General features: G+C 47.1%; 8 protein-coding genes across 24 annotated transcripts; 3 read left to right on the top strand and 5 right to left on the bottom strand.

Moving 5' to 3' along the window:
• Positions 1–8,216: 8,216 nt before the first annotated feature.
• Positions 8,217–13,461, bottom strand: sod1 (superoxide dismutase 1, soluble). Its single transcript, XM_064352629.1, has 5 exons — positions 13,295–13,461; positions 10,923–11,019; positions 10,245–10,314; positions 9,365–9,482; positions 8,217–8,644 (listed from the first exon to the last, which is right to left on the bottom strand). The coding sequence occupies exons 1-5, from the start codon at positions 13,364–13,366 to the stop codon at positions 8,537–8,539; spliced, it is 465 nt and encodes a 154-aa protein (XP_064208699.1). The 5' UTR covers positions 13,367–13,461; the 3' UTR covers positions 8,217–8,536.
• Positions 13,462–14,589: 1,128 nt separating this feature from the next.
• scaf4a (SR-related CTD-associated factor 4a) lies at positions 14,590–31,432 on the bottom strand. Of its 2 annotated transcripts, none has more exons than XM_064352628.1 (20): positions 31,210–31,432; positions 27,691–27,774; positions 27,388–27,432; positions 26,715–26,876; positions 25,963–26,104; positions 25,191–25,333; positions 24,811–24,996; positions 24,546–24,634; positions 23,898–24,054; positions 23,263–23,445; positions 22,085–22,173; positions 21,543–21,733; positions 20,773–20,873; positions 20,448–20,561; positions 20,032–20,188; positions 19,568–19,674; positions 17,098–17,257; positions 16,867–16,947; positions 16,377–16,475; positions 14,590–16,037 (listed from the first exon to the last, which is right to left on the bottom strand). In XM_064352628.1, exons 1-20 carry the CDS (start codon positions 31,237–31,239, stop codon positions 15,133–15,135), a joined length of 3,225 nt encoding a protein of 1,074 aa, XP_064208698.1. In that variant the 5' UTR covers positions 31,240–31,432; the 3' UTR covers positions 14,590–15,132. The 2 variants fall into 2 exon arrangements, with proteins under 2 accessions (XP_064208698.1, XP_064208697.1); XM_064352627.1 differs by having other exon boundaries at positions 24,805–24,996.
• Positions 31,433–33,077: 1,645 nt separating this feature from the next.
• Positions 33,078–47,122, top strand: hunk (hormonally up-regulated Neu-associated kinase). Its single transcript, XM_064352647.1, has 9 exons — positions 33,078–33,895; positions 37,125–37,417; positions 38,759–38,814; positions 39,550–39,685; positions 40,667–40,794; positions 42,679–42,805; positions 43,018–43,186; positions 43,988–44,141; positions 45,053–47,122. Exons 1-9 carry the CDS (start codon positions 33,659–33,661, stop codon positions 45,736–45,738), a joined length of 1,986 nt encoding a protein of 661 aa, XP_064208717.1. The 5' UTR covers positions 33,078–33,658; the 3' UTR covers positions 45,739–47,122.
• A 2,382-nt stretch (positions 47,123–49,504) lies between these two features.
• mis18a (MIS18 kinetochore protein A) lies at positions 49,505–52,079 on the bottom strand. The gene is made up of 5 exons (XM_064352653.1): positions 51,750–52,079; positions 51,480–51,546; positions 51,225–51,347; positions 50,917–51,016; positions 49,505–50,056 (listed from the first exon to the last, which is right to left on the bottom strand). Exons 1-5 carry the CDS (start codon positions 51,973–51,975, stop codon positions 49,979–49,981), a joined length of 594 nt encoding a protein of 197 aa, XP_064208723.1. The 5' UTR covers positions 51,976–52,079; the 3' UTR covers positions 49,505–49,978.
• Positions 52,080–52,661: 582 nt separating this feature from the next.
• Positions 52,662–68,503, top strand: eva1c (eva-1 homolog C (C. elegans)). Of its 2 annotated transcripts, XM_064352649.1 has the most exons (10): positions 52,662–52,949; positions 53,077–53,173; positions 53,566–60,904; positions 61,359–61,555; positions 61,906–62,029; positions 62,356–62,508; positions 62,999–63,142; positions 64,060–64,146; positions 64,322–64,411; positions 64,928–68,503. In XM_064352649.1, the coding sequence occupies exons 3-10, from the start codon at positions 60,796–60,798 to the stop codon at positions 65,287–65,289; spliced, it is 1,266 nt and encodes a 421-aa protein (XP_064208719.1). In that variant the 5' UTR covers positions 52,662–52,949; positions 53,077–53,173; positions 53,566–60,795; the 3' UTR covers positions 65,290–68,503. The 2 variants fall into 2 exon arrangements, with proteins under 2 accessions (XP_064208719.1, XP_064208720.1); XM_064352650.1 differs by lacking the exon at positions 53,077–53,173.
• On the bottom strand, positions 66,153–69,467 carry cfap298 (cilia and flagella associated protein 298). 2 transcript variants are annotated; one of them, XM_064352651.1, is made up of 8 exons: positions 69,349–69,467; positions 68,825–68,965; positions 68,333–68,500; positions 68,161–68,228; positions 67,766–67,924; positions 67,263–67,394; positions 66,659–66,754; positions 66,153–66,499 (listed from the first exon to the last, which is right to left on the bottom strand). In XM_064352651.1, exons 2-8 carry the CDS (start codon positions 68,961–68,963, stop codon positions 66,389–66,391), a joined length of 873 nt encoding a protein of 290 aa, XP_064208721.1. In that variant the 5' UTR covers positions 68,964–68,965; positions 69,349–69,467; the 3' UTR covers positions 66,153–66,388. The 2 variants fall into 2 exon arrangements, with proteins under 2 accessions (XP_064208721.1, XP_064208722.1); XM_064352652.1 differs by lacking the exon at positions 69,349–69,467 and adding an exon at positions 69,135–69,272.
• A 791-nt stretch (positions 69,468–70,258) lies between these two features.
• synj1 (synaptojanin 1) lies at positions 70,259–100,458 on the bottom strand. 14 transcript variants are annotated; one of them, XM_064352642.1, is made up of 33 exons: positions 100,273–100,458; positions 98,677–98,836; positions 97,464–97,550; positions 96,792–97,059; positions 95,934–96,159; positions 94,557–94,640; positions 93,584–93,607; positions 91,588–91,649; positions 91,071–91,167; positions 90,779–90,954; positions 90,254–90,335; positions 89,207–89,356; positions 88,277–88,433; positions 87,740–87,763; positions 87,263–87,454; positions 86,733–86,817; positions 86,360–86,500; positions 85,654–85,846; positions 84,880–85,038; positions 84,567–84,723; positions 84,359–84,476; positions 83,989–84,207; positions 83,698–83,776; positions 83,344–83,506; positions 82,882–83,076; positions 82,515–82,550; positions 81,936–82,058; positions 81,281–81,319; positions 78,364–78,410; positions 76,900–77,089; positions 76,311–76,789; positions 75,492–75,515; positions 73,314–73,447 (listed from the first exon to the last, which is right to left on the bottom strand). In XM_064352642.1, exons 2-32 carry the CDS (start codon positions 98,798–98,800, stop codon positions 75,495–75,497), a joined length of 4,197 nt encoding a protein of 1,398 aa, XP_064208712.1. In that variant the 5' UTR covers positions 98,801–98,836; positions 100,273–100,458; the 3' UTR covers positions 73,314–73,447; positions 75,492–75,494. The 14 variants fall into 14 exon arrangements, with proteins under 14 accessions (XP_064208701.1, XP_064208703.1, XP_064208702.1 ...); XM_064352643.1 differs by having other exon boundaries at positions 75,492–75,512; positions 100,273–100,457; XM_064352631.1 differs by lacking the exon at positions 75,492–75,515 and having other exon boundaries at positions 70,259–73,447; positions 100,273–100,457.
• Positions 100,459–102,650: 2,192 nt separating this feature from the next.
• Positions 102,651–110,067, top strand: si:dkey-5g14.1 (lysosomal proton-coupled steroid conjugate and bile acid symporter SLC46A3). The gene is made up of 6 exons (XM_064352648.1): positions 102,651–102,786; positions 104,531–104,752; positions 105,401–106,289; positions 107,448–107,531; positions 108,094–108,250; positions 109,583–110,067. The coding sequence occupies exons 2-6, from the start codon at positions 104,570–104,572 to the stop codon at positions 109,653–109,655; spliced, it is 1,386 nt and encodes a 461-aa protein (XP_064208718.1). The 5' UTR covers positions 102,651–102,786; positions 104,531–104,569; the 3' UTR covers positions 109,656–110,067.
• Positions 110,068–141,070: the final 31,003 nt, after the last annotated feature.

The raw sequence follows: 141,070 nt of genomic DNA on the forward strand, positions 1-141,070 counted from the left end.
TTCCCGGTGAGCCATTCGGACGGACGCTCTGGCCCCCCCCGGAGATTACCGTGAAGAGCAGAACCCCCCCCCCCCCACACACACACACACACACACCTGGCGATCCGACCCCAGATGGCGGTTTTCGACGAGCGGCGAATCTGAAAGGCAACCGCAGAACTTTGCCGCCAAACGATGCGTGGGGGGGGGGGGTCAAAAACGACTTTTATACAGGGTTCGCAGGGGTCTTCACGGGTTCAAATCCCAGTTTAGATTGGGCTGCTGTGCCCCAAGAATAACACCAGGAGGGGGTTAAAACGCAGCTGTACAAATTAAATCGAAAACCTTCGGCTGACCTTGGGACGGTCGGCTGATATGAAACAAAGACGAGCACCCCCACCCAGCCCCCCCGCGACACCCCTCCCGCCCCACCCCCCGCGACTCCGCGCGGGAGAGACCGGCGCTTGTTATTCCTTCATTAACCCCGAATCGCTTGATAAACACAGTTCGTAATGAGTGGAGACTGTAGAGTGACCTCTTCCACCCCCCTGACTGGTGGAACAGGGTGAGGCTCCTGCAAAGAAAGGCTTTTTTTGTTTTGTTGCCCCCCTGCGTGTGTGTGCGTACGTGTGTGTGTGTGTGTATGTGTGTGTGTATGTATGTGTGTGTGTGTGTGTGTGTGTGTGTACGTATGTGTGTGTGTGTGTGTGTATGTGTGAGTGTGTACGTATGTGTGTGTGTGTGTGTGTATGTGTGAGTGTGGGTGGGTGCACGTGTACAGGCGTGTGTGTGTGTACGTTTTTTTTTCTCTTCCCCCAGTTCTTTTCAAATTCAGACGTCTGGTAAAAGCCCCTGCCCAAATCAGCTGCAGATGTCCCTCCCGTTTCCCCACTCCAGATGCCTTCCCCATTTCCTTTAAGCGTGTGCCGGTTCACACGCAGGTTACCCGCGGCGCTGTGTGATTCCAGGCGACCGCGGTTCAAACCGCAGCCCGCCGAACGCCAGGAGGTCAGGAGCGCGGCCCTCAACCGCCGTACGGCCAAGAGGGAGAGAGAGAGAGAGAGAGAGAGCCGCGCGCCATTAAGGGCATTCCCTGGCGGAATGGCGGTAATAGGACCCGCGCGTCTGTCCGTTATGTGAACGCGGGAAACTGGCCTGGACCTCAAAGCCCTCCCAACTCCAAGAGTTTATTTAGGCCAATTAGGCGAATGACTGGGAAAAGGTCGAAGGTGAAAGGTCGTGTCACCGGGCCGGGTCTATTCGCCGACCCTCCCGGCGCTCTGTGCGAGCGCACGAGTGTCGTTTGACCTCTTACTCCACCACATCTCAAAAACGACATAAAATCTCCTGTGTACTCTCACATGACTGGAATGAGACCCCCCTCCCCCCCCATCCCGTCTACGGGTCAAATCCGGCACAATATGGAGCCACTGCTGGACCTGTGTGAGCCAAGGGTGTAGAACCGCTCCACCATCAGAACCATCTCAACTCACAGTGCTTACGTTATGACTCGAAGACATGTACCGAAACAATGCAGGTCAAGTACCTTGCTCAAGGGTACAGCAGCAGTGTCCTATCCGAGAATCGAACCTGCAACCTTCACGTACGTTAAAAGTCCAAGTCCTTACCCATTACACTACACTGCCTTCACAGCAGTGAAGGAAACCACATGTCCTTCCTTTCTGGGACTGAAGAAGAAACAAAAAGCACTCTCAATGTAGAGTCAAAAATTTTTAAAGTAGAAGAAAAAAAAACTTTTAATAAAAAATAGCCACCACTACTTTCATCAACAAAAAAAGATTATGAAACTAGATGACTCATCCCTCTCAATTTTCAACAGCCCAAACTCTGGAGTTCAACAGGCAAGAGGGAAGCCCTTAAAACTGTGTCCTGACACGTTGCTCTGGAAAAAAAACGACGCATGTTATGAAACCTCAGCCACAACAACCGTATCTCAGAAAATCAAAGCTGTATCTGCCGGAACACTTCATAAACCCACGTTTCCAGGAGACCGACTTCTGTTCGCTCAGGGGAACGAGAGAAAACAATCCCTTTTCAATGATTAAAAAACGCACTAAAATGACAATACCGGCATCCATCCTTTCAAGACGGGAGCCTTTGAAGCAGACCGACTCGTTTAACTTTCTGAGCGCACGTTATCCACAGTAGCAAGACACGCAACACTGCACAAGGAGTTGCGTGCCAATACTGTGTCCATTTCATTCTCCTAGGATAAATGTTACTTATTACCCAACCCCCGCTAGGAGGTAAGCCTGTGTTCCTAAATTGAAAACACAAATCCACTCATAACCGAAGGGTTTGACCCCCTCCAGCAGGAGACCTGGGTCAAAAAACTAATTTAAGACTTCAAACTGTTCTTCAGATGCCAGTAAAAATTAAAATCGCATATTTATCGGTTTCAAAACACGTACGACCAAATGTCATCAATGAACAAACTTGTCGATTGTGAAACAGTATATTAATAGTGCAAATCTCTGAAAGTAATTATTCATTCCTCAAACCCAGTCCAGTGTATGACAGTCAACCTTCACAGTACATATTGTTGCTTCCTGTTCAGATCGTACAGACTCAAGAACTGGGTGTGTGAGTGTGTGACTGGAAACTGGAACACACACACACACACACAGACTCAAGACTGGGTGTGTGTGTGACTGGAAGACACACACACACACACACCCGGGGGGGAGGGTGGTCAGGGAGGAGTGTGTGTGTGACTCAGGCTCACACACTAACCGGGCCGCTCGGCCTGTTCAGTCAGTCAGCCGCTCCCGTCCCGCAAATTCACGCTCACACACGCACGAGCCAAGATGGCCGCCGTTCCTCCGGCATCGCGCAGAGCCGCTTCGCCGAGGGGAGGCCAACCGACGAGCCCGCCGTTCAGCCGACCGGGGACGCTGACATTTCCAAAAAACCCCGAAAGGCACCGACCCGGATTCAATCACAGTTGTTTCATCGACTGACAATTAAGCGAAAATGTCACCTTTTTTTTCTTTGTAAATGCAGTTCGGCAAGCTGAGGTACATTTGCTCGCAAAGGGCCATTTAGTTTTAGGTGAGGTTCGTTTATTGTCCGTTGTACACAGAAACGCGACGAACTTTGCAAGCCACACATTAAAAACGAGGAACAGCGAATGTTTAGAAATACAAGAGCTGATGTCCGTGCATTTTAATAAACTACAAGGAGACAAAAAATTCTACTCACATCCCAGCTGGGGAGAGTTTGATGCATCCTACTGAAGGTTAATCCCGGGGGTTTGACCTGTTATTGTCTCTCTCACTTATTGAGTTCAGTGAGCAGAAAACCAAATGTCGCTTTTTAGGCCACAAATGAATTTGTGAGAGAACGGCCATTAGAGTCCTTTCCACGCGTTTAATCCCTCACTGCCTGCTGGCTCTGGGGGAGACCACACCCTCATACCTGAAAGGTGAGAGGGGTCTGGAGGTGGAAAGTGAGGGGGTTTTTGGGGGGAGGAGAGTGAGGGGGGTTCTGGGGTGGAGAGTGAGGGGGGTTTGGGGGTGGAGAGTGTAGGGTGTTTGGGGGTGATATTGAGGGGGTTTTGGGGGTGGAGTGTGAGGGGGGTTTTTGGGGGAGGAAAGTGAGGGGGGTTCTGGGGTGGAGAGTGAGGGGTGGGGTGTTTTGGGGTGAGAGTGAGTAGGCTTTGGGGTGTTGAAAGAGGGGGTCTGTTTTACTGCCACCTCGATTTACATGAAACCTGATTTAGGTTCAACTCCATCCAACGGAGCAGGAGGACCACAAAAAATGAAAACGGGAGCAGATATTGATAAGATGCAAATATTGCTGTAGAGAAAATTGTGCACACAGCGTGAAGATGGCTGCAGAGTCAATTCCATCTGATTCAGTGGATTTGGAAAGGTCAAGGTCAAGCAGGAGGGGGAGGGTAGCACGCTAACCTCTTGCGGATTCTGTAGTGAAGCCACGCTATTGGCTGCGTCCTGTCAGTCCCAGACCAACCCCCGTGGTGGGACTGGTTCGTCGCGTCCGTCGCTTTTGCAAGACTTTTAAAAGCAGTCAGATTCAGAGAGTAACGTCACGGACTCTGTCGTGTCGGTTGCCACGAGCGATCACGCCCTGACAGTCTTTCGAAAAACCCAACAGCCGCCGAGTCCAGACACGCCGGGACTAAATAATCCGATAAAGCAGCTTCGCCTTTCCTTCAGAGAAATTCACTAAAATAAATAAATAAATAAATAATGGTTTGGCCTTAAATGTGAATAATGATTTTAAGGAAGTGTAATGACTCACTCCTTACAAGACTCTTTACCTGTTTTTGGTTGGGGAACTCTCTTTGAAATCTCTTCTTCTGAGAACACAAAATTTAAACCCGCCTTCGTTTGGTATTCAGAAGGGAAAACCGTGCTGCACTGCCGTTTAAATAAACTGCATCTCTGCAGTAAAGTACTAATAAAGTGTTTTTGATGCGCAGTACAGCATCTGGGGAGACTGAACACGAGAAGGGGAGACTGGTTTGGTGTTATTCAGCGATTTCTGTTCGCCCTCCCCTCCCCTTCCCTCCCCGTAATCTTCACACTGTTCCTTTTCATCTCCAGGGACTAACTGTCGATGAGCCAGGCCCACCCACTCGCAAAAACACTCGACCCACTTCACTTTCCCCGAATAGCGAAATTGCGACACGACTGGAGCAATGCACCGGGGTCATACGCGTTGACCCTGTCATCAGTAGAACCATCATACACTACGTCGTGTGACTTGAAAGCTGTGGCACAAAAAAAGCCTTCTCTCCACCGAGCGAGGACTCAATTTTAAAAAACCATAAGCGCAAAATAAATGCAATGAAATCCCGGTGTCCTACTTATATAAGTCTATTACAGCCATTTTTAGCTGTACAGTAATTAGCACCATAGATGTTTGTTGGCAATTATCTGAAGAGCATAACAATGGGTTTGCTAACGCTGGGGACTTCAGATAAACACCATAGATGTTGGGGGAGGGGGGGAGGGGGGGAGGGGGGAGGGGGGTGGGTAGAATGAAAACATGCACGAGAATGTACCTGAAAGTACATGAATTCAAACGTGAATAACAATCACACAAAAAATTCAATTTTTTTTAAACAAATGATACTGGTTTCTTTTCTGAAGGTTTCACACACATTTTATTTACGACAGCTTATCCGGGCTTTGGTTGGCTCGGTGCCAGCTCTCTGCCTCCAGTGGACATCTTATTCATTATTCATCGCTTCTCCTTTCCATAAATATTGTTGATACGGCTATTTATACCAGGATTGTGTGTCATCGCGCTCGACTGGCCGCGTATGCTTCAGCGAAGATGTCAATTTGCGAACCCCCAGCTGCGTGTCCTCTGCGATTTCACTGTCTCTAAACTGCTCTTCCTCACTGTCTGCGGGGGTCCATCTGTCCTTATTTCAAGAACCGCTCAACCAGGAACCATTTTGGGTAGCAAATGGCAAAAAAGATATTTTTAAAAAAAGGAAAAACAGCATTACTTTTTTGGCTTCGGTTTCCGCCTATCTTCAAAACCTTTGGCCCTTAAAAGCCCAAAGGGTCTTGAGCTTTGGCTGAATCACCGCATAAATTTGGGCACAGGCCAGTTTCCTGTGCCACACCACTGTGTCTCATTTTTCCCATTTTCACATTGTGACCCGAGTCCAAGACAGGACAGAGACGCACTGAGTTTCGAAATTCAAAGGCTTCCAGTAAAAGTACCGGAAACCTTATGTGACAATCATTCATTCAAATATAACTGGAAATACCAGGCCTACCACGCACACTGAAGAACAGTACTTAATCATCTTGATTAATTAGCTGGCACCACATTTTTCCGACCGCACTTCACTAGTACTAATACCGACATGGGTTTTATGTTAAGGCTGCACTCATGTTTGCTTGCCATCTAAAAGGACAATTGCGAATAATGAAATAGGCAACAAAAAAAAAGAAAAAGATTTTCGATAAAATCAGTATTCCTTGTCTGCAGTTGGCTAATGTGCGTTTAAATTACCAATTAGGCTCGCGGTCTTAATTGCGCAATCCCCCGTGTGATTATGTGCTTGAGCAAATTTGTCATCTCCGCGAGTGACGTCAGATCGCCCTGGAATTTGCTTGAGACTTCAAGAAATGGAAATGACACCCCAGTCACTGTCCAAAAAAACAAGTCCCATGATGTTCCCTCGCGCACAGCGGAGGCTACTAACAGCAATCTCCTATAACCCTATCTCGAATGATCCTAAAAACCCTGGCCCTCAGAACTTTCTCATTGTCTGTAATTTCAAATAGCACAGGATAAGATAAATATAAACACATTAATTTAGAAAAAAAAACCATGTAAATGCGGTGTAAATCAGTCACAATACGCAAAAAAGATCAGGTGACGCCTCTATTTTGAATAGCACAAAAATAAAAGCATAACGCATAAATAAAAGCATTTCGTTATCTTCATCAATTTCCAAATAACTCGTCTCTCATCTTATCCAGGATATCACAAAAATCCACGGCAAGACCCGAAGATGTTACCTCTAGGTCAAAACAACCAATGATGGTAGGAGTGTGGGGTGGGAAAACAAATTCGTGCATAGAGTTATATCTGAGAAGGGGGGGAGGGGGGGTTGTCGACCTTAGTTTTAAGGACGTTTATGTGAAGCCTAACAGCGCATACAGAAATAAAACGGGAAACAAACAACAGGGGTTGCTAAACCGAGGTTTGTCTTCATCTGTGACATGATTGTGTAGCATTTCAGAGGAAGTAAACAAGTTAGCTGTGCGTCAACAGGACATTTTGCTAGGCCGATTTAATAACATTGACAATCACAATCCTGCCACTAAACATCGTGCAATATGGACATTGCACAGGTGCGCATCCATCTATGTGAGGAAAGCGAAGTCTTTGTTGGACGGTTTGTCGGCGAACTCGTGATTTCCGAATCTCAGCATTATTAATTCACGCACCAGCTGTAGGCCTACCTTCGCCCCGGCGGTGCCGCCACGCTGCCCAGCGGTACCCACCGCGCTCCTCGTTTCATTCCGCGTGTTTAAAACACATTCCATCAGAGCTGCCATAGTTGCCTTTACCGTCGCGGAGGAAGAAGCGGCACGTGCTTTTCAGAGATGCTCCAGGGAGGCGAGCCAACGTGTCACTCACTCCAGCAGCCGATTTGATAGGACAGGTAACGCATTAATACTCACGGGAGTAAGAGACAAATGCATGTGTTTGTGCGTGAGTGTTTTTTATGCTAAAAACAGCCATATTTTAATCCAGTGTTGAGACGTAGAGAGCAAAGAGTAATTATTTGTCAAATGTAGGCTTAACAGACGATCCGCTTTAAAAACTAATGATACCTTTCCATTTGTCAAAACCATTTAGTTCATGCTGCCGTGTTTCTGGTGCCTATTAATTACATTCAGATAGGACAGTATTATGTAAAAACCATCGATTGTGGACACCACCTTGTTCCATTGCGTACGTTCCACCAGAGCGAATACCATAAACAATATTAACTCAAAGGTGGACGTGTGTGTCAGCGCTGGGGGAAGCGGGCCATTTAAACATCATAAATAAGTGTAGTGAAGGAAACACACGAGTTTTGGTCCGACTTGCACATGAGAGATCACATGGTAAAACGTCAGTGTTGCAAAATGGAGAAAGCGGTGTGAGACAGTAGGTCAAACGTGAACAATTGGGAAAAAAAAGAAACTTCAAACGGCAACCGCGCTGTGCGTAGCTGTAGTGTAATAAAGACCATTCACCGCGCTGAACATTTTAGACGTTTTTGCGGTAGAGATCAAATTACCTGCAGTGGCGGTGGTCTGAAGCAAGCATGTCATTTTAACTTCCCTTGAAGTTTTAACCATTAAGTTAACGCGCATGGTCTCACTGAAACATGAGGCCGTTCCAAGAGGTCACTTGAGCACCATATAGCATACTAAAGTGTGATTGATTTAGATGGCATAACAAAACACCTATTAACATAGAACAGCAAATGCTCATATGTGGTCAGTGGTAAAATTTGAATAGGAGAGTGTAATGGAACATCTGTCAGAGGGACAGCACCGCCCTCTAGTGTGACCCAAGGTTACTACTATCAGACAGCAGAGCCACCTAAGAGAAATTGTGCCCCCAAGTGGCTAATTGTCAGTAATACACAGATATCAAAGCTTGTTCAGTTTTCGCCAATAACTCGAAGCTGGAACACACACAAGAACACTTCACAATTCAGCCAAAACTACCAGCAACGATTTTATTTGGTGAAGACATTCACTGGGAACAGAACCTAATTTACTTCCATGACAACAATTACTGTGCGCAGGTACAGACAGCAGACTGATATATGTACCCATTACAGACCAACAAACTGGAATACTTTCTTTTTTTTTTGGTTCAAACGGGGATACGATACTTAAGCTATACATACATTTTTTTTCTCCATAGCAACATTTGCAAAAATAAAACTATCTTCAAGAACTTCCTGATGCTTTTGGGACACCCTTACTGGTCACCCGCGACACTACAGTGGTTCCAGTTACACGGGGGTTGGGGGGCGGGGTTACTGCGTGATGCCAATCACCCCACAGGCCAATCGACCCCCAGCGTTGCCGGTTTTCAGGCTTTCTTCGTTGCCTCCTTTCCCCAGATCGTCGGCCTTCTCGTGGATCTGAGACAGACAGAGAACAAGCGATAAACCCCCCAAAAAAATAATTGACTGTACGCAAGGTATTTCAAAGCGGCAACCCTTCATTTTCCACTTTTGGTGGATTTGGCGCCATCTGGTGGTGACATTAGCTGGCCGTCACAACAGTTCGTTTTCACACTCCCCAGAGTTCCATTGGAAACGTACCCATTACTAGGAGCACAGAGTGCATATTTTTCCTTAGGTGATAATCCAGTGAATCATTATAGACGCTCAGGACCTTCGCATTCGACATGCAAGGTCCTGAGCGTGCCTCATCACAATGAAATACTTGGCGGAATCGTTGCGCACAACACCACCGGTATATAATAGCATTCAGAGGAACAAGGACTGTGAACACAAATGCATTGAATCCATTTGTCTACAAAAATGCCTTTTTAAAAAGGTATCAAATGTGAATTTTTTTTTTTTTTTTTTTTTTTTTTAATATGGAAAAAAATGAAGGATTGCTACTTTAAAGGTTTTGGGCAGGGCTGCCAGATTGCAGTGCTGAACAGGTGCAGTGTCTGAAGGCTTCTGTGGGCTGCTGTCACTCAGCAGCCGATCCAGGCCTCGGAAACGAGGTGTGTGGACTCATCAGCCAATTGCACGCTTAAATTAAGTGTGGAAACACCAATGACAGACTGGAGCTTGACATCCCCGTCTTACAGTTTTTATTTTTATTTTTTTAAATGTTTCCCTCACCACCATGGTTCGCCCGATGATCGATTGGGGGCCGGTCAGCGTGAGCATTCTGTCCTTGATGTCGATTTTTGCCACGCCGTCATCCCCAGCCGTTACGTTGCCCAAGTCTCCCACGTGCCTGGAAGCAAATTACATCATCACGATGACATCCCTTCCTCTCTCTCTCTCTCTGCCTCCCTCCCTCCCTCTCTCTCTCTCAGCAGACACAAGTCATCCCATCACCACTGTCTGGAGGACTGAAACCAGGTCTAAACAAATAAAACTGATACCACATTAAGAGCTTCCAGGGAATTAAATGAACACAATAAGACTAACTGTGGGTCCTTTCATCGCTCATAGTGCTCGCCCAAACAATGCGAAGTGCTGCTCTGCTTTTAAATCAAAGTGCAATTCTCGTGTTACACTGAACGGCTTTCTCGCTACACCCACATCCTGTGCGTGGTGCGTGTGCATCAATACCGCAAGAGGGAAGCATGAAAACACGCTGAATGAGAACATTATTTATTCAGAAACAAGCGTCCTGGGTGGCCACTGAACACCATCACATCCATCTCTTAAGCCCCTTTTATTGCTGCACCCAGTTATAAAAATAAATAAAAAATCAAGCAGAAAATGTCCCAGCCACAAAAACCTGTGAGAACATGCATGAGGCAGGACGGGCCGCCCCCCTACTGCCGCTGTGGGTTCTGCTGAGCCCGCCCCCACCTTACCCTTAACCCCCCCCACCCCCAGCCTACATCAGATAAGCCTGTGAAATTTCTAATTTCGTCGTCATGACAACAAGCGGATTTGGTGTCCTTTGCACCCCTGCCCCCCTTCACAGTCACAAGCAGCTGACACCCCGCACCCCCCCTGCCCAACCCCCCCCCCCCCCCCTCACCTGACTTCATCCTTGGGCCCACCGTGGGTCTTGTTATGCGGGTTGAAGTGGGGGCCAGCGCTGATGCAGCCTGCGACAGAGAGAGACAGAGAGACAGAGAGAGGGGAAGGGGGGGAGAGAGAGGGAGGGAGAGAGAGCAGAGAGAGAGAGCAGAGAGAGAGAGACAGAGACAGAGACAGAGAGAGGGGAAGGGGGGGAGAGAGAGGGAGAGAGAGAGAGAGAGAGAGAGATTCTCGTTACGCTCCTCACCCAGAGCCACGGACCAAACAGGCCGCATCTGATCTGTTTACATGGCCAGGGCCTCTCCCCGAACCAGCCAATCACCGTGCAGCCAATCACCGTGCAGGAGACACGACAGAACAATGTCCACAAGTTCAGTGTGTTAACCACACAACTGTACGCACCAAGACACAAGCAACTCAAATCACCCCAGACATGGCCTCACAGGGAGAGGTGGAACGTCCAGGGGTCAGAAAGTAAAAGTCCCGCTGTGCGTTTCTGCCACCCATGAACTCCAGCCAACAGAGTTCACCAATTAGTTCTACCACCTGGCTGAGGAACTGTGCTAATTATCAAATTGGGGTGGCTGGACCTAAACACTAGGAGGACTTGCTGTGTTTATGTTGGGGTGTGTATTTAAAGAGGCTGGGGTGGGGGGGGGGGGGAGGAGAACCTCACCATTTGTGTTGTCCCCATACACGTGGACGTGGAAGCCGTGCTCTCCCGGGGTGAGGCCGGTGATCTGTCCCGTCACCTGCACCGGAGCGGAGTCGCTCTGACGGAAGCAGAAGCACACACTCAACACCACTGTGTGCGCACACGCAAGCCACTGAGGATCCAGCTCCGACTCCAGGAGCGAGTCCGTTTCTGGATTTCACGCCAAACTTACATCGGCTCAACCGTTAAGCCAGGCGGTGCATAACAAGAGCTGCAAGTGCAGAGCCGAACTGCCACAGGGTTCTGTGCCAACTGCTGCTGATAATTGCCTGAGAAATTCAGGCAAACAACTGGGATAAAAGCCCAAAACGGATATTCGTGTCCCTCAAGGAATGCAGTTCCCCACCTGCGTGTTCATGTTTTATAATCTGTCCCAACAACAGGTGCACTCAACAAAGCCGCGTTCAACAGGTTAAGAGCACTGACCCGAGTGCGTTTTATTAAGCAAACAAACATCTGGTCCAGCAAAAGGTTAGGTATGGGTAGACTCCACTGAGAAAACTCCACCACAGCCCATTATATCAGAAGTGGTCAGTTCTGTTCCTGGAGGAAGTGTTTATGCAGGTTTCTGTTTCCACCAGTCAGTGAATTAATTGTTTACACCAAGTCTGGTTTCGCCATAGTTCAGAGCACTGCAAAATGTGTCACGTGGGGACACAAGAGTCCATTCATGAGAAACGTACCGAAAATGTCAACAAATGAAACGATTCTTCACATGAGACTGGCATGAAATCCAGAAACGGACAGGGCACTTCACGCTCACAGTGTTACATGAATTTAGGAATTCGCAACCGAAGGGAAGCAATTAAATCAGAGCTAAATACATTTACACGCTGTTGGGGAAGTCTGGTGTTACGCATTTGCGCGGATGTCATGAGGATCAATGGCGTTTGGTGGAACGAGGTCGAATTTCGTCCTTCGAAAGTCGTTAGAGGGAACCTAGGAATAACAGGCCGACCTTTCCGAAACACTACTTTTATCACAGGGACAGATATTAAATGTTACAAAGCAACAAGGCTTCAAGGTTTCCTACGCCTTGTGTGTGCACTTGTGGCCTAACCTTAAAGTTGCACCTGGGAAACACGCCCACATAACTATTTATTTACTTGGTGGTTGCTAGCTACACATTACATGCCCCACGTCACCAGCCTGCAGACATTTGCAAAGAGGCAGTCGAAATATTTTCAGTGATACAGCATTGTCGGTGGTGCACTTGGCCGCAGAAACACAAAAAGCAAATACAAGTCGTACTCTTCCATTCCTTAACGGCAGCCAAGGGCAAATATTCAGATCATCTAGTTGCATGTTACCTAAAAACCTAAAAACATGGAGGGGAAGTGTGTGTGCGTAACACTAGCTTGCCAATTACATCCTTGCGATTTTAAATACTGATGTAATGCCGCACATAGTGGTTAAGAAACCGATTCCCATCTCATAATGACTTCGCTAAATGTCTAGCTGCGGAGTAAAGCAAGCGTCATATGAGGCCAACCAAAAATGACTCAGCAAAATATGACAAGAACGCGATCACGCTAGCTAGCTAGATTTGACCGCTTTAGTAGTAGTAGGCTACAGGTTGTAGCAATCTATCTGTTCAAAATCGAAAGTTATCTTTATTTGAATCGTGTCCAAAACCACACAAGTCCTTAACGCTAGCTGGAAAACAACCACGTATGTTGTGCAGAAACACAAGTTAGCTCTAGCCAACTATTAGCTTTATTTGAACTTGAACCAAATCAAACACGACTGCTAGCAAGCCAACTTGCAACAAATGAATGCTGTCCTGTTAACTAGCAATAGAATTCGTCTGCAAAACTGGAACCTTGTACAACTTGCAGAGTTGGGGGCGGGAACATTACCCCACTTGCTAGCGCTATCCAAAGGTCGCTGCACATGGCATGCCAACCGATCTGACCAAACTAACACGCTAGACGGGCATTCATCTAGCGTATTTAATTATTTTTAATGGCGATCTTCTCTTGCAAAATTAGCGGCAAATTAATTTAGGTTATAATCGGCGCTTGCGTTTTCTGGTTCGCCAACAAGTTATTGGAAACAAGTCAGAAACTTAGCTAATTGGTGGTGCTGAAAAAAAACAAACAGGGATAAATGACATACATTGCACGTCAATTTTCGAGATTAATTTGCCAGGTCCTCAGAAATACGCTAAACTATGAATGAGCAGAGGACATTTTTTACACGAAGAGGTGGGAAGAACTATCTCAGCTAGCAGGACTTCTGCAAGCTACCGATATAGCCATCCATAGCAGAGGCCTGCGAGGAAAATATAGCAAAGATAAAACTGCTTCACTGCAAATGCATCTGAACCTTACCCCTTGCTCGAAGAACACGGTCCCGGTAACGTCACCAGTACCTTTAAGAACGCAAACTGCCTTCAGTGCCATATTTTGTTCCTTCAATTTTAACTCACGTTACCGAAGAAGAAAACGCCGTACAGCAACTCCAGGAACAATATAGTTGCACGGGAAGACAGCCTTCGAACGCGCGTCCAATCAGGCTGGAGACTTTTTTTACTCCGCCCCCAGTGCGCAAACTCAGTTGGCTTTAGAATGTGGTCAGACGTCACGCAAGTTTTATTAGATAAGGCTTGATAGCTCTGATTCGGAAACCGCAAGGTCTAAAATACAAAATTTTCTCTGTGAAAGAAATACACACATGACTTCAGCAATAGTCGACTGGGCGTATATTCAGCCTTGAGTTTACCGTAAAAAGTTGGCTGTTCACTGTGACTGGGCCATTTGCTCGTTTAGTTTCTCTGTATTTGAAGGCGATATATAACAGGGGTGCATAACCAGGGCCATACCTGTTATACGAGTTAATTCCAACATCCATCTTAGTTCTTGATCTACTCCAGTCATTCATTTTATCAGTATTTTGTGTGTTACATACCCGTAATGCACTGGCGCGTGTGCATTAGTGGCGCTGCATCTTAATGCTTTATGTGCTGTTCTGGGAGCATCGTTAGCCGGGTTTGGCCCTATTGCTTAAGTTATGATAATCACGAGGAGTCACTTGTACTATATTATCAGTCATTCTTATTAAGTACATTTGCTAAATGAAAGCTATTTACTAACATAATGTAGTGCATTTTTGTATTCGTCGTGAAACATCTTCACGTGGTCCGGCGATTGAACGAAACAAGGAACTTACACAGTATGCATCTGTTTAAAAAAAGCAAAACCGCATGCACACATGCCCTGAATAAATAGAACTGTGCACCTTCACGCTATGATGAACAGCACAGTTTACAGCCGTCATAGAACCCTCCCTAATTTGACCCGTTATTCGAAGAATACACAGAGCAATGAATTCAAGGCAACATATGCGAAATTAATAACAGATACAATTGGTGACATTTGTTGTGTACGATTGTTAACAGCTCACGCTATAAAACAAATAAATTTTACTCGAAACTAATTTTATTCCAATAGTCAGTTCCTTGCTTTTCTGTAAGCTTTCAGTGCATGGCTTGAAACCTATGTAACATGTGTAAGTAACAACAAGCAATTTAACTTGATAACTGAAATCTCACGCTTTAATACAGTAGTACGTAGTGATTTAAAAAAAAAAACGCTACCAAAATGGTAGAAACAAATACCACACTGGCTTGGTACGAAAATAGTTTATTAAAAACAAAATCCCTAATGCTCAAATATTGGAGGAGATTTAATTTTCATGTTTTGTCTTTTTTATTTTTAACTTAAAAATTATAGAAACATCTCATATCCTATGAGTCGTAAACATTTAAAGTTAAAAAACGTTACAGAAAAAGGGCCTCGCTGTCGGTTTTGCATTTGATTCAATCCGTTTCTATACTTTGTTTTATTTTTTTTGCAACACAAAGGGGCCTGAACAAAACGCTCCCCCCCCCAAAAAAAACTACAAATAGGTGCTGAGTGGCGAAAGCTTATTTACAGCGCGATTGGCTCTCTTCGTCTCTTTCTCTCTCGCTTTATTTTAATACAACATTCAAGTTCCGCAAGGCGGGACGCCACGGATCGAGAGGTGCAGCAGCGTTCCACATCTTTCGGAAGTGTTTATTTCCGTAATTCTTTTTTCCGAATACAGTATAATCCACCCCGCCCCGTCCCCGCCCCCCCTTCCCCGATGCGCACAGCGAGACTGAGCGCGTGCGCACCGCAGCTGCGTCTCATGATTGAACCTCCTGCGGTTTCTCCGCTGGTTCTGTCTTTACGGGCTCCGCTGCGGGCGGCTCCAGTGTCTCTTCAGGGCGGGGAGCGCCGGTGGGTTCGGGCTCGTGGCCCGGTGGCTGCGTTTCGGGCGGGGCCGAGTCTTTGGCGGAGTCCGCGGGAGGAAGCTCGGGGGCGGCGGGGGCGGCGGGCTCGGCGGCGCGGTGCCTGGCGGGGGCGTCGCCCTCGTCGGCATGGAGACGGTCGTCGCGGTCCCAGCGCGTGCTCCTCTCCCGCATGCCCGGCTCTCTGTCCCTGTGCCCGGGGGCGGGGCGGCGGGCGCGGTCCTCAGGGTCCCGCCCCCCGCGCTCGCGTTCGGGGCTCCGCCCCCAGTCCCGCCGCTCCCTCGCCGGCTCCCACCCGCCGCGCTGCTCCGCCTCCTCCGGCCGGCCCCCGAAACGCTCGCGCTCCCTGTCCCGCTCCCGGCCCTCGGGCCGCTCCCCTCCGAAGGGCCGCCGCGCACCCCCTCCCCCACCGAACCGCTCCTGCTCCCTGTCCCGCCCGAACCCGGGCCGCTCGTTTCGGAAGGGCCTCCCGTCCCGCTCGTCGGGCCCCTCGGGGCCCCGGGGCCCGCTGGGGCGCATGAACGGGGGTCCGTGGGGAGGGAATGGTCCCCGGATGGGGTGGGGCGGCGGCATGCCAAACCCGCCCGGGGGCGGCTCTCGGTGCAGCATTTGGGGCGGGCCCCGGTGCATCATGGGAGGGGGCATGGGCGGCATGTTGGGGCGAGGTGGGGGGAAACGTGGCATGTGAGGGGGCGGTACCCCCGGGGGGCGCTGCAGGGGGATCATGCCCGGACGTGCCCCCAGAAGCCCCCCTGAAGGAGGCTGCATGTTCATCCCTGGGGGTCCTGGGACCTGGTTACCTATGAGAAAAAAAACAAAAAAAACCTTCAACACCTGACCTACCCAAGCACACAAATTCTATGAAAAACATCTCATATATCTCATAAAACACAAAAAACTGCACTGTTACAATCAGCAAATTACGATTGTGATCGGTGATGCTTACAGTTGCCATGACAACAGTACGGCAACCCCAAGGCTTAACTCTCCTCACTTAGCTTCTCCCCTTACACGATAACACGCTTTTAGGTGTCATTTGTATTCACTTCTTATAGCTGGACAGCTGGTCCAAACACAATGAACCCCCCCCCACACCCAGCAGACAGGAGGGACAGACGGTCTGTACGCATCAGCCTCACCCATCTGCGGAGGCATGGACCCCGCCTCGCTGCTGTTCCTGGACCCCACCCCCGACGCGTCCTTGGAGGGGTCTTCCACAGAGCTCCCCGGAGCTCCCGCTGCAGTGGGGGGGGGGGCGATGGTAAGTGAACAGAGATATGAACAAATTTAGCCCCTACACTCAATATGGGTATCCCTTATTAGTCAAGAACTGCTGATTTCCAGACCATTATAAATGATCAGGTGAGATGCTGTAGGTGAGAGCTGCTCTAGGTAAGATGCTGTAGCTAAGATGCTAAAGATGATATGCTGCTATAGGTGAGAGTTGCTCTAGATAAGATGCTGTAGCTAAGATGCTAAAGATGATATGTTGCTACAGGTGAGAGTTGCTGTAGGTAAGATACTGTAGATAGGTGAGCTGCTGTAGCTAAGATGCTGCGGGTGAGCTGCTGTAGGTGAGCTGCTGCAGGTGAGAGATGCTGCAGGTGACAGGTGAAAGGCAGTGCTCACAGGTAGGCATACTGATTGAGGAGGCCGGAGGAGGATGTCCCGGGGAGCCCAGGGGGGGCATGGGGCCCGGAGGCATAAAACCTGCAGCAGCACAGGGGGCAGGAGAACAGCCTAAATTAACCCAGCACTTACAACCCAACGCTCACACTGCTGGGTCACTGTCCGAGAGCATTACTGAATTTAACCCGCATTCAGTCTCTCTCTTTCTCAGAGGCAGATTTGGGTGCCTACCTGGGGGCATCTGCATAGGGTTGAAGCCGGGGCGCATGAACGGGGGTGGCGGGGGCGGGGGCACCCCGGGGGGGAAGTTCGGGGGGGGCAGTCCCATGTGGGCGGGGAAAGCTGGGGGCTGAAGGGTTCCCACTGCCCCCATGGGCTGGACAGGGGGCACCTGTGAGAGGGAGGGAGAGAGAGAGGGAAAAAAAAAAAAAAAAAAAGAGTGTACATCTTATCAGGTGGAATTACATCACTATGATATCCTTCACAACCCGCTTTGGCAATTTGTGAGTTCAGAATGGCTCTTCTGAAGTCTTTATCACACCCCTGCAAATATGTCATTCTCAGCTGTGTTAACTGATCGAGTGTGTGAATATTGTGCAAACAGACTGTAAAAAGGGAAATGATATTATTTGATGTGAACACTTCTGGCACATAGAAACTACAACAATGGGCACATTGCTGGCGGCCGCCCGCTCAAGTTTCCACACTAGCCCACCTGCACATGCCAGCCGTTTGTAGTTTCGATACAGCAACTTACTTTTTTAAAGCACACAATAGCTTCGAAATCCACAGCTGAGATATTAAGAGGTGTTATTTATCTTGTAAAACAAAACGTGAAACTCGCTTAGGTTTATGTTAACCACAGACCTGATTTTTGGCATAAAACGAAATCCCTATCGGGAAAAACCTTGGAAATGTGACCCATGACTCAAAAAAGCGAACTTACTTCCGGGTTTTAGGACTACAAACTGTAACACTCTATTGTGACAGCCATACAGTAGACATGACAACCAACACAGCCCGATTACCACAGAACATCAAACACTCTGGTTCAGGGGTGAACAAAAAACGGTGCATGGAGTGTGCAGGATGATCGCTGGTATAAGTGCATGACTGCGCTGTGTTTTAACTGCGCAGGCAGCTTCATTTCCCCCTGACCTCTCCATGTTATTCCACACCCTTGCGTGCCCCTTGGCTGTTCTTGTGTTGAAGGACTTCCAGCTGGATCTGTGAGCATTTTAGCACTTCATCTCTGGTGCCCTGTCAAATACCCGTCACATAGACCCTCTCACTCAGCACTCAGTTCCTATACAGTCCAACTCAGAGGGGGTCAGAGTGAGGTCATTCAGTGTCAGAGGAGCTCCCTGGTTATATGTGTTGGCACATCAGGCGATGGGAGTTGAACTGTACATTTCAGCAAACTGATTGAGTAGTGTACACACACACACACACACACACACACACGTACACTTCTGTTCTGTCATTCCAATATGAAGCCAGGGTGATTTAAGCCAAGCAGAACTGGGTTTGGTTAGAACTCGAACAAGGCAAGGCAATCAAGGCAATCTGGGAAAACAACTGCAGGTGATGTTGGTGGGACAGTAGACACAAGACTCTGAGTGCGATGATGGGGACGCTGTGCTGTAGGAAATGCCTTTTCGCCTGACGAGAAGCTCAAAGCAAGGCGCCGACTCACCAAAACGGTAATTAAAGATCCTTCCTCCCGTCACATAATGAACTAAACAAAGCGTGAATCCTTTTGCGACTGTGTCTGAGGACGATTTCACATTTCTGTTCAGACACAACACGCAGAGGAACAACCAGCGGGGGGAAAGGGGTGGAAGTAGCCATGGTAACGGACGCCCCCCCCCCGCCCGCGCGCGCGCGGGACGCATCGCTGACTCATCGGCCCGCGCGGAAGAGGCCCTGACCGCGCGCTCGCGGTTTTCCCCGCACGCGCTCAGAGCCCGACGCCAGCGCGGAGGAAGGAAACTGGCGGCTCTCCTGCGGACTGTGCCCAGCGATAAAAGCGGAACGCCCCCCCCGAATGGCGACTCCGCTCGGCCCCTCCCCCGCACAGACGCCCGCTTTATCTGCCGACGGCACGGCCTCTGCCGCGCGCTCTGCCAAAAACACTTATGTGTGTGCGGTTCAGGCCGAGATATCGGCGCTCGAATCAGCCGTTTAGAAGCGAGAGCCACTTTCGGTTGGGGATGGGCGAACATCGTGGGTGAGGAGAGAGAGAGAACGTGACTTGGAGAGGAACGTTTCTGAAGTTGGGCGTGAGATATAACCACCGTGAGACCAGCTTGGCCAGGATTAGTCAAACTCGCGGTGTGATCGGGTTCGTTACTGTGGAAACCGATGATGGGGTACCTGTGTGGCCACTGTATCCTAAAAGGGTGAGAAGGTAAATGCAGAACTCCACATCTTCTATTCTAACACCCACCTGTGTGAGGCCATGGATGGAACTGGTCGTAGTTCTTAGTTCATCTGAAAAGCTTTGGCCTCTAATGATAGCTCTCATTACCTTTTTTTTTTTGTATTTATAAGGACAAAAGCCTCATTTAACACAAAATTTTATCTTCACAAACCTTTTTTAAAGATACGTTCTCCCAGCATTTAAGCTTGATAATGTATGTAGAGAATGTGACAGGGCAGCAGTTCTAACGCGTTTCACCTGAAATCCAGCAGTATTTACCTGTACAGGTGCAGCGGGCGGGGTCTCCTCCGCCTGTACAGAGTCCGAGCGGCCATTCTGCGCCACCTCGTCTGTCCTCTCTGAGTCAATCAGGGAGTCCTTCCACTCTGCGACAGGACCGGGACAAGGGTCACAAACACTCACTCAATACAACTACAACTGGCCACCCAGAAACACTCTGTCCCTATCCCTTTAAGGTGTATGTGATTAGAATGTTCTTAACGGAACATTCTAATGCTGATGTCACAATCACGACTGGTGATTGAGATCAATGGAGTTCTAGAACACTGACACACTCAATGAACACTTGAAACATTCCAAAACAAAAAAACCTACTCTTCAAATGGTTATACAACTGCAACTGGGCCCCCACAAGCACTCACTCTACAGTCATTCTGATTATTTTTGGTAAAGCACAGACACTCGGACAGGCAGAGGGAGCCCAGGTGGTGGGTGAGGGTTACCTGGGCAGAGCGTTTCAGAGTCCAGCATGCCTCCCTGCCGGAAGCTCTCCAGGTCCTCCACTTTGACCTTACTCCAGGGGATGTAGGTCACCCCCAGCTCCACGTCCCAATACTGCTTGTACTCAGGCTTAATGCCCTTATTCAAGGCCCAGGCAATCTGAGACAGAGAGAGAGAGAGAGAGAGGGAGGGAGGGAGAAAGAGAAAAACACAGAGAGGTAGTAGTGAAAGAAGGATACATAGACTCTTTCTGGAGAGAGTTCCTGTACTCTACCTTAATGTCTTTCTGGAGAGAGTCCCTGTACTCTACCTTAATGTCTTTCTGGAGAGAGTTCCTGTACTCTACCTTAATGTCTTTCTGGAGAGAGTCCCTGTACTCTACCTTAATGTCTTTCTGGAGAGAGTTCCTGTACTCTACCTTAATGGCTTTCTGGTTGACTTTGTAGGAGCCCCGGCTGAGTTTCTGCAGGGCTCTGAAGGCGTCTTGTCGGTGGACCATCACGATGTAGGCACATCCTCTGGGGGGGATCATCTAAGCAGGGGGTTGGAGGGGGGGGGGGGGGGGGCGGTGTTAGCGTTCAGGCCTGGGTGCACTCCAGTGACAGCTCACATATCGATCTGTCAATCAAGACACTTTCCACCCCCCCACTGCTTCTGCCTCCCAGCTACTCCCAAGTTCCCACATAAGAGCCAGGTAAAGAGTCCCAGGCAGGAAGCCCCGCCCACAGGCCGCGCCCACTCACGTTGATGGACTCGATCTGGCCGAACTCCTCCAGCAGACAGGCTACGTCCTGCTGCTGCGTCCGCTTGTCCAGCTGGCCCACCCACAGCGTCGTGCTGCACACTGACACAAAAAACAACACTGCATATCTATACTATACTATCTAGGACTATTATCTGTATAGTACATTGCTCTTACTACTGTATTTATCTACATAGATCTTTTCCCTAGTTATAGTAAGTATTAACTAACTTACCGTACTTTTTCATCTATAAAATTATAAGGATTATTATTTATTTATGCTAATATTAAAACTAATATAGTATGAGTTTTAATATACGTACTTTCTAATTAGGATTTATTATTTCGCATAATAATAACATACTGTTTATACTGTCAATATTTTTATCCACGGTGGTGTCGTATCCCACATCCAGAAAACCTACAGGGTTTGCAGACTTTAGCTGCCGACTCTGTATACAAATCTGGGAGGCTACACACACAACAGACTCCTAAACCATCCAGGGCCCTGTTTCACAAACAGGATTACGGAGTTGAACCGCAGAGTAAAATCCAAAACCCTCCCAAATCTAAAACATGGACTGAAATAAAAAGTGGGTTTTACTCAGTGAAGTTATCCAGCTAAATCAGTAATGTCTGCTTTGTGAAACACCCCCCCCCAGAATAACACACAGCTGCAGTCACCCCTGAATTATCCAGAGTAACTGTTAAGGGTTAAGGAGGAGAGGCCGGGGAGGGGACGGGACGGGACGGGTCGGGACGGGACCGTACCGCTGAGCGTTTCGTTCTTCAGGCTGGGCAGGCCCTTCTGCCGACGCTCGCGCTCCCGCTCGCGCTCCCTCCTCTCCTGGGACCGCGAGCGCGGGGAGTGCCGCCGCCGGTCCCTCGACCGCGAGCGCGACCGGCGGTGCCGCGACCTCCGCGAGCGCGAGTTCGACCGGGACCGCCTCCTCTTCGGCGATCTGGAAACGGGCGGGGCGGGGAGAGGGCGCAGGGGAGTCATTCTTTCCCCCCATTCACTAGTTCATTTCAAATCCTGACCTTTGAACCCTCAAAGGTTATCATGTGTAATTAACGGAGACACACACACAACCCTGGTCCTGGAGAGCAGCAGGGCCTTCTGGGATTCAGCTCTACTCTGCACTCAATCGATCAGTCTGAGTGGTTCACTGCTCATTTAACCTCACCTCACCTGGCTTCTTGAGTCTGTATCGGCTGACCAATTTTAGGGTGAAAATAAAAACCAGCAGATCCTGCGGCTGAACAGAGACCTCAAACTTAAACAATCAATGTTTAAGAACCTATATTCCCACCTGGAGGCTGACCTGGACCTGGACCTCCTCCCGTCAGGCCGATGCCTTCCATCCTTGTTCAGGGGCGGATCGACTTCCATGGACACGTCCTAAATTCAGAAAAAGAGAGGAAGACAGGAACTGAGCTTAAGAGGGTTTCGCAGGGTAATCACTGTTAAATCAATGGCTGCATCGAGCGAGAGACAAGGGACAAGGGGGCTTCTTTTCAGGAGGTTTCATGGGTGAACTACACTACCCAGAATGCACCACAAAATCCACACCAGCACCCTAGCTTCGATGAAGTGCATTTGCTAGTGCGAGCAGTTCATTTTTTGGGTTAAGAATAGATGGAGACCTACACAGCCCTTGACACAGTCGAGGGAAATCAGAGGGAATGTACGTTTCAGAAAACTTTGCTTCTTATTATGAGAAAAAAATACTGGCACTGGACGGGATTTGTTGCGTCATACGACAGACCTCCACAAGCAAGTGGGGTAATTTTCTGAGAGCAAGCCGTTGCCCAGATTTAAGAGCTACCTTAGACGAACGCCAAATCTTACATAATTAACAAAGCTTTCGCAGAGCACGCTGTCTCTTACTCACAGCTGCAGAGGTTCTAGAACGAGTCTGGAAAGAGAGAGAGTTTGGTAGAGTATCACCAGTGAGAAACACAGAGCTAATTACAGTAGCTCCCTACTGTCCCTTTAAACGCCCAAGCTAGGCACCCTTGCCCTATTCTCTGTGAGTAAACAGCCCCAACGAAAGCACGCCAACACAAATAAAACATTAAAGCAAATATTAATCTAGTGCATCACATATCTCTCACTGGCTGTCTTTTGGGGGGGAGGGGACGGCATACTTGTAAATGCCTGCAGAAATGCAACGCTTTGCTCTCAAAGTGCCATATTCATTTTTCAGTCAAATCATAACTTCTTTAAAAATAAATAAGAACATTTTTTTAAAGGCGCGTCCTCTGGTATACCAGTTCTGCTAGAAGACCCTGAACTACAAACCTCTGAGGTGTTTTAAAATGTTGCAATACGTTGCAAGGGGTTGCCACTCCAAGCTATCTCCCTTTGTTGACATGATGAATAATGTGCACTACTTTAAGATGAAAAGTTTCATGTTAAGATAGTGAAATGGTGAAATAACAAGTGAATTAAATTTTTAGCGGGGAGGGAGGGGGGAGAAACCCTCACCTGTGCCTGCTGTGCCATGTGTTGAGCGAAAGCCTCGCTCTGGGGTGGGTAGACCCCCGGGAAGGCAGGGGGCGCTGTGCCGGGCTGGAGGAGCTGCTGGCCCATGGGCTGCATCATGCCAGGGAAGGGCTGACCGTGCATCATGCCGTAGCCCTGGAGCTGTCCGTTCGGAGGGAGGGGGACCTGAGGGACAACAGCAAACGCTGTGTTAGGACTGTGTGTGTGTGTGTGTGTGTGTGTGTGTGTGTGTGTGTGTGTGTGTGTGTGTGTGTGTGTGTGTGTGTGTGTGTGTGTGTGTGTGTGTGTGTGTGTGTGTGTGTGTGTGTGTGTGTGTGTGTGCGTGCGTGCGTGTGTGTGTGTGTATCTGTGTGTGTGTGTGTGTGTGTGTATCTGTGTGTGTGTGTGTGTGTGTGTGTGTGTGTGTGTGTGCGAGTGCGTGTGTTTTGTGTCTGTGTGTGCGTGTGTCTGTGTGTGTGTGTGTGCGTGCGTGTGTGTGTGTGCGTGTGTCTGTGTGTGTGTGTGTGTGTGTGTGTGTGTGTGCGTGCGTGCGTGTGTGTGAGTGTGTGTGTGCATGCGTGTGTGTGTTTTCTGTCTGTGTGTCTGTCAGTTTATCTAACAAGGTCAGCGCTGCACACCTGGTGGGCGGGGTCTTGCGTCATGCCCATCATGTGAGGAGGGAAGTGCTCCATGTGGGGGATCTGGGCGGGCATGTGGGCGGGCATTTGGGCGGGCATATGGGGGTAGCCCTGCTGCTGCTGCTGCTGCTGTTGCTGGGCGCTGTCCGGGAACCCGCTGAGCGACAGGCCGCAGACGTGATGATGAAACACACAGAAACACACGCATGAGCTCATCAGACAGCCAACGTGTTTATAACGTTTAAAAAAAAACTAGGACAAAAAGCAGCCATTTTGTCATGAACTGTCCCAGACATTACAAATATTAAGCAACGTTAGTACTGCACATTTTTTTAATTTACATGTAATGTTGACAGTTTGGGCATTTCCGCCATTAGGCATCACCTACTTTACTGATTTTTTTATTTTTGCAGGCAGCTCATCCAGGGCAACAAATGTGGGAGGGGAACATGAGGGACCAATCACATGTAGGAGTGATGGCATGGTGGCCAGATGTAGCCAATCACGACAGGCATTGATGTTACAAAACCCTGAAAAGCACTGCTCTTCACACACAGAGCTGCCCTTCAGGACTGCCGGTAACGAGACAGCCCACCTGACTGCGTGAGCAAACGCTTTTTCCCTTTTCTCACATGCCAGCAAACTCACAAAGGAGGAGGGGCGGCCGTCGAGTCGTCCTTCTTCCCGTCGTCTGCTCCCTCCGGCTCGTCGTCGTAGTCGAAGCGGTCGAGAAGTTTCTGAAGAACGGACACGAGAGCACGGAAAAGCAATTTTATTGATGAAAATACACGACTAACATCCCTTCCACTGTATGTGACAGAGAGAAAGAGAAAGAGATAAGCAAAAGAGAGAAAAAGATGAAGAGAAAGTGATAGAGAGAAAAGGGAAAAGGAGAGGAGTTACTCACTGTCACCTTGTCGAAGGCCGCCTTCTGTTCCACGGGCTGAGGGAGGAGGGGGTTGTGCTGGGGGGCGGGGACTGGGACGGGGGCGGGGACAGGGGCGGGGCCGTGGTGCTGCAGCTGGGTCATCATGCTGTTCTCCACAGCGGGGGACTGGGGTCGGCCTGGCTGCTGGAACGTCTGCAGCATCTGCTGGAGCTGGCGGAGGGAGGGTCAAAGGTCAAAGCTTTAAGGTCAAAGGTCATTTGAGGCCAAAAACGGTTTATTTTCCCCCAATTAACCGAATTTCAATAAATTTGGACTGACCAAAATGAAAATGGAAACATGACAACTCCACTGACTGTACCAGCCTTTGACAGCTTCCTGTCTGGGCAGGAAGGGGCGTGGCCTACCTGTTGGCCTTGGGAAGACTGGAAGAGCTGAGCGACGGCGGCGAACGCGTCCGAGTTCTGCAGCTGGGGCACGGCCGCCACGATGGAGTTAGCGGTGACTGGTGGCTGGGTCTCTGCGGCCTTCACTGGAGTGGAGGGAGAGCCTGCGGACACAGGGACACACACACACACACACACACGCACACACACACACACCCACACCCAGAAACACGCAGACATGCACACTCATCTGTTTAACAGATTTCGCTTTTTTTGTCTGCTTTGCATCTCTGCGAAACTTAATGAAATTGAGACTCTCGTATAATACACTGCATTTTTTTTCATACTCCATAATACAGTATTCCTGGCGTGTTTCATAAATCATAGGCTAGGCATGTCATGCACGCAGGACAATTAGTTCTGTACCAGGCAATGGCGTCTATACTGCTGTCCGCCAGCAGAGGGAACATACGAGTGGTGGAAGTAACAAAAACTACCTGATAAAAACGAAGCGGACAAAAGAACAGGTCAATTATTAAATTTGCAGTTAAGTGATAAAAGTTCAGTGGACAAAAGTGGTAGTGATTTCATAAAAACATGAATGAATAAAACAGGCTTGAATCCACAAATGTGAATGGTGCTGGTAAATGTGGTGAGCTGGTGTTGGAAATGGATACCCCGAAAAAGAACTACTACCAGAGTATACGATATTATCAGTACAGCACGTGACCCCGCCCGGCAGTAAAAAGCAGTCACATGACCCCTGTCCCGTGACCCGCCCCGGGGTGCCCACCTGCGTCCGGGACGTCGTTCTCCGCGTCGGGCGGGGCGGCGGAGCTGCTGGAACCCGCCGCCATGTCCAGCAGCGGCTGGATGATCTCGATCCTGAACACGCCGTTCTTCTGCCACAGGTTCAGCACCCGCACGATCTTGCTCTGCGAACGCAAAGCGCACGCGCCGCTAGCCGTCTCTTTCTCCGTGTGACGCTCGCAACTCGCCTCTCTCTACTGTAACTTTTGCGTTTTATGTCGGGTCCCCCTCGCAATTTTGATTTCAAAGATCTCAATGGGGTTTCATCCTGGTTAAATAAGTATGTTTTTTTTTTTATAAACACATGCCCCTGTCACCCGCCAACGTGGAGACAGCGAGCAGCAGGAAGAGAGCAACGACCCCCGGAGGGGGGGGGGGGGGGATTGGCTTCGGTTCAGGCCCAAAATTTGAGTCAGAAACCAAACAGAGCCTATAAAATACTGCCTGACCCAAGGCCAAAAAACAGTCTGTATTTTTGTAGTACAACCCAAACAGAGCCCCAAAAATTTCAAAATTTACACAGGACTCTTCGAAGTAAAAGCAGCACAAATGTAACTACAATTATATCTGACCCAACCTCAGTCTGAGTGTGAATGCTTAGCCTGACCTAGACTCGTTGGGTCCTGGCTAAACCACACACTAGCAACACATATATACCGCAGCTGTTCTGCACGCCCCTCTCAGAACTCTCTCAACACAGCGCCAGCCTGTTAGCGAAGCGTCGCAGAGACCCACCCTGTCTTCCGTGGGACAAAGGCAGAGGTTCTCGAACGTGCCCGTGATGTTTTTGGTGAACCTGGGTCCGAAAACGTCCTTGTCTGCCCCAAACTGGTGGCGGGACTGGCGCACGATGGAGTCCACCACGTACAGGCCCGGGACTTTGTATTCTGGCTTGCACTGGGAGAGGAGCGGAGAATTTCAGTACATATTCACAGAGAGGAGAGCATTTCAGTACACATTCATAGAGAGGAGAGCATTTCAGAACACATTCAGGGAGAGGAGAGCATTTCAGATCATTCATAGAGAGGAGAGCATTTCAGATCATTCATAGAGAGGAGAGCATTTCAGATCATTCATAGAGAGGAGAGCATTTCAGATCATTCATAGAGAGGAGAGCATTTCAGGACACATTCTTAAAGAGAACAGCTTTTCAGTTCACATATTTAGAGAGAAGAGCATTTCAGACCGCATTCTAAGAGAGAAGAGCACATCAGATCAGACAAGAGAGAAAATGTCAGAACAAAACAATCACTTAAAGATCTAAAACTTTGTTACAGAAACCAAAACTGTCTCATTTAGAAATCTAAATGGTCACAAAACTTTCAATTCTGATTCTGATTGTTTCTTTTGCAGAACTTCTGCTTGCAAAAGTTTTACAAGAGTAGAGCAACTTTTTTCATTCACTCACCTTTTTGATGAACTTCTCGACAATCTGGACGACGTGCTTATACAACTACAAAGAAAACAGGACATTTTCTCACTGCACATTTTCTACACAAATCGCTTCTCATCACAAAAAGAGTCTATTCTCTAACTCATTAATGACAGGGCAATTGTGACTGACACACATATACACACAACTATATAGACCCCCTCTCATACCGTTCTGACAATAAAACGATGACTAACGCAAGAGCGGACATCGGCAGTAAATATCCTCCGCGCAAACATCCGCGCTTCTCTCCATCCTCTACCGCGCGCTATTCCTTACCTTAATAGCTTTTATGGCCGACTTCGTTATCGAAATCATCTTCGCTCGGGAAATCGGCGGCTTCATGTCCATCAAGGAGAACAACTGCGGGGGAAGGAAAAAAGACAAATAAAACTCAGCCCGTTGTGTGAAGCCCATCCGGTATGCTTGGAGCGATAGCGCTTTCGTGTTTGTGCCGCGTCTAGCTTCCGTCGTCAAACAGCGTGAGGACTTGCGGAAAGTGAAGACCTAAATAATGACCTCGGTTTTTAGCATCAATGCACAAACGGTCGGTTTCTGCGCTTGTTCGTAGCCACCCCCTCACGTGCACTTGTGGCAGGTTCATACATCAGCCTAAGTATTGCTATGGGCTGTGAACTGGACCTTATGTGTTCTTGCCTATGAATAACTGTACATAATGAGCATTGTACCTCATCAGACCTGTGTTTTGTAGTTGTTCCAAGTGACCTTCAGTATTCACTGTTGTATGTCACTTTAGATAAGCATTTCCTAATTAAGCAGGAAAACTCAGGAACAGTCACATCCCTGACAAAGACAACTAAAGGAAACACAGCCACGTGCGTTACACATGATGTCACACACAACCTAAGCACAATGATATTCGCCACAGTAGACCCCAAAGGAAGGCAGCAATGCAAGCTAAGAGATGTCAAACTTCAGCGTCTTAAGTGACCAATGATCTTCTTAGAAGGATAACAAAGGTAACAATATATATCTTCACATATATCTTCTCAGTATTATATGTTACAATACCAATGAAGAGTACAAATGTACCCCATTCTTGTTGTGATGAATGCTAATTTAGCCTATGCTGCTAAAGAGAACGAGAATGACATCTGATAAGCCAAGACAAATGTTACAAAGCAAATTGGCCGCAGACAGTGGCGCATCGGGGAACATGAACCAAAGTCCACTGTAAAGCCAGCAGTTGTACAAAGCACGCAGAGCCACAGCTCACACCAGCGGGGCTCCAGTTGCCACACAGTAATGGGAAAACGGGTAGAGTGGGGGGGGAACAGAAGGACCAAAATGGTGGAGTGACAACTGGGGTTTCATGTGTAGCTCCCCACCAGCGACTGAGGATGCATGACACCAGGATGAGTCACGTCGCCACGGCGAAAAAGTAGCTGAGGTCATATTCCGTGTTTATCCAGGGACAGACAGAGACTCAGATACAATTACAGGACGCTTTCAAACGAGGAGCTACGCTCTTGCGCACACGTAATGCATCACGCACAGGTTTTAGACCTGGGGTGTCAGACTGCTGTCATTAAGGGCCACAGCGTCTGCAGAGTTTCTGCAGTGTCGGCAGCCAGTTAAGGAAACCCAAAGTGTGGACTCTTCGGCCAACCAGTGACAAGCACAGAAATCCTGGAACACACTAAAAACTAGCAGCCCTCTAAAACTGGGGGCAAGATCACACAGTCTGTCAAACACAAAGAAAGGAACACACACGCGCGCGCGCACACACACACACACACACACACACACACACAAACACACACACCACATTTAGCTCAACAGTGGTCATAATAAAGAAGCAACTGGTAATTTTGTGCACTTGTTCACTGTCACACACACCTCTGTTAGCTCAACAGTGGTCATAAAACCAATACTTGGTCATTTTGCTCCATCTCTCACTCTCATTTCAGGTCAATATAAATTGTATTTAAGCCCTTTTAACATAACAGCTGAAAATAGTTTGATCCTAAATGAAGAACACTGGTTTTATTATATATTCATTTTTTAAGTCCGAACGACGATCACTTCAACAGTCTCCTATCAGAGCTTCCCAACACTCTTTCTAGGAACACACTGTTTGGCCTGTGGTTAATTCAATCCCCAGCTACATAAAACAACCTCCCCGGAACTGGCTAATAATTCTCAACAATCCTGTCTCACCATTTCAACTAAGCCTATCTTACACTGCTCCATTTTATTTGAGCTGCTGAGGAAGAATAACTTGTTCATCCTATAAGTGAATGAATGAAAGAATTTGTTCATGCATGCATGCAACCAAAATAATTTTAATGGGAGTTGAGAGAGAATACGTGTGTAGAGCAAGTTTTCCGATCATACTACGCCTAAACGTCAGGCAATGCTAGAAGCGTCTAACACCGTTCAGTAATCTAAGTATTACGACTAAGACTAAATTTCCTGGTTTTTAATCCGTAATAGCAGGTGATCCCAGCACAAGCGATGACAAAGCAAAGGAGAATTCTGATCTTTGAACATCCTTATTTTAAATCGCTTGCTGTCTAATCATCAAACTAATATACAAGATGTCCCTTTCTTGTAAAGGAAACTTAAGCAAAACAAATAACAGTTGTCCAACAATCTCTTTACTTACCAAGTCTATTAACATACTCAACGTTGATATATCTGTGTGTGTGCATGTGCGTGCGTGTGTGTGGGTGTTTCATTGAAAGCATACTACATACACAAGCTATAATGCATTGCCTATTGGAAACTCATTAATAAAACAGCTGTCTTTGACTGTTTCTTGGAACCAATTAACCTGCAAGCAAGTTAATGTTAGAAACCGAACCCATGGAAAGTAATAACGGTTGTTATTCTATATGTGTTAGATTGAATATAGAATACGAAATATAAAAATAATGTCGTTCGGTTACATTCACAAGAACTACTTTATCTACTTTAATCGGAAAGAGGCCTACGAGGGAGAGCCAGTTTTACTACGTGTCAAATTTGGGGTGTCACATCAAAGGGCACTTGCGGACACCCCATGAACTCTCCACTATAGCAGCTATCTTACTATAATTCCTAATTTTAACAGCTAGCAACACCAATAACACATTATTGAAACAGCAAGAGTTTAAGACGCTAAACATAGCCAACAGCAACACACAAACTCTCGCCCACACATATACACAAACAGATATTGAGCCCCGACGAGGAAGTACCACTTCTATCCCCGCGCATTGCCTACTTCAGCTAGCTGCTAGCTAACTTTAGCTTACTAGCTACCTTGGTAACGATGCACAGTGCCAGAGGAGTTGCGCTCCCCGCACATAGAAATGTTGGAAATATTGCTTATTTATAAGATCCCCGAGTTGAAGCTCTATCCAACCACTGCAATGCACGAAGTAGGACACCTGAAACTATTTACGTTGCAGCAGCTTTCCAATGACACCTCGTTAGTTACACACCCACACTGAACCTGGTTAGCTGGCTGGCTAGCAGCTAGCTAGCTTTTTTTGGGAGACCAGCACGTCAAAGCCACCTACAGTGGGCCAAGCCAGACACTATTGCGTGGTTTTGCATGCACTAAACACGCACAAAATACTCCAGGGTTTCCACGGGGTGCGGAAAGCACACGCCAAAGTGTCCTTATGCTATCACTTTCGCAGCATGAGTGCATTTTCAGCCTGCGGCCTGAAAGCAAGACTACTCCACGGCCTCCACAAGTGCAGAATCGGACAGCCGAGTTCACATGACGGGAACCGCCACGGTTCCAGTAGTTTTCCAGGCCCCCGTCGCCCACAAAGACAGGCTTACCTCCTGGTTGAAAGCGTTGACAGCGTCCATTGTCTCCCGTCTCTACGACTTTGCCCTGTACCGTCCAGCACTCTGATATTAGCAATGTTTATCTCCGGATAGGCCGGTCTAACATGTCCGCTTCCAGCAGTTGCAAGCATCAGACGGTCGGTGGGTATGGAGCCGAGCGCGGAGCAGGATGGGATTGCTACAATCTCCCAGATCTCCGCAGTGTGGCAGTGTTGTCTGAGATTTCCGTCATGAAACATTGGCAATGTTATTGAGTATGTCTGATGTTACTGTGTTGCATCCCTCAGTTTGTTTTGAACACAACGTAGTGTTTTGGCAAATAACGCAAATGTATATGTCCAGATGGCATCCGCTACATTAACTGTTCTAAATAAATAAATACATAAATAAATAAGTAAATATTACTTTTAGGCGGTGTTAGTTATTTTTGAGCAGAAGAATTCACTAATTTATGCTATATTTATTATATTTAATTTGTCATTTGAAAGTCCATGAATAGAAGAGTCAAATATAGTATAGGACATTAGAAAATAAGTTAGTAATAATTAAGTACCTATGTAAATCATACAAACAATAACAAGTGTTAGTTGTGTAGGCTGCTTGATCAAAATTAGCAACAGTTTCCGTTCGTTTTAATAAAAAGGTATCGGGACAATCAACAGCTTGCCGATAATTGCGCTTGCATTGTAAATAACGGCCACTAGGTGGTGTGTCGTTCCGGTTTTTCAATGTTTTGACAGTTCCATGTTCACCTCGTGCAAGCTGTTTTCACGTTGTATAAACAATGAACATATCCGTCATTTCGTACGAAAAAAAAATCGAGAGAAAAGTGTGTTCTTATGTGCAGAAAAATCTAAAGAGTGTAGACCCTCTCATGAAAGCAGTGAAAGAGAATGTTAATTATCTCACTGCGGGATGTATGACTCACCATCAGCCTGTACGAGGACAATGAGAACGGCACAGTCAGTTCTCTACAGTAACCCGTTTCTCACATCCCTCCATCGCAAAGAACAGTGAAAAGGTTCGCTTTGTTAATTATTACTGTGCTCTTAATGCTCTGGCTCGTCAGCTGGCAACTGGCGAATTCGATTGATCGCACACGTCGCAACGCCCGTCCTTTAAATGTGCGCATTTCAGGAGAGTGACCGTTGTCTTTTGTTATCTTTCCAGTATTTTAACTGATTGTTGTTGTGCGGAGGAGAACATCTCCTCGTAGGTGGTTCTATTCTCACCACCGACGCTACTGTAGCTATGTAATTTCACACTTTCCGATGCAGCCAGACGAATGTTACCTGCCAATGAACTGCACAGCCGCGTGCCACATTAGGAATAAAATAACAGAAATTAATTAATTCATTATTTTTATGTAGGCTATGCATTTAAGCGTTAAAATGTTGACAACAATATGACTGCAAAAGACTGCACATTTCAACAATAACACGTATAATATGCAACCACCTGTAACCGATATGTGTTAACGTGGGAAAACATGGTTATTTTATGTATATTACATAAACATTTATTTTAAAAATGTTTCGTAGGATAGATACTGTATCTGAGGTCTGTCTGGGCATATTTAAAGTCAAAAGTATACTGCATTGGTCAGGTCTATTTATTCCGCAAATCAGATACACTAAGGAGCTGATTAAGAACAAACAGAACAGATAAAGCGTCTGATCCTCGGGATCTTGAAATGTCAGAAGTCACGCGCGACCACTGAGGATGAAGAGGAAAGTTTCCCCTGTACTTCGGCTTTTCATTGTTGTCTTCGCTGTTGCTGAGCTGATCTGGCGGGGTTGGTCGGAGGCGGCGCTTGGGTGATTTATAAGCACGAGGTGCGAGCGCATTCGCTCGCGCTGAAGTCCGTATTCGGATTGCAGCCTACCGCAGCCGCGCAGTGAGGTGGAGCTTTGCGCTTCAAACTAGAAACCCTTGCTTGCAGTGCCGCCGCGAAACAGTCACTTCTTTCAACTGCGAGTACAGTGCGCGACACCAGCAGTGGTGCGTTAGGAAAAGTGTTCACGTGCGTTTTTCTTTAGGACCTCGCGTTGGTCTGAAGTTTTATACTACCACTATAACATAAGGGATTCTGTTAATTATACTAAAAGGCAGTTTTTAATTTCCGATAGAACAACCGTTTTCAACTTTCCGTCTCAGCGACGAATGGTACAGTTACATAACACTTTGCCTCGGGAAGTTATGCGTACAGTTTGAATTGGAAGCTTGCCAAGAACAGGTGGGCATATGTTGCGCTGCTCGTTAAGTATATTGACTTAGCCGTTGGGATTCATACCGAGAATACTTTGCTTCAGATGTCCGTTGCTGACAGAACTGATTGCATTTCGGCTCGCGCAGGGCGACCTGCTGGCCATTGTTTTTCTCAGATCCACGCACTATCGCAGAAGTAAACTGTACGGAGTCGTAAGGTACTGTAATCGGGATGCCTGCAGCGGACAGAGAGATGGTCATTGACGGTACTCGGCTTTTTGGGTTCAAACCGACAGCCTGTGTGGCGGAGAACGTAGCACCGCCGCCCCTGAATGGCTCCACGTCGGGGGACAAACTTCGCAATTTTTACCACACCAAGAGGGTTGGGAATTATCTGATTGGAAGGAAGCTTGGAGAGGGCTCCTTCGCCAAAGTTCGCGAGGGTCTGCACGCAATGACCGGGGAAAAGGTACGTCTGTGCTCGATCTGCATGCTATACGTGGGGGAGAAACTGGCTTTTTTAGTGTTTTTCGTGTTGAGCATCTTTCCGCCAGTGTCCTTGGTAGCGCTTGTGGAGCAAGCAAGTAAAAGTTGTTACAGATAAAACAATAACTATGTTATTTGTGCAGTTTGATTTAGAACCTCTATATTAACATTCATGCATATATATTTTTTTTTCTCTTGTGACTTTTTGATAGCCTACTTCTAAGTGGGTGTGTGAAGCTGAAGAATACAGTTCATTTGTATGATTTCCTCGTTTGTTATTAGTCATTTCCGTAACTTTGAAACAGACGTCATTCCCAGTATTTCACCACCTTTTATTGTAAAATTAGTAGGAAATTTTAAATTTAAAGGGTGTTGACCAGAAGCAACTTGTTTGTGGTGAGGACAACGCAATCCTCGATTAGTCACTCCTTCCTGGACTATTAGGTAACAGTAAGACAATCGGGAGATTATTGAGTCGTCTGAATTAATAACAGATTGCCCCAGAGAGAAAGTGACTGACGTAAATCAGGATAGTAATCGAGAGACTTCTTAATGAAAGCATATTACGCTGCATTGATGAAACTGTAATGCGCATTAATTACTCCCGAGACTGAGTTACTGCAGGTCAATATTTGAGTTTCTAGGAGGATTGTTACTCTTCCTACTGTCCTGTGTACCGAGGACACAGGGGCTCCTTCGCTGGAAATGTAAGACAACAGACACTCCCTGATCACACACGCCAGGAGTCGCAGACACGCTGCATTTATTCATGGTCCGCGTGCGCGTGGCGCACAGATATTGACCTCCGCAGAAATCTTCTAACGAGGAGCGAGAACCGCCAGCAGTTGCCTCTGCTCCCATTGGTCGAGGGCGCAGTTTGATCCGGTCTGCTATTGGCCGCCGCCTGTCTGCTATTGTGCGGAGGATCCGTGGCTCCATTCATTAGCATATGGGAAAACAAGCACTTGTGTTTTTTGTTTTTTTCTTTTTCTTTTTGTGTGTGTGTGTGTGACCTGGAATTCCTATTTAGCATATGAAGGATTAACCCCCCCCCCCCCTTAACACAGACATCAGTGTCACCACCGCCACGACCGTTAAAAAAGGGAAAGGCTCCCTATTGCTAGGGAGAAGGTAGACACACTTCTCAGGATGATGCAAACCCCAGAAATCAGAAAGCGCCTCATTGTCATGTTTTTAGTCTTTCTCGCTCTCTCTCCCTCCCTCTCTCTCTCCCTCTCTCTCTCTCTCTCTCGCTCATGCTCAGCACAGATAGGTTTAACCTGACATCACATCACCAGGAACAGGGGGAGTGGGGGGAGGGGGTTGTAGTAAGGGCTTCGTTGCGGGGGGCGGCGGGGGGGTGGGGGTGGGTGAGGGGGTAGCACTTGCTCCTGGGGTCTGTGAACACGGCTAACCCAGTTTTCGCCTCAGCCTCTTTGTCTGAGGGGCGAAGATAAACACGGCTTCAGTCAGATGGAACCCCCACCCCTCCCCACTTTCGCGGAGCCCCCCCCCCCACGCACCCCCTCCCTGTACCCCCTTTTCCATTGACTGTTGACTGAGGCAGGAAAAACAGAGATGTCTGTACTGACAGCTAAGGGTGCCAGGATGTGAGATTGGTATCTGTGGTGACTCCTGACTAGGGAGGGGCTGGGGGGTGGGGTGGGGGGGGGGTCTCGTCTGTTGCCCCCTCCCCCTAAAAAAAAAAGACTATTGGTTAATGTAACCGATGCAATTATTTGCTCAACTGGAGGTGCATGGCTATTTGCCCGCTGACCTCCATACAGACAGCGATGAAGAATGCTGTCTAGGAAGGGGTGGATCTCAACCAAGGTGGCTCAGACAAAGCCGTAGACTAATTAATGGTGCTCTTCAGACCACCTTTACAGGCTGGGCGAGAGATACTCAATATCACAGGCTGGAACTGCACCTTCAAATCTCTCCCATAAATCAGTTTTTTTTTTTTTTTTTTTTTAAATTAGATTTTTGGCTAAGTCAAAGTAAAATAATAAAAAATATATTCAAATTTATTCGCATGGCAGTCTCTTGGGCACACGTCAGAGAGCGGACAGCGCTGACACAGTGCAGTCGTGCCAGTTTTTCTTTTTTTCTTTTTTTTTTTTGAGCCCGGAGAAGTGGGAACGTCGCCAGGAGCCGACGGGAGCGGAATTCTTAATGGCGTGGATCTGAGACAAAGAGATGACCTCACGGAGCGTGTCACAGTCGCACATCCTCGACTGCGCAGGGGCGTTTAGTCAAAGTCCATGAGCCTCTTTAAATAATAATAATAATAATAATAATAATAATAATAATAACAATGATGATGATGTCAACAATAATAATAATAATGATTATTATTTCAATAATGATAATAATGGTGATGATGATGATGACAATAATAATAATATTAATAATTATGATGGTGATGTCAATAATAATAATAATAATAATAATAATAATATTGATAATGGCAGAAGAGAGACTGGGGCCTCCTTTCTGGGTGATTTGCGGGTGATTTGCGGGTGATTTGCGGGTGATTGGGATTCTTACATTTGGCGCTGAGACCTCCCTTTATAGCGTGTGACAAATGGGCTGCACTAACAGGCCATTTGGGGATTTCACTGGCTGTGAAGGCAGTTTGCTTCAGAATGCTCAAGCACACACAACACACACACACACCACACACATACACACACTCACACACCCTTCATCCCCCCCCCCCCCCCCCCCCCCCCCGGTGTTAACGGTCTCCCCTTGCCCAGCTGCCTGCTGGGCGCTTCTCAGAGCAACTGTGAAACGAGGGGCCGGGAGCTTAACCTTCACCAGGGGGGGTCCAGCGTGTCCTCCTCACCTGTTCCTCTCGGCCAGGCTGTGAACACACACACCTCTGAGCACGGAGAGTTTTCAATCAATCAGCAGCAAATTCTTGTAGCATTTACTTTTTCAATATGAATAAAAGTTAAGAAATAATTAATTAAAAAAAATTAAACAGCCAGGCTACATATTGGTATTACTACACCACCTCAGCGCTTGCATTGCAGTTGGGACAGCATATTACCATAAACCCAGCCCTCGACTGTCTAGACTCATTTTTCATTCTCCCTCTCCATCCCTCTCTCCCCCTCCCCCACCTGCTGTCTCCCTCTCTCTCCCCCTCCCTCCCTCCCTCCCTTCCTCCCTCCCTCCCTCCCTCCCTCCTCTCCCTCTCGCAGGTGGCGGTGAAGGTGATCGACAAGCGGAAGGCCAAGAAGGACTCGTACGTGACGAAGAACCTGCGGCGGGAGGGCCAGATCCAGCAGATGATCCGGCACCCCAACATCACGCAGCTGCTGGACGTGCTGGAGACGGAGAACAGCTACTACCTGGTGATGGAGCTGTGCCCCGGGGGCAACCTGATGAGCCGCATCTACGAGCGCAAGCGCCTGGAGGAGCGCGAGGCCCAGAAGTACGTCCGCCAGCTGGTCATGGCCGTGGAGCACCTGCACCGGGCGGGCGTGGTCCACAGGTGAGTCCCTCTCTCTCTCTCTCTATCCCTCTCTGTGTGTCTGTCTGTCTCTCTCTCTCTGTCTCTCTGTCCTCTCTGTCCCTCTGTGTGTCTGCCTCGCTCTCTCTTTCTGTGCGTCTCTGTCTGTTTCTTTCTCTCCTTCTCTATCTGTTCCACTCTCTCCCTCTCTCTCCCTCTCGGTCCCTTTCTCCTTCTGTCTGTCTCTTTCTCTGTGTCTGTCTGCCTCTGTCTCTCTCCTTTTCTCTCTGTCCCTATCTGTGTGTCTGTCTCTCTCGCCCCTCCCTCTCTCTCTGTCTGTCTCTGTTTGTCTCTCTCTCTCCGTCTTTCTATTCGATTCAATTTCAAAGTGCTTTATTGGCATGGCAAATATTGGCTCTTGTATTTCCAAAGTAGAGGTCATAAAATAAAACTATGTGCCATATAGATTATGCTAGATAGGTTATAGATCAAACTTTCTTTGTCTCTCTCTCTCCTCTCTCTGTCCAGCTGTCTCTCTCTCTGTCTCTCGCGCTTTCTCCATGTATCTCTATCTCTCTCCGTCTGTTCCTATTTCTCTCTTTCCCTCAGACACGCCTACACGCGTGAATGCCCTCATGCATTCCTGCATAGACAAGACACGTACTGCAGTAGCGTTCCTGCAGGTGCAACTCAAACGCGTGCCTCGTGTGAGGCGCCAGTTGTAGCCCACAGTATCGCCTGCACTTTCCAGTGAACGGGGGCGCGTCTATGGCTGCTCTGTCTTACTGGGGCGTGGGGAGGGGGGGCGGCGGCGGGGGGGGGGGGGGGGGGAGCGATTTCCCGGTAGAGGGATGAGTCACCGGACTCCGGTGGGGGCTCGCTCAGTATTCCAGGGCTGGTCCGGACAGTCTGGCTCCTGTGACCCCCCATGACAGGACATAATGTGCGCTTTGTGCCGTGTCCTAAAAAAAAAAATAAAAAAAAACTGTTCCTGAATTTCGCTCTGCTTAATTTGGGAAATGGACGGCTCGGCATTAATCGGGCCCCCCTCTTCTAAGGACGCCAGCAGTCACCGCTTCTGAGGACGCTGTTGTCTAGAATGTTCCGGCCTAAAAATTGAACTGAAATTTAAATGAACGTACATAAGAATTTATTCTTAACTGCTGATACTCATTGGCCAAGATTATCACCTGATGTGCAGTAATAAAAGCTTGTGATTTGCTACTGCTGGAGAATTATGAAGGCTTTGCGGTTAAAAAAATTGAAATGAGTTAGCAGGAGCCTAGCTAAGGGCTTGTAAATGAGTCTGTTGTCTTAAGTGAGGGCTTAAGTGTTCAATCTTTACTGGATTAAATTAACCGTAAACTGAATGTTTCTTTGCAGAGACCTGAAGATCGAAAACCTTCTGCTGGACGAAAACGACAACATCAAGCTGATAGGTAATTCAGCCGCGTAAAAAAATACACCCGCACTATACTGTCCTATTCACAACACTCGGTTCTTGGCGTTGGTGTGTGAGGATTTCCCTTAAATTGAGGTCATATATCAATAAAATATATATTTATGATTTCCTCATTTGTTATTAGTCATTTCCGTAAGTTCGAAACAGACGTCATTCCCAGTGTTTCACCACCTTTTATTGTACAATTAGTAGGAAATTTTAAATTTAAAGGGTGTTGACCGGAAGCGACCTGTTTGTGACGAGGACAACGCAATCCTCGATTAGTCACTCCTTCCTGGACTATTGGGTAACAGTAAGACAATCGGTTTGTTAAGATAATTTAAACAGTGAGGATCCCCCGTGATAATTAGCCTCGGACTGGAACTCACGGCTGTCACTGGAGTCCGTTATCTGCGACGGCAGAGGGGGAGACGCGTTTGCACATGTGGTGGAGTTTTAAGTGCGGGCGGGCGAGTGCCTCATGAATGCTAAATGACCTCTCGCCTTCGCGCCAAGCAATCAGCGCGGATAACGGCCTCATTCGCGGGCCGGCGTCGAGTGTGGCGAACGGGTTTCGCCGTTTAACCGAAGCGCTTCAGCCCCCCCGCTGGGGAATTCTGGGATAGGGGTGTGACGCCCCCCCACCACCCCCTCTCTCAAATGCCCTCGTTTACCCAGCTCTCTCCCCTCCTGTCCCTTCACTCCCACCCCACCCTCCCCCCTCCCTTTCCAGACTTTGGCCTGAGCAACTGCGCGGGGATTCTGGGATACTCGGACCCGTTCAGCACGCAGTGCGGAAGCCCCGCCTACGCGGCGCCCGAGCTCCTGTCCCGGAAGAAGTACGGGCCCAAGGTGGACGTGTGGTCCGTGTGAGTGTCCCCCCGTTCACATTACGTCACATTTCATTTAGCGGACGCTTTTATCCAAAGCGACGTACGAAAAGTGCATATCATGGTCATTACAACGACTACAAAACACACAGGTTCGAAAAGGCACAGTACTCATATCGTACAGCTATTTATAGCCAAGAACACAGTTCAGTTCACGCTGTGAACATTATTCTGACCAAACTTATGCCAAGTGAAGCTAAGGGGGAAACACAAGCTACAGTATTAGGACAAAATTTACAAATGACAGTAAGTGCTGGAATGGGGGTACATGTAACATGAGCCCCCCGTTTACCCCGAGGGCTAGCCCGACGGCGTAGCGTAGCCTAGCGTAGCACGACGCTAAAGGAGCGACGTTAGCGACTCCTTAAAGGTTAACGCTGCCTGTCGTACCCCTGAGCAAGTCACTCAACCCGAACTGATTCAGCGCATTAATATACAGGCGTACGTGTGGCTCGTACTGTATGTGAAGAATGGAGGACGTGTGGGTGGCCCCGGGGGTGGAGGGTAAAGATAAATTCCGAAATGCAATGCGCTATCAATCTGCGTACGTGTTTTCGTTTCAAGTTGCGGTTCATGACTATTCAGTGCTTGCTTGTTTTTTTTTTGTTTTTTTTTGGTTGACATCACCTGCAATCAGCTCTGCTGCCTTGCTGTTTAACTCAAACTGCACTGATCCAGCGAGACACAAGTAGAAATTCTGGTTTAGGTCAAATTGGTTCAGACATCAGGCGATGCAAGAAACTGAAATAGAGGTTGCGCGCTTGTTACATAATGTATTTTAAGAAACGCCAACAATTTTCACGTGGGCTTTCTAGAAATGAAGGTTTAACATTTCGATTGATAATGTGGTTCTTCTTGTGAAGTGGTGTGCTGTCCTGCTCTGGCGAGGTCTAACCTGGGCCTTTCTTGCTCTCTTGTGTTCGTATGTGCGTGCATGTGTGTGTGTGTGTGTGTGTACAGAGGGGTGAACATGTACGCCATGCTGACGGGCACTCTTCCCTTCACCGTGGAGCCCTTCAGTCTCCGCGCCCTGCACCAGAAGATGGTGGACAAGGAGATGAACCCTCTGCCCTCTCACCTGTCTCCAGGTACACGCCCCCACACACCTGTTCCCTCCGCAGCGCCAGAGTTCTCCTCGGGTGCACGCCTGCCCGTACACGCTGTTCTGGAACCTTCCGAATGTGTGCGCACTGCGCATCAACCGCGCGGCTTCAAAAACTTAAGGGTCTGTTTACGACCTCGTCTCTGTCAAACATAAAAAAAGTCCAGGTGGAGCCCAAGGGTCATCATAAGCGTCATAAGTTTCATGAAAATCCATCCTCTGTGTGTTCAGTTTGTTTAAAATCCACCCTGTTTCGTAGCTCCGGTCCAAATTTCCAGGAGAAAATCAGATTACATTACAGGCATTTAACAGACGCTCTTATCCTGAGCGACTTGCACAACTTTTTACATCCATTTCTATGGCTGGATACATACTAAAGCAATGCAGGTTAAGTACCTTGCTCAAGGGTGCAACGGCAGTGTCCTACCCAGGGATCGAACCTATGACCTTTAGGCTGTAAGACCAGTTCCTTACCCATTATACCACACTGCCGCCCATTGAAGAAGCATTTGGGCGAAATGTTTTAATCCATCTGCTCTTCTGCATCCCGTCTGTCTCTCGGGAGTCATCGTTTGAACTAAACCGTCGGAACGCTTCGAGCCACAGTCGTTCCTCCAGCAACGGAGCTTATCGCACTGCGACACGTTAACAGGAACCGCAGAAAAAAAGGCCACCAACGGATTGGCAGTCGTTCGAAGGCTTATGTAACCGCTCGTAAAATCTCTGGGTTTCATGAGCTCGGTTGATTTTGACCTCCAGCAGACGTCTGCATTCCTTCGTGTTCTGCATCGGGCCGTTTGCTGCAAAACGTGTCTCGCAATAGTTTACGTTTCAAACTGATTTTTTTTGTGTGTGTCGGTTATTCAAATTAAAAACTGTTTAATATTCTGTATCAGTGTACTTTTTTTCTTCTTCTGCTCGTTTGTATAATTAATGAGCGATCAGGACGCGAGTCAGCGGGAACCGGTTCTAAAAAAGTGAACGTGTTGTCGGTGAGCGATGACTGAATGTTCTGTACCGTAGAGTAAAATTTCTCAGTTATATATACTAAATAACAATAGCAGGAATAACCAGTTTTGTACACTTTTTTTTAATTCTCCACTGTCACACAGGCAGTAAAATAAGAAAATAAGCACGTCTGGAAAACTGTCGGAATCTTTGTCAGCCTTGTTCTTCGCGTGTTATGCAAATATAGTCATGCTATGTAGCCCTGAGGCTGAATGGCACTTTAATTTAGGCAAACGCCGTTGTCTCGTTGAGTGATAAGGCAGGCTTTGCGTGCGTCTGTGCGTGCGCGTATTCTTGTATGACAGAAATCAGTACAAGCTCCCCTTCAGGCAAAGTTTGTCTTCCCTAACCAGTGCAGCTATCCAGTGGTGTGTCACAGGTCCTAGTGATTAATCGCGTTCCTTCACCGGTGGCAAATTTTCTATATTGCAGCTAAGAACTGCCGTCACAAGAACCGCGTCACGTCCTGTTTCCTGGTTCGCCCGCTCCTCACGTACCCGGCCCTCGAAATAACGAATCAGGGCTTCTGAGGCCAAAGCTTCGAGTCGTTTTCAGAGATTGTGTGTTCGGATTACGCTCTTCGACATCAGCCTGGAAGCAAAGCCGAATCTGCGGCTAAAGAGGCGAATTGCCCATTCCTGTCTCTTTCGTTAGCGGATTGCCAACTTACTGTTAAAGTGTGAGCTTGTGTGTGTGTGTGTGTGTGTGTGTGTGTGTTTTGGTACGCTTCCTATGCAAACAAGTTCATCTGTAACAGGCTGGTGTTAGTTGCCCATTTTTATTGTTTTTTTTTTTGTTTGTTTGGTTTTTTTCTTTTGTATGTGTGTAATAGCTTCATTTGTTTGGTGTGTTTGGTCCACAGATGCTGTCAATCTGGTGAAGAAGCTTCTGGAGCCCGACCCCATCAAGCGGCCCAACATCCACCAAGTGATGTCCGACCCCTGGCTGAACCTGGGGAACCCCCAGACGGGAGCGCCCTACCTGAACAGGTAAGTAGTTCGCTGCTGATGACACATGATAGACCCACCCCGTTTTGGGGTTCATCATCTCCAGCCCCGTTGTGAAAGAGTGAACAGGTATCCCCCACGCAATGCACTTGTGCTAGCCTGAATTAGCAGGGGGAAGGAGTTTTTGGACGCCCCCCCCCCCCAACCTGGACCCTGTCTCACCATCTCCGCCCCCCCCCCCCCTTCCCTTGCAGAATCCACATAGAGGAGATAAACCACATGGTGCTCCTGCACATGACGGAGAAGATGAGCTACAAGCACAGCGAGGTCCTGAGCGCCGTGCTGACCAACCGGGCCAGCCACACCCTGGCCGTCTACTTCCTGCTCAACAACAAGATGAGGCGGCTGTCCAAGGAGTACAGGGTGAGTGACAGGCCCCAGTACTAAGAGCTGTACCTGAGCTGCAGTCACACCTGGGTCAATTACTTCACCTGAAATCGTTCAGCTCTTTAAACTCTAACAGAGTACACGTGAGTCCAAGTGTAAGAGTTCATTTTACTGTGCACCAATATCCTGCGTAATTACTGACTTTTTAAAAATGGCCGATATTCTGAACACAACTCTTCTTTCGGATCATAATTACGTACTTGTTTTGGTTAGTAAAGTTTTTAGTAAGTTTTTTTTGTTTTAAGTTTCTTAGGGGCCTGTGGGAGTGTTTTAATATTTGACTGGCCTCCAGAGAGTTCAAAGTATTTGAAATTTATTTTAAATGTATGCATATGTTTGGTACCGGGCCCAGGGCTCTACAATGCTCCCATTTTAGGAGCATTTGCTCCTGAAAATTGACGTGTTAACTATAAAAATAATTTAGGAGTACATCTCCTTACTGGGATGCATTAGTGTGCTTCTAAATTGTTCAACATCAAAGCACAGTGCTAGCATGTTAGCATAGACCCCAGCCCAGGCCTAGCTCAGGTAGCTGTCCCATCGCTTGGGAGTTAGTCTTGGGAGTTCGCAAACTCTATAAGCTAAAAAAAAAAAAATCTCGCAGGCCAGGTCTAGCAGTTCTGCAGTTTAGAGTGTATCTGTGGGGGCTTTATCTCCTGCAGCTCATGGTCCATTAAAAAAAAAAAAAACTAAAAAAGATTTTGAGCATTGAGCTGTGAAACAAAACAAAGCCTTTAGACAGACCGATGCCATTTTTCCCGCCCCCTCAATGTGCAGGAGAAGGAGGAGGTGCTGGAGAAGGAGAAGAAGAACGAGCTGTTCCAAACGCACTGGAGGAAGCCCATCGAGAAGATCACCATCCCCCCGAAACAGACGCCCATCTACCTGGCCCTCAGCAAGGCCCCATCCAAGGACAAGAAGCAGAAAATAGGTCAGTGACCAGGTCGTGTGCAGAAACACACTCTCTCTCTCACACACACACACACACACACACAAATACAATCGCACTTCCTCACACACGTGTGGGCTCACGCACGTTCTCTCAGAATAACGGTCAGAGATTTTATTTCATCCACAACAACCTACTTACAAAGCAACACAGACACTTATCAAGCATGTTACCGTTGTTGACACGGGACAGCATGAATAGCTTTCCGTCTCTAACCAGGCTAGCGCTAAGATAAGAGCACGAGCAGAAATGGCGGCTCGTTAACGAGACGAGCGGCTTGCCGTTTGGTGCTTTTGTGTCTCATTGGCTCCGGGGTGACTGATCGCGACCCGCCCTAAAATGCTACACCTGTCAGCGGAGGTCCGAGAGCCCATTGTTCATGAGCGGCCCACCCCTGACCGCGGGCCTTCGGTACCGCGGCGTACCCGTCTACAGGGCGGCCTGTCGCGAAACGGTCCCGTCCTCCAGGGCCTCGGCGGGGCGGAGTCACCCTGTGGGGGGGATACTGTGGTTCACGCTGACCCACTTTAGGTTATGACATAATATACTTTCACAAAAATGTTGGAAAGTAAGGAATTATGCAACGGGTCTTACGCAACCCTTTTTTTTGGTCAGAAATGGTGGAAAGACCAGTTTGGCCTACACCTCTCATTGTGTTGTTCCACATGAAGACATGAGATAGTAGTCATCAGTAACGCTGAAATCCGTTGTTAAGATGACATAATGGGGGCGGGCTCAAACAGAAGGGTCAAAGGTCATCCATTGTTCAGAATTCCAGATGGATGCATTAGATATCGTATGGCCGTTGTTGTGAACAAAATGGTTTATGACATCACAGGGCCCTTCCGGAACAGGCGGGTGAACGGCTCCCCTCTGTCCCCTGTTGCCCCCAGGTCTGCTGCGCTCCCTGGCGGGGGGCAAGGACTCCGGCCTGGGTCCTGGGGGGAGCGTGGCCTCGTCCTCGCTGGAGTACCTGGAGATCCACCCGCTCTTCACCCGCACGCCGCAGCCAATCAGACGGCTGGGGACGCAGCCGCCGCCAATGCCGCCACGCGAGCAGGGCCTCCACGACATGGACGTGCCCGCCCTGGCTCCGCCCCCAGCGCCCGCCCCCTCGCCCGCTAGCCTGGGCTCCCACTCGTGGGACTCGTTCTGCGGGGAGCCCGTGGAGAAGCCGCCGTCGCCCTGGTACAAGCTGACCAACGGCGCGCTCTCCCCGCCCCGCCACATCTCCGCCTTCCAGCCCGACAGCTCCTACCTGAAGAAGGCCACCATCCCCAGCCCGCCCGTGCTCGTCGCCCCCGCCGCCCAGCCCAGGAAGGCCCCCCCCAAATCCGACTGGACCAGCTCGTCGGACTCCAGCGGCAGCCCCCCCAGCGGCGGCATGGCGGACCCGGAGAGCCCCCAGCACCGGAGCAGGTTCCCCTCCATGGGCATGGGCCAGATCCTCAAGAAGAAGATCCCCCAGCTGGGGTTCAAGTCGGGCCCCTCCCTGGAGATGGACACCCCCGGGGGCCTGCCCCCGTACCACATGCAGACCCTGCTCTGCGCGTCAGGGGCCCTCAAGACCCTCTGCTGATGCATTGTGGGAGAATCTAGAAAGTAGACTGAAAAGCAGAGTGCCGTGTCCACTCGGACCGGTCGCTCGTCGTCCTCCGAAACTCTCCTCTTTTGAGGCAAGACAGGGTAACGTCCCGTGCCCATTCTCTCCTTTTCGGTCCCCCTGATGTGAACCATCAGAAGATTTTTAAAAAGACACTATGGGAGTGACCGCACTTTAGTCTTAGATGCATTGTGCGCACGCTGACGCCTGGCACATTGACAGCGTCGGTCTACACGACTCTTGCTCTCCACGGCTTGTAATATGTATTCAGGGATACTAGTTTTTACACAAAATTGTCCTCGTCCCTCTGAAATAGATGCTGCATGCCACCGGTGACCGGGAACGCGGTTAGCGGACTTCCTCCACGTGACATCACCGACCCCGAATGCCTGGGCAGTCCTTTCTCGAGGCCCCATTTCGGGAAGTGTCACGTGTGTTATTATCCTCCTCGCGATATAGCGGACTACTGTGCTTGTGTGACCGTTTGTGAATCGTGTCTTCTGTTGTCTCGGTATGGGTCAGGACCGTCGAACTTTTCTTACTCCTCTTTTTAAGAACGAAAGGTGTCTGATCTCTGCAGAAAGCAACGAATGGATTGTCTTGTTTTTTTTTTGTTTTTTTTTGGATCTGACTGTTAAAGGATGGGCTGTTCTGCCTAGCAGATGTGTCTGCCCACGGTTTATAGCTTCCATCACGAACCCTACTGGGAAACTGCTGTGTATCGATCGTTATGTGCACCTGTGTGTAAGCAGTACTTTTCTTCTCTTACCGAAAGACGGAACTGCAAACTACTCGACAAATGCTGTACGAACATTTGAAAAGCCTTAACACTATCTCATATGACACAGCCTCTCCAAGGTGAACAAAGTATTTAAGTATGACTGTAACTCCGTAAAGCCCTCAAAATCACCTGAACACATCCAGCATAGTAATAATAGAATTCTTTGCAATATGTATTATGCAATACTTAAGTTAGAAATGTCTTCACATAGAATATTGCCAAAAAAAAATCTGGTTCTGTGATTTGAATATACATGTTGATACAGTAGTTAAGTTTTCTTTTCTGAAGGATGAATGAATTTACTGTGAAGGGTCTCATGGTGATTTGGGTTTTTGAAAAATGTTAATTCCTGCAGTGGTGGTAGTTTTATGATAGTAAAAATGTGTTTTTCCATCTTTCAGCTGCTTTATATCCACAAAGGGTATTTACGACTGAGATTGAATTTCTTTGTCAGACTTTATATACCAACCGTGCATGCAAAGAGGTTAGACTTTAATATCAACTAACAGTTGTTAGATTAATTGATTTAACATTTTCTGTGTAACTTTTGTTCACATGAGAAAAATGGGTTTTTTTTTTTTTTAAGAAAAGCTTTTGTAATGAATTACTATGTGTGAGTGTAAAAGTATTTTTTACTCTGTAAATAATATTTAAAATATTTATATTACAAATGAATTTAGAGTTGCCTGGCCTTTATTTTTGTCCGACTTGCATTATTTATAACAGAACTGACATTAAAAATGACCATCAGTTACACTCCCTAGTCCTACACCAAAAACTCTGGCAAGGAGCAGACCTTCAGACTGCAGTTGGACCTTTACAGTGCAGTGCACGGTTAATTCAGATTGCCATTTATCTGTCCAGGATTATGGCAACTGAATCGGCTGAAGTCCTTAATGCCTTTGTTTGTAAAACTGTTTGCCATGATGGCTGGTATTCAAAATTGCTCTTCTGCAAGTGGTCAGGTGACACATGACTGACAGATCCCACTCCGCCTCACTGGCTCACAGCCACGTCCACGTGGTCACTTACCCGGTCCTTCACTGCATAGAAGAGATGTTCCGAGTTGGCTTTGTCCCGTTGAAAAACAGAGACTGCTCACCTGACTGTGAAAACTGGCTGTTTAAATCGATGAAAGTTACAGGATATGAACCGCTATTAAGTTAGACCCAAGCCTTTTGTTTACATAGTGCCTTAGAGTAAACGACGCTGTTTTCGTACAGACAAACCACACCATGTTACCACTGCTTTATATTAACTGACAGTGCGCGTGGACGCCATCACAGTGACTGCCCTGTTTTATTTAACCGAAGATACACGCGCAGACACCTCCCGATTCATTCATCCAGTTCGCGTAATAGCCACCGAATGAAAAACGCGCGCAGCCTGAATATTATCATCGGCCTGGACAAAGCCCGTCTATAACCTTGGACAGCGTTCAGCCGTTAATGAAAGCCCGCCTCCCCACTCCCGACAATTAACAAAATGGCCACGAAAACATGAGGGAATCATAAATGAAGATGGATTAGGTTTCAAAAAAAAAAAAAAAAGGAGAGTGACTTGGCGCGAACGCACATTTCAGCAGTGCTTTAGGAAACGTGGGCAAGGAGAGCAGCAACCGACAACAAAGACAGGAGCCGCAACATATTGCGGGGCCAATCAGAACGCTGTTTCCAAGGGTTGGGTGTTAACAACTGGGGGGGCTTTCGCTAACCGGCAACACTGTCGGGCCCTCATTAGCTTCTGAGCGCGCGGGCTTCACTCGCCTGTTGTGACCAGACGTCGTGCCTCAGTCAATCGGCTCAGGCTTAAAATGCAAAACAAGACTAATCCTTTCGAGGGTGTGTTTTTTCTGGAAGGCGTGGAAAAACAGACGGCATGTAGGACACAACAGGAAAAAAATATTTGCGATGTTTTTTTTTTAGCATAATAGTTATTTAACAAAAAGAAGAAAAAAACACTGCCGTAGCTTTTCTTTAACATATGCTGCACACACTGCTATATAACGTTAATTTAGTGATAATTATTAATTCATTTACATTCAAAAATGTGTAAATTGTGTTGTCTGGCATATGATAGCATTTCTCCTTTCAGTTTATAACACGGAGGCCCATGTGGCCCATATATTTTTTAATTAGCCTACATTACAGTTTGTTTGTACAGAAGGTCACAGAAGACCCTACTTTATAACAGACACTTGTGTCTACATTATTCATTTTTATACAAAAAATCTCTGTCGGTGGGGAGATGCTGTCTTGGAACTGCTGCAATCATTGCTCCATAAAGTGCAATAACGCATCGACGGCGCTGTGAAGCACAAACATTTCAACATTAGCAAAACAGTCCCTCGGACGGCTAACTTTGAAACCCAAATAAACAACGGCGCAAATTTACATGCAAGAAGCTTTTCATCATTTTGACCAGCGCCCGGCTGATGCACGCGCAGTTCAGCCGGCCAATTGCAGGGCACCGGCGAAAGCTCTCGACGAACCCGGTGCGAGCCGAGCGACCATTTGCCTATTCGCCCGACAGAGAAACGGTGCCTGCGCCGACAACAAAAGCCACGCGGCTTGTTTTTGTATTTTTTTTTTCCGGCTGTTGAAGGGCGGGGATAAGGTTGGGGGGTGACAGGGGGACGCAAAAACACGGCGTGCGGGGATTAATCCATGCGGAAGCTTGCCCCCAGCCGTCTGAAGAGTGCGCATGAATATTAACGGTGCTGGAGGCTGGCTAGCTCGTGGACTGACTGGCTGGCTAGAAGACGTGACGCTGTGGCAACAGACTCGCTGCAGCACGTGCTCTTTGTTTCCGTCGGCTCCATTCCCTTAGATACAGGTTTCTGGTTGGTCGGTTACATCGCCTTCAATATTTTAGTCGTTGTTTTTTACTCTCCACCAATCTCTTTAGGTTGGGTGGAGATAAGTCAGTTATCTCCGGGGGTCCACAAAATAAGCTTTCCAGTTTTTGTATTTTTATTATTTATTTTTGCAAAGTATAACATGTGCATTGGAGCTATGTAAACAAATATACATCAGCATCCTTACCTCCTGTGACTACAATCTGGTTGTTTGCAAGTTAAAATCCCAAAGCAAGGTAAGGCTATATCAACATGTGGGCTAATCCTGAAAACAAACACCAGTATAAAAACATGCTATTTAGAAAAGAAAAACATCTTTTTTATTATTATTATTATTTAACTTGAGTTGTGTAAATGTCTGAACGTTAAAACGAAAAAGCATCCTGGGAGACACGCACGCGCTTTTGGTTTATAGTCCTTTTGTTGTTGGCCGCACCTGTCCCTCCCCCCCCCCCCCCCCCCCCCACCAAACCCATATCTTCTCATGAGCAAGGTGACAATTACAAGGTCTTGACACCTGTCAAGATTGCCCACTTACATCTCCGTGGTGACCCATGAGTTCTAGAGTCGGAGAATTTTTACTTTTTCTCACTGTTCTGGAGTTTTGCTTCTATTTCAAGGAGCCTCTGGGCCATAGACACGGCGAGAGCTTTGATCTGCGGGCACAAGGGAGGAGACGGAGAAAGCGTCACGTCTCGTTGCCGGGTAAATGAAGAAACCAAAACAAAGACCGAGAGGGAAAAACGGGGCGTATTAAAAATTAAAAAGCATGTTTCACACATCTGATTCACAGCGTCACTCTACATGCCTAGGAGACTAAAACAGATGTGATACATCCAACAGTAAAACATTTGAAATGAATAATAAAGATGATCATTTAAAACAAAGGGTTAGAATTTACACTGTTGTTGAATGAAAGTTACATTTCAATTATAAGCATCCACAACTCTCTCATACTATCCAATCTAAAACGCATTTAATTTCTTTCTATAAAATCGGATTTTGTTTGCTTTTGTGTTGCCTTTAATATCTTCATCACAAACGAATCTTAAATGTTAAACTACATTACAAGACAAGGTTAAGCAGTCTGATGTGAAATGAAAGACCAACACACATCTGATTTTCCCACGGACATAGATAAACCTCTTATTAGCTAGACTGCTGTTAAATTCCTCTACATCGTACGTTCTATTGTTCTAGGAACTCTTCAATCATTGTCCGCCGATGTGTCCACTGCCTGAGTAACAGCGCCCTCTGCTGTTCAAAACTAAAAACAAAATGAATAACAACCAATTCACTTCATAAACTCAGGAAAACATTCATGTACTTTAAAGCGACGACTAAAGTGGATCTTATCGATACACAAAAAAGGTATGGTCAATCCCCAGAAGGTGCTGTCTAACCTTTAATGATATGCATTTAATATCAGACAGCCCAAAATAAATGAATGAATGAATGAAACGTGATAAACAAGCCCATAGACCAAACGGGAAGAACTGTTCGCCGCATACTACACCTTTCCAATCTCCATGTCGACATTCGCTCGGTATTCTAATGTAACGGGCTCGTCCTGCGCGTCCTCTAGATATTTCTGTGTTGAGGAACCAAGCACGAAGCTGTAAAGACCAGGAGAGATGCAGTCATTACTGGAGTTGGAACAATGTATGCTAGTTCTCTTTATTATGCATAGTGAATTTCGATACAAAAACACAAGAGCAATATATTTAACGTATATACTACGAGCTGGCAAATTAGCCTCCCCAGAAATAGCTACCTCAATAGTTAAATGTTCATGTAACGGGTTGAAGCGAAAGCATCCATTACCAGTCAACGTTTTCAACGCTGAGGCAGAACAGGGACCTCTTGTAATCCAAGTTCCTCGGCGTTGACGTGTAAACTCTACCCAGAGGCGAGGAACAGCCGAGGCAGGAAAGGTTGACAATGAGGCTACAAGACAGAACCAAGTGATTTACCAAGCTACCGAATTACTAAATTATATTAGTTAATGACGTCACGTGATCACCAGGAACGGCGGAATAGAATATAATTAAGTAGCTATACTGAACGATTTTCTCATACCAGCCCAATTCCGTCTGAGTCCGCGAGACAAACGGTTCGCTGCCAACAACGACGTTTTCAGTGACACCTAAAATAAAGATAAAAACAAAAAACTTTTTCTTACAACACAACAGCAACACTAACTTAAATGGATATGTCGCATCGTTTCAATACATCTGTGGAATTAGCTGAACTCCTCCTTGTAGAACTACCGGTATCTTAACTCATAACACATGCATGTAGGCTACATAATAGCTAGTTAATTTTACAATTATGTGAAACAGAACATACGTTTCAGCAATATTTGGTTTTGGTCGTCTTCACTTCCGACCCACGACAGCGAGTCCCCTACGGGGAGTTTGCAACGACCGCATTGAAACACTACGGGCGCATCGGTATCCTCCTCTTCGACCTGTTTGTAACTGAATCCGTTTTGTCCTAGGGACGACTCTTCATCGGTTACAGTTTCTGTGATAAACGTGATATTTCTCAAACCCATTTTTCCTCTCCCCGCCATTGCTTTTCTGAATTCAAAACAGAGCGCGGCGCTTTCAAAACGGAAATACGTCACCTACACTCTGCACACAAACAGCATCCAATTCCGTGATCACCCCACCCTCAAGATCGTAGCAGGAAGTTCAATTCAAGTGTTTAATGTTCCAAACTGGAACTCCTTATGGTCTCCTGATTTACAAAAACCGGATCTTCTTATTCGGTCTCGGAAAAAACATAGGATACGAAATCTCTGTACTGTAAATGGTTTCTGGCGATACTCAGAAAGAACACTTCTTGCCAGGGGTCGGGTCATAGTATAGAAAATTATACAAGTGGCGACTGTGAATTGTGTGTTTATCTTCCATCTAGGGTATAATATTCAGTGATAGATGTAATATAGAATTATACCATAGCCGAGCCACAGATGAAAACCATTATGAATTGTAGGCTACATCCATATTTTTAATACATATTTCAGCAGTTTCAATAAACTTTTACGTTTTAACAGGCAGACCACCCGTTGAAGGATTATCTGCTTTTATTTAACTGCCCTACATACATTTTCAATTTAACAGCTTTAATTGATATTTCAATTCGAAAGATCTGATTTTCCCAACCTGACGTCACAGACTTATTTTAAAACTCGTCTAATTACAATTTTGTTAATCATATGCTGTGCAGTTTTCTTATAGTCTAGTAATAAACCGCCAGACTCCAGCGCGTCGTTGTCTTCTATTTGTTATCCGCGAGGTCTTGGCTCCATCAAACCGTAATAAATCTGTCAAAGGCATTTTTTTCATTTTCTTTCCTTTCTTTTTTTTTTTTTTTTTTGGTCACATGCAGTCCGTTCGCCCAGCTCCGCGTACATTCAATCCTGCGCGATCAGCATGATAAATGCAACCACCTTACCGGAATATAATACTCCAGAGTGGGAGTACTATTATGATTACCTGGACCCGGTTTTTGTAGATGAAACCAAATTGAAATTTAACAAGTGTGAGTATTGCTTTCCAATACAACATAACTGTTTCGCTTTAAAAATCTTAGAAGGCTCATAGTTTGTTTTATGTAATTACTTGACTTGCCTGAGGCAAAGTAAAACAAATGTATGTCTTTTCTACAGATTCCGTCGTCATAATATTCTGGGTTGGCATGGCTGGATTTGTGGTTCTTCTCTTCCTTATTTTATTGCATCTGTCTCGTTCTGGGAATACAAACGTGTAAGCGTTCTATTGTATCAAGTCCTTATTGCCTTAACGTAGTTGTATAATTTCCCCATTTTGTTAAATTGGACTCCCCGTTCTAAAGAAAATTTCTCAAAACTCTTGAGTTAATTTTTAAGCCGATGTGCACGCCCCCCGTTGGTCCTTGTAAACTAGGCTACGAGAGCAACATTGCAGAACGCTTATCAGATACGGTCAAATGGTTAGATTAAATAGACTGGAATATGAGTTTATATTTTATTCTGCTTTTAACCATGATATGTAGCCTATGTGTGTACGGTATGATATGGCAGGGATTAGATTGGATAAATGAAATCAACTATGCCTGGCAAGCCTTTAAAACTTTATAAATGTTTGGGGGTTTTTTTTTCCTATACTTTTTTTTACAGGGGTCACAATTCTAAGAAATCGTGTCTGTGTTGAGGATGTGGATTCACAGATTGGCTGAATAAGTCTTGTCATCACATTAAAGTGTGAATAATACAGGTATTCACAGCTGAGAAGATTACCGCAGTCGGTAGGCCTACTGGTGAAGGCTGCCATTTAACGCAAAAGGAAAACCATCACACTGGAAGATAACTACGTTTTTCAAGTCACATAGCGGCCATTTTTTATTGTTTTTAAGTTAACCTGGCTGTGAAAATGAATTCATAGGCATGTTACCATGACAAGTTACTGGACAGATGAAGGTTGTAGAGTGTCAGAGCTCCTGAAATGCTAACAATTAAGTAATAAACGTGATTACAAATAATTCTTTGTGTATTGTGAGCCTCCACTGAAGTGTTTCTTGGCATACTTTAACATAATAAAACCATGATATCTTTAGAATGTGCTGTAATGTTAGTAAGTTTATATCTAAGTTTAATCTCTGAATTTGTGTACAGTGTATATTTTGGTTACGGACAATTCTTACTGTTCCTACAATTTAAAAAAGTGGAACAGAAATGAAATTTTCCGGTCACACTATTAAAATTCCTGCCACATGCAGTTGAGCATTATCTGGTCTACTCTCAAGATACCATTGACTTCTGGGATTGTCAAATGGCACAGAATTGCTTCTTGCACATGCCATGGCCCTTAATGATATGCTTTAGGCTTACATTATGGTAGCTTCAGATCTGCTGTATTGATCTGATCTGTGTTTGATATCTTCTTGATATCTCTGATTGCTGTTTGACATCTGCTTGATATCTCTGATTGCTATTTGATATCTGCTTGATATCACTGGTCTCTGTTTGATATCAGCTCGATATCTCTGGTCTCTGATATCTCACCAGGGGTGCATATGTGAATGTGCTGTGGCCTTTTTCAGGAGAGTGTTCCCTCACAGGAAGGGTGGTTCAGACTGACCTCTAATCTGTGGACAATGAGACCTGTATTATTATTTATCGATCAAAGGTGTAACGGCGTTTGAGAACCGTGGGAGTATTCTGTGTGCGTGTCTATTAGGTGTGTGTGTGTGTGTATGCATGTGCAAAATTAACCCAAAAACTAGGGTTCAACACTGTGGGAATTACTTACCACGGAAAGCTAACCACGCACACACACGCTACAATTTACATCAACGCTTGAACCTTAACCCATTTAAAAACAGATTTTGCTAGGCCTGTTATTGATGTTTTAAAAAACAAGAAAGCCAATATGCTGACATGTAAAAATATAATATGGCTTAAGTTTAGGTATGTGCGTCAGTTTCACTGGATGACGTAGCTCACGCACCGCCTGCAGTGTAATCTGTACACATGAATGAGTGGTGGTGACCTGTGGTGTCCTTCCCACATATAAACATAGCAGAGGCATGTCATTTTACTTGATGCTGCTATTATTCTCCAAACCAGGCACGTCATCTCAATGGAAGTTTACTATGAAAGGTAAAGTGACCATATATTAGATTTTTTTTTAAAAAAGATAACAGATCCAGACTGACTTTATGAGCATAATACTAGGCTATTTGTATATATACAGTCTATGGAAAGAGCAAACCCTAACCAGACATTTTTTAGGAATTCAGAAGTCCAAACCTGCGCTGATATTTTTGACCCCAAAAAATACATTTCCAGGGGGCGTCTGGTCAACCTAATGAAGGATCATTATCTGGACTCGCTGCTTCATCGCTGTTATTCCAACTCTCTGCAGAAGAAAATGTGCAGGATAACACTGAAAAAAGACATGGGGAAATTGCACAAAACAAAACCCATAGATGGCTGTCCGTGGCTTTTGTTGCTACTCGGCACTTAATTGAGCAATTAAGGCAGTTCATTGAAAAAAAAAAAGTAATTTCACCTGGTTTCCTGGGTCTGAACTGATTGGGGATTTTTAAGGTAAAAACAACAACTGTGGATCTCGAGGATCAGAACTGGACAACCCTGCACAGACCTGGGTCCTGTTTCGTGAAGCAGGATTGCTGGGTTAGCTGGATAACTGCACTGAGTAGAACCCGGAAACCCTCCCAGATCTGAAACATGGACTTAAGTAAAAAAGAGCTGTTCAGGGTTTTACACAACACAGTTATCCAGCTAGCTCAGTAACCCTGCTTTGTGATACAGGCCCCTGACCGCGGTCGACCAAACACATAGTTCAGTTTGTGATTGTGAACATCGCTGTGACACTGATGCCAGATTGGACACCTCTTCCCCACCCCTCCACTCCAGAATCTTATCTTGCGTAACCCAGAGGGCCCGGATGAGTCCCCCATGAAATCTAAATCAGCTTTGGCCACCTGGAGATTCTGAAGTAAGCTTCCCAGGATCTGAGTCTGACTCACCGTGTTATGTAAGAGATGGAGCCGAACCGGGGCGGGGCGGGGGGAACAATGAGCTTATCCCAAAAGTGCTGAGTCCCGGCTTCTCCGAGGAAGACAAGCTTCCTTCCTTGTCACTCACGGTCAGTGGCACATTTCCCTTTTGCTCAACGGGATTGGAAAATGGACCCAGCTGGTCTGGACAGTCCCAGAAGCCGGGGAGAGGGGCAGTGTGTACTGGGTGCTCTCTGTCTCCAGCAGCTGAACTAGGATCGCATCTCCTGCCATTGATCATTAACAGACTGTTTAACCCTTTGAAGAGTGGCCTTTTGAAGAGTTTTTTTGGAATGTTCTTTTCCCCCAAAATTCTAAGTCTGTGTTCTAGGACTCAATTGCTTTCGACCACCAATAATGATTGTTACATCAGCATTAGAATGTTCAATCAAGAAAAACACTCATTCCTTAATGTGTTAACACAAAAAAAGACGGTCAATGATACACAGTCTATGGAAGGAGTCTCCAGTCCACAAGAGCTCCAGGGTTTGCTGGCTTCTGCTTTCTCCATAAAATAAGCAACCAGTTCAGAGCTGGTCTTTGACATCATCACAATGCCACACAAAAGGGACATGCTCAACCCCTTAAGGCACAAGGTCACAAATATGTGATTAGAATGTTTTTAACGGAACATTCTAAAGCAGATTATGCAATCACTACTGGAAAGTTAGTTCTGGAATGCAGACTTAATCTTTTGAAAAAAAGGAACCTACTCTTCAAAGGACTAAGAGATGTCCGTTTGTGGACGTCACTGGGATATATTTAACTGCGCCAACATAATCAGCCTTCACCGTTATGTGCACTGGCGGTAGACTAAACCAGGAAATGACCAACAGCATGATTAATATGTTAACATATGGCCTTCACTAGCACATGCACAAGGACAACCCTCCCCCCCCCCCCCCCACCACACTACAAACATCAGCTTACAATGTACAATGACCAACATAAGCATGCACACAAAAGAGACTATTTCTCCCTGAACACTTCGCCTAAAAACTCTTATTTAAATACCTGATAAATCAATGACGATCCTTAATAAGATAAGGAGAGTTACCCAGTGCAAACCATCTATTTTACTTCTCGGAGACACATTTTACACTATAAAGATTGATGATGTAATAAAAAAACAGCTGTATTTTATGAACAGTGTACTGTAGAAACCCTTAAAATGAAAGGAAAAATTAGATAAATTATATCCATATTACAAAGCAAAGTAAAACATTGTGGACTGTGTCCAATCATAATAAAAGCCTTTTATGATAATCTCTATCCAGCACTGTCAAAACATTTTTCAGCTCCTTCAAACAGCTTTTCTCCCTCTACAGCAAAATGTTGGAATACACTAACAGCACTCTAACACCATCTGTCGCCTTTCTGGTGTACTGCAGAGCGACTGCTCTCTTATCAGCCACTAGAGGGCGTAATGAGTCAGGAATTTCATTATAATGCCAAGCATGTCAGATCTGGCACTGGGCATTCCATATCTCTCCAAGAAGCCAGTCTCCTCCAGAGTGCTCCTGTCCACAGCCATGTTGTCCCTAATGCTAACCTCAACAACAAAGCCGACTGTATTTGTAGAAGCTGGTATGGATTTCAGCACATCTCCTGGATTTAAAACAGATTTTCCACAGAGAACGAGGACAAAGCCAAAGGAAGAGAGAACATAAGGAAAGATGGGGGACTTTCAAACAAAAAAACTGGAGTAAAATATATTATTATATTATATTATATTAAACAAAAATTGTGGCTAAAGTGAGCTCAACGCCCGAAAGTCGATTAACTCTTTAATGTGTGAGATCACAAATATGCGAATAGAATGGTCTTAACTGAACATTCTAATCCTGATGTAGCAATCACTTCTGGTAATGGAAGGCGATGGAGTTCTAGAACACTGACTTAGAATGTTGGAAACATATTCCGGAAAACCTAATCTTCAAAGGGTTGAACCTATCGAAAGTGCTGTTATCCATTTCATATGGCTGTGTGAAGGGCTGTTCCCTCACAACTGACAGTCCTATTGCATTTATATAATCGATCTGAATTAATAACTGTGAATGGTTACAGAACAGAGATCTGAACTTGATTAAAAGGAAAAGAAAGATCAAGATGATCGTGTGATCGGGACATTTTAAAATAGTCCTGCAATCACTTCCTTTTGTTCAGCAGTTCGTATTCAAAATTTTGAATTAATGGATTTTATATTCTGATATTCTGACAGCCTTGCTAGGCGCAGACAGTGTAAAATCAATGCTGTTCTTTTTTTTTCGTGGATTGAGGAGGCACTACGTCTGAAACCTCAGATTGAGTGTTCTCAAAGGATAAGAGACTGGACGCTAAGGCACTACAAAAAAACAAAAACAAAAAAAAAACAAAACAGGCAAGGGCTACTTATAGTGAGTGACATCACTGGACAAACATCCAGCGGGCCCGGAAGTCTTTGGGCAGGGTGGGCCCAGCGGGATGTGACAACAGAAGGTCACGCGTCGACTGCCCGCTGCATAACGACCCTGGGACGTCCCGTACCGCTCACGCAAAGCCAAGGCGTGGCTCCGGGAAAAACAAAAAGAGCTCTGATTGGTAGATAAGGGGCTTGGGTACTTCTCCTAATCACTTTTCCCTATGAAACGCTGGTGGAGTCTTTGAGGGAAACAAACAAACAAACAGATGAACTAATGAATGAACGGAGGAACGAACACCTCAGTTCTGATATAGTCTATTCACACGCACGTTCCTGTGGTCACATCCTCAATCTGAGACCCTGGCTGGAGGACTGGGGATTGAAAAATGACTGAAAACCCCTTAAATCGGCCAGCACAGATTTGTTAAATGTTTGAGGCAAGTAATAGAGTCCACAAGACTGGCCATGTGTAATTTGGACAAGCCCTCAACTGTATTGACAATTATTGCATAAAACTGTTTAACGGTTCTTGTAAAACACTTATTTGTCATTTAATGGCAGATAATCACATATTTGCGATCTTACACCTAAAAGGGTTATTTCTGGTCAAATGAAATCCAAAACTGGCCAATCAGTGGACATCACATCTAGTCAGACATCTGTGTCCAAATTTAAGATGGTACAGTACTGAAAAATCACAATAGGGCACTGAAGTCAGCCAACGGCATCGCCCAGCCAATCGCATCCCTCCTTATCTCTCTTCGCTGGCTGCCAGTTACAGCTCACATCAGGTTTAAAACCTTGGCATCAGCCTACAGGACAGTGAATGGAGCAGCTCCACAACAACTCCAGTCTATCTTTAAACCTCACATACTGGACCAGACCTTTCCACAACCCTGAGGCACAGGGGTGGAGCTAAGGGGGTATATAACAGGGGATGTTTTTTTGGGCACGAGTGGATCCAGTGGGTTCACTCACTGGGGTGAGTATGCATGTGCATTATGTGCATGCGTTTACATTTGCTATTGGGGCATTTCTCATATTTTTTTCCCCTGCTCAGATTATTTATAGATCCATCCCTGCCAGGGTGTCTGTCCGCTCCCTGCGTGATCTCTTGTGCCAGGCATGATGCGTATACAGGCCCCACAGTGGTGGAATGAGCTTCCAATGGAGGTCAGGGCAGCGGAATTCCAGAACATTTACAGACACAGACTAAAGACCCACCTCTTCCATCTTCATCTATGGCTCCCTTCATATTTGCAGCTACACTACAGTTTTTTAGTCTTACACAATTAATGTAGGATTATAATAGCATGTCTTATAGTTTTATATGAATATCAGCTACGTGTACCTAAATTGTGTTAGGGTTAGAGGTAGGTACTAGTAAACTGACATTTGGTGATTATTAACGGTGAACACACGTTGTTGTTCTGTGGATGTTGTAATCCAAGTCAGACACACAACTCTGGTGGATACACTTCGGCTACATTTTGCATGATATTTTATGTTATTTGTCACTGTAAGCCTTATATCAGCGTTCTTGGAAAATAATTTATGTCCCTGGTTGTATATTCAAAACAGTAAAAACGTTCAATTTGGTAAAGAGTCGGTCATTGAGAATTGGGCCGACCCTTGATTGCAAGTCGCTGTGGTTACGCGCGTCTGCTAAATGAACGCAACGTAATGACAGAGCGTGTTGATCTCAACGCAGTCGACGAGGATGCTGAAAATATTCCGCTTAAGTCTTAATATTGCCTCCTTCTCGCTGCAGGGAATGATCTGCCACGCCCCCATGGTGGATCGAGCCCAGCAGGTCCGAGACGGACAGCGTTCTTGTCTTTTTTTTTAATTCACGTGGATTTATTTTCTCACGAAACAAACCGTTTCTTCTTGCTCCAGATACTTTCTCGCTGGTCAGAGTGACCTCATTTCCATCTCGATGTCAGCACTGGGGAGGCAGTTCCTGAGTTTCTGACAGTTTTGACTTGTTGCGCATGTTTTATTCGCGCTGCAAGGTGCCTAGCCTTTACTACTATTCCAAAGACGCAGGTCTGTTTCGAGCGCAGATGGATTCCTCGGGGCGAAGGCTGGCTTATCTGAAACAGTTTTCCGTCGTGTTTACTTCCCGGCTAACATGTACAGACTGCTGATGTCAAACAGCGCTCCGCCGCAAGGATTTGAGTTAATTTATTTCAAAACAAGAGCCTGGACCGTGCATGCGTGAAATGGGACGTTCCACTCCAAAGCGGATACTGGTATTACACGTGGAAGCGCGATTATTAACTGTGACACAGAAAGTCCCTAGCTTCGGCAGGTGTAGACGGCGTGGTCGTACAGTGGCATTATAGACTTACTTTATTCCCGGGCGTTTGACTCAGTCTTTGATAAAAGCCGAGCGTTCGAACATGATCTCAGAGACCGAGAATGTTGCTCTGCTTCAGCTCTCCGAGACAGAGGTGGCGGCTCATTGACATTTTCTACTACATCCTTCTGCTGTGGACCAAAGAAATGGACGGACTAGCAAACTTTTCAAGTAAGTTTTGCTACTGCTACTGTTACTACTACTACTACTACGACTATTATTATTGTTGTTGTTATTGTAGTTATTATTATTATTATTATTATTATTATTATTATTATTATTATTAATAATAATTTTATTTTTATTATTACACTCCTTATGGCGAATACAGCAATGATAATGTTGATCATTTTTAAAAATCATAATTGTCATTGTAATACAAATGTTGTAATAATAGTAGCCTAGTTATAGGATATTATCGTGATTTCCAATATCCAGTCTGTTGAATTGAGCTACACTTTTCCTGCATCTCAGGACTATAAGTTGAACTTGTTCAAATACCAAATTTAAAGGAAGCGAAATCAGTTCAAATGAAATCGTGTGTCGTGTTAATCAAAAGGTAATTTCACCACTGCTTGCCGCTACTTTGGCCCGCTCGTGTGGTAATGGTGCGCGTTTCCCTCAGATTACTTGACCCGGATCATCCAGAGTCACGCCGCTCACGCCTGCGACGGCGAGCGAATGCGCCTGCATTGCCCTCGACACTCAACCATATCGGTACTGTCGGCGTTTTACGGCCTCTCCGAGACGGAACACTGTGGCCCCGCGACCGGTGTGCGCGAGCCGTCTGACAGGACCTGCTCCTCCTTCACCGCCTTACAGGTGCGCCCGAATTATTTAGGAATGTACAGTTTGTATTTGTTGTTACGAAACAGTCTAGTAGCCACAGGACCCTCGCTCCCTAAGCCCTAAAATGGGAGTTAAGTGCGTGTTTTTTTGCTGAACATAAACCAAGACAGGATATTTGCATGCAGATAGTCTACCCCATGGGTATTTTTTAATGAACTGTCTGTCTGCAACATCACCTTATCCCAGAGGTCAAACAGTCAGGGTCTCGGCAAAGAATTATAATTTCATGCTTCTTCTGTCTACCCGTGATGTAATCTGTGTAATTGTGGGATAAATGTGATCCTCATCCTCCAGTTTTTTTTCCTTCTTTCTTTTCGGTTTAGAAGTTGTTGGCGGAGTGCCAGGGTCATCGTGACTGTCAGCTCCTTGTGAATAAACAGGTGTTTGGGCGTGACCCCTGCCCCGGGACCTCCAAGTACCTCCACGTGTCTTACAAATGCAAGCCCAGTGAGTAGGCCTGCCCTCAAATCTCAAGTAGCAACCTGATGTACTATTTTTGAGTTTGCATTTTGTGAATTGCATGCTGTATCCTGTTTCTTTTAATCGTAGGCTATCTTAACAATTGCTAGTGTGCTACATATGTATGCTAATAATGACTAAGAATTTATTTATTTAATGTCTTTCAAGCATTTGGTGGAAAGCTTACATCTACACAGTAGTACACGCGGTAAAGACTGCTAAGTGGTCAGTCTGCTCCTGATCAGCTGAACAATTGAGGCACATTCAGGAGTTGAGGTAGGCCTATGCACGGGTTTGATCATTTTCTGTCTTAGCCGAACACAGGAAGAAGGTGGGGTGCCAGGGGGAGCGTGTGAAGTTGCACTGTAAGTACCCCCGGGTGCTCAACATCTACGCGGCAGCCTACGGCCGGGCGATGGAAGACGAAGAGTACTGCCCTTCAGACGAAAAGGAGCCGCCCCCTTTCGGTGAGTTCAGCGCTGGCGGTTACTAATGGTTACATTACATTGCAGGCATTTAGCGGACGCGCTTATCCAGAGCGACTTACACAGCTTTTACACATACAGTACATGTAAATGGTAAATGGACTGCATTTACATCGCGCTTTCATCCAAAGCGCTTTACAATTGATGCCTCTCATTCACCCATTCACACACTCACACGCCAACGGTGAAAGGCTGCCATGCAAGGTACCAGTCAGCTCGTTGGGAGCAATTAGGGGTTAGGCGTCTTGCTCAGGGACACTTCGACACGCCCAGGGCGGGGGATCGAACCGGCAACCCTCCGGCTGCCAGACAACCGCTCTTACCTCCTGAGCCATGTCGTCGAACACGTAATCCATATAATCCAGCCACTTATTTAGAGTGTTCTCTTTTGATTGCCGAGATGAATTCTTGAACCGGCTGTTGTAGACCGGAGCGCGGCGCGTTCGATCGTACTGTCTTTGGCGTTCTGCAGAGTGTTTATTCCACGGCGCCGTGGACGTCGTGACAAAGGCCTGCTACGCCAAGCCGAGGTGCGTCATCGCCGTCAACGACCAGAACTTCAGAGACCCCTGCTTTCCAGGGATGAGGAAGTACCTCACCATCCTGTTTGCCTGCGGTGAGACTTTCCTTTTGAACTCCCTGTGATTTTGTTTTTCATTATCTTAATTGCGGTCTTCCTCGAACCGTGATGGCCAGCCCAGTGACAAGTGACGTTATCCTGTTCCCATAACCCCTCCAAAGTTCTCTGGTTTTACTGATCTTAGGAAAGTCCTTAGACTAGCTGTGCAGCTCAGATCAAACTCACAGGAGCTCATATAAATGTCTGTATTTCTATAAGTGGGGAGTAGTTATTTCCAGCTGTCAGTTTACTGTACAGTATACCAAATTATTGATTTAAACTGCTCTGTCCTCGGACTATATTCATAGCATCTATAAAAAGAAAAAATAATGAATAATACCACTGACATGGCTCAGATTGCTATCGCTGGGAACGTTATTTCTCAAGACAATGAATGTGGGAGTTGGGGCGGTCTAAATTTATCATCTTTTAGACACAAAAAAGACTGACCTGCGATTATGAATGCTGTATGAGAATGTCAGAACAGTGATTGCGCTGTACTGGCCGGGGCTGGAGAAACTCCTCTGGCTTTCCTGAGAGATTTCCTGCCGCAGGCCCTACGGTATTATCCAGCCATTGTAAACGGCGCGGACATTTTTAACCGATACTGTCATGTACATTGTGTTTCTGTGGTTTCACACCAGCCTCCTCTGTCGAGACCTTTCCTCAAGGAGCTCCTTGGCATACCCTCCCCCCCCCCACCCCCCAGCCCTCCCAACTCCCCCCCCCACTGTTTCTCAGGCCAAACAATATCAGTTTCCCTCATTATTTAGTTACCAAAGCAACAAGGAAGAGATACTTTTTTTTCTCCCCCCCGCGCCTGCATGTTGCCATAGAAAAGCCGCCTTGCAGAGTTTGAAAGGCCCCAGTAAATGTGTAATCAGCTTTTTTTTGGGCTTTGTTCTTCATTTCAGTGCCTCAGACCCTGCTCAGAGAGGCCGACCCGAATGCTTTCAGCGTTCCCGGCCCTACATCGGTTCCGAAACGGAACAACGATTCGGGTAACGTTTGGCAAACGCTATTTCAACGTTGCATGTGCCAAGCCGCAGAATTTTTAATATATCTTCGCTAATGTTTTTCAAGCCGTGCTATAGCTTATCCAAGTGGGGAAAAATATAGTGGGCAAAATAAAATGAAAATACCAGTTTGACAGATTTTCGTTTTAATAACCTGCAGGAGTGCCTCCATATCCGAAGGGATCACGACTCCCAGACAAGAGACGGTTTATTTTGAGTAACTCCCTGACGGCCTACGGTTACATTAAAGGTAATCATTTACGGACGTGATGCCCCCTGTGAGACTGAATGGCTCGCACGCAGAGCAGACTTCTGTGACATTTTTATCGCTGTGGATCCACTAACCTGACTGGGATTCACTCAGGCTGAAATGCTGTCACACTAGAAGTGTAGTGTTGGAAGTGGCATTAACCCTTTAAGGTGTGAGATCACAAATACGTTATCAGAATGTTAGAATTAGAATTGAACATACTAATGTTGATGTAACAATCAGTACTGCCGTGGTGTTCTAGAACTTAGAATTTTGAAAAACGTTCCAAAAAACTACTCTTTAAAGGATGAATGTGTGACCTCTATTCATGTTATGCTGTTCTCTGCTGAGATGGCTAGGTCATCCACAAGTCTATAAAACAAATCCAGGCTTACAGTGCTGCTCAACACCTAACCAAGAGCGATGTACTTACACATTTTTAGTCTGTATTGTGCTTCCTGAAACATCAGTGCAGATCATGTGACATACCCATAATTCCCTGTTTTGCCCTCTCAGAGCACCCCGAGATGGCCGCCCTGCTGTTCGTCTCCAGCACGTGCGTGGGGCTGATCTGCACCCTGCTGGCCGTGTCCGTGAGGCTGTCCTGCCGCCAGGCCTCGGGGGGCGGGGCTCGGCGCAAGGCCCCGCCCAAAAAGGGGGCGGGGCGGAGGGAGGAAGAGGAGGCGACGGCGGGGGAGTCGGAGGCCAGCGCCTCCTCGGTCTCCGCCGGCGACCGGAAGGGCTCGTTCGGCTGGGAGGCGACGCCGCAGACGCTGGAGGCGGCGGATCTGGCGGAGAGGATCGAGCGGCGGGAGCAGGTCATCCAGGAGATCTGGATGAACGCGTACCTCAACGGGACCCCCGCGGGACCTCGCTGACCCGTACCCGGCCCTCCACCTCGTCCCAAACACACCCACGGAACGGAGCGCAGCCAAACCAGCCCATAAAGGACCTTTTTTTTTAAACTATCTGGTCAGCTTGCCTATAAAACTATATGGGCCAAGTATATAACAAACTATGAACGCACTCTGTTTAGAGTAAGCTATGGGATGGGTCAGTTTAGGCCCCGCAGCCTTCTTTGTTTCTGGTTTGATTTCACAAACGAGGCGACGATCAAACATTTACAGGAGACTTACTTCAAGTCCACAGTGATTAACTCACGGTGATATTCAGTGCCAAAGATACAGGCATGCTAACACGCAGCCTCGTCCTGACCGGGCCATTGTGAACGACCGGAACGTTAAGCGAACTCTCGGTGCGGTCAGCGTTCCTCCTGGTGAATCCGCCTTCAGCTCCACCTCTGCACAGGAGCCCTCCTGCTCTTCCTCTGCGCCTGACGGAAGCTTTGCTTTGGCACTGCGCGGTTCCGCGGAACGTTCCGGAACACGGCGGTCCCGGGCGAGGCAGCGCCGCGGGGGAAGACGTTGGCCGCGGGAGCAACATCCTGTCCTGGAACGGCGTCGGGATCTTAACGCCGCCGTCGGCAATTCGCCGGGACAAAGAGAGGAAAGGTGTTGCATCCTTCTCCGAGCGAGAGGAGAGAGAGAGAGAGAGAGAGAGAGAGAGAGAGAGAGAGAGAGAGAGAGAGAGAGAGAGAGAGAGGAGAGAGAGAGGGAGAGAGAGAGAGAGAGAGAGAGAGGGAGAGAGAGAGAAGGAGAGAGCACAAAGGCCCCTTCGGTTCTGAACATCACTGTGCTGATGCCAAGACTCAACACGGCGATTGACAAGACACGACAAAACATTCAGTTTTTCCAGATTTTTTATTCACAAGTACTGAAGACTAGTACGCTAACTAGCACGCGCTGCTTAAACCAACTGGCGAGGCGCATCCGGAAAAGCCAAGAAACTCCAGCGGGGCTCAGCAGAAACGTGTCAGAAGCCACACTGAGAGTCCACAGGTAAGGGGCCCGACACCTGTGCTAGTCCGAGGGTAAAGGTCACACAGACCCCCCCCCCCCCCCGCTCTGGAGAAAGAGTTCAGCGGGGACCCCATTTGATGTTCGTGAGACCCTGAAATTGCCTCTTCAGCGCCTGCCTGTCCGACCACTCGGACTGAAGGTGTGAGTCATCGTCCGCTTCCTCCAGCTTCTGTAAACCGGCGGAGAGTCAGAGGTGAACGAACAGAGCAAACGTGACATCCAGCAGCGAAATGGCTGTCGACAGTCAGACAGAAACAGAAAAACAGGCACAGACTGCTGCAGTGTACGTGTCTGTCTTTTTCCAGGACAATAAAGTTTTCTCTCCCACCTTGAGCTCCTCCTGCCGCCGGTAGTAGTGCAGCATCATCTGCTTCTGCTCCTCGGCGCCCACCACCGGCTCCCTCGCTGGCGCCCCCTGGCCTCTCTGCGAAGAAACGCACCCTGACGTTACACAGACTAACTCACAGAAATATCGGACAACCGGAGAGAGTTACACAGGGTGCTCAAAACCTGAGGTAAATCATAGACAGGTTACACAGGCACAGTTTGTCATCTGTTGATGAATTTCATTTTTTTCTCCTCACAAATAATTTTCTCTCAAAATTGCCTGATTACACTGATGGAATAATAAGGACCAGCACCGAATGTGATGACCCCTGTAAATTATTTTGACCATAAATTAACTGAAGAAGAGACTGTGGACGTCATTGTGGAAGATTAAGCCATTTACTGTGTTTTTTTGCCACTAAAACGTAAGTTAATAACAAACAAACATTGAGAAATGTTCCCACGAAACATGGTACTTATCAGACTTCCTTCCATTAGTATAAACTACAAGTGAGAAGTCTCTTGCTAAAATTACTTGTTTCATAAACCAGTCTATGAAAATGAGTTGCAAGACTAGGTGAGGTTCATCGTGTCCCCCTCCGCACCTTCTGGATTTTGACGACAATCTTGGTCTTCTCGTTCTTGCCCACGTAGTCCTGGAGCTTCTTGCCCCTCTGTAGCTCCTTGGCTGCCCACCAGAGCTGGGCCTCCTGCTCGGGGATGACCTGCAGCGAGGCCTGGGGGAGGAAATCCAGGGAGGAGGATGAAACCCCCCCAAAAAAAAACACTTTAGAGCAGAGGGTGGAGAAGCTGAAGATTGTTGTTGTGTCTCCGTATGAAATATGTCACTGTGGTCTAATCTATGGGCAAACCTGTGTTGGTGTACACAGCTGTTTAGCTAACTGAACCAGGGTAACTGGTGTAACACGAACCCACACACGCACCCCAACCTCCAGGAAACGCATAACTAAATATCACAATAAATTGGAACAAAATAGAAGGACATTAACACTTTAATGGTCTGCTTAACTGACTATTTCAGTGGTTATTTTCTTGGCTTGCCAGTTAAAGAGTTCAGAGGCGTGGCTTTACGTGTTATCCCGCGTACCTGTGTTCCGGCGAGATCTTCCTGGTTCTCAAACTCCATCCTGATTGGGTCGTGAGGGGGCAGGCCCATGGGGTACACGATCATGACCGCGCCCCGGAGCTGGTCCAGAGCCTCTTTCACCGTCTCCATGGTGACGCACACGCCTGCCAGCACTTGTTTCTGAAAAAAAAATCACGACACGGACGGTTTCATCCTGACGTGTTTTCTGTGTCCATGGTGTCTGAATATGGGGTGATGCATCAGTGCTCGGTCAAATAGCTCACCAGGACAGTATCAACAGAGACCCCTGGACACTGCCTAAATTATGTAAACTACTGTATATGCACAAATAAAGCTTTTGAAACTATATTTGCACAAATATAACACGTGTGTGTGTTCCCTTCAAATATACTTACTTTTGAAACTAACGCTTTTGCTTCTTCGACCGTTTTCTTCAGAACCTCTTTCATTCTTCCGTTTGGAGCTGGATAGATGGGACAAAATTAAACGCAAAGCCGTAAGCACCTGCCAAAAAAAAAACGGCAGCAGGTGAAACAGAAACGTCGTGACGTCGTCTCATAGACTTGCCATATCCGTTCCTCCTTCCGATTTCGTCCTTCTTGAACTCTGCCCCGCCGCTGGGGACGCATTTGTCCTGCCATTCGTCCCGGAGCTTGAGATCCACGATCTGATCGTCCGTTAGCCCCTGCATATTCGGGGGAAGTGTGACGCCGTGCTCCGCAAGCTCCTCAATTTCTGTAATGTTAACAAAGTTAACTGTAATTTAAGAAATGAATGCAGCATAGCTCATTCACCAAGTCATTTAATGTACAGCTGGTTAGCAAATGTTTAATTACTAGTTAGCTAATACCTACAGCCTGCTTTTGTTACATGGCTAGCAAATAGTCCAGTTTTGATTGCAATACCATTAACGTTAGCAGTTCACATGTTATTGCAACAGCTATGCTATTGTATTGATAATTATTAACGGTAGCTCGCAGGCTAGCAAACACTTCACAAACTCCCCAGCTAGTCATCTAGTTGCTCAATTAAAGAATATCGCGGTCCACATTAACTTACCTGAACAAATCCTGTCCACTTTGAGTATGCCATTATACATAGCAGCAACTTGATGTGTTAACGTTTCCAAAGAAACATCTACCGTGGTGTCGACGAGAAATTGACTCTCATCCCCGTGTTTGACGTGCAGTTGGACCATATCTGCAACACAATGAAGATAAATAATAAAAATAACAGCGTAATGCAGGGCAAACACTGGAACTCCAACAGTTAACCGTTCTGTAATGCGGAGCCTGAAACGTCTAATTTTGGGACAAAACTGAGTTAGATAACGTTAGTTAGCATAGCTGTGCGTCCACATCAATGTTACCATGGATACTGAACACAAGCTTCCCCGCTGTAGAAGGTTCGGGAGCTACTTGGCCTTCCGTGCCAGTTTTCACTGCAGCCGAAAAGCGAGCAAAGTTTGTACTTTTTTCACAATTCGTACCAGCCGCAGACGATCTTAGAAACAGGGGAATCAAGAACAATTAGGAAAACTAACGGGTCAATAATCAACATTGCAGAACAGTAATGCAGCTTACCTGAAAAACGAGCCTTCGCTACTGAATGGCGCACGCGAGGAAGGCGAAGTAAACATCCAGAGTACTTCCGGAATCGTCATCTAGATTACCGTAATGTGCCCCATAGACTTGACTTCAGCGGCTTCTATTTTTTTTGTTATACTGTAATAATTTTGTTGGTATAATGTTTCATAATTCCAAGATGCTGTGATTGTTATATTCAAGGTAAACTGATAATCCAGTCAAAGAATACCCCCGACGGGACAGAACAGGCGCAGGCAATGTTTTTCTGGTTGATTTACATTTATTATTGCATACATACAACACCAATTGCGTCAACCATGAATGTGCCGTTTCTGAAGCTGTGCACGTAATCATGGGGTCTTATATACTATAACATGAATTCCAATTTTCTGTTTTGTTAAATACACACAGAGCATGGTCAACAACACAGAATAGCGTCTCTATATGGTTGTACAATAATAAAGGGACACAAATCTCACAAAAGGAGTCGTCTTGTTTTCTATAAAACTGTCTCGTACATAACACCACAGACTCGTAAGCGCTCGTCTTCTAAATGTAATGCTTTTGATACCTACTGCACAGTGTTTAACTGCATAAATGTATTTTAGTGGTTAGCCATCACCAATAACCAAAGCAGGAAAAAAAGATGCGTCTAGAGTAAATAGTTGTACTTTAATCAAGACTTGGATTGCAATTATATCAAGAATGTTAATAAAAGTGAAAAATACTGCACGAAAAATTACAGGAGCGTTGGTAAAATAGTTTTACCGAACCGTGATCTAAATTAAAATGATCTAATTACCCAGTCCTTCAGTGCCCGCAGGCCAAATAGGATGGCAGAATTCAGTGGCAGTCGTAAAGGGTGCTTAGAAAAGCCGTTGACCATCTTTTTTTCCCACTTTTTACAACAACACTCTTCCTCCCACAAATTGTAATTCTTCCTTATTCTTTTAACCACCCATTGGTTGCTTCACAGAAAAGCTGCTGTTGTCGGTTAACACCAAGATAGAGACTTGCAGATAGGACACTAGAATTACAATACTGACGTCACCGGTATTTTTTCTGACATCACCACGTTTATATATCACATAAAATGTATATGGCATAATGAACACTTGTTTTTTTTGTAAGTGGAAGAGAGGAGAGGTGGGATAACAGACTATTATAGTACTACTCCAAACACTCGATGCTCGGGGGGGGGGGGAGGGGTGAAATCTATGGGAAATTAACCACTTAACTACCTGCTCTTGGGTAGGAGTAGCAAACCACAAAACACTCGTAAAATGAATGAAGCGCACTGTAATAGCCAGAAAAGTACAAAAAATATACAGGGGTGAACTACCAACGGCGATTTGATAATTGCAAAAGCTGCTCAAGCGCGCGCTGTGGCAGTGTTTGCGCCAGCTCGTCACACATGGCAGCAAAAATGACGCAACCTCGTACTTACCCTAACCAGTAACAGCGATACCCTAGCTCCTCAACAGCACGACTGTAACACAAGCCCGACACTGAAATATATGCTGACCCGCTAAGAACAGAAAGGCCGCATTATGAAGCGGTTTCCCAGCGACCGACGGTGTCACAGCTCTCCTACGTGGAGTAACAAGATAACTGCAGTTTATTTTCTTTAACACATTAGATTATTATCATGATCTGGGTTTCCTAAAGCAAACATATCCATAACGTAGTGTAAGATCCAGACTCTCCATTTCTTCCAGTTAATAAACGAATGCGGTACCCGTTAGACTTCTAATCCGGACGAGGCTATTTTACTGTAGCCAAGTATAACTGCCATCAAACCAAGACAGCGCAGCTCGGACAGACTGCTAAAACCACTTGAATTCCCCAAACACACACAACACAGTGGTCAACAATAAATTCTTACCACAGCACAGTACCTCTCAACTACAGTATAATAAATATATTTCATTTAGAATACCTTTCTTTAAAAAAAACCAAACAAACAAAATACCATCTTTGCAAGAAACTACAATGTAAATTTCCAAAGCAAGTGCAGCGTATTTAGCCGCACGGAAAAAAGCACCCTCGCGGAAAAAACACGCTCACTGGTAATGCCATCTCCAAAGTTCCCATCAAAACGTGACAGAAGCACATCACATTCATCGCGAACGGAGTCTGTACTTATATCAGCTTTGGATAAAATGCAACAAATGGTGGCATATACGCACGTACGGTATACACTGTGTGTATATGTATGTATGTACTGTATATACATATGCATACATACACCACGTGCGTATCAGGTCCACTGCGGAGTAACTTTCCCAATTCACGCATCCTGTCAAAATATACATAAGACACTATGTATGCATATACTGCATCACATATATACTCTACTATACATAATTCCAGTATTACTCCTGAACCATAAGAGGATAGGATATGCAAAGGGAATGGACACGGAAGCCTCACTCACAGTGGATATGTGGAAATCTGTATGCAGGGGGTCACCACCCCACTCCACTGCCCTGTATGAGAACGCATACACCGTTTCAAGTATGGTCCGGAAAATGAGTCAGTTACTACGAATGACTGTTTTTTGTACATTCACAACTTGAAAGGGTGTCGGGGAAAAAAACGAACCGATGCTCGCTGCGGCTGATCCCGAAACGGAACACAACGTTGCATTCAAAACACTCGGCGCAACACGTCGACACAGAAAGGGAAACGCCGCCGTAAAAACGGTCTCTCCAAAGCGTCTGCTCGCAGACGCGCATCCTAGAGATAAACAACCATTCCAGTTTCTATGGTGCGTCACCAGACCCGCACGTGTAAACCTGTCATTGATGTCCCCATCCATTTCCGATAAGGGCTTACTGGGTGCATTCGGTTTAAATGTGCATATTAGCGATGTGACGCCATCGAAATCGAGACACTGAAAAGATGCAGAATGTCAGTCACAGAGCGGCTGCGGAGACCAATAGCTCGTGGCCAGAAACACCAGCTATAATATTGCACAAGTTCAACATATATTTGTGCGCACGTACAGACACAGGCACGCATCTCCCGCCAGAGTGAAATATCCATCGGACTTACGGAAACACGTATACAAGGAAACAAACAAGAACAAAACAACGTGATTCCACATGGATGTACCGAACAACCAAAGTCTTTTGAAACAAGTGGAGTACGTGAGCACCTCCTACCTGGTCGAACATCAATACGTTTCTTACTCAGATTCGGTGTGAGGGTACACACTTGTTGCTGCTTTATACAGACCATACATACACATACATTTATTATATTTCTCCATATTTCTACAATAAATGATAAATAAACCTTATATTCTATAATAATTCTATCTTCCTGTGAACTCTTTAGAGGCAAGAAAGCTGTTGCCTGGCCTCAAGGGTATCTGCGGGTTGCCAGAGTCAGTCCTTGACGGAACGGGAGGAGGGAATCCTGGGATTGTGGAAGTGGGCGGGGCTCCCCAGCCACCCAAGTCGAACCCAGAGCTGGGGAACGGGATGTGCGGATGCGCAGGGGCGGAGTCAGGGGCGGGGTTTGGGGCAGTGACTGGTGGAAAGGGGCACTGCGCAGCTGGAGTAGATCCCCCCGGGGTGGGGAAAACCTCCTCAAAGGTCACCCACTGCTGGGCACGTTTCCCTGGCGCCGGGGGCGGAGCCAGCAAGGGGGCGGGGCGTGGGACGTCCGACACGGCCCGTTGGAGGCGGGGCTTGCCGGACAGCGCCAGCTGCTGGGAGTGGAAGTCGGGCGTGAGCGAGCGGCGCTGGGCGGGGACCGGCTTGCCGGCGAACGGGTTGGCGCCTGCCGATTGGCCGTCGGACAGGAAGGGGTTGGGCGAGGCCCGCAGGGCCTCCTGGGATTTGCTACGCGAGGGCACCGGGGGCGGGAGCTGGGCGGAGCCTTGCTGGGAGGAGAAGGGGGCGGGGTTTAGGGAGAGTGACGCTGACAGGGCCGAATGGGGTGGGGCTGGGGCGTGGCGGAGGGAACAGCTTCGGGTCAGGGGCTGGGTGCTGAGCCAGGAGGTGCAGGGCGGCAGGCCGGAACTGAGGGGGGCGAAGGGGTCGGTTTTCCTTTGTGCTTCTCTTTGGAATCCGTTCACGCCGTTGACCTGCCGCCGCAAGAGGAAGAAACGACACAGGAAATCAGCAAACACGACCCCACAACTAATCCCAGCAATAATCAACCCACACAACACCTGGGATTAATCCTCTGGCACACACGTCCATTCTTCACGTCTCAGAGGGATACGAGCAGAGAGGTGTGGTGAGATCCACACCTGTTCTTTCTGTGTGTAAATCATGCATCAATATAGCGTTCTTCTAACAGGCTAATCTAAACACTATGGACAGCAGACATGTACACATGTAAACGTGCATGCACAAGTTGCCATGAAATGTGCTTGTAAACAACTATGAAGAGAGATACTGACAACACAAGAAACTAATTTAACTCTCGGGACTGTAGCCAGATACACAATTTGTGTGTAAAATTGTTTTAGCAGTTTTAAGGGTAACTGCACTCACTGTTTCAGCCTGGCTCCACCTACGACACAATTTTGAAAAATGCGCGCTGGGGTGGGTGCTTCCATTTAATTTGCACAAAGTATTCTGTATGCAAATTCATTTGCACAGTGTAGCTGCGCCAGGCTCATTAAATTTGGATCAAACAGTCGTTGCAGATCAAATATGAATCAATATTCAGGAGCCTCACCTCAAATGCTTTCGGAAACATATTTTAGACGACCGTTTAGGTGGAAAGCGAGTTTATGAACAGGCCGCCATGTTTCTCTGGTTTGAAAAATGTTTGGCCGAAAGGAGTCTAGCCAATCAGGTGCCGGCAGTGTTCCGTCGTAATTAAAAAGTAAACGGACAAATCTGTGGACAGCAACTTGATGTCTTGAGTGACATTTACATGATGTAGTAGTACCTCCAAACTGGTACTCTAATGTCCTGCCTGGTGCGGGCCCAGAGTAGAACACAGAAAGCTTTTTTCAAACATTAGAGGGCAGCACCAAGACATTTTCTACCAGGTGTTTCTGATAAAATGATTATTTCAGAAACGTTGAAATAAACAGCATGGATTAAAATGTTTCATTATAAAGTAGCCATACAAACACATTTACAGCTAAAAAAAAGGGATCTAGAGTGTAATTACCCTTTAAGATATGCAGGCATAAATGTCAGAGCTACCTTGGTAAAATAACTGCTGTGTCATAATAAAACCCATTCTGTTGTTATGATGTCACAGTTGGCATGCTATCCAGCCAACAGTCTTGCCCGTAAAATCATTCTACCACGCTTACCAGCTAAGCAAGTCACCTTGAAATGTTAATGTTTGTCAGCCAACTGTTTACCTTTATACTGACAGTAGCCAGGAAGCATGTATGCAAATTATCCCATCCACTAATATATCATAAAAGCAGTCTTTTTAGTGTATGATAATTGAAAAGGAATGTGTTCTTGTCCCATTATATCTCTTCTCTCAGGGGAAGATTACTTTCCACACTTGTGGAAAATTGATTTGAAAGACAAAAACTGCTTGAAGGCTGCTGGGTGGCTCATCCTGATAGGGTACCGTTTCATTGCTCTCTAGCAACCCCTGCTGGTCGATTGGATGGCTCATCACACACAATAAGACTACAAGTCATCACAATAAGACTAAACACTGTTAAGTGACACAGCTTACAAGGCTCCACTACTCACTCCCATTGCTCAAGTGTGTAGGCCAAAGCTATGGAACAACTACAGAAAGTTACACGGTTTTCTACCTGACAGCACTTGCTATTTGCCTAATAGTGTCAGAAACATGAGCCCACACAAACACAAGACCTTTGATAAGGAAGCATCACATTAATTTAAGCTGGTGTTAGGCTGAGATGATTCAGACAAGTCCGAACTGCGAAGCGACATGTTCGGGGAAAAAAAAAGTTATTGGAGGAAGAAAAAAAAGGAAATAAACCTTACACCAGTATATGATCGCAACAGAAAAGATGGCAAACTGAAAATAAATTACCACCTTATGAATACAGAGGGGAAAAAAGAACGAATAAACTAAAATATGCAAGTGAACCCCAATGTATGGACGGATTCATACATTGTGACTAAATGGGAGAGCGATGGAGGTAAGATTGAGACTGAAAGAGTCTTAAATACCTGTCACCCTGACGATTGCTCCTGCTTGCCAGAGAGAGAGAGAGATAGCCGTCAGGAAAAGCAGCGGGGAAAGGCGACATTTGTGCATTTGACATTCAGGAGGGACACTGGGGCAAAAAGGGGCTATTAGGGGCTTTTAATCTCAACTACAGGAGCCTCACTGTGAAGGAGGGAAGAGATTTAAAATGGGAAGACAGAAGATCCGCTCCACCTAATCATTCAAGCTTCTTTTTATTACATCTCATCATTTGAATCACAGAAAGAAAGTCGAGTCTGGCACTCGGGATGCCTTTTGCAGAACCACGCATGTATGATAAACTTGCTGAAGAGAGGGAACTGGTCTATCTGGCAATCAAAACCACTATCTAACTCCATTTGGCAACAATGATCCCAGATCAGTGCTATGGGATGCATCTCAAGTCACACATGGAATGCACCTGCACGCAACAGGTGAGGTTAAGTGGGGGGAGTGGTTTAGAACACAACCCTCGTGTAAGCAGAGACGGCACACTTAAGAGATGGATCAGGTGCGGATTTATAAGGCAAAGCGCCACCAAACAGTTCTCGAAGGGGCTGATGGGATATGTAGTCTGGGGCTCATTAAAATACAGATAACTGTGTCTCAGAGAAGTAGTATAGATCTCGGATTAGGTTTCCATTTCCTAACCGTATATCCATTATGAGCTAAAGGGCAAAACTGATCCTAGATCAGCATTCCTACTCTGAGACTGTTTATGAACTCGGGAGCTGGACTTCAACTCCCATCATGCCTCGTGTGTTATCCTTTGTGACGCCCCGTGTGGAGAGCGGGAGACTGACCTGAGAGGAAGGGGCGGGCTCAGCAGGCAGGGCGTGGGAGGAGCGACTGCGGGGCGGCGGCTTTGGGGACGCCAGGCCCGGGTTGGGCTGAGGGGCGGACGTGGGCTGCATGGGGGTGGCCATCTGCGGCTGCATGGGAGACGCCATCGTGGGCTGCATGGGGGTGGCCATTTGCGGTTGGACGGGAGACGCCATCGTGGGCTGCATGGGGGTGGCCATTTGCGGTTGGACGGGAGACGCCATCGTGGGCTGCATGGGGGTGGCCATTTGCGGTTGGACGGGAGACGCCATCGTGGGCTGCATGGGGGTGGCCATTTGCGGTTGGACGGGAGACGCCATCGTGGGCTGCATGGGGGTGGCCATTTGCGGCTGGACGGGAGACACCATCGTGGGCTGCATGGGGGTGGCCATTTGTGGCTGGACGGGAGACGCCATCGTGGGCTGCATGGGGGGGGCCATCTGCTGCTGCGCCGTGGGGCCTGTGGAACACAGACAGAAGCACAGAAGCCGCGTGAGCTTTCGCCGAGCAGCTCGTCGGAAGGCTCCGGCGGTAAAACCCGGGAAAGCCGCTCGCCCGCGCCGAACTGACCGAGGGGCAGGTCCGCCGGTTTGCCCGGGGGGCCCGCGGCAGGTCTCGGGGCCCCGGGGTGCGTCTCGCTCGTGGGCCGCGGCGCCCCCGGGTGGACGTCCGGGGAGGGCCGGGGGGCCCCGGGGTGAGCGAGAGGGGGGGGCCGGGACTGAGGGGTGACGCTGATGACCCCGGCTCGGGGGGGAATGGTCTGCAGACACAGAAACAGGGGGGGTGAGGACAGGGTCAGTGAGAAGGAAACAAACACACATGCCTGATAAAGACTAAACACATCATCAACGAACTGACACCTCAGAGACTGTTTGTAGCGCTCATGCTACTGTATGATTTTTCTGTATACCGGAAAGCAAAACAATCTTTCGTATAACAGACAATTAACCTTTAGAAGAGTACGTGTTTTTTGGAATGTTTTTTCACAGTTCTAGAACTCCACACTGCTTCCGGGTTACCCGTAGTGACCGTTACATCAGCATTACGTTCAGTTCTAAGCACATATTTATGTCCGCACACTTTAATGGGTTAACTATCATTTAATATCATTTTAGCTTGGTATGGAGAAAAAATATATATTGGGTCTGCTTTCAAATGGTGATGTGCGTCACTGAAGTTGTGAGTGCAGAGAGTGTTCAAACATGCCTGACGTTAGGACTCCAAACAGAGAACATCCATCCCACTTAAAATGCTCAAAACGCACCCTTCTCCAAACAATAACACCACTGAGTCAGTTTCTCAGCAAAACCGTGCCACGGTCATAACAGATGGTGCGGACCTGAGTCACGTTGGCACTGACGCAACTCGTGCAGAAAAACAAATAGTTCACAGAGAGGAAGAACGTCTTGATCTTTAACTCATCGAACAGCAGGTTTTTTTGGAATGTTCTTTCAAAATTCTAAGTCAGCGTTCTAGAACTCCATCGCTTTCAATTACCAGTAGTGATGGTGACATCAGAGTTAGAATGTTCAGTTAAGAACATTCTAATCACATATTTGTGACCTCACACATTAAAGGGTTAACGCTGAACAGAGCAAGAATGCTGGCGACAAAGGCACAGACATTCTACACACTGGCCAGATAGTCAGCTCTGTATCCTTCACACTGAAAACGTGGTCTCTGCCACGGTTGAGGTCAGAGGCATTCTGATTTGCAATTATAAATATTTATGAAGGGGTGTGGTTGAAGACAGAACATCCTAAGCAAGGTCTGCCATACAGCAAGGCTGCCAAACCCTGTTGCCAAAGATCTACCGTCCTGTAGTTTTCCACTCCAACCCTAAAAAGCACACCTCATTCAACAGCTGGAGATTTCCTTGAGCTACAGTAGATTTCCAGGAACAGGGTTGGGCAGCCCTGGCATATAGCATAAGAAAGAGCCAGAAGAACCTCCTAGTTAAGGAAGTATAGAAAGAAGTAAGGAATGCTGGAGTAACAGATCTGGTCAGTAAATAGAAGATCTTTAGGAACTGACCGGTCTCTGGGCTCCTCCTGGTGGACCCGCTGTAGGCTGCCCTCGACCTGAAACACACACCACAGACACACACCGTTAGCAGCCGAACACACACACACACACACACACACACACACACAAGAAAGCCTGACAGAAAAAGCGTGATATTTGGGGGTGTCACAAAGAGCATGATATTATTGGGCGTCATAAAAAGCGTGATATAAAGCGGTGTTTCTCAGCGAATGACGTCAGCCTTGTGACTGGTGACACGAGCCGCTCCGGGGGGGTGGGGGTGGGGGGAGGGTGTACCGGAACAGCTCACAACCGACAAAAGGCTGCTTCTGGGAAACGGCTTTTATTTGTGGGCAGCAGATCGATGAAGTGTGGCTTTTTATAAGCCTCACTTCTGCCTTTTACGGGTCTGCAGGGGAACTAAAGCCCAAATCCACAACAAAACAGTCCACTTTTTGTGCCATATCATCACGGTGCAGCTATTAAAAAAAATAAGGGTTTTCACCACGCCTCTGATATTGTTTGTGGCCCAGAGGCGTCCCGACAGGAAGCGTAGAAGATTCTGGAGCCGTGAGTAATATCGGCACCCCCCCAGCCCATCCCCCCCCCCACACGCCCGGCTCCCATTTCATTATAAGCAGCAGGGTTGGCTAGCGCACTGTCAGGGCGGATTAAGCCCCGCCCCCCGGGCCCGTCTGCCCCTCGGCCAACGGCGGCGCTTTCCCACGCGACTCCAATGACGGACGCGCCGCGGGCGCCCTGCACAGCTGCACCTGAGCGGAGAGAGCGCACCTGCAGGGAAACGCCAAGCTCATCTCTGGGAGAGACTCCGCCCCCTTCCGTTGGCCGCACCTGGATGCTCTCTCCCTCTGCTCTCTCTCTCTCTCTCTATTCCTGCTCTCTCTCTCTATACATCTCCGTATCTCTCTCACTCTGTCTCTCCCTCTCTCACTTTCTGTCTCTTGTTTGCTCTCTCTCACAGTCTCTCTCTCCAAGTCACTTTCGTTAGTTCTCTTTTGCTCACTCTCTCTCTCTCTCTCCCACACTTTCTCTCTCTCTCTACGCATCAGGCGGAACCTGCGCTCCGCCCACCTGGGAGTTCGTTAGGACAGGAAACCCGTCTGTGAGCGCTCCGTCTCTCACCTGTGAGGTCCGCGCGGGAAAGTCCGGGGCTTCTTTGCCCTTCGCGACGGCGGGAGAGGAACCAGGCAGAGTTACGTTCCAACGGCGATTAACGCTCAGGACACTGAGGTTCACTCACTACACGATACCTATACCTTCCTCCTACATACCTATACCTACCTGCTACATACCTACACCTACCTGCTACATACCTACACCTACCTGCTACATACCTACACCTACCTGCTACATACCTATACCTACCTGCCACATACCTATACCAACCTGCTACATACCTATACCAACCTGCTACACACCTATACCCACCTGCTACACACCTATACCAACCTGCTACATACCTATACCTACCTGCTACATACCTACACCTTCCTCCTACATACCTATACCTACCAATTCCACACAAACAACCACTCAGTTCGCTCACTACAAACACAGCTGCTACACACAGACTGCAAACTCCACACTGCGAACAGCCACAGCTCTATGATCTATAAAGTCACATGATCTACATGTACCACACAGACCAGGAGAGTATAGGTACCCAAGACACCAAGCTAGCGATGGAATGGGGCTTCGCACTTAGTAAGAGTCGTCGTCAGTGCCTATTCAGATTTGAACCAATCAGGTTCCCCTCCCCCCAAGATCAAAGCAATTTGATTGGTTCAAATCAGTGTAATGGCCTACAGCTGACCCTATGAACAAGTCCTAAGGTTTCTCCAGGACAGCTCGCTGGAAGGTAAAAGGAGGACAGAGGCCCTTTCATTCCAGTCCGCTGACAGATTCGGAGTCGTTACCTTCCAGGTCCTTCATAGGAATCGCTGGGATTTGAGGCTCTTCGAGGTCTTTTGGGGGCGAAAGCAAATAACAGTGTTGGAATGTAGCGGTCGAGACAAAGCACGAAAGAAGCAAGAGCCGAGGAACACGAGAGCCCCAAAGATTACCCAGGGAAACAAAACACCAGCACACCTGCTCACGGAACACAAAGGAAAACAAGCCTATACCAAGCACGGAGTAAAACACCAGAAGCAGGGGAGGGGAAAAGACAGATAAATTAACAGCTCTCTCCCAAACAAACCGTAAACAAAAAACATAATATCAAGCACTGTGTCATCATGACAGTTACTTGGCTAACGCTAACAGACTAGAGGGAAACGATCTAGGCCACACTTACTGTAAAAGTACAATCTCAAGCTAAACACCCAACTCTACAACCCTGTGCTTTCCAACCCCATCTGAACCAACCAGGGACGCAGTATGTGCCACACGTGCCTACAGTGTGTCCCCAGCTCGTATGCTTCACAAGAAAATGTAATAATTTCATTTTACGGATATTTTCTCACAACTTGGAAGGGCAAATGTGTGTGCTTGTGCTCATACTTCATCCAAATGTGCCGCCATCTTGGAATGGCTGTGCTGTGCATTAACGGGGATTACATGAGGGCAAGACTCACTACACAACACAAACTCAGGGTTTGAACACAAACCACCTTCGCCCTGAGACAGACAAGCTAGCAGTGGATTCGGTTAGCATTAGCACGTAGGATTAGCACGTTAGCCTCGGTTAAAACAGCGGTAATGGTAATGGTGCTGAATGGTGAGCGTGTTAACGATGTTACTGCACGTCCACGGGGCACTTTGGGTTGAATGGTGCTGGAGAGAATGGGGGGAAGAGCAGCAAGCTTCACAACCACGACACAGGACACAGAGCTACCGCCAATCACAATACAGGAAGCCTTAGCATGGGGTAGGCCGCGTTTTTACACCGTGAAAAGACGTCAGTTACCTCCCAGATCTTTCCTAGCTGGCGTCGGGCTTCTACCGCCTTTAAACGCAAAGAACAAAATTGTGGTCACATGACTGGTCATACACCAATCAGTGTCAAGAGACAGTGTTGGGGATAAAAAAGCACAACCGCACCTGCGATCGGGAACAACCGGTGTTTTCAGCAGAAACAGCCACTCATCCAAACAAGACCGTAGTTCCCACACTTACCTACACACCGCCACCAATTCACAATAAAACAGCGCACAGAAGGCTAAATCATGAGAGTGGCAGTCCATTGTGACAGCACCACAAGACTGGCCCCGGTACCTCCTCAAAATGAACGCTCGAGCCCTTCTGAAGTGCATCGGTCAGAGCAGGTATGGTCATCCATTCAGCTTTTGAACACGGCATTCAGGCTCCATTTGGAGGTACAAGTGCGACGGTGCTGAGCTTGTCCCTGTGCCGGTCTTCTCTCAGCTCTGCTCAACACCCCTTTCAGGAGTCTGAGACCAGCACAATGACTGGTCTGAAGCACTTGGGCGTCATGAGGCTCTTCACATTCAAATCTGCCCGGCAACAGCGGCGGGTTACAAAGCAGGCACACCGGCTTTGTAAGCCTGGCCGAATAAAGACCTCTCTGGTGGGGTGAGAGGGGGGTGGGTTTAGTGCCGTACCTGAGGGAGGAGGTGGGCGCTGGGGGGGCGCGGGCCGGGCCGGGGGGGCGTTGGGCCGGGGCGGGGGCTGGCGTTTGGGCTCCAGGCTCTGAGAGGAGGAGGGCTGCTGGTCCACGGGGGAGCCTGTCGACAGACGGCAGGAGGTCACTGAGTCAGGCTTTACTGCGTTATGAGGACCGCAGTACTCCACCAATATCTCACCAAACACACACCTACTGCACACACACCAAAAACACACACCTACTGCACACACACACACAACACACACCTACTGGACACACACACACACCAAAACACACACCTACTGCACACACACACACACACACCAAAAACACACACCTACTGCACACACACCAAAAACACACACCTACTGCACACACACACACAACACACACCTACTGCACACACACCAAAAACACACACCTACTGCACACACACCAAAAACACACACCTACTGCACACACACCAAAAACACACACCTACTGCACACACACACACAACACACACCTAATGCACACACACCAAAAACACACACCTACTATACACTGTGTAGTGCATGGAAGGCAAAACTTTCTTTACCTGCAAGTTCCCTCCTACAAGGAGTGGGACTTAATCCTATTTTACAGGCAAAAAAAAAAGCAAACCAAAAAAAACGCAAACATGAAAGAATGCAGTAGAATGGATTAGAATGCCATACAATGCAGCAGAGTGCAGTAGAATGCTGTATAATACAGTAGCATGCAATAAAAACCAATAAAATACAGTAGCGTGAGTTAAAACCTTAGAATGCAGTAGAGAGCAGTAGAATGTAATAGACAGCAGTATAATGTAGCAGAGAGCAGTAGAATGCAGTAGAATGTAGCAGAGAGCAGTAGAATGCAAGAGAGAGCAGTAGAAACGGGTAAACGGGTAGTAAAGTTGTTCTGAGTGGAGATGAGCAGCGTACCTTGTGGGGGTCCGGCAGTGCGAGGGGCGCCCCTGCTGGGCCGGGTGGGGGCTGCGGGTTCTCCATGGGTGGGGGAGTGGCAGGGGCTCCCCCTGGGGGACGGCGTGGGGGAGGTCCCAGGTCCTGACCCCGCCCCAGGCTGCAGGTGCTGAGGTAAGATCTCCTCCACCTCCGCGCTGTAGTCGTCCACCTCACCTGCCGGTCCAGAACAGAACAGCACTGCTCACAACCGCACGGGAACCGGTACCAACCACACACCGCTCTGAGGGGTATTACCGTACTACCGTATTACCAAACATCACCACTCTCAAACAAGCAGCAGTGTTTGAGCCAACATTCCAACATTTGTCCATTTAATACCCATAATGCCTCTACAGTTCCTCTACCCCCCGGGCAGCGGCGTTTTTGCGGTTCCTGAGAGCGGGAGCCCGTGCGCCATGGCGATGGCGAGGCGCTCCCTACCCTCCATGTCGTAGTCGGCGCCCAAGTCGGCGTCCTCGGCCAGCAGCGTGGAGCTGGCGGAGGTGGGGATGCCCGCGCAGATCCGCTCCACGCTCATCTCGTCCTCCAGGCTCTTAATCCAGCCCGCGCTCTTCAGCCGGATATCTATGGTCTTCCCGAGCACCTGCGCATACACGCACACGGACACACACACACACGAACATACGCACACACGGACACACACACACATACAGACACGCACACGGACACACGCACATACAGACCATGCAGACACGACACACACATGAGATGCAATTGTTTGTTTTTGTTTTTGTCTGTGAGATTTTTATCCGTTTTGCCGAGGCGGGAACTCACGGTCGAGCTGCTCAGCGACAGAGCGGCCAGAGCAGAGTAGCCCTCGCGGAACGTCACCCACATTTTCTCCTCCACGAACCTGTCCCAAAAAAAAAAACAAGAACACACAGGTTACAGATCCACAGAGTGCTACACAGGAGGCTATTAACCAATCAGAGTCAGAACTGAAGCTGTCACTCCACTCACACGGTTACTGTACTTACTCAGTACTAAAATGTAGTCTGATACATAAAAATATTCATCTTGCCAGCAGCAAGTCAAAGCTCCATTTTGGATTGGTAGTCGTGTCACCTGATGAGGATGACCTCGCCGAAGGCGGTGAACTTGTCGAGCAGCTCGTCGATCAGGGCGTCGTCGAAGTAGTCTTCCTCGCCGGAGCCGGAGCCGCAGAGGGAGACGAGCACAGTGCCGTCGGGCGGGCCCTGCAGGGCGATTACGTCCTTGTACACCTGGTGGCGGGCCTCGGGGTCCACCTCCAGCACGTCCACGTCCATGACGGCCACCACCGGCCTGGGGAGCGGGGGGGTTCAGAGCCAATCAAAACGCTTCAAATACGCACACGGTTTCCATAAATATAAACGGACCTAATACAGGCCCATGAGGAACCCCCAGTGTTTAGGATGTTGATTGGGTCGATGGGCCGTGCACAACCCGATGGTACCTGTGATCGGAGGTCTTCAGCTCGGCCCGGCCGTAGTACTTCAGTGCGCCGGGGCTCCAGGGGTGTGGCTGCTTGGCCTCTTCGTTGGAAATGGAGGCCACCACATTCATCTCTTCGGCTGCGAAAAGCACGAAAACGGACAATTAAATGTTCGCAATGTCCTGGAAGACCAGCCTCAAGTCTGAAGGTGACTATAACCGCCCCTCACCGGACTTGTCAAAATTCCACTTCCTCCTCTTCCAGAGCACGCGGTCCGTCCAGGCGGGGGTCCGGCACTTCTCGCTGGTGTCGTAGTCGTCCGAGAACAGGTCGTACTTGTAGGTGGGGGGGAAGTCGATCTTCCCCTCGATGAACCCTCTGAAAATCTGGAGAGGGGACAACATAACATTAAGAAATTAAGAACATTCTAATCTCACATTTGTAGTCTTACACCTTAAAGGGTTAATGATATGATGGCACACCAAGGGGACTATAAAAGCAGCGAGGTTCGGGACCCCAGGCGAAGAGGGGGCAGGGCTTACGTGTCCGGCGTTCTTCTGGTCCACCAGCTGGTCTCCGGCCGTCAGGGCGTCCCAGTTCTGCTGGCGGATCAGCTCCTTCACCTCCTCGTTGGGCAGGCTGATGCGGTAGTTGAAGTCCCCGCACCAGAACACGTAGTCATGGGAGTACAGCAGCCGGCCCTGTGGGACACACATAACGGCACACACCGGATGAGTAAGAGGCTACTGATGTACCCTCCACAACAGGAGGATTTATCAGGACTGTACAGCACACTGCAAATACATACATACAAGCTGTTCTTTTATTCTATAGTCTGTCTGACACTGAAGAGCTACATACACTAATACTGAATATTAATCCTTTGAAGGGTAGATTTTTTGGGAATGTTTTTTCAGAATTCTAAGAGTTCTAGAACTCCATCGCTTCCAATTACCAGTAGTGATGGTGACATCAGCAATAGAATGTTCAGTTAAGAACATTCTAATCACACAGTTGTGATCTCACACCTCAAAGAGTTAATCATGAACCACTGAAGCATCAGCAGGGAAACACTGCTGACACACATCTGTTAAAAAGAAGAATCAGGCCAGATGCAACACAATAAGAAAGGCAGCGGTGATATAGCATTTCTTCATGAGATGTAAGGACTTGGCGCATTTATTGAGAAGTAATCAAAGACAGGAGCCTACAGATCGACAGCCACACCCCTGAGGCAGAGGGAAAGCCAGTCTCTGTGACATCATAAGAGAGATGAAGGGGGGGGGAATGTTCATGAGGCAGAATTTCGCAGTTACCATGGGGAAGCTGAGCCTGCGGGTGATCTCGTTGTAGTCGTCATTCCTCTCCTTGACCTGCGATTGGCCGGCGGCAAAGTGGGAGCAGACGAAGCAGATGCTGGTGGCGTGGAACAGCATGCGGATGGCCACGCCTCCTTTGTTCCCGGTGGCCCCGCCCATTCCCGTCTTCACAGTATCCACGGCGACATCCCTGGAAAGACAATCCAGAAGGTTTAGAATGTCAATTTGCCCAAAAGGATACAAGTAATTTGCCCAGGTGCACCTGGAAAAGGTTTATTTTCCTGAAGCACTTCTTTAGCCTAAAAATTGGCTCTCAGACTAACATCCGAATATAATCGCTTGCACGCCTGATAGTGAAACACAATCCTGAGATCACTATGAATTACTCGCATTATAGGAGCTTCAGCACTGACGCAAAAACCTCACAAATGACCGTGAACCACAGAGCTGGGTTACAACCATTTCTTTTTTCTAAATTTATTATTTTTTATTTTGCGCTCGAGGCAAAGACGATAGTATTTCAGCCTTCGGAGAAAGATGGCATCGTCGGACGCAGTAAAAATAAATCCATCATTAAGCCAACGTAACGGGATAACCCCGCGGGCGGGATAAGGCGGAGTCAGACGTGGGAAAAACCCGCAAACAATGCGACGGCGGGATTCTGCGATTACCGGAGGCTGGACAGACACGGCGGCGGACGTACCGGATGTAGGGGGCGTGCTGGGGCCGGATGAAAACGAAGAGGCACACGCCCACCAGCTGCTCCGACGCCAGCAGCACGTACTTGTGGTCCCGCGAGATGTTCTTCTGCAGCTCGGCCGCCCACAGCTTCTGATTGGTCGTGCTGGGGGGGGGGGGGGGGGGCATATTGGATTTAGCCTTCATAAAAAAACAGCTTGAGATCCTGTTATCTGCACAAAAGCTAAAATAAAGTTACCGCTACATGAAAACATTTCCTGCGTGTTATTGGGTTTTCCCCCAAAGCCGACAGGTTGAAACGCAGACTGCGGCTTTTTTATTCACTTAAAACCGCTTGCTGAGACCATTCGGAGAGTTCCGCTCCGCTCGGCTCCCACCTGGCACTGACGATGTTCCCGGCATTCAGCTCCACCATTTCCTCAAATCCGATGGCAAAGATGTCTACGGGGTTGGCTTTGCTGTCTGAGAGATAACAGAAACAAAATGGCCTCTTCATTTTCAGGACAACGAAACTCCATTATTAGAAAGATAAAACAAAATAAACGCATTTGTAAATACTTTATATATTAAAAACAAGGGGTTACGACGCATATAAACAGCTGTTCCAACACGGTTCACCCGATATGGATGTAAATACCCTCAAATCAAAACTGCCAGCCTTCACTGTTTTATTTCAAATCCTGTGTGCTGGAGTACAGAGCTAAACAAACACTCACAGACTGCAGTGTGTGTGTGTGTGTGTGTGTGTGTGTGCGTGTGTGCATGTGAGCGTGCGTGCGTGTGTGCGTGTGCGTGTCTGTGTGTGCGTGCGTGCGTGTGTGTCTGTGTGTGCATACATATAGATCCTAAACGCAATCTGCAGAGAAACAGCACATTGGGATATCGTCCAGCAGGGAGCCCCGCTCACCCTGGAAGTCGGGGTACCCCGCGATCTTGGGGGCGTCCAGCAGCCAGTCGTTGAGCGTCTGGTTGCGGAAGGCGATGCTGCGGAACTGCTTCCCGCCGTTGACGTTCCAGGTGCCCACGCACACGCGGATCTGCTTGGGCGTGGTGTACTTGTAGTGGTTCTGGCACATGCCCAGGAGCACTCTGGGAGATGCTGCGACACGAGAGGTCAAGGGTCAACAGAGGGATCGACAGAGGGGTCGAGAGCAAGTAACAGGTTCTCCAGTAACTGAATAATGAACCAAAACAGAGGTGTAAAATATGAAAATGTCATAACAGCGAAAATACACCTTTGATGGTAAATTGATCTGACAACAGATAACGTGATTCAGAAAGGACAACACACCAATCTTCAATTAGTAAAATACAATTATATGACATTAGTTTATGAATTTGCACCACTTGCACAAGACAATGTACAGACACGCTGCTACTGTACCTGATTGCAAAATGGGCTCAGAAACTAACGGCGTAAGCATTAGGAAGGAGGAGGAAGGAGAAGGATCACAGTTAAATAACAGAATCAAAACACTTCACAGAATCAACCTCGTCACAGACAGCAGATTATAGCGTGAAGCAAGCGTGTCCAAACGCAAACACACACACACACACAAACAAACTCCACCAAAAGGAGAATCATAAAACCTGACTGTCTGTGGAGGGCCACAATCAAAAACAATAAAAACAAATCTTTTGGAAAAAAGGTGCCCAAAAGACACAACTGCAAGGGGACCTGAGGTAGGCCAGTGCGGAACACCAGGCTACATGGTCTTATTCCAACTTGGGAATTAAAACTGTGGGAGTTAGGGGCCTACACCTTAGCTTCATTGTCGAACAAAGCATGACACAAACATCTTAGAACCCAGATATCATCACCGGGTCCAGTCAGGCAAAAACTCTTCTACATTTAGCATCCAATAAAGCACTAAAGATGTGTGTCGTTGTTATGGCGACACGCGGCCGCCGCCCTGCTTACTGTAGAGGCTGCCGGTGGTGAGCAGCGCGCGGGCCTTGTCTGCCAGGTCGCTGTTCAGGGTGCTCCCCAGGCGCAGGATGTCGATGGCCTCCTGCTTGGAGCTGTCGAAGAAGTTGTTCTGGATGGTTCTGGTGACCGAGCGGGCGCCATCTTTCAGCTTTCCGGCCTGGCGGGAAAAATCGCAGGGCGTAAGTACTTCTGTAACTGAATTACACACACACACACACACACACACACAGACAGGCAGGCAGACAGACAGAGACACACACACACGCACTTATACAGCAGTACAGGAGAATTTACTGTCTACAGGGCACAGCTGAAGCACAGATACATTTCACACTTTCCCATTTTATGGTTTAAAAATAGGATAACTTGTTCAAGCAATCAAATAAGATACAACAAATGGAACAATTTTAAGTCCACAGCTGGCCCAGTTATTACTCTACAATCGTCCACATCTCTCAACCACACTCATCTCTCTCTTCCCGTCTCACAGACCACACTCTCCATCTCTCTCTCCCATCATCTCACAGACCCACTCTCTCCATCTCTCTCCTCCATCATCTCACAGACCCACTCTCTCCATCTCACTCCCCCATCATCTCCCAGACGACACTCTCCACCTCTTTCTCCCATCATCTCCCAGACCCACACTCTCCATCTCTCTCTCCCATCATCTCCCAGACGACACTCTCCACCTCTTTCTTCCATCATCTCCCAGACCCACTCTCTCCATCTCTCTCTTCCACTGACAGACCCCCCAGCACTCAGACTCAGGCCGAACGGGCACGTTAACTCACCCAAGCGAGATCATCCACGGAGAGCAGGGGGAGACAACGCAACACGTTAGAGCTCATCACAAATCCACTTCGTCACGACACAAATGACATCATCGCGCTCCTCCTTCCTCTCCTCGGGCGCTCGTACCTTGGCCTTGCCGTCCAAGGCCCCCGTCCCGGCGTAGATCTTGCTGACCGAGTCCCCGTTGACGGACCACATGGAGCGGAAGACCTCCTGGAAGCGACCCACCAGCTGGGGCTTATCCAGGCCCAGGTCGTCCAGCTGCTTGGGCAACATCTGCACAGGAATTGGGGGGAGGGGTGTGGGGAGAACCATCAGAGTCTACTCCAGGGATGTCATAGCCCTGTCACAGAGAGCCACAGTATCTGCTGGTTTTTGGAACGTTTCAGAACTTAAGTGCATAACCTAAGTTCAACCTAAGGGGTCACTTATTGTACTTTGTATTAATGTTCTAATGTTGTATCTTGTACTGCCCCCTAGTTTGACTAATGTTCACTGAATGAACTGGACTTTGCGTTCTTGGCTATGAATTACTGTACAAAATGAGTATTGTACCTTATCGAGCCAATGTTTTGTAGTTGGTCCAATGACCTTGATACGCACGTTTGTACGTCGCTTTGAGGATAAGCGTCTGCTAAATAAATGTAATGTAATGTAACTAAGTCACTGACCGGCTAAAGAGTCCACACATCTGGTTTCCAAGGCCTATATAGGGCAGCAGACTGAAAGGAAACCACAAAAACCCCGCAGGCAAGGCGGTGCTCTGGGACCGGAGCTAACATCCCCGGCCTAGACTCTGATCCCCATTAAGGCCCTCGTGAGTAGACACGTCTCAGCAGGGGAATAGCCGCTAAATGTGGGAACTGAAGTTTCTCCCAAACAGAAACAGTACCAAAGGTACAGAAGGTAAAATATAAGGAAGTAAAACAGGGAGCAGGATGACTGTTTGCTGCTTGAACATGAAAACTGTCAGGGTGCGAACCCAAGGGAGCAGAACCGACTGTTCTGGGCAAATAAAGAAGAGGAAGTACGTGTGTGTGTGTGTGTGTGTGAGTGAGTGAGTGAGTCTATCCAGTATATAACTGTTGACAGCAGTGCTGCAGTACGAAGCAAAGGTGGAGGAACTGGAGCTCGCAGCCCAAACATTTCAGCCAGGACCCGTTGCGCACTCACCTCCAGGGCGAAGTAGGCCTGCACGCTGTTGGTTCTGTCCAGGCAGTCCAGACAGTTCACCCGAATGGTTCCGCTTTGACTCCTAAGATCATCGCAACGTTGGAATGCATCACGACAAGAATGGGCCATTCAGTCCATACACATTCAGTAGCCTCGTAATTAGCCTACTGTCTAGAGCAGGGCTGCCCAACCCTGCTCCTGGACATCTACTAACCTGTAGGTTTTCACTACAACCCAAACAGAGCGTATCTCATTCAACAGCCAGAGATCTCATGAATTAGGTGTGCCAAATTAGAATTGGACTGGAAACCAACAGGAAAGTAGATCTCCAGGAACAGTCTTGGGCGGCCCTGGTCTAGAGAACTGCATCAAACCTGCTCATAGAATCCAAGGGTCATCGCATCTACTAGATGACCTGGCTAGCAGTTTCATACGTTACTTCAGAAAAATTTTAGTTTCTTCTCCTCAGAAACGCGCCCTTGGTTTCCCCCCCTGGCAACCCCCCGGGTGCTCGGTTTACTTCACCTCTGGACCCCCGCCTCCCCGGAGTAGCTGAAGTAGCTGCAGTCCTCCAGGAACTTGCTGAGCAGGGGCTTCAGGACGCTGTGGAGCTTCTCCACCTTGCCGCCCTTCACCATCTGGTGGTAGTCGAAGTTTATCATCTTGACCGCGGCCGCGTGCTCAGAGGCCTTCAGGTGGCTCTGGAATCGGAGCGAGCGCACAGGGAGTCAGGGCTGTCAATCACAACGCCACTCCATCATCTCACATCCGCATCTCAACACAGAGAGGGTGAGTGACAGCCGGAGGCTCCGCCCACCTGGAAGGCCTTGCTCAGCATGTGCTCCCCCTCCTTCATCCCCAGCAGGTTGATGATCACCTGCTTGCCGTAGAGCTTCCTGAGTGCGCTGAAGTGCCTGTGGGGGGGGGGGGGGGCAGTGCACAGGTGAGATCCAAAAAAGCCATAATTTCTGCTACTGTGCAGTGGTAATGTAACCAGTGTGTGTGTGTGTGTGTGTGTGTGTGTGGGGGGGGGGGGGAGTGGGTCCACCCTAATATCACCTTTATTAATATCTACCCCCATCTCCTGAGGGGGCTCATTTTACACTCCTATCTCTCTGCGCTAAATCCATAGACTTGGCAGTGCTGGTGGTCCGGTTTGTCTCTCTTGGCACAGAAGACGGATGAATCATTTGGATAACCCTGAACTCCCACACGGCAGGCCTGCGATATTACACTGCCTCAGCACGCCAGGGAGTCAGAGATGAGTTGAGTGTTCCAAAGGCCATCGCCCTCTCTCTCTCTTCCCCCCCCTTTCTCTCGCTCGTTTTAATTACCTCTCAAAAGCGGGAGCGTTGGCCTCAAATCCGCGGGAGAGCTTGACACGGTGCGAGCCGACCTGTCAGGGGGTGGGGTGGGGTGGCACAACGGGAGACAGACCAAAACATAAACATCACCTTTCACGCAGGGGCATGCCACAACTGTTCCTGTGGTAGTCCTGACCAATTTAAACAGGAAAGCAATAGCAGACAAAAAAAAACTTCAAAGAAGATCAAGAGTATATAATAATACCATGACATTAACAACATATGGGGCCCCAAAAATATTTATTCTGCGCTTGGATAAAAGGCGTGAAGCTTTCTTTGTGCAACTGCAATAGCCCGCCACTGAACTGCGCGTGACACTGCTCTTGACCTTGAGGTCTGACCTTCGGGGGAAGGCACGCCATGAACGCACGGGGGAGACTGAAAGAGTGGTTCCCGCTCACAGCGCTCGAGAGATTTGGGCTGAAGGCACAGAATCCCCGCGTGGCCCATCGTTGGCGGGACAGGCCTCCACAGAGGGTCACATGACCCATTCCCAATGACTCAGATTCTGCCCGCAAGCACGGATCACCACGGGGCAGATCGCCATGGCGATTACCCAGCCTGCCACAGAACTGCCTGCGCTGCAGATTCCGGCTCCCGATTACGCCAGGGAGCCCAGCGGCGGCCGACGCGGCGCTGTACGCTATTAATCCCAGACGCTCGTCTTCCACCTTCCCTCCCTCCCTCCCTCCCTCCCTCCCTCCCTCCCTCCCTCCCTCCGCCCCTCCCTCCCTCGCTGTGAGTGAGTCACACCCGTGTAAGTCACGACTGCGGCCCGCTGCATCGCACCCCGGCCACGCCCAGCCCAGCGCAGCGCAGGGAAGCTCTCCCTCCACCGCAACATCAGTCTACCTGACATCCCTGCTGGCCTGTACACTGCCCCTGTGGTGCAGAGGTGGGGTGGGATGGGCCCTGACCAAGCAGCTGCCACTGCTGCTAATGTCCCTCCCCCTCTCTCTCATTCTCTGTCTCCCTCTCTCTCCCTCAGTCTCTCAACCTATCACTCTCTCTGTCCCTCCCTCTCTCTCCCTCAGTCTCTCAACCTCTCTCTCTCTCTGTCTCTCCTGCCCTCTTTCTCTCCGTCTCTCTCCTACAGTCTCTCAGCCTCTCTCGCTCTCCCTCCCTCTCCCCGTCGCTCAGCCTCCCTCTCTCTCTTCCCCCCCCTCCCTCCTTCATTCTCTCCCTCCCTCTTTCTCTCCGCAGGTACCTGGCGTTAATATTTGATGCAGTGTCTTCCCCCACATTAGGGAGAGCTCAGGTTGTTGCCAGCATTATAAATGAACATGTTCTGGCAAAGGCTCCCTATGGGCCGAGGAATGCACCTCCCTTTGTCTAACAACGCTTTCGTACCGTCCGGCAATCAGACAAGGTCAACGAGTACAATCACACAGAATAATGCATAGGCCGTACACTGCGGAAGAAAGCACACTGCGTAACAATGACGATAGCCAGGAAGACAGACAAATCATTCAACAACTGACATCTACAACATCATTCGGTTCAACAACTGACATCTATGACATCATTCGGTTCAATAACTGACATTTACAGAAACCTTAAAAAGACAGACAACATGGCGAGCATCCCTTCCCAACAATATCATTTCACCTCCACTTCCTTAAAAGGCTAACATTTCAGCTAATTAACCAAAACCGCTAAAGTACCCAATTAGCGGTCCTGAATTGCCATTCTAGCGGTTGAAGTTTATGACAAACTGATGCCAACAATTCCTGTTACTGGAAGCAGTAAAATGTAAAAGAAATATCAGGACCCAAAAATCTAACATTGCATAACTTGGTAGATGATTGACAGCTCCACTGTATCTACCTGGGCACATAGCTAGCCACGCACCTATAAAGCTTTCTAGTTGCAGAGTAGTTATCTAGCTGGCTATGAGAAAAAATAACTACCACAGCTAACCATGAAGCTCAAACTAGTTGCTACCTAGATGAAAGAAGTTAGATACCCAGTCAGGTAGAGATGTAGCGATCTAGAAAGATGAAAATGAGCAAAGTGATTCTGAGTGCTATATTCACACGCAAATACAGCAGAGAAACTGGAAGAGCATCCGATACAGAACACAGACACCAGCTGTAGGCCTAATATTTGGGATGCTGCGATTCCACAAAATATTTAAGGTCGTGGTGCCAATGTTTTCCGATATCGGAGTGGCAGGTGTTTTATCAAAAAACAAAACCGAACTTTTTGGAAAGGGAAGGGGCGAGCTTTATCGGGAGAGCTTATTCGTGATCATTGTCCGTCCTTTTAAGGTTGAAATCTACAGCACATTCAATTTTATCCCGGGAAATATTTGTTTTCACCAAAGGAAGAGAGTGGCCAATCAGCTGAGTAAACAAGTGACCATGTGCACCAAATTCTGCACCAATCAGAGCCCTGATCCATTGCACTGTGCAATGTCAAGGTTCTGTGGACCGAATCGAAACGCCCGCTACGAAATGTGGCCCACGTATATTTAAGGCACATCTCCAGTGCCACTGATAACATCATTATTGGAGATTTTCAGATCTGTGAGAGTACCCGAAAAAACACAATGCCACCAAACACCTGTCTAATACAGAACTTTCGCACCAAAATTCCACCGTACACATGCCAGTTCATCACCAGATGTATCATGGGAAAGGACAGAAATACCAGATGCAGGTTCTCATCCTCCTCCATGGACTTGGAGTGTGGATTTAATTCAGATGCAATAATATCCCTTGAAGGTCAGTGGATGTATGCACATGGTCATATATAACCAAAAGGTACATATATTCAGTAGGGAACGTATAGCCATACAAATATTTGTTCATTTTTTAAATTTGCAACCTCTGTCAAATAATGTCCAAATAAAAAATAGATGGGCCCATTAAATAAAATCCAGTCGAGCAACTTTTCCAAAAGCACAATTCCTTCTGAAAGGGGAAATTCGCCCTCACCTGGATTCCAGGTTGCTCCCAAAACAGTGGTATAGATCCACGGATTTGAATGAAGGAAGACACTTTATCATCCAGGAAAATAACCTGCAGATTTGAACAATAACAGATTTCTAGTTATACGTAGTTCCTGTACTACTGAAGAAAAATCATAAACACAAAACAGCTCATGCTTTTCACAACAACAATGCAGGTCACTAAAAAAAAAGAGAATCTGGTAAATGAATAGAACATTTAAAATTGTTCAATTGTCTAAAACGTTAACAGTGAAGGGGGGGGGGGCAGGGGGAACAACAAAATACACAACTAGAAAGAGCAGATCTCAGATTAAATCACCCAAACCAAATGAGCAACCCAGACTAGTTTTGGTCCTTTGTGTGTCAGAATAGAATGAGAAGGAGAAATCAATGCGAGAGCAACTGTGGGAGGTACATGGTGGGAGGTCAAATTCAAAGGCTCAGAAGTCACAGGCTAATCCTTAATCCTCATCCTGGAAGCACAGGCAGCAGCATCCCCAGTGCAAAACACCGGCACGATACAAACCCCACCCGTGTCAAAACAAGCAGATGGGAAAAATTTTAACTCTTTAGATGCCGCTGAAATCTGAAATCTCTCCTGCGGGATCACTGAGAATTATCTACGGTCATACGGACAAAACAAATGCTTGAATATTATTCAAATACAAATGTTTTCTTTAAAACGGTCAGTAATCTATAGGACCTTTACTGGAGTATGAAGAGTTAAAAGTATTTAAAATAAAGCACATCACACTGGCCAAGAATAAACATGGCTGATTCATGAGATGACTAAGCTATAACTTAGCGAACAGCATTAATTAAAGATTTTGGCACCAAAGCCCCATTTCACTGGAGGCAGTATGCATGTTGGAATATGCAGTATCATCTTAACTGCACATTATTTTTCTTTATTATTATAATGTACAATTCCGACCAATCATATGCAACCGCACCCAAATACACGCGCAAACCCCAGTGCCAATTCTGGAAAGGCGGTGTCGCCAGATGCTTCTTTTCACACCACTGACTACAGTTAAGCTCTCACAGAGACCTTTCATATGCAGCCTTGAGTGCACAGGCACCTGATCTACCAGCAGGGGTCGCTGGAGAGCAATGAACCACGGACCCCTACTGACACTGTGAGGCTCATGCACACACCACAGAGTGGTGTCGTAACCAAATGAGCCAGCCAGCAGCCCCTGGGCGTGGCTACTTTACCGAAGTAATTACTGAATTCCTCGAACACACACACACACACACCTCTGTTTTTATCCGTGAGCTGAGAGAACAATCCAGGTTTTTAACTATTTTTTTCTAAAGGGACATCCCTCCCCCCCCTGTAAACAGTGCACGGACGGCTGACCTGCTCGGTCTCCACGAAGTTGGCGACCTGTCCGTCGTCGTTGGTGCCGCGCACGTTGAAGCGCGTGCCGGCCCGCTCGGAGCTGAGGCGCGAGATGACGCAGGCCTTGGCCTGCCGGTGCCCGGCGTAGATGGTGCGGATCTCCACGCCGCCGCACATCAGCCGCAGCAGCCACTCGTCGCAGTTCACCCCGTAGTGCTTCAGGTGCAGGTGCAGGGACTGGTTCCTGTGGTGTGCAAGAGATTCACGCGTGTAAGCAGACACACACACACACACACACACACACACACACGCACACATACACAAACACACAAATATATAAACACACACACAAACACACACACACACACACATGCACGCACACATGCACGCACACACACATATTCACACGCAGGCACAAACACACACACAAATAGATATACACACACACAAACACACACAGAATTATATACAGTACACACACACACACACATGCATGAACACAGACAGAATGAAAACAAAGCTCACACATTCAATTTATTTTCAATTTTGGTTCCAAGCTTTATTATGCACACTAGATGTTTTATCACGCGGTTCTCAGGTTTGTAATCATTTCTGCCATGTTCTGCTAAAATACAGCACATCTGCTGAAAAATCCACCACAAACCCCACTGTTTGCAACGGCAAATGGAAATCACGTAATTAAGGGGCTACAAACTACTTTGTCTTATTGATTAAGAAACAATGAGTCCTGACTCAGTCCCAAAGGCACTCAAGAAGCACAGAAATGCCAGACCGTGGTTTCAATTGTTTTTTGACGGATGTTTCATACGAACCACCTTAATGGCAAAGCGCTCGTGCGCACGGACGAGGACTCACCAGAAGAAGCGGTTGTCGGTGGTGTCCTCCTTGATCCGGCGGTGGGCGTTGAGGCTGAGGTCCATGCTGACTCCGGAGGAGGACCAGGCGAAGTAGAAGTTCCCCGAGTTCAGGACCTTGCGCACGTCCGAGATCCGGTCCTCGTCCGAGGGGTCGTTCCTCAGGGACACGAAGTCCGTGGCGGTGACCCGGAAGACCTCCGAGTCCTGCACCTTCCCCACCGAGCTGCACCCCGTCACCACCACCAGGCTGTGGAGCATAGCGTCCCCTGCAGGCCAAGACATGGAAGTACAGAGAAGTGAGGAGTCATTTGCTGTCCCGAATCAGCATTTTACCACTAGTTTTGGGAGCTGCTCAGGATGCCTAAAAATCCCAGTTCAAGTTAGCGTCACAGTTACAGTCACAGTGAACAAGATTCAAATTCCCATCTACACCTAATAAAAACGCTGTACCTCCCCATGCTAACCTAAAACAACAATTAAAAAAGGATTTATCTTACCGAAAACAAGTAATTAAGATGGAGCTGCAGGAAGATTAACGGTCCCTAGGCAGTTATTTCACAGGTGTCTAAAGTATTAAAGTGCTTCGACTAACGAAGGTGACCCAGGTCTTACTCGACATGCCGTAGCCCGCTGCGCGGACGACGGCGCCCTGGGAGCTGCACAAACTCACCCAGGTTGAGCCGGAGAACTCCCAGGATTCCATAGGCGTCCAGCATCTTGGTGTACGTGTTCTTTATGGCCTCCTTCTCCGCTGCGGCTGAGACAGGCGAGAGTGTCAGAGAAGGGGGGGGGGGGGGACAAACGTTAGCAACGACTAACCGTTAGCAACAACGCGGTTTGAACTGGGGTAGGAAAGAGAAAAATTAATGGGGACTGGGGCGCACATGCCAAAACTGAGCCACTTCCTTTGAGAAAGGCTCTGATACAGTGTCCAGACAGGGTGGTGGACCATTTCCGTATTCATTATTACTTTCCCCAAGCACTGGACTGTCGCTGCGCAAGCTCCCCGTTGATTTTCTTTATCTACACACCGGCCAACAACCAAAGGATATTAAAGGATACCGACGCAGAAAACGTTATATGCTGAATTCCCTAAACATATTTTTACCAGCCTCCCATAATCAAGTGTGTATGAATGTTGTGATAAATGTGTTTTTTCAAATCAGCTAAACAGCCCTTTTAGCATACTTGACATATAGGCCAAAGATATGTCAAAGGGGTATTTAAAAAAAAAGGTTTAATTGATCAAACATCTCCAACCACATATTCCTTTAACAAATACATACTGCATGCAGCCATCAACAAATGTCAAATTAAGAGTGCTATCCAACTGACTACTTAATAAAACCCAACAATCACAGTGGTGCAATCACACGGGGGGCGACATAGCTCAGGAGGTAAGACCGATTGTCTGGCAGTCAGAGGGTTGCCGGTTCAAACCCCACCCTGGGCGTGTCGAAGTGTCCTTGAGCAAGACACCTAACCCCTAACTGCTCTGGCGAATGAGAGGCATCAATTGTAAAGCGCTTTGGATAAAAGAGCTATATAAATGCAGTCCATTTACCATGGTGCAACCCTGAATTCTAAAACATTTTTAAAGACTGATTCTCAGTCAACAACTAACAATAACTGACACAATAATAATACTGTTGCTCTATTATTGTTTAAATGGACATTCAGTAAATAATATTCAGAGGACCCATCTCCTTCTAATGATGCAAATGTAACAAAGTAAAAAATGGCTGTCTTCAAGCTGTTCTGTGACTATGAACCCATGGCCTACGCAGATTAGGGAAGACGAATCCTAACGAACCGCAACTTGCAATCCTTTCACGCACATCCTTGTAAACAGTCTCGCACGAAGAAGGAAACGTGTGTCTCACACAAAACGGCAACCGCTCCAGACTCCAGCATAAGGCATTCTTCACGGCTCCTCGTTTCCACGAGCACGCTGTATGGAGGCGGGTCCAGCTTGTGGTAGATACGATATCCCTTGCTGAAGGCCATTGCAGATCTTGGTTTATTGGCCTTATGAGGTCACCCCTAGGAAACGGAACAGAGGGGAGTAAAATGTCATTTACAGCAAGATAACGCAAAGACCTTGCGGGTAATAAACCGTAAATAATGTATGACGCCCCCCGCCCCCCCACCCACCCCCCAAAATGCACATGGTCATACTGAGATTTCTCTCTTCATCCATACTAACAATCCCCATCATAAGAAAAATGGATATACAGTAACAAGCACTCAGGTTTGCTGTTCAGATAGAGATCTACATATCACCGCCTTGCACACGATGCATTTGTCCTCCCTGCAAATAGTGCATCTTAATTCGAGTAACGTTCCTGATTCACCGACTCATCCTCAGTCAATAATGCTCAGGTAGTGTTCAGTATGTCAGCAAGCTATTCAAAGCTGCAACGTCTGCACAAACACGTTGTTAAATGGCGAAATAAAAATACAAACATTACACGACTCGGTTTTCTCTACGTGACAGATTAAAATAAGCCAGCTTGCTACCTACCGCTAGCTATAGATAGCAAGACGACAATCCACTTGTATTATTAGGTCTAACGTTACAATTTTTGCCGGTAACGTGCCAATGGTGTGATTACAGCAGGTGGTAGACTAAGCTATCCTAGGGCAGATGGATGACAAATTAAGTTGGCTTCCCTTACGAATTTAGCTTGCTAAGGATGCTAGCTGACTGAATTACCCAAGCCGGTGTCCGGCCGGCTAGCTATTGGTAGCCACCTAGCTACCTCATGGAACACTACAGCAAGTAACGGTATTTATCTAGCTAGATGCCTGGCTAATGCTAACAAAACCTAATATCAATCAAAATATAAAATGTCGCGTTTTTAATACCAGCGACAGATGTAATATAAACTACCTTCCCAGCGAATTCATTTTATTGAAGAGAATTATTCAATTACACTAGCTTGTTAAATTAGCTAGCTATACATGGAAAAGGGCGCATTGTTGCTAAGAACAAATCCGACGTTCGCTAGCTGGCTACGTTAGCTACCTTAGAAATAAGAAGCTGCATCCTACAAGGGCACGCCATTCATAACCCTGTTGGCATTTACAAATGTTTAACTACCGTTGAATTATGGCGAGCACTAGCTACCCCTTGTCACTAAAGCCATCTGGCACCATTGCATTTGGCAAGCAGCTAATATTAAATAACTACATTCTACCGTTAGCCTACAATATTTTGCATCTCAGAATCGCTATCGATACTTGCTAGCCAGCTAGCGTTATCCATATAGCTAGCTAGCTGTGCATTTCGTCGTTCCCAAGTCCCTTGTTTTACTATGAAAATGAAACCTTTAATAGCAAACAAACCTGCTAGATTCACAGAAATGCAGCAACGGCAGATTAGCAAGCATAAAACATCGTATAATTTTGCCATTCAGACATTGCAATTGTGACAATTTCAAACGTCTCTCCTCATTACATGGATGCCAAGTTATTACCTTCTTTCACAGCGTCTCCTTCGCCGGCTTCCAGACCTCGGGATAGCAAAATAAACCCCCTCCCACCGCACTGCTGGTCGACGTAACGCATCGCATTTTCCCAGCTGGCACAGTATGGACAAGCAAAGAGTGCCAGCTTGCGTTTGGAGGAAAATACAATCTCCTTCGAAGAAGCACCCTTTACACTGAGAATATGCGCACCTTGGGTCGTTGGATAATTAGATTATTTTTGTCAAAATGCTAAATTATAATATCTTGCGGCGCGCAACTGCCAAATGGCATGGTTTAGTAATGTTTGTTTAAAACATTACATTGTATGTCGTTTTTTTCCCTTCAAATTTGAGACAACATTTGACCAAACAATATATATTATCGTGTGTATGATTTATTTTGTATGTATTTTATTTATTCGTGTTTTATTTATTTATTTATTTGCATATCTAAGCGGTATGTATGCTACTGAACGTGCAGTCCTGCAAGTAGTAGCCTACAAATATTTTCACAAACCGTTTGCGATAATTAAAAAATCTGATACTATACAAATTTTATCCTGAGATATGACCTCCACAAACTGAGATAAATTGTAGTTGGCATACATTTCCAGACATTGTTCTCGCTTTATCTTTTATGGTTTGCCTTTATGGAATCTGCAAATGTTTATTGATTTAAATGGACAGGTCAGGGGTTATTGGTATCAGTTTCATTGTATGTTTTTGATTGGCAATCAAAAACATACAATAAAAATGATACACTGTCAAAAACCCCAGAAGTGAAATTTAAAGACCGGCTGGCTTTACAATGCCTACTGGGGTATTTGGGGGGTTTGTGGTCCAAGGCACTAAGATACACTTAAAGCTCCTCCAAAGATTGTAACTCCCTCCCTGCAACCACCGTAAAGCCAGAAAGGTCATCAGAAACTTCTGGAACTATCTAAAATATCTTTCACTGCTCTCAAAAACTGCCTGACCAGCCAAAAACAAACTATATAACGCCATAAAACTGAGGATACAGGAATTAATTTATTTTGGCTTGGGATCCAAGCCAGTGACAGCACCTGGATGGAGATGACGAGGTTGATAAATCGCAGTTTTAATAACTCTGAAGCCTTAGATGACAGGAAAATAAAGACAAGACACGTGAGGACAAGGGAGGATTCCTCAGAGGATAGCTTTGGAGATATGATAATGATGTCATAATGTGCCAGTTTTAACTCAGAATGAGCTTTGCTAACAAGGTTCAGAAAAGTGTTCCTTAAAACCCATGTGTAATATAAACTGGCTTTCCACATTTTGTTGTGTGATGGACTTAATGTGAAATTGATTACATTTTTTGCCATCACTCTACACACAATACTCTATAATGACAAAGCAAAAAGACATTTTAGATTTAATTAGCAAAAATAAATAAAAATAAGTACATCTCATTTACATAAGTGTTCAGACCCTTTATTCAGTACTTTGTTGAAGCACCATTGGCAGGGATGCCTCTGCCAACTTTGTACACCTGGATTTGAATAGTTTCTGCAATTCTTCCTTGCAGATTGTCTCAAGCTGTTAGATTGGATGGGGAGCATCAGTGAACTGCTGTCTGTCCTGCCCCCTGGTGGTAGAATGACCTCACTTTCGTCGTTCCACCACAGACTGAAGACTCAGCTCTGCAGATAATACAGTAGGTAGGTACCCGGTACATATGCTAGAGAAAATGTTTTGGCTCATTCAAAATCATTTACAAACCCATGTTATAACCTTTCTTCAAGCCACTGAACACAACCGTAAACTTGCCCCAACCCTCAGACTTACCGTTTTCCTAACCGTAACCCTGGCTGAATCATAGTTGAGCCCTAAACCCTAACTGAAGCCATAGGTACCTTTGAAAACTTCAGAAACCCCATTAACAATTGATGAAAAACAAGGAAAATATCATGAATATAGTAATACAAATGCAAAATAAAATGTTTGAAGTCATTAAAAAAAATGTATCTCCTGTAAAAATATGCACTTATTATACATTTTGTATGGCCATAGAGAAAATGTGCTACTACAGAAAATGTGTCGCTCATTCAAAATCATTTACAAACCCATGTTGCTAAATTAATATTTATATCAGCTACCGTCAGTAACTTGCTCTGGCGAATGAGAGGCATCAATTGTAAAGCGCTTTGGATAAAAGCGCTATATAAATGCAGTCCATTTATTATTACCATTTAACTGGCGGGCATGCTGGCTAACCCTTTGTTGCTGTCTTCATCTACATGACACACACAAAAATGCATTCAGGGTGTATTCCGCATTACAACTTCTGATTGACAGAGGTATGAGCCAATGAGAGGGAGTCTTCGTTTATTGAACAACACCCCTTGTCCTATAATAAAACGCGAGGGGCAAGTCTGAGGAAATGGGCGTTTTGTGTTGTCACTTCGTTTCATAACTCCGGTAGAACAATGCACCGTCAACTGTCTTTCAGCTGAGCTGGTGTTCTAAATTACGTTCTCTCTCACTGATGAATTGCTGAAAGGTAAGATGAAATATTCATTTTTATGTAAAGCTTGCATTCGCAAACGTGAGCCGGAATCGTGTAGGTTTAGCAACTAGCTTGCACACTCACTGTGCCTTGCTACCTACCTAACTTGGAGTAACATAACGTGAAGTTATTGTAATATTACTTGAATTTTTGCCCAGCAAGCATTTTTGCATTGTGCAAACGAGCTAGTATAGAATTACACAACTCGTGATAGACCTGGCTATTTAGCAAGTGACATGACAACTTGCAGTGTGGCTCAACAAGCACTATTCAATGCTCACGTGAAGTTATGTTTGCATCCAGAGGGTAACCCTGGTAAACAGCCAGCTGGATTGACTTAACATATTTGTCCACTCATGTAAGCAGCAGACAATGACCTAAATCTATTTTCAACATTATACTGCTGATTGGCGACCATTCATATCGCGACAAGCATCTGAAAAAGTGATTGAATTAAAGTAGTAGTTTTAATGTGTCTTTAAATAGGTTTTATTGGATTTTTTGGTAGTAAAATCTAGTGCTCATTGTTTACCTACAAACTGGATATTAACTAGCACCATATCAAGCTTGGTCTTGAAAACAACCAGAGCTTCTTCCTCTACTATATGACCTAGCAATGCATTGTGAAAATGTATAATTAGAGGGTTCTAAAAATAAGTAGGCTATGACACACTTTAATTGTCATTTAGGTGAGAATGAATGTGGATAAATGTTTAAGTGCAAATCCTTTTGGATACATTGGGCATACAGAGTGAACACTTAAAACACTATAGCTGGCTCTGTCTTTAAGTGTAATAATTCCCCAATACTGTACCTCTATTAAGGTAGAAGGCCTAGCGTTCTTTGAAAATGTAAACTTGCAGTGAAAACTAATAGGGCAGTGCTTAAGACTGCAATACTGAAAATTATCAAAATGTGGCATAAGAAAACCATTCCAAAATAAGTTTCAACAGAAGTTTTTTAGAAGAAGAACTTTTTACTGAAATGTTCAAGGTGGTTCAGATGAACATATTTGTAGGTTGTCTGCCCAATAAAACCTTTTGGCAACATTGATATTTTAATGTTAAAAGGCTGTGAGTCTGTGACTCTGCCCACCCCCCAAAGAAAATAAAAAACACTTCAGTCGTCGAAGTCCTTAAATGTAGCCTACTTAGCGTGTTATGTTTTATGGAGGAGCACTTCAGTCATGGCTGGTAGGACAGTGAGTTCATAACTCCCATTCATCCATCCATTTTCGAACCCTCTTATGCCTGGTTAGGGTTATGGGGGGGTTGCTGGAGACTACAACCTCCCTTAGTGGGAAGAAACACTCAAATGGAGGCAAATAAAAAAACCCCCCAAAGAAATCTTGGGAGGAACCTGGCTATAGAGGGGGAACCCATCCCCTGCTGGCCATCCTGGTTTAATGGTTAAGATAAACTGAAGGGTACCAGAAATGTAATGAGGGATCTGTCAGAGCAAATGATAAAACGGATTGGGCAGGTTACATTGTGAGGTACTTAAACCAGCTGGTAATATAGGCAGTCCAAACAGAGAGATGTACAGTAATATGCAGGCCAGAGGGGCGTTGCGATGCATCCATGCCTAAAGGTTGTGTCACGACATGAGCCGGAACCAGGAGAGGAACAGGGCTCATCTTACCACGATCCGAGAGCATGCGACACCGTTGATTTGAATGCCTCAAAATGTTGGCAGCGCTGAATTGCCTTGTGTTACGCGTTCCTCCGTCGACTTCCAGGGGGTTTTCCCTAGCGACGCACGCTGCCAACGAGGAACGATGGGTCTGTACCTGGTGGAGCCCGTCGTGGCCGTCTACGCCTTCGCCGGCTTCCTGATGTACCCGCTGGTGCAGCAGTACGTGTACCGGCGGCTGTGGGAGGAGCTGACCAACAGCACCTACCCCGCGGAGGACCAGGGCTCCCGGTGCGGTAACCACAGCAACCACAGCAGCCCTCACGAGGTGAGCCGATTGGATGCGGTTATGGGCCACGCCCCCCCCCCCCACCCCCTTCGCCGCGTGATGCTTCACCGTTAACGAGACAGAGATGGGAGCCATTTTGTGGGGGTAAAAAACGACGATATACGGCACCGATTAAATCAGTAACAGCAAACCGGTTTAAGATAAAGAGGAAGACTGCAAGAGCCACTAACGTTGCACATGTGATAAATTAAATGATCTTATTATGCTTCCAGGAGCACTAATCCAAGTCAAGAGAGAAAGTACAGATGCAATTATCAGTAGTGGGGTGATTCATATTTACGTGTACTCTGTTTTTTTGAAAGTCTACCTCTCTCAGTTGTACAAACAGAAATAGCACAGAACAGACCCCCGGGGGTATATAAAAATCAGGTCTGGCACATGTGGCAACAGTACCGTCTGTGGGTTTTGCGTTTGTGTGCCACAGTGTGCTATTGTGCCAAAAACAAATCGGTTGGTGTCCCTGGTCTGTTTTCAGGTTGCAGTGATGCGTGGCGTTACTTCTTCCTTTCTTCTTCTCTACTTCCTCTTCTTATGAAACCTGTTTTTCCCCCTCTCCGGGAGGCACGTGACTTCACATGAATCCCTTTGTCATGCTCTCCCCCCCCCCCTTGTCGGTTCTTTCCGCAGGACGTCCAGCGAGCGGCCTCCCTCTTCTCGCTCTACAGCGAGCTGTTCTCCATGATCCCCAGCCTCGTGGTCACCCTGGTCCTGGTGGCCTACAGCGACCACCGGGGGCGCAAGATCACCATCGTCCTCCCTCTGGTGGGCACGCTGGTGTACGGCGTCTCCTTCCTGGCCATCTCCTTCTTCCGGCTGAACCTGTACCTGCTGATCGTCTCCAACTTCGTCAGCTCCCTCTTCGGGGGGCTGGCCACCTTCCTGGGCGGGTGCTTCGCCTACATCGCAGACCTGTGCGCGGACGGGAAGAGGCGGACCCTGCGGATGGCCGGGGTGGACATGGTGATCGGCCTGCTCTCGGGCGTGTCCTCCCTGTGCTCCGGCTACTTCCTGCGGGCGGCGGGCTTCAACTGGCCCTTCCTCACCTCCGTCCTCATCCTCTCCGCCAACCTGCTGTACGTGGTCCTGGTCCTGGAGGAGACGGTGGTGGCCCCCCCGGACCCCCCGCCGGGCCCCGAGGGCGGCCCCTCCCCCCCCCGCCGCTGGCCCGTGCTGAGGACGGCGCGCAGCGTGTACGGGCTCTTCGCCACGGACGGGCGGCGGCGGAACGCCCCGCTCGTGCTCCTCCTCTTCACCATCGCCTCCTACGTCTTCGCCAACATGGGCGGCCTCTCCTCGGTGACGCTCTACGAGCTGAAGGAGCCGCTCTGCTGGAACGAGATCCTCATCGGCTACGGCTCGGCGCTGTCCACCGTCGTCTTCCTCAGCAGCTTCGTCGGGGTCACGCTGCTCTCCCGCTGCCTGCCCAACCCCGCCATCGTCTTCATCGGTCTGCTGTCCGTCATGGCGGGCCTGGTGATGATCGCTTTTGCCGAAACCACGCTGATGATGTTCCTCGGTAAGAGCTCGACCCTTCGGTCCTTGTGGTTACGTTTCAGGGGTCCAGGGGTCAGGGGTACGTTTCAGGGGTCCATGTGGAGTCTGGCTTTTAGACCAGGCGTATCAAACGCCAGATATCATATATATATCGATCGCTTCTTACTATAGAGGAACATTTTGGATTCGTAGCAAAATTTGTAATATTGCCAAATATTGAGCAGTTGCCTCTAGAATGGAAATCGTATCCTATCGTGGTGAAGCCTGAGGTTTGCACCCCTAGTATCTAAAGGTCTGATGTATTTGACCTAGTTGGACAGCTGTTTGTAAAGCAATTGGAAAGCTGCTTTTGAGCTTTTGATCGCTTTAAAAAAAAAAAAAAAAAAAAACTAAAAGTCAGCCCTCTACATGACTCATAGATTGTGTAAGATGCAGAAACGTAAACATTTATATAGTCTTCGCGTTAGGGCGTCTGTCACACATTCAGACACTGGGTAAGACCTCAGAATATAAACGTTTGTACAGCCCCTGCATGAGGCCGTCTGTGGCGTAAATAAGAGGACAGTGACTTTGCAACCTCTCCTGTCAATCTGCCTGCGAGATCTCTGCGGCCGGATGAACTTGCCTTAATGATTAACCGCTAAAACTAATGGGCAACGTTCAGTTTTCACTATACAGCGTTAGGGCTTGGAAAAGTAAACCCGCGTGTTTAATTTGACCGCGGTGCATGTGCCGCTGTACGCCACAGAGCCGCCAACGCGTTGCCTGGCACGCGTCTCCTCCTCCTTATCGCCAGTCTTTATTTCATCATAACTTTACTGTCTGCGGTTTGATAAGGCGGAACCACGTTTAGATTACCGGACACTTTAACGGGTTTGCTGGCATAAAAAAAAACAACCTATAAACTGTTTTATTGATCATTTGGCACCAAGGGCCCTGGAAAGGAATCGGATACCGTCGTGTCTGTCAACATGAGTAGTTGCCTTGTAAAATTCATACATCAGGTTTTATAGCCAAAAATATAGGCTCTGTATTACAGAGTGACGTGGGTAATTCTGGTGTATTTGTAAAGTGTTTAAGCAGAAGTTTCGGTTAAGCCGAAGAATGGTGAAAGCAGAAGTTACGGGGTTTTTCTGGTGAAAAACTTCCTGTTTTGTCATGTTTGTTTTCCCTCTAACAGTCAGGATACCCATGCTCCTGGCCATCATGCCTGCCCCTGTGCTCCGGTCTATGATGTCAGAGATCGTCTCCAAGTCTGAGCAGGGTAGGCAGAGCGATGGCTTCCAGTGACCTATGACCTATGACCTGTGTTTGCAGTGACGTTCAGTACCATGTTTGTATTGTTATCATTGTTATTTGTATGGCACCATTGATCTCATGATCTCAAAGCTCTTTAGAGGAAATTGGGTAAGCTCACCTCAGCCTCCATAAACAGCTCCATGTTTTCCGTGGTGTTATCGTCACTTCCTGACAACCCTTGTCCTCCTTTAATAAAATGTATTTATAGACCGCCTTTCCTCTAATGAACTCAAAGCATTTTGAAGTGAAGGGGGAAACGGGAGCATAGCGGGTTTATTGGGCATGCTCACTCATCAAGCTACAGCTTTCAGTGATGCCCAAAGCATTTAAAGTGTACTTCCCTGGACCCTACGCAGTGATTGAAGTGTACTTCCATGGACCCTACTCAGTGTTTGAAGTGCACTACCCTGTGCCCTACACGGTGATTGAAGTGTACTTCCGTGTACCCTACAGATTGTTTGACGTGCACTTCCCTATACCCCTTGCAGAGTGTTTGAATAATGTGTAATTCCCTGCCCTGCCCCCAGGGGCGCTGTTTGCCTGTGTGGCGTTCCTGGAGAACCTGAGCAGCAACGTGGCCATCGCCGTGTTCAGCAGCCTGTACGCCGCCACCGTGGTCTGGTTCCCCGGGTTCACCTTCCTGCTGGCTGCCGGACTGTGCCTGGTGCCGATGGGCCTGCTGTGGTACAGAGACCCCTTCATTAACCATTCATACACACACACACACATTCACACACGCACACACAAACACACAATACACACACACGCAGGCACATCCACACACACACGCATACACACACACACACACACACTGAGTCACTCGCTCACCCACCCACACACACACGCGCACACATTCAGCATCAACACAGTACCCATGGTGACAGAGCAGTGGCATGTCAGTTCACAGCAGGGCTGTGGTTCTGTTTCAGTTCTGTCAGGTCAACCAAAATGAATTTACAGGTGTGGCAGTGTTGCGTAACGTTTAGGCAACTGTAACTCTCAGGTTGTGGGTTTGATTCCCTGTTGGGTCGCTACCATTGCACCCTTGAGCAAGGTACCTAATCTGAATTGACGTTTAAATTAGTTGTATGTAAAAAGAAAGCGAGCTGTGATGTAAATTTTCTCTGGATAATAACTGTATGCAAAATAACTTGCATGTAATCAACTGGAAAAAAATGGCCATAATCCCCTGTAATGTCCTTGGAGTGGACCCAGCCCTGCTCACGTAGCTATGACACAGGTATCCAAACCTGGGAATGTTTTAAGCCCTTCATTACTATCCGCAGGTCTAATACGCTGTTCGCTCTTTCTCAGAGAATAGTGAGGAAAAACCGGAAAGGTTGTGATTAAGCGCTCGAGTGGCCTCTTTCCGCAAACCCGCCTCCGTTACTCTTCAGCGAAGAGCAAAAAAACACTTAAAACGGAGGCTCTCGAAACTGCGCCGCTGTAGGGTCCTCAGGGAATTTTAAACAAAGGCAGAAGTACGTGCCGACCTCTGAACCGTGAAATGTTGAACGGCTTTTTAAATACCTAAGGTGCAGACAGAGGAGCAGCATTACTGTATCAGACACTGCTTAACACTTCTCAGTCTCTTCTCGACTCCGCCCCGATTCGTTTGGGGAGCTTCTTGCGCCGAGCGTCCCACGCGAACGTTTCGCTTGCCGGGGTGGAAGTCGCGCGACGCTGCAGTGCCGGGCGTCGTTGGGCCCCGGGCGTGAGATTTTCGGCTGGAATGTGTGATCGATGAGCGAGGGCGCGGCTTTCAGTCAGGGCTTCGACGTGCGCCAGGGCGTCCGATCGGGGCCGGGGGACGGGCGCGGGTTTTTAAATCGGTTGATGGCTCTTCTCTTTAAATCGAGAAAAGCAGCACCTCTGCTCCGCCTGAGAGAAGCTGGGAGAGGCCACGCATCTCAGATTCCTCCGGTGCTGACAGAGCCGACGGAGGGCACTGTGCACGGTGATTGTTTTTTTTTTAAACTAACGCTGAGTCACCGCATCCTTATCTCTCTCCCTCAGCGCGGCGGTGTTCATCAGTCCCGACGAAGCCAAGGAGGCGGAGCCCATCTTATCATCGCCGGAGGAAAGTTAACCCCCGGGGACGACGGCGAACCTCGCGACCGACCCGAAAAAGGGAAATGGAGAAGCGCGACTCAAGTTTTCTGCTCCTGCGTACGAACCTGGAACCACATGTGCTTTCACGCGGCATAGTTTTTAACAGGTGCTGAACCGCTGAGTTATTTTGGTGTGCAGTTATTCCACCAACTGACGGTGGAGAGAAATGGCCGCCGTGTGTCTTTAGCAGTGTTCACTTTTGTTTTGGGTCGTTTTCTTGTTCAGGTTTTAGTCTCAGGAGACAGTTTTTCCGTGTAAACGTGTTAGGGCTCTACAGTGTTCCCATTCTAGGAACATTTTACTCCTGAAAACTGACATGCGCTGACTACTTATTCTGTGCATTAGTGTGCTTCAAATCTTTCCACATTAGGAGCACAGGTGATCCTCGGGGGAAAAAAAAAAAAAAGTTACCGTAGAGCCCTGCATGTCATTATCTGGACTCTGTTGTGCAAAGTCTATATGTACAGACAAACTACATGAGCCGTGGAGCCACGTGACACTCAGCTGCAGTTAGTGTTTAACAGGCCCGATGGTTCTCTTTTCATTGCAACATTCTCATGCACCCAGATGGGCGGCTTCCCCCTGTGTTCGGTAGGGCTTTTATGGCCATTTGTAAAAAGTATTACATAGGTTTGTACAGGACACATTGAAAGATAGCGGGATTTCAACTGCGCATAACTTAGAAGTTGGTTTAAGTTTGTGAAAGTACTTCTGTGGCACGTTGAGAAAAATGTTGCAAGATGAGACTTCTTTGCGGGACAGTGAGACGAGGTTTATTTGAAGGATTTATAAAAAGTACCATTTGGTATTGCGTGAATTTGAATGGGAATTTTAAAATGTATTGCTGTAGTGTGAATTTTAGTGGTAATTTTGAAATGTATTCCTGAAAGATCTGCATACAATATTTTTTTTTCAGTTAAGAGGCTAAAATGATCGAGCATTTTGGCCACTGCTGTCATCAGTGAAATGATATTAGGAGTAAATTTCTTAGAGTACTAGCTCAAAAGTATTTTCACAAGTGGTCATGCTACAGTTAGGATATTTACAGGCGATTCAAAAAGCAATTTAGGAATGGCTCCTACAACCCATTTCTGTTTAAAATGGGACTGTGAAAGAAGTGGTATCTCTGGTCAGTCATACTGAGGCTTGTATCCAAAATATGAACATAAGAGTCAAATAGATCTTATTACCTCATAATTAGGTCATCGTATGACTGTTTATTGTTACCCCTGTAGTTCATTGGGACACTTTGTTTTAATTTGTTTCACATTTTATTTTTAAACAACAGCCTTTGACTTGATTACACAGTAGCATGAACAAATTTTTTTTTTTTTTACCTATTACCTCAAATATTTCAGTTCTGTTTTTGAAAACTTTAGGTGTGGTTTCTAACCCTGGGTCTCTTTTGTATCAGTTCTGTTTTTGAAAAGACTGAAAATCTGAGACTGCTGATTGGCTCGGCCTGACTGGGGGTGGCATCCTGACCGCGCCAGTGCCAGCTGTGCCCGCTTAGCCCAGCAGGGCGATGCCAGCCTTTCCTGGCGTTAGAAAGGGTTCAGCGGGCAGCAGTCCACCGGGTTGCATTACGGCAAAAGTCGATTCTGGTTCTACTTCTTCCCGCGCGGGCGCTGCAGTATTTTTCTGCACCCCATGCGGTCCCCACTGCCGCAGCCTAAAGGCACTACACCCATTCAAATGAGTGGGAAGGACGGCCGTTTCTCCCGCTTTGCCTGATCTGGTCTGAATGCAGCCTGAGCTACGCCTGAAGCGCCTTCACCCAGCTTACGCAAAGTGTTCTCGCAACGTTACTGGAATGTTCTGGGAATGTTATAGCGTTGCAATACCGGGGGGGGGAGGGGCAACATTGTGAGAATGGGTTCCTGGCGAGCTGCCATGGTTTGGGACGCCCCAGAGTAGAGCACACGCCCCTCTGCACTGTCCCAAATCGACAGAGGGGGGGTCCCAGCGTTGTGCGCTGATATGGACTGGGCATTGTCATCCAAATTCGGGAGAAAGAAAGGGCAAAGACATTCCACTCTATTAATGAGCTGTGATTAATAGCATTTTTCTCAGGGTCAGGTAATACTGGTACATAGTTACATTTTTTAAAAAGGGACAAGAAAGTATGAATGTTGTAGACAAACATTTGTCTACGACTTTCCAGGTCATGGTTCATACAGTAGTTTCTGAAAGCTGCAACCTTTGAACAACACACAAAGCACGGGACTGGTTTCAGTATGTGACATTATGAACTACCTACATTTATATTTCTAATTATCTGTGACATTTTATGAGTAAACTGCTGCTGCAGAACACAAGATAATGCATTTGCTTATTTTGTGTAAATAAGCTAAATTGAATTGCGTAAAATTTTGAGCAACGCTGTTTTCCGCGTAATTGCAATAACTCATTTTGTGCACATTTGGAAAAAGGGGTGTTTTGGTCCACGATGACATAAAGTGACATATAATAAGAGTACCTCTGTCTTATGTTTTTTTTTTTTTTTTTTTCTTTCATGCACACTATACAGCACACAGAGCACTTTCTAGAGCTGTAGGTCAACTGTCATGAATCTTAATAATATGAATCTCTGGCTCCCCATAGGCAGTTAGAAACTTTTTAAATAATGGAGCCTCCACTGCCCACTGGCAGTTGGTCTCTTGGGTTCTGTAATCAGCTGTTAATTAGATTTCACCAGCATTTATTTGGCATTGGCTGATAGGAAGCAGTGGATTGCACGGTGTATCAAGTGCTTTTAGTCACTTTTTGACAGATGGTACTGTCATACTAATTATAAGGGAAAAACCAGCAAGTCAGTTCAGTTATTAATTTGTGCCAATGAATGGACTTTTCTTAAATAATTAATCAATGAGCTGATTGAATTTGTGGATTGGAATTTCTAACTGGAAATAAAATAATTTTTTCGCAAAAAGCATTGTTGTTTTTGTCTATAAAGGAATAACTAGACGTCTGTCATTTTGTGTATGCATGAATTATACATACAGTAAGCACCATTAAACAAAAGTGGCAAGATCCCATTTTGACTTGATTTTGCATGTCTTTCCAACAGGCGCACGCTAGATGTCAGTGTTGTTAAAGAAAGCATCCAATTCACAACCCGGCTGAAGTTCAAGGATGTTTAAAGCAAAGCCAGTTCATCGAAAGCACCTTGAAATTATGTTTTTGCATATGGTTCGGTGATGAATTAAGTCCAGGCAAAATATAATTGTTTTATACATTAAACTTAGTCAAATGTGCACATAAGGCTTGAACACGTAAAGGTGTTGGGCAGAGCAAGGGAAGGCAGGAGAAACGATCGCGCTCGCATGCTATCAATGCTTTTGAAACAAATTAACATGAACTTAAAGCATCATCCCGGGTTGAATTTTCCTCCGGTCAGATAAGACGTCCGAATCGCCGCACGGAATAGCTTCATCCCTCATCGCGATCTGTGTCGGGACTCGCCCCCGGCTCCGAGCCCGCCGCTATCTCCGCGAGATAACGGGGGTCACCGACGGACCGAGCGACCCCCTCGCCCTTCCCCACACGCGGGAGAATGGATGTGGTTCCCTTTCTTTTGATCTCACCCCCCCCCCCCCTCGTAGCTGCTCGCGATGGTAACTCCCCGGATTCCTCGCGCTCCTCACGGGTGATGGGAAACCGGAGTTACAAAGGGGAAATAAAGGACACGCGCAAGAGCGCGATTCCCCCCCCTCCCCCTCCCCCCCCCCCCGGCACCCAAAGCCCCAACACACGGAAAGAATTAGCGGCGTCGCCCGTTCTTCGCCGCGCGGCCCTGCCAAACCCCCGCGCTGCTGAGGGTCCTTATCTAAGAGTCTGCTCCTCTAACCGCACATAGGCTGTGTGCTTGTGCTGCACGTGAAACAAACTGCCCCTGGGGGAAAAAAATGATCTAAATATCCTCCATCAAAAAAAACTGGGGTGGGGCTTCAACTGACGCTCTCTATACACCCCCTCCCCAATTAGGAAAGATGAGAAACACGTGGGTTTGCTCTGAAGACTGATCCACTGCAGACAAAGCTCTTTATTGGTGTAGGGGTGAGGCTTGCCATCTCTTCTGCAAACCAGTATCTTTAAAAAAAAAAAAAAAAAAAAACTTAAATTCTAGTATCTTATCTTCTCAAGCTTTCCTTATCTCCTTTCCACTGACGTCTGCAAAAAGGTGTGTTTAATAAAGTTTTGCTAATGGGCACGGGGGAGTCGTTTCTATAAACAGATTAGGATGGCAGTGAATGCGATAGCCGTCTGGCCAGAGGCACAGAGATGTTGATGCCAGACCAAAATAAAATAACAGAGCGGGGGGAAAAAAAAAATGTTTCTATTCATTGGAAGCAAATGTGAAACGCACACAAGAGTTAATTGGCAAACTCAGATAGGGCTGAATCACAGTCTTCGTTCAGTGCCAGCGGCTGTTCTTTATCTGAAAAAAAGAAAGAAAGATATTCCACAGCATCAGTCAGATATTCTGTGTGTGTGTGTGTGTGTGTGTGCGTGTGTGTGTGTGTGTGTGTGTTTGTGTGTGTGTACATGGGTGTGTACAGTTGTGTTTTAGTGCATGTTTACAAGGGCATTTGTGCATGTGAGCATATGCAAGCAAATATACATTAGCGTGTATGTGCATATGTACACGGGTGTGTGTGTGTGTGTGTGTATGTGTGCATATGTACATGACGTGTGTGTGTCTGCATGTACATGTGTGAGTGTATGTGTGCATGTGTACACAAGCATGTGTGTGTACGTGGTTGTTTACAAGTGAGTGTGTGTATGTGCGCATATGTACATTGACGTGTGTGTGTGTGTGAAGTGAGTGTGTGCATGTGCATATGTACATGGGCATGTATTTGTATACGTGTGAGTATGTGTGTGTGTGTTTGCATGCATATGTACATGGACGTGTGGGCGTGTGTGTGCGTGTGTGAGTGTGCGTGTGTGTGCGTGTGTGAGTGTGCGTGTGCGCGCGTATGTGAGTACACATCCATCCAGTACTCTGTAAACTCATTACCCTGCACAGCGCTGTGGTGAGCCGGGGCCCAGCCCTGCAGGGCACCCGCAGCGGTACGTCAGCAGAACACCCCAACACGGGCCGGCGGGCTATCACAGCGCTAACGCACGCGTGCAGGGAACCACTTGCAGACGCCAGATAACCTAGACAGCATGTCTTTGGCCTGTGTGTGGGGAAGAAACCGGAGAACGCACGAGGAAACCCACAGAGACGTAGGGGAGAACGTACACAGCCCTACACTTACAGGGCCAGGTTCAAACCCCACATGGAGCAGGCACCATAGTGTTCTACATAGTGCAAAATCAACGGTGACACATCAGGCACCATAGAGTTCTACACTGTGTAAAATCAACAGATACACAGCAAAGGATGAGAGCCCTGGGAGATCTTGGCAAAAGACCTTCTGGAGGGCCACAGGGACTGCAGGTTTAACTCCAGTCCTGTGGGGCCACAGTGCCTAAAGGTTTAACTCCAGTCCTGTGGGGCCACAGTGCCTAAAGGTTTAACTCCAGTCCCGCAGCTGCAGCCTCTTGCAGGTGTTTTGTGGTTTCCTTTCAATCATCAGCCAATTGTTTTGGACTTGGAAAACAGGAGTGTAGACTAGCCAATGAGACTTAAAGCAAACACTGAAGCCTGAAACACTCCCAAAAACCAGCAGACACTATGCTCTTCCAGAAGCTTTGAGATCCATTCTACCAAATGCTTCCTTGTACTCAAAAGGTTTAAATACGTTCTGTCATCTCCAGGAGCCCAGGGTGATCTAGTTATGGTTGATTCCATGTACGTCCATCACTTTGAGAGAATATCCTCGTTCTCTCTGTTTCCACGGAACCAGACTCTCCGAAACCCCACAGAGTGCTGTTTGAACTGGGGTTCATGACATTTCCCACTTCCAAAATTTCATTTCCTGAACCTCAAAACTCTGCCCTCAGCTGGGACCTCGCTCCCCTCACCCTTGCCGTTGGAGCTGCATGCTGTACCTCACGCAAGCTTTGCTTATTCAGACATCTGAGATCACACTCTAAGGAAAAAAAAACCATTAGAACATTAAACTTTTCCCTTCAGTGGCAACAGAGCAAGGGTCAGGATCGAACCGGGAAACATCCCGACAAACACGTTTTCGTGGCTGCGGTTATGAATTGTTGTTTCTGCTCCATTTTAATGCTAGGAAGTGCAGTGTTTGGATTTTATCTATAACCCCCCCGGTCCCTCGTATTTTCTCCAAGAGGGAATTTGTGCTCCTTACGCACCTGAAAATGTTTTACAGCCATTTCCTCCTGACCTCAACCAAAGGTGCTGATCCCAGGGCATTGTGGGAGAATTGTGTGGCCGTTGTTTGGGGTCAAGCATCCTTACAGGCTGCAGGATGCGTTGCAAAGAGAGGAAATCAAGGAGTTTAAGGGTTGGAGATGACGACGTCACAGTTATCCTCGCTGTCAGAAGACATCAACTGCAGCCTCCCGGACAGAAGTCAGATAAATGAACCTTGTGGATGTAAGTGGCCGGGCATTTCCTGATCAACCGCACACAGAACAACATGTTTCTGTCCAATGTTCTGGAATATTGTTGAAAGCATTGCCCCTGACAGCTAATTTGTTTTTCCACATTACCACCAGTAATGATAAAGCCAAAAAGCAAAAACTTCTATTTTAATCTTCTGTACCCATCTTACTGCTGTGCATGAACTGCAGGTCAATTATTGGGCAGTCTCAGTGACCCCATTTCTGATGGAAATATCTGAGCTGCTCTGTGAGGTGGAACCCCTCAAAGTTCTCTGTGCGTCCTCCCAAACACGAAGACCTGGGAGAATCGCTGGACGTTGTCAGTAAACAAGAGTGTTTCGGCTCGCAAAGCCCTTTCCTGAATCCCCTCACCAGCGTGTTCCTAAAATACCCCCAAATTCAAAGCAAAAAGCTTTTTGGGGTGCTGCGGGCATGCCAGTCCCTTCCCTCTCCAAAGAGGAGCCTCTCTGTATGTCCTTCCAAACTCGGAGACCAGGGAGAGCCACTGCACATTGTCAGGAAGCAAGTGTGACAAAGCCCTTTCCTCCTCATAAACACTGCATTTATTCCTGAATCCCCTCACCAAAGCTTTCCTAAAATACCTCCAAAAAAAAAACTTATTTTTGAGCGCTGCGGGCATCCCAGTGTTTTCCCTCTCCAAAGTCTTTCCTCTCCCTCTCCCTCTCTGTGTGTGATAGTGGAACCGGTCTCCGCAGCCGGGCGACAGGCAGTAGTCTCTGGTCGGTGTCGTGCTGCGCTGTACAAGCCCAGAATTTCCTCTGGAAATCACGGTCGACTTCAAGAGAGGGCGCTGAGAAAATTACTGTTTACATTTTCGACTCCTTCAGCCCGCCAATATGCACGATTTAACGTATGATTTAAAAAACGGTTTCAAGCGGTGAGATTTAAGGAGAGCAAAAACAGTCCCGTAATAAAGCGCACGAGGACGAGTCTTGCGTTATTAAATTTTTTCGTTACTCATTCAGGCCGCAACCCGAATCGACTTGGAACGACATTTGAAGGAAAAAATATTGAACGTAGCGCTTTAATATATATATCGTGTCCTTGCCTACTCACAACCCACTCATTAAAAAAAGAAGTGGTTATGCACTCAAAAAGCTTCAGAAGTTATCTTCGGCAAACCATATGACAGCGTGGGGTGGGGTGGGGTGGGGTGGAGGGGGGGGGGTGTCTCCGGGATCCTCTCCAAATTGTCGCTGCGCACGCGGCTGACGCCATTAGACTTCGCCACAAGGCTCCGTGAACACCCCCCCCCCACCCCGTCTTCCCCCCCGTCAATCATCAGTCCTAACGCACACGCTAACGCCGCCGCCCCCAGGGATCAAAGGGCGCGCGATCTTAACGGCTGCCAGCGGGGGGGAACATCTGGGTCCGCTCGGGCTGTTAGCTGTTAGCTGTTAGCGCCCGTCTCCCCCCGCGGTGACTTAGCGCGTGCCCCGGGCCACAGGCCGTATACGCACATGCACGCACGCGCGCGCATAAAACCCGCGTCACTTAACGGTACGGAAGTTCCCTCTCTCTCACCCTGGGGCAGCGCCGCGGTAAAACGGCGGGAAGCGGTTTTGCGGTCCCGTAAAAAAAAAAAAAAAAAAGTGGCGACCACCCGGGGGCCACGCCCTGGCTCCCGAAAACACCGCGGATCGAGCAGAGCGGCGCGCGCGGCCCGCTAGCCCCGCGCTAAAACGCAGGCCCTGAGCGCCAGCGGTAAAAATTCTTGGAAGAGAGTTTCCTCTGCGGGAATAAACGAGGGGAAAATGAGGAGCGGGACTGCTTCACCGCGATCGGGCAGCGTCTACGTCCAACGACTTTCCATGCGCCATTACCGCCACGAATTAAAAGCAGGCGATGAAATAATAATAACGGCTAAAAGCTATTATCCAATGCTGGATAGGACTCCCCCCCCCCCCTTTTTAACAGTGTAAAAACAAAGAATGCCAGTAACATATTATTCAATTTCTTTTTTGGGTAAGGACACGAGCTGAGCTCACCGACAATTCCAGTGGTGTAAATGGGCCTGAGCCGAAATGGCGGAAATGGAGTTGACCATTCCACACAGCTCACAAAAAAAAAAAAGAGAGAGCTGGTTCGTGCCATGCCAGCTAAATACCTCCGGGGAACATTAAGCAGGAAGTTTTTTTTTTTTTTGGGTGGGGGTTTCCTTCCCCCCCCCCCAGTCTTTGTGTGGAGGAATCAAAATATTCCACAAAACCCAAATTTGGTGTCTTGCTCATATAATGTCAGCTTTGTTTATACTCAGCTCACGCGTGTTACCAGCTGTGTGAATATTTTATCTGACACCCAGTGATTATTATTGTCCTGCCCCCCCCCCCCCCACCATCCCCCCGGGCATTCCACTGTGAAGTGCCTCGAACATTCCGCTGCTCCTGGGAATGCTGGGATTGGACGGGACTGGCAGGAAGTGTGTGGTGCTTCTCCATGCTCTGGTGCACGCTAAGCTACCGAACAGACCGCGCTAGCTCGCGCAGACTGACAGCAGGCAAAGTCAGCAAGGCGCAACTAGCGGCAAAGCCGTACCGACGCTAGCAAAAGTGTCTGGTCAGCGTCAGATTACGTTAGCCTCTTGTGATCTGGCGGGACTACAGGGCTCTGGTGGGGAACAGCACAGACTCCCTGCTCTTCCGAGAACCCGTTACTTAATGACCCAATCGTTCCGCCATTCTTTCTCCAATTTTCTGCGCCCCTAAGAAAGGACGGCTTCTTTCCCCTGTCTGGGATCCATCTTCCCTTCCTCTCACGGACGTCTCTTTGAATCAGTCTCCCGTTGGCCCAGGGGCATGATGGGACACTCAGTCAGCCCAGTGTTAGTCATCGTGTCATGCTGAGAAAAAGGTCCACAGGGAACTGACGGGGCTTTTAATAAAATTTCAAGGATAGACTCGTGTACCGTTCTTTACACATTAGATCTCACCACCCTAATATCCCCTCTGGCACCAGCTCCCCTGGTCTGACACCACTTCCCAAAATGCATTTATTTATTCATTACCTCCGTTATGGAGGTTTGCAATCATGTCCTTCCGTCCGTCCGTTTGTCCATTCATCCCTGACATATCTAGAAAAGTAATGGTTGGGCGGCTATGACATTTGCCGTTGCTATTAATTTTGGTGACCCCATGACCTCACCTCTAGCGCCACCTAAAGGCTAAACATATCTCAGAAAGTAATGACTGAAGGGAAAGACATTAATGCGAGAGGAGATTGTTGTGCCTTGGTGGAGGAGCGCATTCTCTTCAGTTTATTAATTTATGCATTTTCCCTCCGTAGTTGTTTTGCTGTAGAGTCCGTATGCACTGCTCTTATAGTGCCAGCAGGCTCTGTGCAGTGGGGCCTACTTCCTGTAAGATATTAATATAGAGACCGCTCCGCTGGAAATCGTTGAGCTGTTTCTGCGCCGTTCGCTCACCCTCGAAATCTACGTCTGCCGTCCTGGAGAGTTTGCCCAGACTGCGGTTTTCATCGCTGGACGCTGGAGTGGAGAAGCACTGCGATAAGAAAGAAAGATTAACAAGCTTTTAAAAGATGATTTAAGCCGCAGGTTTGCTGTTAGGAGGTTGTGCTACATTGATGAATCAATGTGACCTTGGTCTGATATTTAAAAAAAAACTTTATAGCGTGCTGCTTTGATTATGAGGCCATGTCTTTATCTTTCTTCAAAACATAGGCCGAGACTGTTTTACACATAAACATTCTTTGCTTTCAACTTTTAAGGTATTTTTATTTGGCATAAAATGCTTGGCCATTGCTTTTATTTTTTGTCTTGTTTTGGTCACTGAGCCCTTACTCACGATGCAAATATTCAAGAACATTAAAAAAAAAAATCTGCAAACAAATCTGAATGCATGACAAACAGCACAAATCAAAAACACAACCAACAAAGAAAAAAAAAACAACCTGCTGCCAACTTACATGCACACAAACAGCAAAGCCTACGACAGTACACAATGTAAAATTAATCTGCGCTTAAAATAGCTGTCCCAGTTATAATTCAATAATGACAATAGAGATCACTCTCCATTCATGTTTCAACCACACGGAACTAACACCATACAGTCATTCTGATCTTGAATAGTAGCATGTGGCTCCAGTCTGTCTTTGCGTACAGTTTTATGTGGTTTTCATTCTCGTGAGTTGTACTGTGTCAGCGAGACGTTTTGACCCTACGCACTGAGGGTCACGTCTGAAGAAAGGCCTCATTCAACCTCACAGAACTATAATCCTGACCAGGGTGACACTCCGCAGTCAGATAAGTCAGCTCAAATTGCAGGGATGTACTCTGCTGCTAGGCTAACCACCAGTGACTGATCGCCACTTGTGCTGAGTCACAACCTTGGGGCTTCCAGCTGTAGGTGGTGATTCATGCCAACTAAACTTCCGACCAACAGGGCGATGCTGGGGAAATCCTGAACCAATCAGATCGCAGTAAACATCTCACAGACTGTAACCGACCCTTCCAGATGCTGTTTTATAGGGATAATGTAAAGGGATGAGATAAGCACAACGCTGATGCACCTCTGTCTTTCATTCACTTTATCAGCTTTAAGAATCCCCCAGATGGCAATCAGGATTTCTATAGGATACCTGTAAGAGTTAATGCAGCGATGCCTTTGTTCAATTCTGTGTCCCTGTCTTTCAGGAAAAAAAAACTGGTTAATTTTGGGGTCCGAGATTCCCTTTCCCGGCTCACTCCGAGGATTGGGTTTCTCCCTTTTTAGTGTGTATTTTAACAGTTCATTTTTGATGGGAGAGAGAGAGAGAGAGAGAAAGAGAAAGAGAGAGAGAATAACCCGCTACCCTTCTACCTCCATAGAAACGGGGCGCAGATGAGCTGAATCACAGTTTCCATGACCGCAGCGCTCCTCGGTGCGTTCGCCACGAGCACTCACATACCGTGCCGGGGGAACTACGCGCTCCCGCCTATTTTTAGAAAAGGGCCTTTCACAAACTGCTGTTTTTATTGCGTGCAGCTGATTACAGCTATTTGAGCACAATAGAAGAAGAAGAAGAAGAAGAAGAAAAAAAAAGAGCAAACGTGTTCCTAGCGGCCGTGACTGCTGTCTTCGCTTAGTGCCGGGGTTGTGAACGATGCGGTACCGTGACGCGATGACCGAAGAAGTCTCAGAGTATCGTGCCTTTTTCGAATTTACGCCGACCCTGTTCCCGATGCGCTTGGCCGCGCCGTACCGTTTCGTCTGCTTATCCTCGTTTCGCTGCTGGCGCTCTCAGCAACTGCCTTTTTTTTCCGGGGGAGAGATACGGGATCCTTACATGTGAACCGCGTGAACCTGTGCGCTCTCGCGGGCGCGTGCGAATCCAGCGTTCAGCCGAGGAGGGGAAACATAATGACAAACAGAGCAATAGATGTTTTCTGAAAGTGGAACGGTTAAAAATGAGACACGTAAAATAGGGGGGGAAAAAAACAAAGAAACAAGAAAAAAAGTCATGTTAGAGTGTTTTGGTATTACACTGTTTTCAGCTGGGGCACCATGGTTGGGCGGTTCGGGTCGGGGCAAGTTAGAACAATTCCAAGGGCCCTAGCTGACAGGGGCCCTCAAAAAATATTAGAACATAGGATTTTCCCGAGTGGTGGGGCCCAATGTGCGATCTTTTCATGGGGCCCAAAATTCCTGGTGTTTTATGGTGCCCCTGGTTTTAGGTGCAAAAGAGGAGTACTGGGATTCTAGTTTTTCAGTCTTAACTGAAATAGAACCCTGGTACTGGGATTCTAGTTTTTCAGTCTTAACTGAAATAGGACTCCATCAATATAAGTGAGAGGAAGTTCACTCAGGTCTAACAGTCTTCTCGTCTGTTTTCTGAAGGCTGGGTCATCCATTAAGGTCCTACTACTCTGGAGATGTAAATATTACAAAGACACGGCATCAGCGAAGCCAAAGCTCATTAATTTGATCATGTAAATATTTATCCGCGTTAGAGAGTTTATTGAGAAACTCCTAGCTGAGGTCTTATAAGACGACTCCTTCTACAAGAGGGGTCCACAACCCTGGTCCTGGAGAGCTGCAGACTCGTTTGGTTTTTGTTATGACCATAAAATCAGCAGTTGATTTAGACTCCAAGAATCCAAGATGACGTAACTGTGTGATCAATAGCTTTCATTGATCACTGGTTGCTGAATAGTAATGAAAAACACAACCACCTCCTAGCTCTCTAGGACCAGGGTTGGGGGTGCCCCTGACTGCCTGCAGAGAGGTTTGAGTGTGATTCCCCCCCCCCCCCCTTTCCTTATATGTTGAAAGTAACCCTACAAAAAATGACATGCCAGTCATGCAGAATGCTCACGGCCTTCGGGATATTTAATACGTTTCTGTGCTTTTCCGCATTCAGCGGGAACACAATGAATGGGGCTGAATGTAAATGTGCCCATTTTCCATTTACTCTGTAGAACAGGAATTTCCATATTTTTTCACCTCTAGTTCCAATTAAAGCTCATGGTCCTGTTTTTAAAAATGAAATAAAATAAAGAACAGGTGCGGGGGGGGGGGAAGATAATGTTACAAAGAGGAGAGGAGGGTACGTCCACGGGTGAAGCTCGCGTTCGTTTAAATTATTCCCTCTTTTTCCGTCGGTCTTGCGGGAACGTTACCGGCTGCTCTCCTTGCGTGTTGCCCCCGTTTGGTCCAGAGCAAGGTTGAAGTCTGTGTGCTCTCCTTACTCCCATTTAAAGCCGGCCAAAAAATCACATGTCCAAGATCACATAGAGGAGCCAAGATGCACAGATGAACCACGGTCTTTAATGGTGGCACCCACCTCCTCTGAATGCCAGGCCCTGAGGCTAGCCCTTCCTTTTGCAGCGCTGTGTTTTGGGTAAAAACAAAACGATCACTAGTTTACAGAACATACCCTTGCTGTCTCCCTCTCTCTGATTTAAACGTTCATCCTTTCTCTACACACGTCTCCTTCCTTTTCATCCTTTTACTATGACTCTCACTCGCCCTCTTTCTTTCACGCTCATGTTTTCCCCCCCTCTGTCCGTTCCTTTTCCCATGTCTTGTACACTGTATATTTATCTTGTACCTTGGCCCATGACGGACATTATTTCCTATAGGAAAGCCAAGTTTTGAGCCGTTACACAGCGTCAACAATGATGTATGCAGTAGGACCGAGCGTTCGTCCACTAGCTCCTGAGTGCTACGTAGGAAAAACAGAGCAATGCTGTCCCCAGAGGTTCAGACCCACTGCTTTGGGGGGGGGGGGGGGGTGACCCCACTGCTAAATTTCGGAAAGTAAAAGCTCCCCCTCCTCCAGCAACGGGGGCTTGGGCTTTATCTCCAGTGTCAGGCCCAAGTGCTCAAGGCCTTAGCAAATCAGGCCCAAAGTGCTTTAAAAGCACACTTTGGGCTTGTAGACCAAACATTTAAAAAAGAGCTTTTTCGTGATGGGTTCTGTTCTTTATTTTTCTCCAGTTAATAATGATATTCAGCTGTTCCGTGATGTCGACGACACTGATGATGATGATGATGATGATAATGGTTATTTTTATTTAATTAGTTCTGTTCTAGAATAATAAAACCAGCGTCAAAAAACTCTCGGTAGTAATGAGATCAATCATGAAATGTCAATACCACAGTTGACCTTTTACTGAGAATAGCTTTTTGCTTTGCTTCTCTTTCTGCAAAGGAAATATCTTAGTCTGGCGGTCTCGCCATTGGCCTGGACTGCCTCATACCACCCTGTAGAACAAATAAAGAGAAAGAAAATCGAGTTCACGTGCACTGGAAGAGTAATAAAAGTTCCTTATTTTGTTCTCCAAATGATCTGGAGTGGATCAGAGTGGGGGGGTGGGGCGGGGGTGTCTTCAGCCATCAGCAGTAAAAACTGAGGCGACCGAGACATCTGTTCGCTAACTACCTGCCTGACAGCAAACTGGCAAATCCGACCGCGAAAGCCGTCACACGATTTTAACACGTACTCCGTTGGTACGGTAACCGATAGCTTTAATCAGCGTACGATCGCCGCGCGTGTGTGCCAAAACGACGAAACAAAGAGAAGCCATTTTCTAAATTCCATGGATGGAAAAGTTCTAAAAAGAAAAAATAAAAGCCTTTTTCCTTATCGCGACTCTCCATCTGCGAAGCCGTTAAAATTTTCAAAAACGTTTCGCGTTCCGCTTGCTTCAGTAGGTTCCGAATGAAAGCGAGGCAGGTTATTATTCTTCGAGGCTCGCGAGCTCACGTGGTTTGTTCTCCTGCCAAAGGGGTCGTCCGCCGGTAACTGAAGAAAGAGCGTCTCTCTCTCTCCTAAAGTCGCCGAAACCCGCCGTGCGCTAAGGAGCGCTCGCGCGCTAGACAAGACGAACCCCGCAATTTGGACGCTCGAATGAAAGAGGTCGCGAACAGAGTCGCGTTTCCGAGGTCTCAAATCACCGTTGGTGTAAAAACCGTTGGGCGGAGGGTTGATTGACAGCTGAGGCGGTGATGTATACACTGACGGTAAGAGAGACCGAAAATCAAAACCCGTTCTGTGCGTTTATCCTCCTGAAATGATCCCCAGGAAGTATATTTAGTCCTAAGTGAACAGTCCTGGAGTTGCCTTCTTTGAAGACGGCTCCAGCAGGATGATATATTTAGAATGAAGTCCCTGCTCACAGTACATAACCAGGCGTTTGCACACGATTCTAGCCATAAATTAGAGCCTGTCCAAGCCCGGGCGTTGTGATGTTAAATTGGACGCTTTCCCTGACGCAGAAGTGCAGAGGGTGGACTGCTGCACAGAACCTGGCCACGAACATGGCACATGCACACATGTGTACACACGCACACAGACACATACAGACACACACACGCACACATGCATGTACGCTCACATGAACCCGAACACACACAGACATACCCGCACACACCTGCACACACACACACACACACACACACACACACACACACACACACAAACGTACCCACACACGCTCACGCACACACACACACACACACAGACACAGACACCTACACACACCATACAACCCCCAACAATCATTCTACCATTGCATCTGTGACTCTCATATTAATATTCTTACACAACATTGCAGTTTTTCTAACTCTTCACTAATCTCTGATGCGGTCTCCGCTGCGCTTGGTTAGCGTCGCTGAGGCCAGAGCTGATGTGAGCAGACACAGCCCCGCATGGCTTCCTCCCCCAGATCACAGGAAAGCGTTTACAGTGACACTGCGCAGCGCACCACAACGATCTCCAGAGGAGGAGGAGGAGGAGGAGGAAGAGAATGAGGGAACAGAAGATCGAACGAAAATATGAGAATAGCAAAAGCCCCCGCTGGGCCGGGGAATCAATGTGGGCAGCAATGCAATGCTTCTCAATGTGCTGTGGCACTGGATTTCTATTTGGCCCAGAGGGAAGAGTGCCCTCTACTGGCCCCCAAAGACATTTGCAGTAGAAATTTAAGTTCTGAGCATCATCCGACTACTAGCCAAGACCACACCTGTTTTGTGTCACCACTTTACAGAGTGGTCTGGCTGCTTAGCTTCAGCACTTTGACGTTATAGGGTACAGGGTAGTACTGCTGCTTTGCTTCAGCACTTTGACATGCGTAGGGTGGTACGCAGTAAAATGTCCAGTGTTAATTCAACTCCTAAGAGACAGCATTCCCACTCTGGAACGTCTAAAGAGTTGAATGAACACTGTTAGAGTTGAATTGACACTAGACATTTTACTGTGTATGGCTGCTTTGCTTCAGTACTTTGACATTATAAGGCACAGGGTGGTATGACTACTTAGGTTCAGCAGTTTGACCTGTGTAGGCTACAGGGTGGTATGGCTGCTTAGCTTCAGCAGTTTGACCTGTGTAGGCTACAGGGTGGTATGGCTGCTTAGCTTCAGCAGTTTGACATAACTAGGCTACAGGGTGGTAGGGCAGCTGTGACCTGGGCCACTGGTTCCTCAGTGCACCTCGAGACCACCGTGCCTGTGTGTCAGAGGATCAAGGACAAGGGCGTCTAGGACTGAACCCAAAAACCAGCGCAGGGGCACAACTCTGAGACTGGAAAACAAGACAAACGACTGAAGAAACCGTTGGAGACCGAGACAGGGACAGAGTCGTTCTCAGACGAGGCACATCTGAGGTCCCGGCACCCAGACCAGAAGTGGCATCCGGGCCCCGGTCATGATTGACCGTCGCGTAAACGAAACCCAAGCAACCGGCGGAGAGATCAAACGAACGCTGTGGTTTAAAAAAATGTGTTTATTTTCTTCTCAATGAAACGTGGAAGTGGAAAAAGGCGCCGTTGCCATGGACACCATTTTCGCTGCATTGATTTTTGATTTCTTGTTTACTCTGACGGACGCCGGCCCGATCTCCGCTTGAAGAGTCAAAGACGGGAAAGCCCCTCTCATCCGCCTGTGTGGCCGGGACGCGGGAGCGACGGTAGAACGAGGGTTTTCCTAAATATCCTAAATCTACAGACCGAAAGGATCACCGGGAGTTTTTTTCCACTGCCCTCCAGAAGCCACAGACGCCATCGCCGTGTTGATCCTGCGCTTCCGTCGCCATGCCAACCCATGCCTCCGTTTAGAAGCTGAAGAACCAACCCCCCGTCACACGTTACCCTCGAGGCGATGGAAACTGGAAAGTAAACTGAAAAACAGAGTACAGCGAGCGAAAAGGCTGCCCGCTTCGATATCCGTGCGGGACGTTGATTGGGGAAACCCTTTCCAGATCCTGAAGCGCGCCAAAGAGTTCAGTTTTTGCGTGGAGACTGTCGGTTGGACCAATGAAACGTCGCTGGCGAACGATGAGACGCGATCGCAATCAGCTCGGTTGGACGTTCTCAGAAAACACACCGACACCCAGACCACACTTGGCATCGCTGCTCCATACGATAAGGGTTCTCACTCTAACTGGGAAAGGAAAAATAAGGAGTAACAACCCAAGTTGACGGTTGCGTTGTTTTCCCGCTGTGCCTACTCTAATGGTTTCCTTGTGTGGTCTCAGGAATATGGGGAGGAAAAGTGTTGTTACATTCAAGATCAAATCTCGTATTACGTAGAAGCAGCGCACTCAAACAAGTACTTTTACTGACTGCTTTTTAAAAAGTGGCGTGATTACCAAGAGATAAGATAGGAATATCAATTAAAATACAAACTGTACAGGGAAATCGTATAGAAAAATATGTGAAACAACAACATAAGACCACAAAGGGGGAGATCAGTAGTTTTATCTAGGGGAAAACAGGCTGGGTCCATGATTTAAAACAAAAATTGAGGACCTTGCCAGGTTTGGGGCTGATTCAAAGTATGACGGCAGCTTCTGAAGTCAATTCCAGGATCCTCCAAACAGAAACCAACCCCCCCCCCCCACCCTTCCCTAAATCCTTGGGCCCCGTGTTATAGGAGGTAACTACAGACAGATTACTAACACCATATGAATGAATGAATGAATGAATGAATGAATGAATGAATGAATGCCCTCCTACTGAAGCAAGGGCTTTTAAAATCCCACCCAAAATACGTATCTGAAAGTGGCAACTGCACAGAGGAGCCTGATCAGCTTGATAACACGTGATAACTTCACACATCAAACATGTGCACCGTTGATGTCACAGAGCAGTGATGTCATCGCAGTTCTCTTCCCAAGCGCTACTGAACCCAGACCCTCCTGGCCTCCATGGAAAGACTAGCGTCTCATCCATCCCCCTTTTGTTTTTTTGTTTTTTTTTACATTTGGATCACACTAATCAGAATGTGCTCTCATAGTCCTGCTCCTGGAGCCAGCGCTGGAGATGACGTACAGGGTGAAATCAGTCCACCGGGCCATCTATCTGCTAACACTGCGTGCGCCTAACAAGCTAACTAGCCAGCCATAAATGTGCTTCAGTTATCAATAATCAAAACCACAGAACAAGTTTCTGAATAGGAATTTGAATAGTAAAATGCAGTTTGAAATTGTCTATTCCAGAACACAAGTTGGGAAATACGTATTTGACTCGCGAGGACTGAGGAGAGCCTGATGGTGTTTTTCAGCGTCCCAAGAAAATGGACAATGAAATCGTTATGTCAGGAAGTTCAGTAGGACCACCTAGCCTGGGTGTGATTGTGGGATAACGTGGGATAACGATTGTGTGAGATTTGCGATTCGGTTATTTTCGTTTCTCTCCATTTGCTTATACGTGCAAACGGGAAAAATGACAACAAAACGTCTCTTCCGTGACAGGCAAGCACATTTACACACACACACACACACCGCATGTACACTCGCACACACACTTTAAAGGTCTGAAACAAAAGGGTGATGCAGTGGGTGTTCAGTTAAACCTCGAGCTCACAGTAGTAGCCCCGGAACTCTTAGGATGTTATGATCAGACCGGCACAGAGGCGCCCTGCATATGGACACACAGACAGGGGGACTGAACTGTGACAGGGGGCCGGATTATCCAGCAGCCCAATAAGGACATGGGTGTGGTAAGAGGAGAGAATTGACCCCCCGGATGAGCGGCCAGCTCCGCCTGCCTGCGCTACGTCGCGCGGTAAGTCACGGCGCGTTAGCGTGGATGGGATGCAGGAGGTGAGGGTGTAGCCCGTCTAACGGGTCCAGGAGCTTGCTGCGTGACCCGCTCCTGAGGCGCTACCTCCCCGAAAAGTGTGGACAGCGTTCGCGTGTAAAGGGATAATCAAAATCAATGTCTCCCTCTCGCCAAGTTTCCTTCCCCTCACTGCCGACCCTCTTTCTAAACTACTTCTTCGGTTGTTATTCTCCACGCTGAAGACAGTTCAGCGTTCCTGGTTTCCAGAGGCTAGACATAGCAATGCTACGGACGAGGCGCAGGGCCGTTGAATCTCGCTCTTCAGAAGAACGAACGGGGGGAAAGTAGGATTGAGAACAAAGTAATAAAAAAAAAAAGATGACGGTCTGGATTCGATCAATAATCATTCCTTAACTTTGTTTAAACTAACGGCTAAATATCGAGTCTTGGTTTATTTTCATTCCGGAAATTCACAGTATCGGAGCGTTCAGTAATAATCCAAATTCCAAAACAACATTTGAATTCAATCACGAGCCAAAGTTGAGGACAACCGTTGAATGAATTCAGTCTGACAGTTCAGGGAAAATTTACAGAGTCCTAATGTGACTCTGTAAGTCTGTGTGTTTTCACTTCTATGGCTGTTTTTTTTTTCATAAGATCTAGGTAATACATTCCTAAGCTGTACCTTGCACCTTAATAAACGCTACACAAACATTCACAGGCATGCGGTGTGTTGCCACCAATGCAGCCAAGTGACATTACCATGACATACCAAATGAAACACACTGCATGGTAGTCATTGGCATATGCATTCATTAATGTCTATGCAGACATGTATCTATGTAGGCCCTATGTAGTGCTTATGAGCATGTTACATAGAGCTTATAAAAGACCATACAGAGAAAGTGTTTCCATTTTGCTTCCATAATTACTCCACAGCGAACCTTTTTGGCTTCCAGAACATAAACATTCATAAACATTCTCAACATGTGAACGTGTTGCCTAGAATGCTATTTTTGAATAGCAAAAAACATTACAGGAGTGGTCTGCACATGCTATTCAACTGTGTAATCCCATTTTTTAAAACAATGAACTTCATATGTAAATTTTATCAGAAAAGTCGACAAATCTGACAATGACATCTGGAACATTTAAAAAGAGTTATTGACACGTATCTTCTGCAGTAGATCTGCTGGGTCCATGCGGTTGTTATTGAGACACCAAATCTTCTTAAACTCTGACTGAGGTCTGTCTTCCCTCTCAAAAAATCAACATTTAGATCTCTCAGCAGAGGAGCGGCAGAATGATTTCTAGAATTTTCCATCCCAGATCTGTCCCCACTCAATAATCTGTGCCCCCCTAGCCCTCCCCCAACCCAGAAGAACAAAGCTATGGAGGCTCTTCTGCTCCCCCAGAACCCATTTGAAGAGAAGATACCAAAAAGACAACTCACCTCCGAGAAAACAGCCGTGTCTTGAACACAGATGCCTCGTGTTTCAACAGGACGGGGCCACAAACACGATTCGATATCAACAGTGTCAAAGGTACAGATGGGAAGAGAATAACCAGCCCGGTTATTATTTCCAGATTTCCTGACCCTGACACCGACCGCACTGCGTTTTGGGTTTTTGAGTTTGTGTGTGCTTCACAATCACGGAGGGGGTTATGGAGGTCCATGTGATGTGTTGAGGTCAATGGAACATTAAAAGCTTATGCATCAAACGCGAGTGAGTGAGGATGAAAGAGCAGGTGTGTGTTCTTGTTTTGTCAGCCGAGGCCGCCACGACCCAAATCAACTGCTCTTTTGTGGGTGTTGATAAAAAAAAAGAAGAAGAAGAACTTAATAAAACAATAAAATGTGTTGAAGTTGCTGAGTGCTAAATGTATTTCTGGAGGAAAATGGCTTCCAAAAAAACTCGGGTTAGTGTTAGTGTTCCGGCATTTTTAATAAAGATGCACACCAGGCTTTATTGGGAGCCAAAACAATCCTGACCGGACCACACACCCCCACATCCCAACCAAACCCCCCCAGCCCCCACCCCCACCCCCCAGCCTCCCTTCCAACTTCACCCTCATCTTCTGAGGGCCGTATCCACCCACCCCCTGCCGAAACATCAGAGGGAAAGAAATCCATGTGTCAAAAACAGAAAAGGAAACATTTCAGTTTAGGACTGCTGCACGTGGGGAGCAGGGAGCTGTTTGGCGGATTCTCGTAAAAAAACAAAAAAACAAAAAAACAAAAAACAGGCCTCCTGGACTTTATGGAACACTTTAAAGGTCCAGTTCAAACACCTTTTTTCCTGCTTTTAAAGTGTAAATCAATCAGAAAGCATACAGTATATATAAAGATATATACTATAAACGTATGAACAGGGAAATAATAATACACATCATTTCTAACAGGAGATCTAGAGATCTGACACAGTATGTCCTTTCTGATTGGACAGTCACTACAAGTTCACATCTGATTGGTAACCCACTGAGTGGTCACGCACTGCTGATTGGTTAAAATGCCCTCCAAATGACCTACACCAAATTTTCTGTAGCGGGCAGTTTAAGCTTTTTTACTGCTTCCAAGATAAAGAAACTCATTTTAAAATCTCAATTGAGCAAAATAGACTTCATGCTATAGTATTTGCTTTATTTAGTTTTGTTATTCAATTAAATAACATAACCATTAATATATACGATTTCGATTGAGCGGGGTTTTTCATAATTCATAAAAACATCAATTATGACTGTCTTTCACCTTTTAGTAACCCAGGCCGCCTCTCATTTTCTCGCAGGTGAAACTCAAAGCCCGTCAGAGAAAATGCGTTCGGGCGATGAGAAGATGATACATCACACGGCCCTCAAAGACGAGTATGAAGGAGATGGGAGAGCGAGAGTCGAGTTGCAGAGAAATCTCATTTCACAGCGCCGCACCAGATGATAAAAGAACGTCCCTGTTTTAGATTATGGCGACGCGCCTTGCTTATGAGACAGAAATAACAAGCACATCTATACCCAGTCAAAAAAAGAAAAAGAGGCACGTTACAAAATGCAGACTTCGCAAAAACAGAGCTCAGCTTCCCCACATTAAAAAATAACGTTCCACAGAAATTGCTAAATGACATTGGTTGTACAGTGGTGTTGGATTATATGACAAGTTGCAAACCCTTCCTCCTTTCAAGTTTTTATTAATCTTTTATTAAAATCCTCCCCAGCCAGCAAGCACGTGCTGTAACACACCCTTATTGGTGCGAGCTATTGGTCTACTGCTGCAAACTGGCATGAAAGCAATCTGCTAGTGTCAAGCGCATTCACTGAATATTTAGTATGCTCAAAATGGCGGATCTCATCTGTACTGCTTCGCCTCAGTCCGCTGGTCGACCACGGTAGACCCAGCTTTACAAACACTATGGGTTTGGACAGTTATGCCAGTGGAGGGCAGCTCGTAGGCACTGTTTGTCTACCGGCCAAACCCTTTCCAGGGCGATGTATGAGTCCTATAACTCTGACATCTCAGGACGCAGTAAGAAAAACAGGCTGAGTAAAGTGCCTCGCCCAATGGAGCAACAACAATACCCTACGTGAGGAAGAAACCAATGAGCCACTGATCTGAAGCCGAGTGCCTCTGGTCCCTGTACCATAGAACACTGAACTGTACCATAGAACACCCAGCTGTACTATAGAACACCCAGCTGTACCATAGAACACCCAGTTGTACCATAGAACACCCAGCTGTACTATAGAACACCCAGCTGTACCATAGAACACCCAGCTGTACCATAGAAACACTCAGGCTATGAAGTGAAGCAAATGGAATGTGCGCGCTAAGTAAGGATATGACAATTAAAAAACACGGCCATATCAAAGAACTTCCTGTCTTTGTATTTCTGTACAGGAGGTGAGTGGCTGAGGGGGGTGGGGGGTGTTTGGAGAGGGGGTGGGAGGGCAGGTGAGAGCCCAGCTCTGAAGTCTTAGCGAGCAGGGGTCCGCCATCAAAGAGAAGCAAGAGCAGGGTCTTCTCCGTAACCCCACACACGGCAAACATATGTGGAAAAGTCCCTGTGCACGTATCAGAGATGCTGACAAATTATTTTCTGGAGAAAGAAATAAGGGAGGGGGGGGCAGGGTGGGGGAGATGTTCTAAGCTTTTGGGACCTCTTTGTTGTCTGTTCGGCTATGCTGTCCACTTTGACTGGACCAGTCACTCGGTAGGCTACACCACATGTTTCATTTGTACCGTACGTGCATTCAGCCTGTTGGACACACTTCCAGCCCTCTCTCTCTCTCTCTCTCCCTCTCTCCCTCTCTCCCTCTCTCCCTCTCTCGTTTCTTCAGAATCCAAAACATATTGCAAAATGTGCTCAATTCATCAATGACAATTTAGCCACTGGACAGAGCGGCCTTTTCGTTTCAGACGCTGGCTGAATTAAACAGCCCGGCAGACATCAGGGTTGCGCTTGTTTGCGCATAAAACACTTTTTTTTTTTTACTGTAATTGCACATTTATAGCTGATTGTATAAGTAACATTACAATTTGTGTGTACATATAAGACATAGCCCAGATGATATGGCAAAAACGGTTTAAGAGGTTGCAGACACAATGCGTTCAAGCTACTTGTACAAATCTGATTGGCAAAAGTAAAGTATCAAGCAATTATTTTTATATTAAAGGTAAGACTGAAAAATCTGACATGCAGTAACACAGATAAATACTAATTAAAATAAAAAGGGCATGGAAAACAGTAGTGTTTATTGCATTGGTTTTCAGTTAACACACACATACATAGATAACAAAATGTATTCCTGTTACAAGTAATATGAATGATTGAATTGAGGTACTTGGTCAATGCTTTTGATGATCAAAATGGATGTGACTCAGGGCTACAAAAATCAACACGATGACCAGTAAGTGTGCAACGCTTGACTAAAAAGAGGGGGAAAAAAACGTCCACTTTGACCACGTGTGCAGTCCATCCCAAACAGATGTGTGAAAATGTGAAGCTGAGCAAAGTCCCAGAAACATATTCATGTAGTTTCGGAACCCTTTTGAATGATAACCAGAAGTCAACCAGAGTTCTGCTGGCCTTGATACAGGAGGCAGGTGATAGACAGTCTGAGATGGGCAGAAACAGCAAAAACCAGCAGAATCTGCAGAGCTCCAGGGCCAGGGTTGAAAACAGGACTGGTTAAGATTAGACCCTCATTAGTAATTCGCTCATTAAGTGGGGCGCTCGTTAAGCTCGTTAAGGTTTTGGGAACTGCTCCCCTCAGTAATTGCTATTCTGATGGCAGTGCTTGAGTCAACATTCCATTGTTTTCCTCTTTGCCCATTTGCATAATATTTGCACATCTCTGGTGACTTAATTACACTGTGGTTAGTTTTAATGCAAGCAGATGCACGACCATAAAAAAAATAGCTCTGGGTATTCAGCCCTACACGCACTTAGAGGAATGCAGCTTAACGCGACTGCTTTTCATTAATCGGTCACCAAAATCGTGCCTTTGCTTGAACAAAAAAAAACAATTCTGGATCTGTGAACACTTGGAAGGGAGAACCTATAAGGATCTCGGTGTTCCCAGCATGCTGCAGGAAAACTAACTGGGGTAACCTGATGTCACTGAGTTTGCAGCGCTGTTCAATGAAATGGCTAACCGCTGAAATTATGTGCAGCTCCATCCGGGCTGATGAAGGTGAAGCATGGACCTACAGCGCATGCCTATTTTACGGGCTACGTCAAGAGCCACAATGGCTGCCTGAAGGCTGGTTCAGAGCCACAATGGCAGTAACGAGGCAGATAACTTGCATCGCGCACAGACGCTCACAGGTTTACCCCTCGTGATCTGGCTACGCAGTCCCTCGCATTGCTACCCTCTTTCATTCCCCAGGTCACAGCGTTCTCAGTTGAGCTACCTGGACGAGTGCATAAATTAAACGTGGACACTCCTCAAGTTTTTCTTCCCCCAGATCGAACAGCACGACCTCCGTAACACAAACGCGAAGGTCACAAGGTCGCCTCGGCAGCCGAACGCAACCGTCTGCGTAACCGTGACGTGCGTGCGCCGTGCATTCCGTTGCCCCCGGGGGGCAGAGGCCGCAGGGGGTAAAAAGGTGAGGCTTTCCAGTTTGGCCGGTTGCCGAGGTTGCCGAGGATGGAAGGCCTCGTTTCCTGGTGGGCTCGGACACAGCATTCCAAGGAACAAAAAAACAAAAACAAAAAAAAAACAATAAAAAACTGTAGTGCAACACATATATCACAGCAGTGCCAGCGGCCCATTGTAAAAACAATATGGAGTTAAAAAGTAGGTTTTGACCATTTTTTAATTAGTGCAACACGCTTGTGGGAAATTAATCTGACGGCAGAGCGGACAATGCAGGAGCAAACGGGCTGAAACAGGTTTTTTTTTTAGCTCTTTGTTGGCTGCTTTAAGGCTGGTAATCAATCAACATTTGCCATCAGATGTAACACTTAAAAGCAAAATTGCTATTTTTCTTCAAAAACAGTTTGGCAAATTGAGCAATCACTTGAACTTGCCAAACTGAGATCGTGCAGAAAAAAAAAGCAACCCTTGTGTTTGCTTGTTGGCCAAACTCACGGACAAATGTTGACTGAATACGGATTAACTAGGCTTAGTCTAGAAGTTTTCTGGATAAGGACTTCAGAATTCCCACAAAATATGTTCTATTAAAATGTGGCTCTTAAGAGAATAATTATAAGGAAGTGAGGAAGAGGACGAAGACACAGCAGCTCAGTGTCTCAGTCTAAACAGCCCAGGGCCACGCTTTTCCTTATAATGCGTCCAGGAGCCCAGAGTGGCCTTCAAGAGCTCGCTTCTTTTTAACGTTGATTAATCTTGCTCTGTTTACTTCTGAACTGGGGACTCTCGGCTTTGCCATAGAAACCATCGACAGCGGCTTCCCGGCAGATCCTTGGCAAAAAAAAAAAAATCACCGAAATAGCCAGGGCAGCATAATTACAGACCGCGCGCGCCTGTGATGTGGACGGCGGGCGGCGGTCGGCGCTCTGAGCGGTATTGCAGATCCCGCCGCGATTGCTCCACCTTGCTTTCTCATCCCCGCGCTACCTCCGGGAGGACGGTGATGGGATACACAGCTCCCCGCTCCGTCCCGCTCCGCTCTCCTCCGCACGCGCGCGGCTCGCAAGGGGTGGAGCGGGTGCTTTTTTGGCGAGAACCAGTAACCAGTCTCGTCATCCGTCGGCAGAAATGGGCGGCGGCGGCGGCGGTGGTCTTCTTCTTCTCTAGCGTCGACGCCCGGGTCGGCAACGCAGACGGAAACGAGACGCTGGGGAAGCGGCAGCGAGCCACAACACCACAGAAACAAGAACGGGATTCAAAGCAGAGGCTGTTTGTGATGGGGGAACGCCCCTAACTGAAAGCATGTATTTGGAGTGGTCTTTTTTTTCCCCAAACTCTACATCAAATCATAACATGCTAATGAGTAATAGATAGTCAAAATGTATGCTTTGTTTTTCCAAACCTTTTAAAAAAGGCATGTAGAATGATACATCGCCCAAATCGATCACCTGGGAAGGTATTTATCGAGTGCCAAATGATATCCTCGTGAGTGCAAGGTACATTAATGGTGACGTATGTTTCTTAGTACGTACCAAATGGGCTGATTGTGCCGAATTAAGTGTTTTTAAAATCAAAACCTCCTTGGAAGTAACGCAGAGTCCATCTAAACCATTGGTAAAGTATAAAAACGAGGAAGTGTGGAAAAAACCGGATGTGCAATATAGAGAGGAGAAAAGCCAACTGGAAGGGGATGATCATATACATATTAATTGAATCTTATAAGATCCTGCTGCTTAATATATGTATTGCATCTTTCCCCTACTCTTTTATCCATAAGGTACAGAGGAGATGAGGTCATCGGATCTGATAGATAACTGGCAGCACACCGTTTGTCTGTTGTCGTATTAGAACAGATACAAATGTTTCCTATAGGACTGGTGAGAACAACGCAAGCCTTTTTCAATTTGCTGTCGTCCCAGACTCACAGCAAAACCAAAAAATATCAGTTCAGTTTAGTGGATACATCTTCTAGTGTATTACAACAGGGAGTGGGACAGGGCATCCCAATTTTCATCAGTTTAATATCACTTTGCTTTTAGAACATATGGCATTATATGGGACCTTTCAAAGACCCTGTCTCCTGTGTCTTCAGTGTCCAATGTTTGGCAGTGTTCTATAGTAGTGTACCAGCAACGTTAAATCAAGCTTACAATTGTAATGTTTAATGATTTCCTGAGAACAGTCACATTCACTTTGCTGGGATTTAAAGGACATATACGCTCCAGACTCCAGTCTGTTTTAAATAAAGCCCTTCGTTTTGAAATCCACTAACAACTTGTTGGTGGAAAAAAAGGTTTGTAAAAGGGCTTGGCTGGAAGTCGTGCTCTTTTTAAAAAAAACAAAACGGCCATCTAATTGAACAAATATGTCATATCGTACATGTGTTTATAGGGGAAAAAACATTTCAGTAAATATTTGGCCCTGACTGTGCCAAGAACTCCCAAAGATGCGGCAATAAACTGTCTTTAATGAATGACCCTGCAAAACACTGTGGAGACATGTCTGTGCGGTGCTTTAAATAATGTACAATAACACAATTGCCGCACTGCTGACAACTCCGGCCAGCTTGCTATTCGTTCGGTTTAACCCTGTGTTACGGCGTACGATCACAAATACACTACATTTCCAAAAGTATGTGGACAGCCCTTCTAATTAGTGGTTTTGGCTATTTCAAACCCCCCACCCATTGCGAGCAGGTGCATAAAATCAATCGAGCATACAGCCATGCAATCTGCATCGACAAACGTCGGCAGTAGAATGGGTGGTACTGAAGAGCTCAGAAGACGTTCAACGTGGCACTGTCATAGGATGCCACCTTTCCAACTAGTCAGCGTGTCAAATGTATGCCCTGCTAGAGCTGCCCCAGTCAACTGTAAGTGCTGTTATTGTGAAGTGGAAATGTATTGGACAGGGATCATCAACTCTGGCCCTCAAATCCAAATCCAGCCCTGGTTTTCTTTTCTCCCGGGTAATTAGTGCTACTGATTGGCCAGACTGTCTTCACACCTGACTCCCAGGGTGGAAAACCAGCCGTTCTTGGCCCTCGGGGACAGTGAGTTGCTGATCCCTGATATAGGAGCAATAACAGTTCAGCTGCCTAGCGGTAGGCCACACAAGCTCACAGGACCCCTGACTGCTGAAGCGTGTAGAGTGTAAAAATCATCTGTCCACTCACCACAGTTCCAAACTACCTCTGGAAACAATGTCGGCACAAGAACTGTTTGTCAAGAGCATCATGAAATTGGTTTCCATGGTCAACCAGCCATACACAAGCCTAAGATCACCATGAGCAATGCTAACAATCGGCTGGAGTGGTGTAATGCCAAAAGTGGTGTACGCCCCAACATCGATGCCCAACCTCACTAATGTTCTTGTGGCTGAATGGAAGCGATGTTCAGTGCCACTACAGTACATCACGTTCACATTTCTACTTTGCCCAGACCTTGTGTTCCTTACAGAACACCACTGGTGTAAATAGAGTTTGTGAAGAATTTTTTTTTTTGGGGGGGGATAAATTCATTCTCTCCCTCCTAATTTTTCCAGGCATGTTAAAGACCTCAGTCTTGTAAACACGCTCTGGCAGGTCCCCCTCCATCTAACTGGCTTGAAACTACTGTGACCATATGGGGGTATATACCAAACAGCCAGATGCAAGGGTTATTGTTTTTGATTTATGACCAGGCACAAACTGATCTTGGGCTCCTCCGTTCCAATCCCAAGATAGCAAGACTAAATGTTTGGAACTGCATAATGCATTGCATATAATCATTCTAGATTGCACACACACACAGGAATGTCACCCTCATTACCACAATTTTTATTGCAAACACTGTGATGGGCATACTGTGTGTTTTGAACACTTTTGTTGACATTCGGTACCATGCAAATATTTATGAATCTGACAGGATATAACACCTCTAATGCTGCCTTGTACACAGTGAACGGCCAGTGTTAGGGGGAACACATATACTCTATCAGAGTGAAATTCACTCCATCACTGGATATTTTATTGTATATGAAGCATGGTGTCCAGGAATCAGCAAGACTGTAGGATCTGCCCCTGAAGACATAACTCTCATACAAATATGATTCTACACTGTTTACGGACTAACTTCAGCCAATCAGATGGCTGCTCCCAGGTCCCTACTAGTCCAAGGCATCCAATCATAAAAGGTGTGACCAAAGTGCTCCTTGGCCAGGCGTTCAGCCTCGAGGTACTCCGGGACAGTTACAGGATGAGTTTCCCGCTCTGTGAAGGTCAAAGGTCAAGTATCTCCTTTCGGAGGGGGCACAGCATCTCACAGTAACCGTAAACAGGAAGCAGCTGAGGATAGCGACGCGCTACGTCCGGCGCGAGGAACGGCTCTTATCTCTGCTTCCAAGAACTTCGACTTGACATTGTCCTCCCTCCGTCCCCACGTCCTTCCACCTGCCTACCCTGAGCCAAGAATGAAACGTGGCCATACAGGAGGAACTCCTCAGATACTAATGATTCTGACAAAAATAATGGTAACTGAAAGCAGCGCTAACACGTGGGAAATGAGGCTCTTGTGAAAACCCCATCTCTCATCAAACCCTGGCTCACAGTCCATTGTGAAGCCCACGGTCAAATAAACACATGTCTCTATGGAGACAGAAACGTGCACACGACACGGAAGGAGAGCGACAGGTAGATTAGCGCATTAGTGTCAAGTGTAGAGCCCGGCTGCCTCTCCCGACCACCCGTCAGCCCTGTGCCGCTATTTTCTGATCCGGCCACGGTGCTTCCCCCACTGGGGCTTCCCGTTCTGCAGCGTGACTGAGCATGCTCAGTGAGAGAGAGAGAGAGAGAGGGGAAGGCCCAAAAATGGAACGCGGGGAAGGAGAGCGAGCGGGAGGCCGCGCGGCCGAGCGCTAACTTTCCCACGGTTTACTCCCCCCCCCACCCCCTCCATTCACAGCCAAAGGGCCTGGCAGGGGAAGGAAGTGGACGGGGAAGTGGGCCGCCCTGGCAATAGAAGACCCCCCCCCCCCTTCCCCAGCTCTCCTGCTGCACTGCAGGCAACAACAACAAAAAAAAAAACCCTTCAGGAAGTTCTCAGACCTGGGAACTTCCTGTTTTCCAGGGCCGGCCCTGCTGCTGGTCAGCTGGTGGTAGCATAGCACAGCAAGCCTTTTTTTCCCCACAGCCATTCGGTTTGGTGGTCCTGTGATTGCACGCTGACGTTTCGGCGCGCGGGTTGAGCTAAGCGTCGGGAGCGGGAGGGTCGTCGTCGAGCGAAACGCTTTGAGACGAGAGGGAAACGGAACATGCCGGAACAATCGGGGCCCGTGTTTACTATCGCTGCGTTTAAGCTGCGTTCTCCCTGATTTCCAGACGGTCCCGAAAGATCGACGGGGGGAGACTGACAGCGCCCCGTGGATCGAATGGCGCTCGTCTGCGGGGAAAGGCTTCCTGTCGGAGGCGCTGACGATGACGATGATCGTTTCTGACATTTACAAGGCACCGGGAGAGCCGCGGGAGACTGATACTGATACTGTAGGTACATTAGTTTCTGAGAGGAACACAGGTCACTATTCATGTCAAGAGCTACTCTTCTGCCCACATGCCGCCTCAAATCCAGTTACTCACACCGAGTCAGTGGTGTCAGACCCAGAAGGTTATTTAGGCCTTTTAGACAAGGTGTGCAGGAACTTTAGCCAGTCAGCGACTTCTTCAAAATGAAACAAAATTAAAAGAGAAAGAAAACACCACACAGAGAACAACATAGCAAATTGATACTCAGCAAAGTATTTTTCAAATTTGCAACCCTTTATATTCCCTTTTTAATACAGTGACAGACTTTTTTACTGGAGGGGTAACTAGACAGTTTTAAAAAAAACGAATTCACAAAATGAGCGACTGGGAAACACGAAAGGTACTGCAGGAATGGAGACCGCTGCGCTGAACGCATACTCCCAAAATGTCCTTCAATCAAGCTGTGGCACCAGACAATGCAGCAGAAAGAAGCACCGTGATGCAGCCATGATGCAATCCTGCACGGCTGTCTCCTTGGAGCAGAAAGCACCTTCGGCTGCGGAGGCTCGACTCCATTGACAAAATCCCGCAGGTTTTTGGAGCTGAGCTCCTGGATTCGGCCCTCTCCCAGTATTTCGACAAAACAAGAGCCTCCGTGAACCCTTCCCCCCCCCCCCCAAAAAAAAAGTAAATGAAAAATTCAAAAGGAGGGCGAAAGGGCATTGCAATTTCTGACGGAGCGATGGGAATGAACCCTTACGT

Source organism: Anguilla rostrata, chromosome 9 (assembly GCF_018555375.3).
Source record: "Anguilla rostrata isolate EN2019 chromosome 9, ASM1855537v3, whole genome shotgun sequence".
NCBI classification, from domain to species: Eukaryota; Metazoa; Chordata; class Actinopteri; order Anguilliformes; family Anguillidae; genus Anguilla; species Anguilla rostrata.

Coding starts and splice junctions, on each gene's coding strand:
- sod1 (XM_064352629.1), bottom strand. CDS start 13,366: ATGGCACTGAAGGCAGTTTGCGTTCTTAAAGGTACTGGTGACGTTACC. Junction 10,315..10,922: donor GTATGGGGACAACACAAATG/GTGAGGTTCTCC, acceptor TCTCTGTCGCAG/GCTGCATCAGCGCTGGCCCC. Junction 9,483..10,244: donor GGGCCCAAGGATGAAGTCAG/GTGAGGGGGGGG, acceptor ATTTGCTTCCAG/GCACGTGGGAGACTTGGGCA.
- scaf4a (XM_064352627.1), bottom strand. CDS start 31,239: ATGGACGCTGTCAACGCTTTCAACCAGGAG. Junction 24,997..25,190: donor AGTCTTCCCAAGGCCAACAG/GTAGGCCACGCC, acceptor TCCCTCCGCCAG/CTCCAGCAGATGCTGCAGAC. Junction 20,189..20,447: donor TCAACCAGAAAGCCATTAAG/GTAGAGTACAGG, acceptor TCTCTGTCTCAG/ATTGCCTGGGCCTTGAATAA.
- hunk (XM_064352647.1), top strand. CDS start 33,659: ATGCCTGCAGCGGACAGAGAGATGGTCATTGACGGTACTCGGCTTTTT. Junction 33,896..37,124: donor ACGCAATGACCGGGGAAAAG/GTACGTCTGTGC, acceptor TCCCTCTCGCAG/GTGGCGGTGAAGGTGATCGA. Junction 37,418..38,758: donor CGGGCGGGCGTGGTCCACAG/GTGAGTCCCTCT, acceptor GTTTCTTTGCAG/AGACCTGAAGATCGAAAACC.
- mis18a (XM_064352653.1), bottom strand. CDS start 51,975: ATGGCGGGGAGAGGAAAAATGGGTTTGAGAAATATCACGTTTATCACA. Junction 51,348..51,479: donor ACTCAGACGGAATTGGGCTG/GTATGAGAAAAT, acceptor TCTGTCTTGTAG/CCTCATTGTCAACCTTTCCT. Junction 50,057..50,916: donor TCGACATGGAGATTGGAAAG/GTGTAGTATGCG, acceptor TTGTGCCCGCAG/ATCAAAGCTCTCGCCGTGTC.
- eva1c (XM_064352649.1), top strand. CDS start 60,796: ATGTTGCTCTGCTTCAGCTCTCCGAGACAGAGGTGGCGGCTCATTGAC. Junction 60,905..61,358: donor CGGACTAGCAAACTTTTCAA/GTAAGTTTTGCT, acceptor CGTTTCCCTCAG/ATTACTTGACCCGGATCATC. Junction 62,030..62,355: donor GTCTTACAAATGCAAGCCCA/GTGAGTAGGCCT, acceptor TTTCTGTCTTAG/CCGAACACAGGAAGAAGGTG.
- cfap298 (XM_064352651.1), bottom strand. CDS start 68,963: ATGGTCCAACTGCACGTCAAACACGGGGATGAGAGTCAATTTCTCGTC. Junction 68,229..68,332: donor CGGAAGGAGGAACGGATATG/GCAAGTCTATGA, acceptor CCATCTATCCAG/CTCCAAACGGAAGAATGAAA. Junction 67,395..67,765: donor AAGATCTCGCCGGAACACAG/GTACGCGGGATA, acceptor TTCCTCCCCCAG/GCCTCGCTGCAGGTCATCCC.
- synj1 (XM_064352631.1), bottom strand. CDS start 98,800: ATGGCCTTCAGCAAGGGATATCGTATCTACCACAAGCTGGACCCGCCT. Junction 93,608..94,556: donor GGGAGCAACCTGGAATCCAG/GTGAGGGCGAAT, acceptor TCATCTTTCTAG/ATCGCTACATCTCTACCTGA. Junction 86,501..86,732: donor GGGAACATCGTCAGTGCCAG/GTGGGAGCCGAG, acceptor CCCCCCCCCCAG/CACGACCAATCAGAAGCTGT.
- si:dkey-5g14.1 (XM_064352648.1), top strand. CDS start 104,570: ATGGGTCTGTACCTGGTGGAGCCCGTCGTGGCCGTCTACGCCTTCGCC. Junction 107,532..108,093: donor CGTCTCCAAGTCTGAGCAGG/GTAGGCAGAGCG, acceptor CCCTGCCCCCAG/GGGCGCTGTTTGCCTGTGTG. Junction 108,251..109,582: donor GTGCCGATGGGCCTGCTGTG/GTACAGAGACCC, acceptor TCTCTCCCTCAG/CGCGGCGGTGTTCATCAGTC.